The 144,179-nt window shown below is 38.9% G+C and overlaps 1 protein-coding gene and 2 long non-coding RNA genes across 5 annotated transcripts; 2 read left to right on the top strand and 1 right to left on the bottom strand.

Annotated features, from left to right (window-relative positions):
• Positions 1-25,059: 25,059 nt before the first annotated feature.
• Positions 25,060-142,430, bottom strand: LOC135967396 (uncharacterized). 3 transcript variants are annotated; one of them, XR_010581482.1, is made up of 3 exons: positions 141,552-141,855; positions 140,134-140,217; positions 25,060-25,619 (listed from the first exon to the last, which is right to left on the bottom strand). It is a non-coding gene; the product is annotated as an uncharacterized lncRNA (long non-coding RNA). The 3 variants fall into 3 exon arrangements; XR_010581484.1 differs by lacking the exons at positions 25,060-25,619; positions 141,552-141,855 and adding exons at positions 61,680-62,716; positions 142,157-142,430; XR_010581483.1 differs by lacking the exon at positions 25,060-25,619 and adding an exon at positions 61,680-62,716.
• Positions 34,167-73,192, top strand: LOC141408620 (uncharacterized). Its single transcript, XR_012424482.1, has 2 exons — positions 34,167-34,314; positions 72,700-73,192. It is a non-coding gene; the product is annotated as an uncharacterized lncRNA (long non-coding RNA).
• On the top strand, positions 36,440-39,646 carry LOC102122702 (E3 ubiquitin-protein ligase COP1-like). Its single transcript, XM_065531082.1, has 3 exons — positions 36,440-36,570; positions 38,075-38,136; positions 38,721-39,646. Exons 1-3 carry the CDS (start codon positions 36,440-36,442, stop codon positions 39,302-39,304), a joined length of 777 nt encoding a protein of 258 aa, XP_065387154.1. The 3' UTR covers positions 39,305-39,646.
• Positions 142,431-144,179: the final 1,749 nt, after the last annotated feature.

The raw sequence follows: 144,179 nt of genomic DNA, 5'->3' as shown, positions 1-144,179 counted from the left end.
AATCACAGGATGAGATAGGAGGTCGGCACAAGACACAGGTCATAAAGACCTTGCTGATAAAACAGGTTGCAATAAAGAAGCTAGCTAAAATCCAGTAAAACAAAGATGGTGATGAGAGTAACCTATGTTCATCCCCACTGCTACACTTCCACCAGCACCATGACAGTTTACAAATGCCATGGCAATGTCTGGAAGTTACCCTATATGGTCTAAAAAGGGGAGGAACTCTCAGCTCTGGGAACTGCCCATGCCCTTCCTGGGAAACTTATAAATAATCCACTTCTTGTTTAGCATATAATCAAGAAATAACCATAAAAATGGGCAACCAGCAGCCCAGGCTGCTGCTCTGCCTATGGAGTAGCTATTCTCTATTCCTTTACCTTCTTGATAAACTTGCTTTCCCTTTGCACTGTGAACTCGCCCTGAATTCTTTCTTGTGCAAGATGCAAGAACCTTCTCTTGGGGTCTGGATGGGGACCCCTTTCCGGTAATAGTAGTAAGAGTGATATCAGGGAGTCACTCTGTCCCAGGCAATGGTATAAGTGCTTCACACAAATCAGTTAATTTAATCCTCACAATTACCTTATGAGAAAAGCCTATTACTGTTCCCACTTTACAGATGGCAAACTAAGACCCCTAAGAGAAAGGTCTTGCTCAAGACATCACAGATATTAAGTAACAGAGCTGGAACGCAAACCATAGTAATATATCAGCCTATGTTCTGACTCAGTATCTCACACCTCCTTTCATGGGGCTGTCTACTGATTTCTGGACTCTTCACCTTCCGCATTTGGCTTTATGTCTAGAATAGCAAGAAGCAGAGACGCTCTATAAGTAAAAGTTCATCCAGACAGCCCACTTAAGCATTCTGGAAGGGAAGATTTCCCTCCCTCCCATCTCTATGCTCATTATGGTCACTGTCAGGCAAGAGAGGCCATTCAGAGGTACATCCTGAGACAACATGCAGGATCTTTGTGGGAAAAAAGCAGAAGAGATGACGCAGGTGGCCTCCTGGGAAAGTGAAGGGAACCTGAAACTGGGTAATGGGGTCCATCCTACACTGGGCATGAGGTAAGGAATTTTACCTTCTTACAATTCTCACAACTTGTGCTGGAAGTATTATTGTTCTCAAAGAAATTGCCTAATGTCGCACCACTAACAAGGGGCAGGGCAAGTGTGTCTGAACCCTTTCCATCTCACCTCCCTGTCTCTGCCTCTACAATAATGGTGAAATTGGGGTGGGGACAATGAGGAGGAAAGTGAGGGGGCATTTGTACACCTCACCAACAAACGAAAAAGTAGACATTTGGAGAAGAATCATTTATATTCTATGGGCATCATCATTAGGGTTTTGTGGGGAAGTGGGGTTGTTCTGTGTTTTTGTTTTTGGCACGAAAACTAAATCTACCACATATTTTATCAAAATGACATAGCTATTCCCTGTTATAAGAAAACCCACCACACCAAACCATTACCATTATAATGTGCATTAAAGTAGCAAATTATTTTTATTCTGCCTAAGTATATAAATTACTAAATTTTTCAGGTTTTTCTAGTAAGTGTCATGCCAATGCTATTATCTTGTCCTGGTTCAATGAGCCTTATCTTGAATATCACCTAGTGTTTATAATGGAAATTTTAAAACAAAAATCTGAGGTCAAACAATATGTATTGAAAGCAGACACCTGGCCTGAAAGACACAACCTCAGGTCATTCAGTGATTTTTCCTGATTATCCGTATTTTTGAGTAGAAGAAAATGGTTTTTCAGATTTGTATTTAAATTTCAAAATAACAGTGGTAGAGGCAAATTTCCAAGGTCTGATGTTGTCTTAGATCCACAGTTTTTAGTATTTTTCCTTCAATTCCTCACTAGGATAAAATCATTACAAAAGTCCCTTTAAGATCTCATTAAGAGGAGACCCCATGAAGCTGAGCCCACAGGGAGACATAGGCAGGGTACAGCCATCCTATCTCATAAAGAAAGAACAAGCCCTTCTGATGAATCGCAAGCTGTCTTCATCTTAGCCCAAATGTAGGAGTTACATGTGAACCAACCAATCGACATCTCACTCCTTATATCTAACAGTGCCTGCAGAGGCTGTTGTTGGACTCTTTTGTCTTTGAGGTGTTGACTGAAGTCCTAAGACCCAGAGTCTCTGGTTTCTTCCCAGAGTCCCTGGGCTTGGTGGAGGTCCTGGAATCCAAGCCACAGTGAACTCATGATCCAAGGGTTTACTCACTGGTTCAGGCAACAGGAAGAGAGGCCCAGTTCACCTGGGGCTGGTTTGGAGGGTCTAGAAAATATAAAAAGTGAAGCTCTCCTGGCCCACAGGGAAAAGGTAAGAACATGTGTCTGGGGAACAGGAAGGCACTCATTAGAATACGGAGCATCTCCTAGGGGCAGAGTGATTTTGATTCAGATTCAGACTGTAACAGCTCCTGGTATCATGCAAATGAAAGCACCAAGGAGCCTTTCTTCCATGAAAATGGGGCAAGTTGCCCTTTTTTTTTTTCAAGTAGCTAAGCAACAAAAAACATAAATTACATCAGAGAATGGTTGCCTAGAAAGAAGAGAAACTATTTGGGCTTTAAAAATGACCTTTATTTGTCAGAAATATTTAATTGTGTCTAAAAAGTGATAGAAAAGAAAAGGTAATGAAATGGCCCTAAATCACCTTAGGGTTAAAAATAAGTAAAAATAGTTACAGCTGAGTGTAACAGTGACTGTGAGTAAGAGTGTGTGTGTGTGTGTGAGTGTGTGTGTGTGTGTGTGTGTGTGTGTGTGTGAGAGAGAGAGAGAGAGAGAACATGTAGAAATCTGTCTTCTGCCTAGATTGAAATTCATTTGAAGACAGAGACTATGATATTTGGGCTGAATTGAAATCAAATAAATGTCTAATGATAAATTAAGATCTACTCTGCTCCCAGTCTTCCTTTTCTTTAAAATGGCACTATTTTCCCCTTGTCTACATATGAGAAACTCCCATTAAATATAAACTTCTGGAAAATAGAGACTACTTACTTATCTTTTTTGGTTACCTAATTCCATAACACTCACCTAGTTCTCTCTCTCTCTCTCTCAGACATACACACAGACACACACACACACACTCTCGAATACTTCATAAGGAAGGCTAGAAAGAGCTAATCAATACATATTTACTGAAACACTTTTGAGTATGTACAATGTGCATGGAAGTTATGAGAATTTGTAAGAACTGCACCAAGAAATGAAATGGTTGAATTCTGATTGTAAATTCCTACACCATAGAAAATACTCGTAAAAAATTATAGCACAACTGGTTCATTGGGATAAAAAGAGAAACATCATCTGTACTGGCTGTTTTCCTACTTCTAAGTGTGTCTATGTATTTTCTTTATTTCATGCAAACAAACACACATTGAGCACCTGTATAAAACACTACTGTAAGAAAGACAGTAAAGGGTCAGATAGGTGTCTGCCCTTAACATGTTCAGGAAGAGAAGAATAAGACAATATGGTTGGCAGAAGAGGTGGAAGTGTCAAGACTGGAGAATGTGTCCATATTTTGCCACTTTCTTGCTGCATGACCTCATATAAGTAGCTTAACATTCCTGAGCTTTAGTTTTCTCTTCTGTAAAACAGGGATAACAGTACCTCAAGATTTTCACAAAACTCATATAAAATCATGAAAGAGATTTGCAATCTATAACGTACTCTTAAATGTTAACTAAAATATAATTTCACAGACAATAAACATATCTACTATATTCACTGAATGGTTGAAACTGGAATTCTGGCCATCCTGGAGTTAAACCTGCCCTGCATTGTGTGCTTTTAAAACTCTGAAAGAGTCTCAACACTTAAAACTCAAATTCAGATTCCATTAAATAAAAATCTGAAAAATCTTACAGCATTGGACCCACGTTATTAATAACAATAATGGGCTAAAATTTAGTAGCAATGCTACTTTTAGATGGAAGAGTTATCCTTTAGTTAGCCACAGTCCCCACTATTCCCTTTTGGCTTATGTAAGTTAAAAATCACTATAACAAAAGAGAGACAGGGGTAAGTGCAACAAAAGAAGGGGAACTGGCAGGGAGATGGGGCTTCTGCATATTCAAGAGAACACTAGCAACTGGAAGGGCTGGGAGAGCTGCCTGGTAAAGGTGATATTTGAGGATTTGAGAATGAGGGGAGTTTAAAAGAAGAACAGTTTGAAAGAAGGTACGGTGGCATGGGAATTGGTAACGATAACCACTATCAAATTAAGAGAAGGGTATATGGAGGGTACTCATTTATTTATCCAATGTGTATTGAGACTCTATGAGCCAGACTCTGGACATCAAGAAACAATAGACAGATCCCTGCCTTCTCCGGAGCTCACAGCCTAGTGAAGAAGACAGAAAAGTGGAGGTAACAAAGTTGAACAAATTCCCTTTGGGGGTCTTTGATGACAACTAGGAAAATCACAATATTCCTCGATCTTTACCAACTAGACATGCTATTCAGGAGTTAGGATCATGAACCATAGCCAAGAGTCCAATTTTACCATTAATCCCCGTGTACCCATCAACAACTGGCCATGCTCATACACACCACTCTTTCCTAACTCTTACAAATAGAGATAAAACCAATATCAGCCACTTCCCAGTTCCTTTTGGATGATAATAGTAGAAAATAGAAGTGCAGATGCTTCTTGACATGTGATGGGATTATGTCCCAATAAACCCATCATCATAAATCAAAAATATCCTGTTGAAAATGTCTTCAATACCCCAATAAACTCATTGAAAAGTCAAAAAATCATAAGTTGAACTATCATAAGTCAAGGACCACTTGTAAAAGTATTTGGAATGTAAAATATATTATGTAAGTGCATGTTGTTAGCATTACAATTTCTCTGGTCTCCAGGGATCACTTGCAGCATAGGCAGTAGGGACAATCTCCTATCAGGGAAACGGCAAGAGTAATGCTTCATAACTATTTGTGGGTAATGGAAGACAAGGGCACAATGAATGTGAGCACAAGCCTTTTAACTACACAGACCTAAATTCAAATCCCGTCTTCACCATTTGTTACCTGAACAACTGGGCCTGTTTCCTCACTTATAAATTATATCTAATAATATCTCTTTCCTAAGGTTGTCATGAGAATAAAATTAGAGTTAACGCAGTGCCTGGTTCATAGTAATTATTTGATAAATGGCAATAAAGATTGTTTTACTTACAGCTCAACTATCTCAAGATGATAGAGGTAGCGTTGCAGAATCCAGGAATCATAGAACTAGAATGACCTCGAAAATGTTATTTTCTCTTTCTGAGACTATGGTCTTTCATATCTTGTTCTAGCATTTCTCACTCCAGAAGTTGTGATCCGACTTATTCATTACAAGAATTCCTCCTCCTAAATGTAAGGCCATTTTCTCTTATTTTATTCCTCTGTGGAATAACAAGACTAGAGAAAAAATCAGCAGGTAAAGACCAACATCTAAAATGACCAAATGTTCTGGTTTGCCTGGAACCAAGGAGTTTCCCAGGACACTGCACTTTCCGTGCTAAAATGAGGACAGTCCTGGGGAAACAGAGAGTTGGTCACTCTACCTCAGTTAGTGGTGCCCTGTTTTGATCTCTGGTTAAGCTAGAAAAGCCAAAAACTGTACAACTCAGTACATTCTATTTCTTACTGTATACAAATACTGACAACCAGAAGTGGGAAGAAAACTAGAGGCAAATGCCCCAGGTGGACCAGTGTATGCCCTGCCACCTTTCTCCTTTAGTTAAACCTGGTCTTTACATTGCCAGGACTCTCTGGTTTGGTAGCTATAGTCACCCTGAAAGAAATGTGGCCTTCCCTTTGTAGCTATACATCTGATGCTATTTCAGATGGTGAATCTGACAACATGATACAAAGTGATTTTTGAATGAACAGTGTCTATATTGAAAGGCTTGTTTTTGTGTCTTGTCTTATGCAACCTGGATCAGAACAAAAACATGGCACCTTTTTTACTTCAGTGACTGTATGTGAGCTTTGTTTCCACTGATTTAGGCCAAAGTTGAGTTCTCTTGTCAACGTATTTGTCTGTCTGATTAATGGCAGTCCTCTCTTCTTTGGCTCGGGGTGCCAAAAGGACGTTACTGAGTGGCTTGTGAACCAAATAATGATGGCTGAAGGTATGAGCTCTCTGATAAATTTGCACATATCAGACAAAATGTGCTTACATCACATATATCAGAAAAAGTGGGCTTACATTTAGGAAGAGGAATTCTTGTAATGAATAAGTAGGATCACAACTTGCAGCTGTTTAACTTCATTTTTCATGAACTTAAAATAACTTAGGAAACTTTTTTGCTTTGGAATTGTCTTTAGTTTTTCTCTCAGAGTCAAAGCCTTGAAGTCAGTCAGGACAATGTCTGAATACAGAGAGAATGAGAAACATTCCCTCTACAATGCCCCCAATTCCTTTGAGGGTTATAGGAAATAAGACAATAATTTCCAGTGGTCAGTCAGTTTTTCCAGTAATTTGAATGACTCACAGTGGTATAAACCAGGTCCTGTTGAGAAGCATTACACTATCCCCTTGTGATGATAAGCAGAAGCTCTTTAGTGAAGTTGCACAAACTCAACTTTCAACAACAGCAGCCACATAGTCAGGGTAATCTTGAAGAGCCATCTTGATTTTTAAAACATTGAAAAATAGGTCTTTAAAAAACATGAAAGATTTAACAAATGACAAGCTGGAAAAATAAATTGTAACACATATGACCTACAAGTGATCTGGTTTCCTTAATATATAAAAAGCTCTTATAATTCAACAAGAGAAAGCAGATTAACAATCCAATAGAAAAATGGATAAAGATCACAAGCAGGCTTCTTCTTAGAATATACAAATGGCTTATAAGATTTTGAAAAGATGTTCAACTTCATTAAAAGCAAATGTTCAAAACCTATAATAAAGCAATAATATAAATTTATTTTATTATGATAAATTACATTGAAACATTTTGAAATAGCAAAAAAAAAACCTACATATTTTTAAGTGTTCATCAGTTTGAAATTGAACTGGTACAAGAATGGAGATTCAGTATTCCTTCCTTATGAGGATCCTCTCAAAACCCTTTCCTGTTGTAAGAACAGACTTTCTCAGACCATTGGTTGGAGTGGTGATGTTTCCTTTATTTGACCTCCAGAGCTGCTAAATGGGATGACAAAGATCTGTGTTTGGGGACAGGACAATATTGTTGGCAGGAATGCTGGGGTGTCCAAGACTAGAGGATGAATCTAGGTTCTGCATTTTCTTGCTCTGTAACTCATGAATAAGTCACTTAACATTTCTGAACTTAAGGTTTCTCGTTTGCAAAATAGGGATAACAGCACTTCACAGGGTTTTCATGAGACTCTGATAAAATCATGAAAGTGACTTGCAAACTGTAAAGCACTATAACATGTAAATTTTTAAAATTTCACAATTAGCATATCTACTTGTACTAATGGGATTGTTAATTCTGCCAGACTTTATAGATCATCCATGGCCATCCTGGGATCAAATCTGGCCTGCACCATGTCATTAAAGCTTTGAATCATCAACATTTCACACTCAAATTTCAGGGTTTTAAAAAGTCTGGAAGATCTGGCAATATACTGCCCACATTCTAGCGTGGCAATAATAGACTAGAATTGAGCAGTGGAGCTTCTTTTAGAAGAGATGACTTGATTGGCTGCAAGTCATCAGTACTCCCTTTTGTCTTAAGCTTCACTCATTTACAATTCCTATCTGTAAGCCTTTGAATTGCAACCTGCAGTTAGTCACCATAGTTTGCAAAAGAAATCACTGCAGCCCAGGAAAGTGGGGTCTTGGTCACCACCACCGAGCAAGAACTGAAACCCACCAGAAGAATCTTTATGGCCACTTACTCTTTAATTCATGTGTGCCTCACACACCACAACTCTGAAGCTCTAAGCCCATAATCAAGCTCATTTATTTTCTACAAAACAAGAGAGAAGATCCTCTGTTTGTCCTGTAGCTGATCTGGGCTCCCTCTTACTAGCTCCCTCTTGAAAAGCTAGATTTCAAGTGAGAATAATCCTCAAATAAAACCCTGTCTTGATTTCCCTTTTTAGCTTGGCCACTCTTGCCCTCCCCAGTGTCTGTTAGGCAGTTTCTTTGCTACAGTTTCCATGACTATGTACTCACAGGCCTAGTCACTTTATCAGAAACTTCACTTCAGCAGGATAGGAACACCACAGGGGAAACGGTCTGGCAGAATTTATCCTGCTAACAGTATTACAACTGGCTCAGCAGAAATACCATTTGACCATTGACCAATAGGATTACTGGGTATATACCCAAAGGAATATAAATCATTTTGTTACAAAGATACATGCATGCGTATGTTCATTGCAGCACTATTCACAGTAGCAGAAACATGGAATCAACCCAAATGCCCATCAATGATAGACAAGATAAAGAATATGTGGTACAAATACACCATGAAATACCATGCAGTCATAAAAATGAATATATCATATCCTTTGCAGGGACATGGATAGAGCCAGAAGCCATCTTCCTCAGCAACTGACACAGGAACCGAAAACCAAACACTGCATGTTCTCACTTATAAGTGGGAGCTGGACAATGAGAACACATGGACACAGGCAGAGGAACAACATACACTGGGACCTGTCAGGGCAGGGGAGTGTGGGAGGGAGGGAGCACATCAGGAAAATTAGCTAATGCATGCTGGGCTTAATACCTAGGCGATGGGTTGATAGGTGCAGCAAACCACCATAGCACACATTTATTTATGTAACAAACCTGTACATCCTGCACATGTACCCCAGAACTTAAAATTTTTAAAATAAACAACAAAAAAGTGGTTCAGGCTCTGAGTGAGCTTCAAGATACTCCTAGATGAAATTCTTCTCTATCCCATGGGATCCAAAAGACCCACAAGAAAAGGAACTCGTGTGTGCGTGCGTGTGTGTGTGTGTGTATTTGTGTCATTTATGAACGAGTACATTGGCATTACACAATAAGTAAGCAAATTAAACCATATCTGGACAACTCTTTGCCTTAGAAGTATGATGTTAAGAGATAAATGGGTTGACTCAACACTGAAAATGAAAGTTGGTGATTTATGAATGCATTCATTTTCTTCTTCATGCATTCAACATTAACTGGGTGCCTGTTACATTCCTGGCATTTGCTAAGATTCCTGGATAAAAAAACAAATAAACAAACAAAAAAAGCCCAGTTCTTGGTTCCAACAATCTTACTTGACTGTACCATTAACCACCTGTCCAGTTAAACAACCTAACCTCTCTTTCTGTCTCAATTTCTTTACTTTTATAATGGGCATAATAATACTCACTTCGAGAGATTCTGTTAGCCTAAATGAGGTTCGTATATGTTACAGTGGCTTAAAATATATCAACTAGCTGCAGAGATTTAATAAACTCTGATCCAAGTGGAGCCTATCACTTTATAGATAAGCCTATGAGGTGCAGAGGAATCAGATTACTTGCTCAGGTGGGCAGCAAGTTGTTGACTGAGCCAGTTCCCAGCACTGCCACAGTCACTACCATCACCAGAGCCCAGCAGGTCTGTTGATAACCTAAGCTACACTAGGATGCCTACTTTGATTTCAGTCCAATCACTCTATAAATGATTATAGCACAATTTTGTGTTTTTTAAACATAATTTTGATAACTTTAAGATTAATACTTTTCCTTTTTATCCTATGTATTTTATTTTTATCCATTTAAAAACATTAATTTGAGAAAGAATTAACCATCTTCTCCAGATTGCCAAAGGAGTCCATTGCACCAAAATTTGTAAGAAATTATTACTTTTGAACAGTGGTTTTGAACTGGAAACAGTTTTGCTTCTGGCCCCTGGGGATATTTGACAGTGTCTAGGAAGAGTTGCTCCTGGCATGTAGCGATCAGGGATACTGCTGAACATTTGACCACGCACAGGACAGCTCCTTCATAACAAAGAATTATCGTACCCCAAATGCCAATCATGTTGAGCTTCAGAAACCCTGTTTTGGAGCAGTGTACAACAAAAGGCCAAAAAGTTGCTAGACTTTGTATTCTCACCTCATTTCCAAGTACATTCATCTTTTTTGATCTGCTTGATCTCCCTATGAATATTCACACAAGTGAAGTGGTTTGATATGTTTTTGTTTATAATTCTTGCACCCACCCCAATTCCAGCAAGTATTACAAGTTCCCCTGGATCTGTGAGCCAGAAGCTCTGTGCAAGGCAGAGTTATGAGTGCTTCTGAATTTATTGCACTAACTTCTTGGAAATGTAAATGAGAAATCTGTCCCATAGGCAAAAGCAAGATGGTCCATGAGCCCCCTTTGTGTAGCTAGCCAGGCCTTGCATGGACTGCACAGCTAATTCAGTGGTTTCCCTTAGGGTGGCCTCACTTAAAATGTAGAACTCCTTTTCAAGGCTAAAAGAGCAGTAGGAAAGAAGGAGGAGGTAAGGGGATAAAACCATTTTCTCCACCTGGGGACCAGTAATAGCAACACAAGGTACAATTGGACCATCTTCTTCTTCCTTCTTTCTTCGCTCTTGTCATCCAGGCTGAAGTGCAATGGCATGATCTTGGCTCACTGCAACCTCTGCCTCCCGGGTTTAAGCAATTCTCCTGCCTCAACCTCCCAAGTAGCTTGGATTACAGGCGCCCGCCACCACCACACCCAGCTAATTTTTGTATTTGTAGTAGAGACAGAGTTTCACCATGTTGGCCAGGCTGGTCTCGAACTCCTGACCTCAGGTAATCCACCCGCCTCGGCCTCCCAAAATTCTGGGATTACAGGCATGAACCACTACGCCCGGCCAGGTGTTGACTCCTAAAAATGAATTACTCAAATAGAAAGAACAAAGGTTGAAAGCGCCAGGAATTTTTTCTAAAGCAGAACAAAGGGTAGAAGTCAAAATAGCATTTTTTAAATTCTTGTAGGAGAAGCCTTGACAAATAGCTTGTCTTGTCTTAGCACATTTTATGTTTCCCATCCAGGCTGTGAGTGACATTCCTTTCTGCTTGGAGGTTCTGAAAAACATCTGGCCTGGTCTGGCACAGACCCGGCTTGCTGGTGAATCCTTCTTCCTATGTAATAGCAAAAATAGGATAAGTAACTGATGTTCCAGGATGATATAGGTGCAAGAGTGGATCAGGGATTTCCAATGAGTAAAGAATTCAATTCCAGCTGAGCTGGTTAAATCGTGAATTCCCAGTCAACAGTACAATATTTAACACTGGGAGGATATTTAATAAATATTGTTAAATGTATGAATTCACTAATGGATTAAAAAAACACAACTACCCTTTGAGGAAAGATGTATTTCTCATTTGCAGATAAAAAAAAAAAAACTCAAAGAATTTAACAATGGTTGCCTCAAATTATAGAATTGCCAATAGACTAAGCCACGACATGGGCTCCTAGTCATTTGACTGGAAACACCTTATTCTAGACACTACTTTTTTTTTTCTCTTAGAGCTTTACCTACGAGGGATTTAGTCTCAGTATACCTTATATGGGCTAAAGAATAATCTGGCTGGAATATCAGTCTCACCGCTGACCATTAGCATTGATGACAATAGACAGTTTGGAAAATACAACATTGGCAATATTAAAAGACTTCTTTATTATGGTGCTTATTAGAGCTTCTAATATGCCAATACATGGCAGAAATAGACTGCAACATTCCCTAAACCTCACCAAGCAGTGCATTTTAGACATAGCATAACACCAATGTTGCACAGTACTTTTGAGAAATATGGAGTAACCATTTTGCCTGTCTTATCTTTGCTACCTGATTGGATGGTGGCCAAAATTGAGAAATTGTCTCACTTCATCTTCGGAACAACTAACCTGGCGAGGCAGCTGTTCGCCACCATCTGAGTATGAGATATCAATTTAGAGCATTTCAGAATGAAGACCCGGCCCTATGGTTATTTATCTAACCATTACCTTAAACGAAACAAAACAGCAAACAAAAGCCTGTGCTTGTTTCAAACCTACTCAGGAACGGAGCAGCTCACTGAAAGTTTGTGCAATGCCAGAATGCGTGTTCATCTTTGCTTTCTGACTGCTGGTGTAACTTGAGCCAAAAAAACCCTTGATGAGATACATATGAACAAATTAAAGTTAAAATAATCTCTCTCCTATCATGCCCTCAATGAATAAATGCGACATGAAGTACATTCAAGATGTTGCCCAGATGATCTATAGGACCTTGTTGGGGTACACATGCGGGTAGTTTTTGGTCGAATTATTTTGTCTTTGTTGTATATATAGGTCATCTTTTAAGAGACATGAAAATGAAACTGAAATAATGATATCAGTTAATTGATAACAGATAGGGTGCCTTTCTGCCTACCTACTTGGCTCTAGGACTTTCAAGAAAATAAAAGGGGCATTCCATGACATATGTATCAACTCAGAAAAGAAAAAAAAAATCCAATAAATAAGTTATATGTAGACCAAACTATTATATAGGTTCTATTTTTTTTTCTTTTCTTATTATAAAACGGGATTGAAAGCTACATCACTTCCCCACTAGAACTCCAATGCACCATCCATTGCTCCACAGAGCTGCCTACAAGTTACATCACTTCGGAGTATAGTCTTTCTTCAGTTGTCGTGTCACAGCGCTGTATAGCCTTTGCAGGCAAATATTTGAGAAGTGAGTATCCAGCTGCCTAAGACAATGCTGAAAATGCCCCAAATACACAAATCCACTGCAAGGGAAGAGTAATAATCAAAAGTAGCATTAAGGAGATATTTTAGAGTCTAAAGAGGTTTTAAATTCAGAGTGCTCATTTAAGTATGCTTAGGAGAGTATGGTGGTTAAGAGCTCAGATCAGGGAGCTGAACTCCCAGGTTTTAAACACAGTTCTGTTTTTATAACCTTGAACAAGTTGTTTAAACTTTATATATCTCAATTTTCCCTCTGCAAAGTGGAATAAGAGTAGAACCTACCTTACATTATTATGAAGATTCAGTATGTGTTAAGTACATAGAACGGCGTTTGGTGCAACACAAGCTTTCAATTAGTATTAGCAATAAGGCCAGGCTTGGTGGCTCATGTCTGGAATCCTAGCACTTTGAGAGGCTGAGGTGGGTGGATCACGAGGTCAGGAGTTCAAGAACAGCCTGGCCAACACGGTGAAGTCCCATCTCTACTAAAAATACAAAAATTAGCTGGGCGTGGTGGTGTGTGCCTGTAATTCCAGCTACTGGGGAGGCTGAGGCAGGAGAATTGCTTGAACTCAGGAGGTGGAGGTTGCAGTGAGCTGACAAGACTCCATCTCCAAAAAAAAAAAAAAAAAGGCAATAACTAGGATTACTAGCTGTGTGTCCACAAGAAGTCAGTTCATTCCTATAGGTCTTATTTCCTCCATCTATAAAATTGAGATCCTCATAATTACATCGCAGTACTATAGGAAAGATCAAGTAAGACAAAGGAGAAAAGCTAAAGTGTAAACCTCACTTCACAAACCTTGGGAAATTATTTTCTTTCCTGATATGATATGATCTTTATTCATCTCAGTGGATGGTATTTCCTCCTCATCTGCAGGCCTTAGTTTTCCTCTCTGGACATTACTCTTTCTAGTGTACAACGCGATATGTGTACAACACACTTGCTGTGTGTGCTAAGGAAGGAGCCCCTGGTCCATCATCAGCACTTTGCTTCTCAGAGAATGGCACCATTTGCCATCCAGGGGCAGGAGCCAGAGTGCCTGCATCCAGTTGATGGGCACTTCCTTTTGGGTCCACCCCCAACATAGAGACCTAATCCCTCTACTTCTCCGTGTCCTCAGCCATTATTGTAATTCATATCATCATCAATTCTTATCAGTAATAGCCTCCTATACTCCAACTTCCATACTTGTCCAGTCAAATCCATTCCATTCTCCCCAGTGGAAAGGGAGAATTTTTTTAAAATGTAATTTTACTCATGTCCCCTTCCAGGTCAAAGTCCTCCAATGGCTTCCTATTCCCACATCCCTGACCTGAACACATTCCTTACAAGGCTTTGTATGACTGGAACCCTGCCTATTTCTTCCAATTTATCTCACACCATTCCAATCTCCCCAACTTCCTCTTCCTACTATATTACTTTCTACACCCCTGTCCTATAGCTCTTTTCTCAGTGATGTGAATACCCTTAAGCTCTTCCCTACCTCTGGACCTTTGTACTTGCTGTTCCTTTCCCCTGGCTCTTCAAATGGCTGCTGACTCCTTTGCATCTCTCATACCTCAGCTCAGATTTCACTTCCTTAGTGAGGTCCTTCCTGACTGCCCCCAAATGCTTGTTTTCATAGTATTTACTGCATAGTTCTTATGAGGTTTAAGTGAGAAATGCCTTTAGAACAGTGCTTGGCACATAAGAACTGCCCATTAAAAGTTGTGATAATTATCATCATCTCATCATCATATCATCCTCCTCCTTCTCTGCCACAGTAGCCTATTAAATTGCATGGAGAACACTAACAAGAGTGTGTGACTGTGATGTGTGTTTACTTCCTTTCTTTTTGTCTATCTGATTATTAGTTCCCTAAGGGATAGATCTTGTTTCTCATTCCCCCGCCCTGCCCGTGTACCCTCGCCTCACAGCAAACTGCCAGTCACAGAGCCGGCTCTCAAACATTTATTGAAGGAATGAATGAAAGTGAGTGCCTCTTGGCTGTCAAAGGGGTTCGAATTGCTAAAACCCCATAAGGGCCCAGGGCAGTTTCACCGTTAGGGCAGCCTGGCACCTGGTTCGAGAGAACAGCACTGCATATGCTCCCAGGCGATTGCATTTGCGTGTCTCAAACACTTGCCTGAAACTAGTACAGAATTTCATCTGATTTCTGATGACTCCCATCCCTCCTTCTTCCCTCCCACCCCTTGATCTCCTTCGCATTTTCCTGTTTGTATTCAACGCGTCCCTGCTTGTGCGAGAAAAGCAAAGAATCCCACAAAACTCTTTTCTTTATCCTCTTTCCAGAAAAATGGGCCAATTCACAGCTGCAATCGTTGGGAGAATTTCCTGTCTGGGAGTCTGGAAACTGCCAAGAGTGGAAAGCTGCAGCCAGCCAGCGAGGGCTCTGTTGTCACTGGCCCAAACAACAACAAAAACAACCGCAACAACAACAACAACAACAAAACATGCCACGTGTGCACTGGCATATACAAACACGCCCACAGAACCAAACCAAGCGGACAAGGCTTCAAGGAGAGCTTCTGGGCGGCTCATTCCCGTGGTGAGGCATATCCCTTGGCATCGTGCCATTGCAGTCCAACTCCCAGCCCCCGTCCCCCGCCCCCCCCCCCAACCATCTGTCATCAGCGCTCTGCCTACTGTAAGTGTGCCGACACAGTACACGGAGGCTAACAAGTAGCAAATGGAGGGGAAGAAAAAACAAAGCCACTGCAGTCAGTGGGAGAGGTGGCTAGGGCTTTGACATAAACTGACAAAAAGCTGGGAAATTTAAACTGAAAGTTTGCCCTCAAGACTTTCAGCTGTGAGGGTTGGGCTGGGGAGGAGGGAAGGGTGTACGGTGAGGGAGGTTGGCAGGGAGCAGTCTGCAAAAAAAGCTGGTGAGATAGAGTGAAGTAGACCGGCTTTTTCCAGACTCTATGAATAATATGAGACATTACTTAAAATCCATTCTGACTGTTCATAGATTGCCCAAGAAGGCTTTCCCTTACAAGAAAAAAAAAAAAAAGGAACTGAAAAAAATAACACAAAACTTTTCCCAATAGAACTTCTGAAGGAAACATTTAATCAGGATATTGCATGTAATATAATACAGGTTGCTAAATTTCCTATTAAATAATCACCTCCAGAGCAATTAGGATAAATTGCCCTTATTGTTAAATCCGTTGTCAACTTTATGTTGTCATTTAAGAAATCGTTGAGGAAAATTCAGGGTGTTTTTTATTTTTCAATGTTTTTTCCACTATAACAAAAAATATTTTTTAAAACCTAATTGTCTACCAAAAATCTATAGCAGCAAAAGAACCTAAATCGGCTGAGATTCCTGCTAAAATGTGTCTAGATCTTTTGAGTGAGTGGCACAGACTGTCTGCGTGCACTTGGATGGATGATTGTCTTGTGGTTTTCATTCCTTGTCATTAACTGCAGAGACTCTTTCCCTTAAAATCTTAAATATAAGGACCCAGATTGCCAGGCATTTGATGATCCTCTCACAAGCTTGGCATTGCTCTATGTTAGAGATGGAGAAACTAAGGCTAAGAGAGTTTAAAATTACTCAAAGTTAGAATGGCAGAACCTCAGGCTCTTCGGACTTGAGGCCCTACCCTTCTTTTGTTTTAGACAGTGAGATTCTGCTAAGCTGCTACTATTTCACTTTGCCCTTTGATTTCTCGCCACAAAGCCACAAATGCTATAAATTCTAATTCCCACTATTCAAAAAATATTAATTAGGAAACTAAAATTGCTGTAAGTTTTAACCAGTATGACCAGCAACAAACCAGCTCTCATTCTGTTTGTTTGTCAGTTAAATGTTACTATTTGATCATTTTAATAGTTGATTACTAAAAAAAAGTAAACTCTGGAAAAGAAGTTTCGATCTCCAAACGATTCTGACTGACAGCATGAGAGCTTGGCTCATTATCCCTAATCAACAGAGTAAACATGTATTTACAAATAAAAACATACACCAGATGTATTTTCATCCGCAAGGTGATGCTGTCAACTAAAATAGGGAGTGTGCACCAATGTACAGCATCCATCATCTTCAAGACAGGTTTGCCACAAACCCTTCTGTTTCGTGATTCACAGATGAAAGCCTGTATGCATGCAGGTGGTTGTGATATTACCAGGTTTACAAAGAAAGGGTGAGGTACTTGAAAAGCACCAGTTCTAAAGTCAGAAGAATGCTCTTTGAGTGCAGGTGCTACCATTTCCAGGCTTATACTGTTATGCCTCAGTGTCTTCATCTGTAATATGGGAATGATAATGGCACCTACACAATTGTTTTAAGTATTAAATGAGATAGCAGATAGGAAGGTGTTTTGTATATAGTAATATACTAATGTAGTTCATTTTTACTATTTCTCCATTTCCTTCAAATAACCTTCTGTTTCTCCCAGAATGATGAGAGTTTAAGAGGAGATATTTTATCTCCCTCTTCCCATGCTCCCTTCAGAAGGTAAAAGTCCATTTAAAGGGACTCATAATATTCTGGAGACCAGCCTAGCACTTTATATCGAAAACCCATTTTGAGTTTCACCTGAGAGGAGAGGAGTACATAGAAATAGCTTTTAATTCCCTTTCCTATGGAATTGAACAGAATTTTCAAAAACCCTACACAAAGTTCTGCTAGGAGCATAATGAGTCTGCAGGGAATTTCCACACTGTGCTCCGTAGATGTCTATGAGTGAATACTGTAAATTAATATCTTATATCAATGCTCATAACATTCATCCATTGGTTCACTAAACTTGTATATTGAGTGTCTATTTGTACAGGACAATTTGTCAGGGACTTGGGTGATAACAGGGAATGAACTCCATGTGAGCAAGGGACATGGTGGTCCTTTCAGTAGGCTTTCCTACTGTGTTAGGAATACTCTAAGTTTTTAGAAGTGTTATTGAATTTTGAGAATATTGTTTAAATGTTAGAGGAATACATTTTTGTAACAGAGCAAAAACAAACAAAAAAATAAGTTTAGGAACCCACTTCTCTTCCTGACTTTACCTACATATGAAGCCTTGAATAAATCACTCTCCTGCTTTAGGTAGCTCCTGTACTTTCCTGACATTTAAGGCTTTTCAACCTCCTCTTGCTTTGTTTTCAGAGATAGTACAGCAGCTTCACCATGAAATATTTGACTAAGGGTTAAATTTGGAACCAGTTGTGTTTCAGCCTCTTAAAGTTTGTCTTTATCAAATACAGTGTCATAACAGGAGGCTGGGTAAAGATACAGTTCAACAGAGGACTTTGGATAGGTAAAATGAAGCAGGACTTATAAAACAGTCAGCCAAACCCTTTACTAAGCCGAAGGGTCCACGAGGGCAAGGTTTTAGGATGCCTCATTCACTACTATTATCTTCTCTCACTAGTACCTCATCTCTACAATGGTGCTGGTCCATGGCCAACTCTCATAAGTATTTGTAAAACAAACACATGAATGAATCAGCTTATGATGACAAATAATATCATAGCATAAAACAGCTAATATAAAGTAAAATATCAGATGATGATAGATCCTCCCAACTGCTTTATCAAATCTTTTGGAAACTTCCCTGAAAAGATGACCATGATTTTACATGGATCCAGTTGCCTTTGATACTGTAGCAGCATCTCAAATACCCTCAATGGTCTCCATTCATAAATTAGAAGATTGGGATAGAAAAGGCACTTTCCAGAAGCCTCAGATCTTGGATTCTGACCCTGGCTTTTCCCTAGCTAGCTGTGTGGCCTTGAGCAAATCATCTACTTCTCATGACCTAAGTTTTCTCATCTATAAACAAGAGGTTTGGGTTTCTAAGACTCCTTCCAGCATTAGGAATTTAGAAAGAAAGTGGAAAATTATACACATGTGGGCATTTTAAAATTAGAGTTTCACCATCCAAAATGCCTCTGTTACTTTATTAACTCCATTCCTGTTTTAAACTTGGAAAATTGGCAAAACGAATGCAACTGTTTCAGAAGTTAATGTTGTGTTGGATCAACACAGCAAATAGACACTTGCCTAGAGAGTAATACTTTTGCCAGAAATGGGCTGGCACTGAAAAACATTGCCCTGAAAAGCCCTCTCCAGCCCGCCACTCACATCTTTTTCTTCCCACAACTCAACACCCAAAGACCAACTTGAACTGAGGTCAGAGGTAAAATGCAGCAGTAGCCTCTCACGTTAGGACTAAACATTGAGTCATCTCCATTGATAGTTCAACCATAACCTGGAATGCAGTGTGAATAATCTTCAGCCTTAATCCTTCATCCTGAGTCTGGGGAAAATTGGAAAGAGTGGTTTATTCATGCATGCATCCCCACATACTTACTGAGTTTCCAAGAAGTGCCATCTCCCCTCACTCATTCCTGACTTGCACTGGACTCCTTCCCACTTACTTTCCCATGCCCCCATGCTGTCCTCACATACTCACCTATCACTCAACTCCTCTCTTCTCAACAAACCTTCTGTTGGCTGCTTCACACAGAAACCTTGACTGCATGTAGATGACCTGGCCCACCAAGTTTGAAAACATTGAAATGTCCAAGACCTTGTTAATATGATTTCTTTGGGCCAAGTGAGTTGGGTTTGCCACTTGCAGGGAAAGGCCAGGTAGAAAGATCCAGCCCCAGTAGGCACCAAGCCACAGACTAAGGATCATGATTGCATTCCTTCACAGATTACAAACTGCCCAAAGAATGTCTCACAGTGGCAAGGATTCATTATCTGAAATGCAACTATTATGGTCCTGTAAGTACAGATGCTGACATGTTAATGTTTTCTAATAGGTGTTACTATTATGGGCTAACAGGATCCCTGGAGCCATTAGAACCTTAACCTTGTTAGACCTGAGATAGTTTGGATGTGTCCCCACCCAAGTCTCATCTTGAATTGTAGTTCCCATAATCCCCATGTGTTGTAGGAGGGACGTGGTGAGAGGTAACTGAATCATGGGGATGGTTACTTTCATGCTGTTCTTGTGATAGTGAGTGAGTTCTCACAAGATCTGATGGTTTTATAAGTGGCATTTCCCTCTTTGCTCAGCACTTCTCCTTATTGCTGCCATATGAAAAAGGAGGTATTTGATTCCCCTTCAACCATGATTGTAAGTTTCCTGAGGCTTCCCCAGCCATGCTGAACTGTGAGTTAATTAAACCTCTTTCCTTTATAAATTACCCAGTCTCTAGTATGTCTTTATCTGCAGTGTGAGAACAGACTAATACAGAACCCTCATCCCCATCAGGAATGAGAGTCAAACCTTGAACTCTTTCCAGTAGATACTTGACATCCATCATTGATTCCTACTGCACACCTAGATTTTGGAATATCACCTATGCCTGTGTTCCCTGCTCATCCATTAGAAACTCCATTAAAATCTTCTTAGACCTCTGATTCTAACTGCTCCTATTTTACCTAATACTGATTATCATGTTCAAGAGCTACTCAAGGAAGCCAGCTAAAACTTGTTGAGCATCATGCCTAGAGTAGCAGAGCTCACATGAATAGAGTCCAAGGCCAGTTTCAAGCAGGGACACCTAAAGTAGTGTATCTGCATGAAATGAAATCTTATGGAAGTCCTGCTGGGACCACGGTACCCACCATCAAATCCAAAGGGCAGAGTAAATACAGGAACAAGTGAATAATCACTGAGGTTAGTAACAGGATGGATCCACAGCAAAACAGAGCACAAATCAATGAATAATTCAAAGTAAGTGGTGAGAACTAAAACTGTAGACCTAAGTGAAACATGTCCCCTTGTGAGCCATCTAGTACATGGGACAGGCAGGGAAGGTTTAAAAAAGACCATGACGTTTGTAACACAAAGGATAAATGCTTGCTGAAATAGATACCCCATCTTCCATGATGTGATTATTACACATTGCATGCTTGAATCAGAACATCTCATGTACCCCAAAAATATATATATACTTACTATGTACCCACAAAAATTAAAAATTAAAAAAAAATTTTAAAAAGTGAGAATTGGACATGCATATTCTTTGGACCTTGCTTTCTTTGTGTGAGACTGAACTTTCTTAGAGCATCTGTAGATATGGCCTCCATTTCATCCAGGCTGTTCTATTTCATTGCAATTATTATGCTAGGCCAGGCTAAAATTTTACTTATTTCGTGCTGATAATGTATTTGGTTTGAATTTGTTTCACTTTATATAAAACAAATTTAAGATAATTATTAGAAACCCCAATTAGGGTTTGATAATACTGTACGTACTTTTTTGTTTTTCAGGAGATGGGGTTAAAAAATGTTTTCATCTACCAATAATGTAATCTAGAGAAACTAAAGCTTTGTTTCATAGGCTCATTCTAAGTGAGAAACAAAATAATAGAGAGAGTATTTGCCTCCCCAATCCCCTTAAAAATGAGGAATAGGGAGAATAAGGCAGAGAAGCTAACAATTTGCCCTAGGTCACACAGGTAGCTAGTGTTGGAGTTAAGAAAGTTCATTTCATATGGCTCCGAGATAAGCAGGAAAAGGCTTTCCCAATTAGTATTGTTTCTCTGGTTTACTTGGGCAAGCTAGTCAGTGGTCTTTGTTTCCAGAAACATTTGTGCAAAGCATATCATCCAGTCTCAAATGCAGCCAGATTCAGCAAGATCAAAGACAAAGTTAAAGGAGGACGTGCCACACAAAGAAAACGAACTCGGCCCAGAGATTTTACCTCCGTAGAGACTCATCACAGCCCCAGCTGCTTCTTGGTCAACCAGAGACTCTGGATCTCAGGAAGCCACACCCCCTCAAAAAGAGCAATTCTACTGCACGTGTACAGCCCTGTGACTTAAAGCTGGTGAAATCACACTGCTTGGTTGAGTGGCTTTGTCAGTTTGTGCCCCAGCTTTCTCTATGCTTTGGTTTCTTCTTCCAGTCCCTAGTTGCAAAGAACCATAATGCAATTTTGCAGAAACTAAGCAAAAAGGAATACATTAGTCTAGTTACTTGGAAATGCTGCCAAAGGAATAGTATCTTCAACTGATTGCCAGCCAAGTCCCTTATGAGATTGTGTAGACTCTTACAATATTGCTCGGGGAGTGAAACAAAGGGGAAGAGAAAGAGAAGAGCTGTGCTTATTATAATTTATAGTCCATTCTTATGGGAACCTTCTTATGTTACCAGAAGGCTGGTGTCTGGGGTTTTCCTCTGCCCCAGAGGAGATGAAAATGGGAGGAGGGAGGGGAAGGTTATCTTACCAACTTTTTACAGCCAAAATCATCAACGCCAAAATTCCTTCCTAGAAAAGTCAGTGGCAAGATTCAGACGATTCCCACCAGTCCAACAACTCCCAGATCTGGGTGATTAGCATCATCCCTGACATTCAACAATAAAAATCACCCCCACTCACCCCCAGGGAGCAGAGAAATCTCAGGACCTCTTGCTTTAAAAATATTCTGATGAGAGGCATCAAGGAGGAGAACCGAAGTGTTAAATATTTGTCTAGAGGATTGGAGCACCTTGATTGCTGTGGTTTCTAACTAGTTTAATTCTCCTTGTTCTTCATCTTAGAGAATAAAGGAGTTTCAGGTATTCCTATTAAAATTTTGTAACTCAGCTGTCTTTACCATTCTATCCTGTGGGAAGAACAAATGGATTGTATGTTAAGCAATCTTCTCCAAAGACTATGACTTCTGCTAACCTTCCTTGATTACATTCTCTCATTAATCAGCGTTCTTAGTCAAACAAAATGTGATGCCAGGAGTCACGGCGCTCATCATTGGTGGCTTCATCCCTTTCCTCCTCTCTGTGTGGGTTCCATGACACAGAAGCTTGATGCAAACTAATGGATATCCCTGAATGGATTGCTTTGAGGGCAAGAACCTTGTCTTAGGCATCTTTGACTCTATATTCCACAGCCTAGTTCATGGTATAAAAGACAGCGTGGAATGAATGTCACTGTGAAGCATGAAGAAAAGGGTTACCTTTGCTTGTTAGCTCAAAACTCACAAACTGAAAGAAATGTGTTGATGACTCTCTACAGAAGTAAAATCTGTAGCCCATGTCCTGGCATATAAATACATTGGTTGTTTCTACCAAATGAGTCAATAGAAAGGAGCATGCTTATGTAATAAAGTTGCTCTGGAGAAAAAAAGTAAAGGAAGCAAGTGTTGACCCTCTGCATAGGAAAATATTGTCACAATGAAGATGCACCAATGAGGATGTCTTAACACTAAGGTATGGACCTTCAAGTGGCCTGACCAACTCATTCAATCGTCTACTCTCCAGAAGATGATCTTCAGAGTCATATTCACCTGCAGATGAGTACCACCCTATGACTCTCAAACATGTGACCCCATTCACCTGTATGAAACACCTTCAAGAGCAAATGTAAGTTTATCCCAATTCTCCACCCACTAGCTTTCACTAGAGAAAGCACATGGGTCTAAGAGTGATATAATTCACAAAAAGACACCCTTGAAGTCAATCTTATATTCATTTATAAATTCTAGAATGTTAAATTATATTAATAACAAATCTTATGAATTTTTTTTATTCATTCATTTACTCCCTTTGCAACTCTTTTATTTTTTATTTTTTATTTTTGAGATGGAATTTTGTTCTTATTGTCCAAGCTGGAGTGCAGTGGCGCAATCTCGGTTCACTGCAAACTCCACCTCCTGGGTTCAAGCAATTCTCCTGCCTCGGCCTCCCAAGTAGCTGGGATTATAGGCACGCCACCACACCCAGCTATTTTTTTGTATTTTTAGTAGAAATAGAGTTTCACCTTGTTAGCCAGGCTGGTCTCAAACTCCTGACCTCAGGTGATCCTCCCGCCTTAGCCTCCCAAAGTACTAGGATTACAAGTGTGAGCCACTGTGCCTGGCCTCCCTTCACAACTCTTTTGACTTACCTGTCTTGACACTGTGAGTCTCGAGGGTCCCATAAGTAAAAAATCCGGTTCTCTCATATACTCTGCTTTTATCTTCCTCCTACCCAGCTTGGGGGCCTTGGCTCTGTTTTCCACTTCTGGCATAGTTCCTAGCTCTTCGAATATTTCATAGATTATTGTCATTTCCCCCACTTAAATTTCAGCACTTCCTAAAAATCTTGGCCTGAACTCACTATCTGGTACTTGTTATTCTTGTGTTTTATATATATATATATATGATTCTTCTCCATCCCGTAACCTCCACCTGCCCACCCACTCACCCCACAAGATCACTAAACCTAATCAGAGGTGGATGTGAGGGGTGGGGGGGAAGGTACCCAAAGGGCCTCAGGTGTCCCAGAAGAAGCAGGGTTTGGATGTTGCAGATGTCACAGGACAACTGATATTTCATTCTTCTGCCAGTGTACATTCAAATCTCAGGAGTGAAAGGAACTTGAAAGTTCATCCATGTCTCCTCCTGTACACCAAAATATTAGCCATTAAGGAAAGATTAGCATTCCAGCGTGTCCTCAGAGATCTCTGAAGTGGATTCCATCATCTCCCTTAGTAATGCATTCCAGAGGCTCATCTCGCTCAGAGACATTTTCTTCATGCTGAACCTAAGTCCTGCTGGAAGCAATTTAAACCGCCCCCCTTTGGCCTGAAAGGGGGAAAAAAAAGAAAGCTCTTTGTCACTGTCCTTGCAGGGTCCCTCCATAGATTCCTTGGCTTCTCCAGGCACTTCATGTCTTAGTTAAAATGAGAGCAAAAAGGAGACTGGGAGAGCAAGAGATGGAGAGAGAGGTCACACAGCAATGCTCATCTCGCCCTCTCTGGTCAACGTTTCAGAAGCACCAAGGCCCTGGGTTTGACCCACCCCTTTCTTCTCATTTCTTTGACTAAGTCACATTCTCTTTTCACTGCCTGATGACCTACTTTTATTGCGAGCAAGGTTCTCCCCTTGAAAAGTGTAGATAATATGTAGCCCGACCCAGGGTGAATCAGCTGAGCTGCACAGCTGCTGTGACCTTTTCCTTCATCTCCTGGTAACATGAAGGAAGGAATAAAGATGATCAAGTTTTCTGCTGGCCAAACCTGCTTTGCTTTCCTGGCATAAGGACACGAGGAGATAAAGTATATTCTTCTACCCGAGACAGTAAATAAAAGAAAGAATGTTGTGGGTGTATAGGACATTTGGAACATTTCATTTTTGTAATTGTGCATTCTGAGCTAAGAGCCACCACAAAAGATGGGTCTTTGGAAATTGAGGGGGTTTGTGGTTGTATTTTGGGGTTGCAGACCAGCCAGGATTCTGTTTCCATTTTCCCTATTAGTCCTCAAGTTCTAGATTGAGGCCCCCAAAACCCTGGGGCATCTGACTAGAGACAGCTGCCAACATTTTCCCATGATGAGCAATGGAATGTGTATTGGCCGAGCTCGTTGATTTGAAAGGTGTTTATAAAGTTTCTTGATCCTTTTTTCCACCTGGTTTGCTTCCGGGACCCAGGGGTGTATGGACTGCAGTGTGCCACCGGGAACAAAGAAACGGGATAAACATCATACTCTCTTCCCTGGAAGCTGCTTTTGCATAATTTTATTTTCAAAATTATTTTGCTTTCTTTACTTTCTTTTCCTTTTTTTCTTTCCTCCCCACCCCCCACTCTGCCTCTGGTGTCTCTGTTTACACAGTTTAGACATTGGGAACATGTCGGTAGTTTTCCAGCTGCTTATGCACAAGTGTAATTGAGTCATTTATTTTTAGTGATGTCAAGACTTTGAGAACAGAAATAAAAGAAACATTACACACTGACTAACTAAAATGTAAGAGAGTCCTCATCTGGAGGATGAAGATACAGTGGATGTGATTATTTTCAAATTGTAGGCTCTTCACTCTTCATTTCAAAACCAGATTTGGAAATAATTTGTTTTATTTTCAGCTGGTGGGGTCTCCGATCTCAAGTGAAATTATCCCGAGCTTTTTCACAGTTGATGGCTGACTGGCAGCTCCTCATTTTCTTCCCCTTTAAGTGAGAGACCCGCTTGGATTAGTTCCTGGATGGAAAAGATGAGGCTTAAATTAAAGACCTGTGGGATATCCTAAGATCCTCATAGAAAAAGGTCATTGGAACATGATCTGTCATTTAAAATGGAACAATTAAATAAGTGCAACAACCTATGTGTTTGATGACCAGCACATTCCAAGTATATTGTTACCTCACTTTCTATGCACCCACATTTATTTTGGATGCAAATCAAACCTGCAATAGAAGTATTCTTTGTTCTTTACAAAGCTGTCATGAAGTGCTAATGACATTGACACAGGTATTCTTTAGGTTCTTTCAATTCTTCCACCCCTAACATTCCCTAAAAATATAACAACTATTAAAATTTTAGCACAATATAACACAGGATATTTGAAAATAAAATTCTGATTAATAAAACTGGTTAATATTAATTGAGTGCACATGATACGCCAGGCATTATTCCAAGTATAGTACTTATTGGGAAGATAGAACTATAGATAAGGAAAGACATGAACAAAGATATTAAGTAATCTACCTAAGGATACACAGCTATTGTTCTATGATCCCAGAGAGTCTCTAGTGTCTTTATTTATGATCACTGTACTCTATGCTGCTTATAGCAATGGAAAGGCAACCAAAAATGGGAGAAATATATGCAAGCTAGAAGGCAAATACGTAATATTCTTTATATATAAAGAACTTTTGCAAAACAATATGAAAAAAGTCAGATGCCTTAGTAGGAAAAAGGGCAAAAGATAAGAATAGGCAATTCATACATAGAAACTGCCAAAATGGTTAATAAACTTTTACATTATTAAACCACATTAAAACTAAAGAAACATAAATGCAAACAATGATATGTACTTGTTTTCTGCTAGGTAAATTAGATTAGAAGAAAAAAAATGCTGCTCAGGTTTGACAATGGTATGAGGAACAGCCCCTGTTAAACACTGTTAGTGTGGAGTATAGATTGTTGCAACATTTATAGAAAGAAAATTCTCAGTATATAAAGTCTTTAAAATAAGTTTAGTAATTTCTCTTCTAGATATTTATACTAAGTAAATAGTCAAGAGTGAAAACAAACATTCAGGTATAAAGCTATCAACCTCAGCATTATTTAAAATAATGGTACATCTTTATGGTAGAATACCAAACCATCATCAAAATTCATGCCCTTAAAAAATTAATATAAATATAAGATTTCCGTGATGTTATTAAATGAAACAGGGGTTTGTATAAAGGTATGGACAACTCGATTCCAACATTATGAAAAGTATATCTATGCATAAAAGAAACACTGGAAGACTGGAGTGTAACTAAGTATTATTCCTGATGATCAGACAACTCATGATTCTCACTTTTTCTGAAACTTCCTCTTCAGTGAAAATGTATTCTCTTATAATCAAAAAAATTAAGTAATATTGGAGTAAATATAGGAAAACATAGATGTGCCCAGACTTTTATAATGAATAAGCTCTTGCAAATTACATTTGAGCATGGACTTTAGCTCTGAAAGTCCTGGCAGAGGAAGCAAAGGGGAAATGAAGTACATATTGTCATTTTCAATAGAAAGAATAAAAATTTCTCTTTCAAAAACACTTTTTCCCTGATATTAAATTAAAAGTGAATCTTATTGACTGTAAGGGACCTTAGGTAACATATTGGACAATGTCTTCACTTTGCCCCTATGGAAGACACAGAAACTTTGTTTAAATGTACAGGCTTCATAGTGGCCCACTAAAAAGGGTAAACACTAAGCAAGTAAGAATAAATAACAACTTAGAAAAGACATTTTTACAGGGAAGTAAGGTAAAGTAGTAAGCAAATGTTTTCCCTTGGAGTACCTAACCTCTTAATCCAGGGTTAGAGCTTAGAGGACCCTGAGGAACACTTTTGGGTCAAATGCCCTATGTTTTATCTTCAAAGTCATTTAGAGTGAACTGTGTTAATTCAGGGAACAATACTGTAGGCACACAAACAACTCCAAGTTAAATACAATAAAAGTTACAGGACTTTGGGCCTCTAAGAATTCTCTACTGTAATAAAAAGTGTTTCTCCATAATACAGAGTTAGCCTCAGATTAAAGTGAAGAAAGTATAATTTAAAGGGATTTGTGCCAATTCTTCTTTCTGTAATATTTCCTCTATAAGACTTACTACAAAGATAGAAAATCAATGAATGAAAACATTTTCAGACTTGAGAAGTTTTAGAGTTTCTGTCATCCAGAGGCAATTAACTTTTAGTAAGCCATGAACACTTCGTGGATTGAACTCGCAAAACCTGTGGAGTCTTGCCCCAGAAATATACATACATGTGCCAAAATTGAAGAAGGTTAAGAATTCCCTCACGTTCATCCATAATTCCCTAGGATAAGAACACCTGAATTAGTTTAACCTTGTTTTCCTGAGAAAACCTTAGAGCGAGATACATTATTCTATCTAAATGAACAATATTTCTTACTTTTGCAAAATTAGTCCCTTCACATGAGTGAAGTAACTCATCCAAGATTATAAAGCAAATTAAATGGCAGATCCAGGATAAAAATCAGGTCTTCTAATTCCCAGGACAATCTTCCTTCTCCCACATCTTTTGTTCACTTAGATTTTAAAACCTGCTCAGTTTCCCACAATCCTGGTAGAAAGGAGGATCTCTATAACACACTTAGGCAAATCCCATGGAGGACTGCGGTATCTCCTGGGAAAGCAACACTGAAAAAACTTGGAGTAAAGTTAGGTGAAAAGGGATATGCTAAGTGATATATGAACCAGTTTTCCAATGGACAAGAATTTATGTTAGCATCATATCCAGTTTAGGCAGTTCTTCTTGAATTAATCTTGGGCTGGTTTCTGATTATGGTCAAAGCATCTGAAAGTCAAGCATAATGTCTTACTCTGGTTTGGGAAGCAGTTGTGAATCAAAGCCCTCCAGCAACCCCAGAAATAAGGGTGATGATATGTCTGAAAATAAGAAGGGTGAGGCATAAAGATCAACCATATCAGAGCCCTGCAACTTATTTTCATGATATTAATAGTAAGTAATCATTATTTTCTTTACTTGCCAGGAGGAATCTGTGACTCATGAGCAAAAGAGAACTATAGGATGCTTTTGTGTCTGAAAACACAGACAGAAAATTTAGATCTTTCCGGTTATTTAACAAAACAACTAGGTTGAATAGTCCTATCAGTGGACCACGTGGTTTTTTGTACACTGGTTTTGGCTGGAAAGTCCCCCATGACTACCCTGTTTATGGGAGTCCTATCATCCTCCTAGGTCCATCTCACATCTCATGCTACCCAGAGACACTGCCCCAAATATCCCAGCCCAGGCTCATATCATTCTTCTGAGCAGTCCCTATGGTACGTTTATGTAGGACATAATTCAACAATATTTACCTACTGCTTAATAGATCTCACTAACTGCTTCGTGAATCTTGTTTCTCCACCAGATTATAAGGTATTCAAAGGCCAGAATCATGTTGCCAGTGCTGCTTCCTACTGTGCACTCTGATGGTATTCAAAACTTGTTTGTTGATTGACCGATTAAAATGAGAATATGGCCACTGTCCTGCCTGAATCTGGTTCAGCAGCATTCTCTTCAGAACAGAGTTAAGCTTTCCTGCCTGATGAACCTCTGCTGATGCTTCAAGATCTGGCTGAAAATGCTACATCCTCTGCAACAGCCCCACTAACAGAAAAGTCCTAATAATTCCTTGGCATACCAAATATCACGATATTTCTAAGGAGATGATGCCTGGAAGAACAGGTTCCCCCCACTCCTAAAATGATTGTTTTAATCCAAAAGTGCATTTTAAATGGTAATCAACATGATCGTACTATCATCTTTACCTGAGAGCTAAGAGAGCCAGTGAAAATTTTCAGAGTAATAAGTTGAGAAGAACTTTAAACATCATTTTAGCTAAATTATGGTCTAGCAATATAATAGAATACCATACAGCCATTCAAAATAAGATAGAAATATATGAAATGATGTCTAAAATATAATTATACATGGTAAAAAAAAGCAAGTTGTAATTAAACAATACTGATACTATAATTGCATTTTTATTTTTAAAATGTGTGTATGAATGCACATATATATGCATTCATATGTATTATATATGCAGAAGCATCCCTGAAAAAAAAATCATCAGTCATTGTTCTATCTGGCAGTGGAATTTGGAGCCCGGAAAAAGGAGGAGAACTAGGCCTCGAACTTTCACTTTAGGCAATTCATATTTTGCAGTAAGCATTACCTTTATTACTTATGTCAGGTTAGAGTCGATTTTTTTAATTTTCAAAAAAATTACCAGTCCAAGTCTTTTAACAATGTAACCTCGTCTACCTCTCGCTGCTCCTCCACACACTTGGGACCTCAGACCACCCATGTGACAGATGTTTCCTCCATGCTACTTTGACCAGTCCTCTTTTCTCATCGAGGAATGACCGTCCCTCTCTGGTTTCTGTGGTGAACCCCTACTTGTCCTTCAAAGCCACTAAAAATCTCACCTCCTCTGAGATGCTCCCAGGATGAATTAATTGTTTGCATTTCCGTGTCCTCACAGAAATTTCCACATATCTCTGCTAGAACAGAGATGTATGTATATATGTGTAAAACTACATAAAAAAGTTGTATCCATCTTCCTCACTACCGTGAATTCCTTCAGGCCAGATCTGTCTGTATTTTGTTCATTTTTGGCACTATCTTTTGCAACTCACGTGGAGCTTGGGACACTGTACTTATAGAAATATTTGATGAATGCAAAAACTGCGCGTCTGATCCTGAGATCCCTTCTCTGCAACCTTGGACATTCCGAATACCCAGTCAATTCTAGGCAACAACCCAGTTGTTGGTATTCTCAATAAAATGTAGCCTTGGACTCCTAGCCAAAAGATAAAACATCCACTTGTATCCTGTGTATTAACTTCAGATAATTTGATATCATAGCCTACTATAAGTCAACTCAAGGGAACCCTTTTGATTGTACTAATGAAATACAATAAAAATACATGTTCCTATAGAAGACATCATGCAGAGAATCTCAGGCAGGCTTCTTGGATCAACGTGACATAAAATTAGGGTGTCGTTTCCATTAAGTCCATATGTAACAAATTTTCTTTCCATGTTGATATGCAATAAGTGACCTGATTTGAATGACCTCCCTGTTGTCAGTTACACATTGCTTCTGTGTGAGAACTTCATGTCCACTAGCTTCCATTACTGTTTACTGGACAGAAAAATGAATTCCAGGAGTCTCACCACCAACATAAACTGAAATAAAACCAATAACTGCAATGTTGTAGAAATGGCTCTACATACCTTATTATATTTAACTCTCATAAATGTTTCAAGAGGTAGGAATTTTTAACCCTACCTATGAAGAAGAAAACTGAGGACCAGGGAAGTTAGGTAATTTATATCAGGTCACAGAGCTACTAAATGGTAAGGTCCAGATTAGACTCCATTCCCTCAGCTCTTCTCATTAAGATATGTGCGTATGTCATAATATTAAGCCGCATGACCTCCATCTAAAAGATGTGTACCCATCCAATTTCAAATGAGAGATCTTTCATAGTCATTAAAACACCAAAAACGGAGGATTTGTTTTGCTGTGGCAGTCACCGATTTTCTTCCTTTTCTATCTTCCTTATTATGTTTCTTATCTATGTATGGCTATCTAGACATACATGTATCTATTCATTCAACATTCAATGAGCACCTACTATTGACCAGACATTGTAGCAAGCAACTGGAGTGAACCATGAACCCGAAAAGATAAATATGGGTTCCTGTGTACCCAAGGCAAGCTTATTGATATCCAATGATTAGAACTCATTATCAGGTAGAGTTAATTTGATCTCAGAGTAATTTTCTATTAAAATTGCTATGAATATGTGAATATTAATAGCCAACATTTATTGAGGACTTACTTATCTTCTAGGCATTGTTCTAAGAGTTTTACTGTAACTCATGTAATAGTCACTGTAACTCCATATATTTGGTGGCTTTTATTAATCCCACTTTAAAGATAAGGAAAGTGAAGTACAGAGAAATGTGATACCCAAGGTCAGACAGCTAAGAAATGGCAAAGCTAGGATTAAAGCCCGGGCTATCTGAACACAGAATGCTTGACCAATTATTTTATACACTCTCTCCATTTAATGTATTGGACGCTGACTCTGGGATCACCAGGATGAATAAGGCATCATTCTTATCCTCCAGGAGTTAATGAAAAAAGCAGGCAAATAAACAGGTAGAGCAATATAGAGTGGTAAGTGGGATGATAGGACGGGTGTGCAGGGAGGTGCAGGCACACAGAGAAGAGGTCCTGACAGCGTTTGCAATAACCCTTCTACTATCCTCATGTGGACACAGCCCAGACTCTTCTCCTATGTCCAGGATTCATTCAGTGCCCAGAGATCTTGGTAAAGGAGAAAGATGGGGGAGGGAGAGACAAGAGGAACGATCAAGGAAAAGAGGGAGAAAAATCTTGAGAAAGGAGGCACATAAAAACATGCTTGCCCAACTGTAGTCTTTTGTCTTTGTGAGGAATTCCTATCCCTCAGAAATGCATACATGCTTAGAAGAAAATGAGTAACTCTGGTCCTAATTGTTTCCCTACTCTTCTCCATGGTAGCACAAGAAACAGAAACGTTCTCGCCTCTTCGCACCCCTCACCTATCCTGAGAGGTAACATGAAGAAAATCAGGGATCCTAGGAAAGAAAATGGACAAGTCCCTGATACTCCAATATGTGGATGCACTCCCGATAAATCATGTAAATTATTTTGTCAGCCTTTTACATTGAATTTTCAGGTTGTTTTTAGTTTTCTGCAATTATAAATGATGCTAGATTGGATATTTTTATACTTGCATTTTTGTACACCTTTTGACCGTTTCCTAGAAAAGATCCCAGAATGGAATTACAAATTCAAAGGGTATATCCTTTTTTTAAACTCTTAATCCATATGGCAAAAACACTTCCCAAAAAGTAGTGACAAATTATATCCCACGGAGTATATTTGGGAATGCTTATCCGATCACACTTTCTCCAGCATTACTCTACTTTTAAAACCTTTATTTTATTAGGCAAAAATGTAAGTTTTTTCATTTAACTTTCATTTTTGGATTACCAGTGAGGTTAAATATAGTTTATAAGTTTATTAATCAAATGTATTAATTAAAATGATGCATATAAACCTAGTGGATGCTCAATAAAGCCTAGTAGATGCTTAATTTTTTAATAATGAGTTTGAACATGATTTCATGGTTTCTGGCTGTGTACATTTCTTCTTAGAATTTTAAATTTATTTATTTTTCTCATTTCCCTATTGAAGTTCAGTGGTTTCTCTTAGTGAGCTTTTTACATATTAGATATACTGAACCTTTGTTTTGAAGAAATGTCCAGGCTTTGAAAGATTATTGTCACTTATGGAACAATGGTATATAAAGACATTATGCTTTACAAATATGACACTTTTTATTTGTCTCACTGATAAGGAAACCGAGGCTTAAAATGTGTTATCTGTTTCCTCTTTTTTAGGTAAAACTTTTTATACAGTCAAATGCATAAGTCTTACATGTACCATTTCATGAATTCTGACATATGTACACACCTGTGTCACACAAGTTTTTATTAAAATATAGAATATTGTAACACTGAAAAATTCTTTTGCATGCTTTTCTAGTCAATATTGCCTTTACCCTATCCCAACCTTGAGAGGAAACCATTTTTCTGGTTTAGAACTTCATATAAATGGAATGATACAACATGTACTGTTTTTAATTCTGGTTTCTTTCACCCAGCACCATGCCTTGGAGATTTAGTCATGCTTTTGTATCTGTCAATGGTTTGGGATATTAAAAGTAATGGCAAAAACTACTTTTGCACCAAACCTATGCAATGACATGAGTTGTTGTGGCTGAGTAGTATTCCATTGTATGAATATACCAATTTGTTCATCCATTCACCTGTTGATGGATATTTGAGCTACTTCCAATTTTTTACTATAACAAATAAAGCTGACATAACATTCTTGTACAAGTATTTTGTGAATAAATGTTTTATTTCCTCTTGGACTTTATACATAGGATGGAATTGTTGAGTCATAGGGTATGTGCACGTGTAGTTTAATAAATAACTGCCAGATCTTTTTCCAAAGTTGTTGTACTCATTTTCCCTTTTTCAACAGCACAGGAAAATGTGCAAATATTATTAAATTATTTTTAAAAGCAGTATAAAAAACACAAGTATAGGATAACCCTATTAACCTTATTGTGTACTATGTATTACATAGTACATAATAAGTAATATTATTACTTATTAAGTAATAATACATACATAGTACATAGTTATATACATAGTACATACATACTATAGTATGTACTATGTATGTACTATGTATTATGTATATATATACATATATATGAAAAAGGCTAGACAAATCTTTTCAAGTGTTAATAGAAATAATCTCTGCATACTAGGTTACAAATAATTTTCACTTTTTTTCTTGAATTTTTCTAACTTGAAGCATCATGTATTACTTTAAGACATTGTAAATTTATTTTTCTAACTACAGGAAAAAGAAATGACAGTAGACTACTGGTTCAAAATACTCTCTTCTCTCCAAAAAGGCCAAGAGATGCAAAAGATTAATCATGAACCCAGTTGCCCAGAGGAGGAAAAAAAAAAATCTGTTGTAGACGGGAGAAGCAAGAAGTTATATGGTAAGCTTCATTCATAATTCACAGAACTGTTCATTGTGCAGGTCTTTTCTTGAATGCTTGAATTTGTGGTTAGGTAGAAGGACTTCTCTTCCCCTGCCTTTATTTATTCTCTGTGTTTATGTTGTGTTCCAGACAATAAGTCCTGTGTCTTGTTATTCTGAGGCAAGAGCATAATAGATGCTCACTGTGCTTGTGAAAATACCGGACACTTCGTGGAAAGTGCATTTGACATGGTGGCCGTGTCTAAAACATAGTCATACCATTAATATCAATAATGTAGAAATTAAAGATACAATGGAATGCTTTTACACAACATGAAAAATACCCAGTTACACATTGCATTGGAATGCAACTCCCCACTGCAGGCACAAGGAGGCTACTTAAACTTGAGAAACTACTTGGAAGCCATTCTCAATGTGATTATTCTTTATCTTCAAACAGAAACTCAGATTACAAGGAGTAACTTTTCCCTCAAGGAACAGTATCAAAAAGTTTTAAGTAGACCATATGGCATTTGTCAAATGAGAGGGGGGAAAAATCTCCCACTTCTCAGGGATATTTATTTTACCTGTCAGGTCTTTAAAGGAGAGATTATATATGATATCTCTTTTAATCTTCACACACAAAAAGGTGTTCAATCTGCCTACCTGTCTCTGTGGAAGTGTGAACCTAGGCAATAAAATTGCTTTTCTCTTACAGCATAGCATAGCATAGTTAGATACTTTTTATGAAGCTACCCTAAAGCAGGATGTTGAGAACCATGTGCAGGGATTTCAAAGTTTACTTCTTCTAACTGGAATGCTGTAAAATCAGAAAGTAGTTAAACAGAAATAATATGGTAAAAAGAATGCAGATTCTGGAGCCAGAATCCTGCTTTGCTTCTTACTGACAATATGTCCTAGTACAAATTACTTAGCATCTCTGTGGTTCAGCTTTTTCATCAGTAATATTTTATCAAAATTGTAATTACTTCATATAGTTGCTGTGAAGACTGATGGAGTAAAACTTTGTACATGAGTGAATTCATGCTTAAAACCATGCCCAGCACATAGTACTTTTAACCAAAGTAAGTTATTATTATTATTATATTTCTTTAGTACATGTCATTCAGATGTTCAGAGAAGTGTGATTCATTCAGAATGATTAAGAAAAAATCTGCTTGAATTAATGAAAAATGTAGATTATAAAATCTTTTTTTTAAATCCATTATGTTACTTTCAAAAAGATAAAGGTATTTAAACTAAAGTAACTAAAAAGTATTAATGCTAAAAGTTTCATAAGGGGCATACTTCAAAAAATGAGTAAGTTAACAGTTTGCTTATAAAGGAACACATCCTTTGAAAAGTGTCTTCTATTAAGTAGGGTAAGTATTCCATCTCATCACACTATTTGCTTGGCTACAGAACAATCATTTCCCCTACAGAAAGCAATTTCATAAAGTAAAAAAGCATCTTTAGGATAATTGATGCTAATCTCCCTCTTACTCAGGAAACCCTCACACCACACGGGACTTGGTGTCACATGGATTCAGTGAAGAAAACTTATACTTCCATCTCAGTCCAGTCCATCTTTAGAAAGTGCTTCCTTAGATTAGGCTGAAGTCTTCTTAAAATGTCCACTCTCTGTCACTGTTTTGTGGAGTTCCACTGAATGAATCATTCCTCTTCGTTTTGATAACAGTTCAAGAATTTGAAGACAGCTGTTGTATGTTTCCCTGAAATCTTCTCCAAGTGTAACAGCCTCATTTTTGTTTTGACTGTTTTTCAATGGCATGACTTTAGATGCATCATCTACCTTGGTCCTTTCCTTCTGGACTTTCTCCTGTTTGACATTTTTCCTCCTATACTGGGGTTACCAGAACTGAACATGAAACTCTGGGTATATTCTGATTAAAGCCTTGCTTGTTCTGGACCCAAGATTAATCTTGAAGTTTTGGTAGTCATATGACTCTCTTGACTTATACCAAGGTCAGCAGTACCACCCCCTCTTTTTTGTAGGGGTAAGAAGTATGTATTAGTCAGGGTTCTCCAGAGAAACCAAATCAATACGGTGTGTGTGTGTGCGTGTGTGTACAGAAAGAAAGATTGAGAGACATAGTAATTTACAGGAATTGGCTCACACAATTATGGAGGTTGAGAAGTCTGGACCGGGAATTGCTGAGTGTACAGTTCCATCTGAGTCTGAAGGCTTGAAAGCAAGAAAACGGGGTGCAAGTCCCATCCGAGTCTCAGTCAGAAAACTAGGAGAGCCATTGGTGTAAGTCCCAGTATAAGTCTGAGTCTGAAGGCAGGAGAAGAATGATGCCCCAGCTTAAAAATAGTCAGGCAGAGATTTTTTTTTTCTCAGCCTTTTATTTTATTCAGGCTTCCAATAAACCAGATAAGGTCCTTCCACATTGAGAAGAGCAAAAATCCACTTTACATAGTTGACCAGTTCAAATGTTAATCTCATCTAGAAAAACCCAGAAATGTTTAACCAAATATGTGGTCACTCCATGGCCCACTCAAGTTGACACAAAATTAACCATCACAGGGTGCTGTGTGCTGTGTCAGCCATATCTTTCCTACCTTCTACCTCAAGTATTTTTACCCATCTATTACTGTTATAAGTATATTAATGTACTGTTACATGCATATGCATTTTACATCTACTCCTATTCGATTTTTAAAAATATTTTCCCCAGAGATTCATGTTTGGGGATCTCAGATACTAGCTCCCTTATCATCATTTTGGGTAACACTGTGGAATTTCCATGTATAATATGGCTCAATGAGTCTTCTTCTAATACAAAATATTAAACTGGAAACTACCAAGAAGACTTTCATATAGAAAAAATGCTTGGTTTCCATCCATCCATTAATCAGTTGTTTCTGAGGTGGCCATTCATTAGTTATTATCTATCTAATTGTAGCATCAGTTGCCCTCATATTCATAAGGTCTTAAAGATCTGGAATAAAATTGTGTCATATGTTCTTCTATTTGTAGGATTGCATAATCTTTAGTCAAGTACAGACACATTAGAAACATTGAAATGTCGATATACTATGTCTTTAGCATTTCCCTTGTTGACTAGTTTTGCAACCTTACTGAAAAAGAAGTTAGTCTGGTGTGACCAGGTCTCAGTGGACCCAGTCTAGCCTCTAAGGTTCATAATCTATTTCTTTAATATTTTTGAGATTTTTACCTAGGAACAAACTTTTAAGCCTATAATTAGTAGAATTTGCCCTCTTTTCTGCAAATATCTGTGTAACACCTAATTAAGTCATAAGTAGACTAATTCATCATTTGTCTTCCCAAAGTTAAATCATACAGTTTATTAAAGCTTCATTATTGATCAAAGAATATTACTTCTTCATGTCTTAGGGTGAATTAATTTATCTGCCCATGATTTTAGATTTGAGATTTCTTGGATATTGACTCAATCATCTAATATATTTGTTATCACTACCAGATCAGAAAAGAAAATGGGGAGGGAAAATAAAAATGCCTCTTTTACCTAAAGGCAAAGGACTGAAGTAAATAATCTTCATTTTCTTTTTGTACGAAGTCTGTATAGCTCAGGAGGCTTCATTAAAACACTTGTCTGGGACCATTTTAAGTTTGCTCTTCCCTACTCTGTAATCCCACCGTGATAGACTTAAACCTCACCAATATTCATATGTGTAAATCTGATTTTTCAGGATAGTAAGATTTGAAAGATATGCTGCATCAACGAATTAGAAAACTAGATTTCATAAACACATAAAATTGCTTTCATCAGGAGGTTTCTAAAACTGTTAGAAGCCAAAAATGCAGAACAAGAAGGAGCTTCAAAATATGACTGTAACCACAAGTTTATGTGCAGAAACAACTTGCCCTTTGGGACCCTTTGGCCATGTCTCTTGACTACAATTCTCTTCCTGTTTTGGGATTGATTTCAAGACTCCCTATTCTTCCTGTCCTTGCTTGGTTAAACGTTCTTGTCACCCTGGCCTATTTCCTTGATTTCCTAGTTGATTATTTTCTGGCTCGTGATCCAGTTCTCTAAATTGGATTCTGGTCAAATTAACTTTTCTCCTCGAAACTTTGGTAGTGATCTTCCACCAGGAAGAAAAACATTTCCTCTCCTGGCTCAGAACAATCAATAATGCTCCCTCCCAGAAAATGAATGTCAATGGCTGTCCTATTCTCCTTGCTGATGGCTCTCATACTTATTAATCCATCCTACATTTTAAGCCTTTATTCTACAAATGAATTGCCAAAAACCAAGTCGCTTTACATAAAAATAAGAATTACAGTAAAATTCAGCTTGTCTAATCTCAGCCCATTCAATTCATCCAGATGCACTACAATAGGACTAACTGTGTGATGATTTAGAAGAGCCATGTTTTGTTTCTCTTTTTGTTTTTATTGTCCTTTGCCCTTAGTGAAGCTGTGGTATACCAATCTAGACAGCTCAGTGGCAAGCACTGAGGCGAAGGCTAATGTGTGCTGTGTTAAATTCAGCCCCTCTTTCAGATACCATTTGGCTTTTGGCTGTGCAGATCACTGTGTCCACTACTATGATCTTCATAACACTGAACAGCCAATCATTGTATTCAAAGGACACCAAAAAGCAGTCTCTTATGCAAAATTTGTGAGTGGTGAAGAGATGGTCTTTGCCTCAACAGACAGTCAGCTAAAACTGTGGAATGTAGGGAAATCATACTCTCCATGTTCCTTTAAGGGTCATATCAATGAAAAAAACTTTGTAGACCTGGCTTCCAATGGAGATTATAAAGCTTGTAGAAGTGAAAATAGCTCTCTCTATCTGTACTATAAAGGACTGTCTAAGACCTTGCTAACTTTTAAGTTTGATGCAGTCAAAAGTGTTCTGGACAAAGACCAAAAAGGAGATGATACAAAAGAATTTGTTAGTACCGTGTGCTGGAGGGCACTACCAGATGGAGATTCCAATGTGCTGATTGCTGCTAACAGTCAGGGTACAATTAAGGTGCTAGAATTGGTATGAAGGGTTAACTCAAGTCAAATTGTACTTGATCCTGCTGAAATACATCTGTAGCTGACAATGAGAGAAGAAAAAGAAAATGTCATGTGATGTCTCTCTCCAAAGTCATCGTGGGTTTTGGATTTGTTTTGAATATTTTTTCTTTTTCTCTTTTCCCTCCTTTATGACCTTTGAGACCTTGGGAATACCCAGCCAACTCTCCATCATCAATGTAACTCCATGGACATTAATGCTCTTGGTGATGTGGTTATCTAATTTTTGTGGTAGAGAAACAAATTCTTTTGAATAAAAATAAATAACAACAAAAAAAATAAATAAAAGTTTATTGAGAAAAGAAAAGAAGAACCATGTTAACTAAAGGTCAGATCTCTGGAATCCTAGTTCTACTCTGTGAGTCCATGACACATCATGTCTTCTCTTCAAGCCTCAGTTTTTTAATCTGTATAAAAATATGGTTTGACCAGAAGGTTCTCAAGGTCCCTATTAACTTTCAAGTTCTTTGGATCTATGGATCTATTTTAAAGTTGTTCATTATTGATTAATAACATTCATGTGATAGCCTGATCCAACTATTAGCAGTATAGAGATGTAATCACAACTTTGGAGGCAATGAAAGAATAGCAGTTCTTAAAGTAACCAAACCAATTTTTTTCTCTCTGTTTTTCCTGTTTGTTTTTCCAGTTCCCCAAATCTTAACATATTATGGTGAAGGAAGCACTCTTTCCTAGTGTTAATGACAGTAAAGACTCTTGCAAAATGTCATAACAATGCCTGTCCTCAACTGATCCAGTCCACATTTGCAGATGCAGGAGCTTGAGATAGTCAGCCTAACTTCTGGATGCCTGTCCAAGCCAAACCTCTAAGTTCTTGGACTTGGGCCCTTCTTTTAAGCTGAAATAAAGACTTGCACTTTCTTCCTGTCTTCAAAGACCTTCAAATTTTTGGGTAAAACCAACCCATAAATGCAAATAGACATCCTTTCACACACAATATATACCTGTACCTAGGTTTATACATGTGCCAGTAACTAGAAACTTCATCATAGGGTCATCTACGCTTCCAAAACATCAATAGAAGGCCAATTTTCTAGAATGTGAGGATGACAATTTAAAATGAGCCACATTAATGAGGTTTCCAGGAGGCTTTTAAGCTGTTCCAGTGATGGCTTTGGCTAGAGTGACCCACTGCATAGTTTTGCCCATGATCTGATCACAGTGAGTTGTATTTATTTATGTGCTGTGTTTGAATAGTGGAGACAGTTTGGCAGAGTTATGGATAAGAGATTTAACTGCCGCATATCTTTAAATGCTAACAGCTTTTAACATTTTTTCTATATAACAAGCTATATTTATGAGACAATGAAGGGGTAGGGGTCTGAGGAAATAAAAATGAAGACAGAATAAAGGAAGAGAACAGTAGGGAACTCTGGCCTTGATGGGACTGAAAATATTTTAGAACTCTCAATTTCATTCTACTCTGAAAGCACCAGTTAGTTTTCCAAAAGTTTCCATTCATTATACTTCAGAGTATGATGTAATCCAAAGTTTAAACAATATGTTCATTATATCTCTATTTACACACTCATTCAATCAGTAAACCTACTTGTTGAAAGTATATTTTATGCAGGGCATTATATTAAGCATTGTCGATAGTGTAAAGGTATATAGGACATAGCTCTATCTTTTGACATCTAACTGTCTAATGAGGAGATATAATAGATATGCATAAGACTATAATACATCACTCTGCATTGGCAATTAATTAAGAGACATTTTAAAATACACATTAGGATGTAAGAGAATGGAATCCCAGGAAGAGAGAAAAACATGAGCAAAAATGTGGAGGCAAAAAGTACCAGGCTATTTTAAGGAATGACTGAATCACTGTGTTTGGGTGTTAGAGGAAGGGAGGGGGAAAGTCTTGAAAAAGTATAAGCAGGCTGGAACAAGATATGAATGACTTTAAATCTCACACTGACGAGTCTGGCCTTTTTTACTAGAAATGAGAAGTTAGTGATATTTAGAGCAGGGAAGAGCATGAGCAGAGTGCTGCTTTCAGAAGGAAGACTCATCTTGAGGCAAGGTGAGGAACTGAATGGAGTAAGAAAGTTTAGCACCATAGTGACCAGTGAAGAGGCACTTTCAGTTGGCTCAGTGCAGGTAATAATGGCATCATCTAGGTGGATAAAGATTGGAAGGCAAAAAAATTAAGAAGTACAAGAACAGATGTGGACCAATCAAACACCATATATGTAGAACGAGAGAGGAGTTACAGCAGGTTCTGGAATTTTAAATGGGATGGCAGAAACAATGTAGATCTATTGAGGGACAATTAGTAAGTGAGGGATGTTAATAACTTAATTTTAAACACATAGGGAATTAGACAATATTTCTCTACGTGCTTATGAGAAATCTCCCTTTTCAAACCTAGACTTGAATTGGGAAATAAGAAAGTCTGGGGATACCATCTATTGTTTGTTTATAAACCCATTCTGAATTCGAAACAAGAAGGAAAATAGATGCACTTCGTGTTTTTTTTTGTCTAGTCACCAATTAAACTGATGATCCAACACCGTTTACTTCCATTGCCTTATCCACCTTGCTGACAATAGTAAAAACAGAGCCCAAAATGAGTCCAAGAAGCATATCCCACCTCCGCTTGTACAAGACTGCAAAAGTGATAGCTTGAGAACAACCAGCAATGGAAGAGAACACACCCAGTATGGATTGAGAAGGCTAGTATCAAACCCAGAAAATGACTTTCTATTATCAGTGAAGATGAGAATAAACGGCTCCCTAAGGAAATGGTATGTTCTCTTAATAGCTCACAAATTTTCCAGGTTAGTTTGATCAAGTGGAGCAGAGCTAGCAGGGATACAAATTTATTGAAATGGTGGCAAAGATAAAGCTTCTATGTAAAATAAAATTTAAGATGCAAAAGAGATTAACAACTGGCTTTTTTAAGAGAAAGAAGGAGGGGGGTTACAGCTTGAAATATATCTGTTTATGTTCTTACTCCATTCCAGTGTCCAGTTCCTGAAGATCAGAAATAGGGAGGATTTGGTAAAACTCTCAGTCTCCAATTTCTATCTAGCCTGGCCCTGTGTTAGTCTTTCACCCAGACTTCTTAACCCCTACAGCCACTGGGAGAAAAGCGTGTTAGAACAAAGTGAGGAAGCCTGAGAGCTTCTCCTCACTTTCTGGCTGCCCTTCAGCAAATAGGGTTCTGATAGGGACAGAAGCATGCACTCTGTCTCCTATTTGGAGTTGGTTGTAGGAAAGAATCTGCACACATAGGCAAACTGCAACTCCAGCACACAGCTCTGGTTTGGTTCCAACTGAAGTCAGTTGTCCCATATCCTCTGATTGCAACACATTGTAGGGAAACCATCAGTGCTCTTCACTCAGATGTTGTCAGCCAAGACTGATCCCAAAATAACCATGATGGTCCCAGAGGGTGAATGGAACCCACACTTCCCTTGGTTTTCCAGTGACATTTAGAAAAGTTTTCCTCCAGCTTCAATAGGTGACTTATCTAAGCAATGACTGGAGCGATTTCAAATTAATTAATGTTCATAGTTATTAACACCATAATTAAAAAGTTGGGCATTTGTTCCATTAATATGATATTAATGACACTGGTGATTCATAACATGAATCCCAACTTACCTTTGCATCCCAGTTTATGGTGGACAGCTCACTTCCACAGACGTTGTCAACCCCATTTGCCAACTCAATTCTCTGTTTATGTTATCTCCATCTTCAGAGGAGAAGACCCAGTCTCAGAGAGGTTAAATGATTGTCCCAAAGTTTCACGGTTGCCAAGAGGCAGAACTGGGGCTTTAACCCAACTCTTCTAACTCTGAATCTCTTGCATTTTTCTCACTGCACCACAGAGTAATTATAGGGCATGTTTATCAAGTGGTGTGTGCACCAAGTCGAAAATCCCATTTAACTTCTAATTGTTCCAAACACACACTCACCACTGGGCTAGTTCTGTTGGGGGGGGAAATCAGTGAGTCTGGTGGATTGTTTGGGTTGATGTATTATATATATATATATATGTAATATATATACACACACATATGTGTATATTCCATTAGTTCTGTCCCTCTAGAGACAGATATCTCTCTCTACATCTATCTATCTATATCTATCTATCTATCTATCTATCTATCTATCTATCTCTATCTATCTATCTATCTATCTATCTATCTATCTATCTATCTATCTATCTATCTATATGTAGAGAGAGGAGTTTAAGTATTAACTCACACGATCACAAGGTCCCACAATAGGCCATCTGCAGGCTGAGGAGCAAGGAGAGCCAGCCCAAATTCCAAAACTGAAGAACCTGGAGTCCGATGTTCGAGGGCAGGAAGCATCCAGCATGGGGGAAAGATGTAGGCTGGGAGGCTAGGCTAGTCTTTCATTTCACATTTTTCTGCCTGCTTATATTCTAGCTGTGCCGGCAGCTGATTAGATGGTGCCCACCCAGATTAAGAATGGGTCTGCCTTTCCCAGCGCACTGACTCAAATGTTAACCTCTGTTGGTAAAACCCTCACAGACATACCTGGTGTCAGTACTTTGTATCCTTCAATCCAGTCAAGCTGACACTCAGTATTAACCATCACAGTTGTTTTTTTTCATAGCAGTCAAAATGCCCAGTTGAGCCAGTAAGGTTTTTTCACCTTGAGTGGATTACTTGGCCATGTATTCATTCAGTATAAAACAAATATTTACTGAATGCCTACTATGTTTTACACATAATGCTAAAATTTTCACACAATTTTCTCCCTGTGACTTAGGTTAAAAAATTCATCCAAGTTGAAAATGTTATACACTTCTTTTTGCATTTATTTTCTAGTGTGATAAAGTCAGTTTAGGCTGGTCAACCTTCCTTATTTCTCCTCAGGAGAAAAAAAAAAACACACAATGTATTTGCATTTAAGGAGGTTCCCCCTCATTTTTCAGTTATGTTCATTGCTATGACCCACTTATTTAGGTTCTTTGGAAAAGGAGAATTCACCCACTGTGGGTCACCCTATTAATTACTATTGTAAGGAGCTGATTTATGGCCACAGAGCCCTTGCAGGTGTTTGAGAATGGTGCTCCACAATGGGAAATGGAAACAGGGGAATCAATAACCACCCTGAGACTCCTGCTTTAAGGCTGTCCTTGAAGATGTGCTGTGGATCTTTTTCCAGTATGTCTGATGAGCAATCCTTTTGCCGGCAAGGAGCCCTGTGGGAGGAGGAGTAAATATTGTCTTTAGACATGGCACAAGGACCAAAAGACACTGCCAAGACATCAATACTGAGAGATCACAGAGGACTTGTTGGTGAAGGAGGGAGGCTGGACACAGGTGGGAAGGTGAGATTTCTTCTTTTGACTGCTGAGATCACTGGACTTGCAGTCAGAAATCTGGGTTCCAGAGCTGGCTCTATCCTTTATCAGAAAAGTAACCTTGGACATGTTACTTAATCTGTCCACGCATTAGTTTTCACCTCTGTGAAATGAGTATACTGATAGTACCTACACAATGTAGAGATTAGGTGAGATAGTCAAAGTTCTTTCTGTTCCAGGAAGTGGTTTCATATAGTCTTAATGATGCTTTTTCTCCCATTCTCTCCTTTTCATGTGAACTATGACTTTGGTGATGGCAGGACCATGCCATATATAATGCTGTCTTTAGGCCTTGGCACAGGGACTGGCACACTGCAGGCGATGAAAGGTCTTTGTGAAAGATTGCATGCATCTTCCCTTCCCTTGTCTTCCTTCTACTTGCTTTCAACTTTGCCCCCTCTTAATTATCCCCAAATACATGTTGAATTTATGAGGGAGCAGCAGGGAGGGCCACTTTGGACAGGATCATTACTCCGCTGCCTTTCACTGCAGGGCCTTTTCCCTAGGCTAGTCAGAGAGCTATTTGAGCTAGTTAGGTATAAGACCACTGAATAAGAATGTTGACTCCAAACGAGGCAGCTGCATCCCAGTTCTTTAGCTTAAAAGTGGCTATTGCGGTGCCTTAAATAAGTATAAATCCTGACCAAAAGAGAGCAAAAAGTTTAGCCTGGCTGAATTCTGAATCCAACCGTAAACTAGAAAAAGAAGGAGCGGGAAGGCTCACCATGAGGCTGTATCAATAGCCCCAGTGTGAGAAGGCTCAAAGAGTCTGGCCTGAAGCTTGAGCTACCACAGCAGTGAGATGATTTCTAATTTTAGAAATATTAAATAACTGATAATGATATGACCTTGTTAAAGAACCATGTTAGGAAAAAAAGGGACACTGTTCAAAATAGCATACACTTTCCCAGCTGAAGATTCCAGGTAAAACGTGGGTTCACCACCATAATGTAGGTTCCACATGATGAGACACCCCACATTGCAGACAAATGTGGCAAGGCCAAGACTCCTGTGTGTCCTGGAAGATACGCATTTTCAGCAACCAGCGGGGTGACTCTTACATCCTTACCATGTGAGAGAAGTATAAGCACCGGAAAATCAAAGAAATAGGACTGAGTCCTTGTTCTCAAGGGGTGTGAAGTCTAGTCACCAGCCTAATGGTGACTCCAAGATATCCTAATTTTAATATATGAAGCTGTGATACAGTGCCCAAGACCTGACTGGGGAAAAGCAGCCTCATGCAATGCCTAGAAACGTCTGAAACATTGCTGCTGGCATCCTATGAAGCAGGAATCTGAAATGCAAAACCTAAATAAAACCAGCAGGCTTCACTCTGGGAGGACAGACAAATGGAAGATGCAGCAACCCTGGAAGATGAACAGAACCCCGGATAGTTTCCCTATCCTGCCCAGTGCTGTAGATAGACACCTCTAAGGCTTGGCTACCTCAAGGATCATTAAATGCTTTTAGCAAAACTGTCTCTGAGGAGCAACCAGCTTTGAAAGCCAAATTGAAAAATGTCCATCTGATCTTGTAATTGGAGAGAAAGTAGGATCTGTGCCATGATAACACATTAGAGTCATTTGGAGATGAAAGAAAGGAAAGGGTGGTCTCATAATTAGCAGGGGCCTGAGAGTACAGAGAGGGGATGCTTCTGGAGTCAACACTGGAATTCACTTGGCATCAGATGCCATCAGTCCCTCCCTATGTGACTCTAAATACAAGAAGAATTTGCTGAGTACATCTTGGCTAAATTCTATCTGAGTTTCTTCATGTCAACAATACTTCCAACTATACAGTTTAAAACAGTGGTTCTCCACAGGGGGAAGTTTTGTCCCCCAGGGGACATTTGACAATGTCTGGGGACATTTTTGATTGTCCCCACTTGGAAGATATTTTCTACCGGCATCCAGTGAGTAGAGGCCGGGGAAGCTATTAAACTATTGTAAGACAGCCCCTCACAAAAAAAGAATTATTCAGCCAAAATGCCAACAGTGCCGAGGTTGAGAAGCCATAGTGGAGAATAATGAATATTTTCTGAACTGTCATCATTTTTGGGATTCTTTTACTTTTATACCTTGAAAACAAGGGAATTGGTTTACTTATCATCACTACAGTAATAGAAAAGTGCCAACAATTAAGAAGATGCTCCAATAGTGTTTACTCTTTTTTTTTTTTTGGCCGGCCAGCGTGGGGAGTCTTATAAACAGAGACCTTGGACAAGAGGTGAAGGGGCTTCTGCAATACTGTCAGAGTCAAATACCTTGAGATTTCCTTTTGTTCCTGCATCTGAGGCCATCAAAGCCCTCTCCAGACCTCACAGCCTGAAATAATGTTTTGGAAAAGCCAAACACAAAGATATGTGATTTTTTTATCTGCTGAGAGTGGGTGGGATCACTCTACTGTTGAGAAAGATCTTTCTAAATAGTAGATTGGATTATGTTACTCTCTTCTTGAAGCTTTCAATGACTGCCCACAGGACAATATATTGCACTGTTCTTCCCCATCTGACTACCATCTCTCCAACCATCCCATCTTCTGGATCTTCTCAACTCACATCATTTACCCCAGTTATACTGAATGTCTTATCTTCCCTAGGATGCAATTGTCCCATCACACTCTTTTCTTGGTTTTAAACATGGGAGTGTTCCCCTGCCCACAAGGTCCTCCACCCTATTTTCCAACTAACTCCTAGCTATCTGCTAAGAATGATCTCAAATGTCCACCTGGGTTTAGAACCAAGAAAATGGTTCTAAAACCATTTTCTTACCTGGTCCCTGCTCCTTCCTAGTACCCTGGCCTAAGTCTGGTGCCCTTCCCAGAAAAACCTATATCTGCCTCCAATATAATACCTACTATCCTGAATTTCAACGAATTGTGCATCATCTCTAGGCACTTTGAAGAGAAATGGTTTCCTGTTAATCTCTGTATGTACCTCAACCCTTCCAGGCCCTTCCAGGTATGATGCAGGGCTTGAGTCCCTAACAAGATTTCAACTACTATTTGGGAAAGAATAGAAGAAAAGTACAGGGTGGAGGAGGGCAGGGGGAGGAGGGAAACAGAAGACAAGAAAGGAATGATGATGGAAGGAAGAAAGTGGGAAGCAAGAAAAGGAAAGAAAAAGCAGGAGGGAAGCAAGTAGACTGGGAAGGAGGAAAGAGAAAGAAGGAGGAAAAGGGAGACGGGAAGGGAAGGAAAGAGAAAGAAGGAAGAAGGAAGGGAGAAGGAGAGACCAAAAAGAGAGAAGGAAGAACTCTGTTAATATCTCTTGCTTAGAAAGATTTCTCTGCTCTCTCTGACTTGAGTCAAATCCCTGCATTAACTATCTTCAAGAACCACATAACTCTCTGTCATAGCACTTTCCCCATTTGTAATTATAGATATATCTGTATGATTATTTACTGCAATGTTGCAGCCTCCATGAGGTCGGCGTCTACATTTTCCTTCACTGTTATAGCTTCAGTACATATTGTGCCTGCAAAAATTCTTTGCTAAATAAATGAAAAAGTGGGCAGACTGCTGGAGCAGAACCAGTAGCTAATTTTATTAGTAAAAAGTCAGCCCCTTTGTTTTTCATAAACCAGTCTGGGGACTTAGATATGGTCTTGTTTAACCTTCACCTAAATTTTTCCGTATTAAAAAACCTCTTCTGCTTCTAGAAAGAATTGTTCTAAGGCATTCAAGACAGTGGCAGATACATTCTCACTTTAAAAATCAATCCCAGGAGCAATTTATTACAGGGAAATTTCCTGGACTCCAAGAAGCACCTTGAAGTCAGGAGATGATTAATTTGATATAACTGAAGAGCTGCAAACATCTGCTCCCCGTTGACATCTGCCTCTCATTAAGTTACAGCCCTCTGTCTCCCTCTGCACTGGGGGCTGGCTTGTGTGTTGATCTGGTAACTCTAATTATATGGTAAGCCCAGTGCTCAAGGCCCTTGTGCCAGCCACCTGGTGGGGGCTCAGTAAAAACTTGCTCTATTGCATTGTACTCCAGATCCACCCTGAGCACTTTGTAAGTCCTCCATCACTCCTAAATAATAGAAATAAAAAACAGTAATGAGGTTGGTGGACACATTGTCATCCTGAAGCTCTGGCTAAGGCTGAATCCAGATAGAATCAAACCCTTGATTGAGTCACATAAACAAACAAATTAAATCCATGAAAAATCTACCAAATCTGTTATTTGGCATCAGGTTTTGCAATAACTCTTTAATTGTTATCTCTTACCCTGTTATCGCCTTTCCCACCGATGCTACTATCAACGTAATTGTCTTAAAACACACTGATACTGAGCCACCCTATTCAGAAACTTCAGAGGCTCTGCTCTGCCCATGAACATGTACCACCTTCCTAACCTTGACTGCTAAGCCTTCCACTCATTTGAATAAACCTAACCTCTGTCCCAGTGCTTCCCTTCAGACAGCCTTGTTTTTAGTTATATGGTGTGATTTCTTGCTTCCCAATACTGTTAGTGCTCTACCACTTTCATGCCTTAGCAAATGTAACTCACACAAAGCCCACGTGCCATATGGCACCGTCTTGATTCAATGTGTGTCAAAGGTATATCAACCCTGACTCAAATAGACATACAATTAATTTAATCTTTACTGCAGTCTTTCATAAATATACCCAAAGACAGAACATAGAAAAACTTTCTAAAACCTCTCTTCTCCCATTTCTTTCCTTCCTTTCCTCCGATATGTCTAGGCTCACTTCAAGTCTCTCTCCTCCCCAACTCTAAGCTCCCACTCCAAGATATTCTTCAAGTCCACATTTAGGTTCTTTTGTCTCCCTTCCTAAGTTCTTCATAGCTACATTATTTCAGCCTCCTGGCTTCTTAGAACTTTCCTGTAAGAGCCCTGGAGCTAACTCAACAAACAAACAAACAAACAAACAAAATTCTTTCTGGCTAGGACATAGGGTAAGGGAAAAAAATTGAAAAACTAAATTAGTTTGTCTTATTCCTGTCACATTTACAGTGTACACTCTGCATGGAATGCTCTTGGCCCATTTCTAACATCAATACACCACTCAACAGCTAAAGCCCAGAACAAAAGATCCTCCTTGAAACATTCCACGATGCCCTCTTTGCACATTTTATCTTGTCTTATAGCTTTTGGCGTAAATGTCTTATTTCTGCTTTTGAAAACTGAGACTCAAAGTCATCTGTAAAGCTCTTATTTGCCCTTCAATTCTCCCCTAAATATGACTTCTAGGGCAAAGGGTTTCCTCAATACTCACCCAAAAATTTTTTCCAGGGCAATGTCTTCCCTGACTTTCTTTCTGGCCTTGACTTGGTTATCTCTTTGATGCCACAGCAACTGGCACTAACCTGATATATCATCATGAAATTCAGAGGATTATTTACATGTCTATATTGCCTTCTCTCCCTCCAAACACGTATACTTTGAAAACAGGGAAATCTCTTATTCATCCCCACACTTATCCAAGCACTCAGCCAAAACATGTTCTCAGAAAATGTGTGTGTCCAATGTCATGTTTATGAAGTAATGTATTCTCCAGAATATCTGTTTCTATACCTTACTCATTGTAGATTCTCAAAAAGTGTATTTGGAATTGAATTGAACATATATGAAATATTCAGCTTGATTGATTTTTTTCTCTGACATAACTTTATCTGTTTGGTGGTCAAAAAAAGGTTTTCACAGTGGAAAACTGGTGGAGAGAAAACAAAGGATTAAAAATAAACTAGTTTGACCAGTTGCTTTCCCTGTGGATATAAAGCCAAGCTTGAAGCTTTGTCTAAGGAAATCACACTGCCAGGCAAAAGATAATAGGCTGAGAGTGGGTCCTTCTTTTGCAACCTGCAAGGCTGCAAGACCTTTTATTTCGGTATTAGAATATCCCGTTATACTAGGCTCATGTGGCTCCTTTGGTTAATGGTGACAGAAAATGTCACTCCAGGGCCACATAACTGCAAATACTACTGGCCTAGAAGCTGAAACAGATTGATACTATTGGCAAACCACACCTAGGCAGCTTTTTATAAGAGGGGGGAGAAAATAGAGTGATTAAACATAATCACTCTTGTGCATTGTACAATTAATCTCCAACATCCCTGGACTGCTCTCCGGGCTCCATAACTTACACCCAGTCCATGAAGGTGGGCCCATTGACTATGTTTCCAGTACTTAAAGGAGTCTATACACAAAAAGTCATTAATTCTTTTAAAATTCAGTCCTTCTCCTGTGGAGCAGGAGCTTGGAGGAAAAAGGATATTTTTTTTGGCAAAGCTTTTGAGTCAGAAGTTCAAGGTAGAGGCAGCCTGGGGAAGAAAAATACTGTTGGTGCCTATGCTCCCTGCTAACTCCAGCCCCAGGAGTGGGTTATGAACCCATTCCCCTTGACAGACATTGGTTTGGATGGTGGTATGGTTGTAATTCCAGCCAATGAGGTGTGAACTGGAGAACTGTGGGAAAGCATTTCTTTTCAAAAAAAAAAGACGCATAAGAAAAGCTGGTCTCTTCTTTTTCTCTGGACATTGTCTTGTCTGGCTGTGTTATCTGTAACTGCAGCAGCCATTTTGCAACCAAGAGAGAATCCTAGGCTGAGAACGAAGACAACAGTGGCAGATGTGAAAGACAAAAAGACCCTGAATTCTTGATACTACCATCTTGCTACTGAATAACCAACACCAGAGACCCCTTACTTCTGAATTTCTTGTATTATGAAATAATACATTTGCTTATTGTATTAGCCACTTAGAATTAGGTTTGTTTTGTTTTGGTTTTTGGTTTTGGTTTTTGAGATGGAGTCTTGCTCCTGTAGCCCAGTGGTGCAATCTCGGCTCACTGTAACCTCGACCTCCTAGGTTCAAGTGATTCTTCTGCCTCAGCCTCCTGAGTAGCTAGGACTACAGGCACGTGCCACCACACCTTCATTACTTAAGGCCAAAATAATCTTAATATATTTGGATTACTGAATGAGTTAAAACTTTTGAGGATTTTTTTTTTAAGCATAGCTCTTGCACCTACTCCATCACAACAAACAGGTGAGAACCAGTACCTGTCTCATCCACCTCCTCTTCACATCCCAGACCCCACACTCTGCTGTGGACCATGTTACTGGTCTTCATCCTCAGCTGAGTGACCCATTGATTTGCTAGACTATGTCTAGACTCAACTATTGATTCTATTAATATATAGTCCCTTAATTACATGCCCAAATCACATACCACCCTTCCCTCCTCCCTTAGACTTATAGAACACTCACTTGATAAGCCAGCCTCCTGACAGGAAAGGGAATTTAGAGCACATGCAGGCAGAGGCAAACTATGTGATCTACTCCATGTTCTTGCACTGCATTTATTATGTTTCTGTCCATAGCCAGCACTTGGTTAAGCTCTCAGTGAATTAAAAGGACACATTACCTAACCTCTGAGGGAACCTCAAAGCTCTGAAAAGCCATTTCTCAAGCAACTACCTGGATATTCCTGTTTTTGAATGCATGAGTTTATTTATTTAATTTATTAAGGATTTAGTGAGCAGTTAATCTAGGCCCCATGCATTCTGCTAAAGACTGGGGATACAACAGTGAATGAACCTTTTATTCATTCAACAAACATATAATGAGTTTTTACTATATGACAGAGAACCACTAGGGCCTAACCTATAAAGGAAAAAACATGCAGAGATTGCCCAGAAGGAGGGCACAGTGGAGACAGACGTTGTATAGTAGAGACAGATCTTTATCACATACTCATCCAAACACTAAGTAAAGGGCAAGAGTAGGGCAAGAGAGAACATTCTAGACTGAGGAAACTGCAAGTACAAAGGCACAGAGGCAGGAAGAGGAATGGCACAATACAGAAAACCAAAAGCTAGTGTTACTGGAGCACAAGAGCAAGTGGGAAGCTATTTCAAGAGGTGGCTGGGAGAAATAGGAGGCAATGACTCGATCACAAGACATCCTTTATACCATGTCAAGGAATTTGGACCTTTTCCTAAAGCTCCACTGGAAAATTTTAAGCAGGGTTATAAACTGACCAGACTTTTGGTGGAAGGGCCAAGCTCGGAGTCAGAACGACTAGTAGAAAAATAAACATGAAATAAGGAACATCTTAACAAAGACGGTGGCAATTGGGAATAGAGAAGAGAAGACGAAAGAGACATCAAGTCAGTGGAATCAGTAGAAGATAACTGCCAACAGCCTATTTTAAAAGCAGGGGAGGAAGAAGGACAAGGAGGAGATGATTCCCAGGTTTCAGGAGAAGGCAGTTCGAGAAGGAATGGAATTAGACTGCATTTAGTTAACAACCTGTTGTGTCCGATGTGGGACATCCAAGTTAAGCATTAAAGACATACAAGAGAAAAATCTGGGCTGGAAAAAAAAAATAAATTTGGGTTCCACAGCAAATTGTGGGTATTTAAAAACGTGAGAATGAATGAACTCACCCTGAGAAGCGATATGTAGTGAAAAGAGAGGAGTCCTACTGGAGATCCCTGAAGACAGTCTGTTTGCAGGATTTTGGGCTAGAGTACCAATGGAAAGCAATACATCAAACCAAAAGGCTGTTAAATAAAATGTTTAATCCTCCTGCTTTTAAAAAGATACCTTTATGGCCGGGCGTGGTGGCTCATGCCTGTAATCCCAGCACCTTGGGAGGCTGAGGTGGGTGGATCACCTGAGGTCAGGAGTTCAAGACCAGTCTGGCCAACATGGTGAAACACTACCTCTACTAAAAATAGAAAAATTAGCTGGGCATGATGGGGGGTGCCTGTAATCCCAGCTACTTGGGAGGCTGAGACTTGAACCCAGGAGATGGAGGTTGCAGTGAGCCAAGATCATGCCGTTGCATGCCAGCCTGGGTGACAGAGCGAGACCCCGTCCCAAAAAAATATATAAAAAATATACATATGTCTTTATAATAATACAACTTTAAGTGTATAAAATGATGGTGTTTTTTTTTTTTTTTGAGACGGAGTCTCGCTCTGTCGCCCAGGCTGGAGTGCAGTGGCGCGATCTCGGCTCACTGCAAGCTCCGCCTCCTGGGTTTACGCCATTCTCTTGCCTCAGCCTCCTGAGTAGCTGGGACTACAGGCGCCCGCCACCGCGCCCGGCTAATTTTTTGTATTTTTAGTAGAGACGGAGTTTCACCGTGGTCTCGATCTCCTGACCTTGTGATCTGCCCGCCTCGGCCTCCCAAAGTGCTGGGATTACAGGCGTGAGCCACCGTGCCCGGCCTAAAATGATGGTTTTTATATGTCTAAAATTTGGCAAAAATTAATAGGATGACTGAGTTCAATTATTACTTTGAATGTCTGTGTGCTCTGTTGATTGCCCAGCAATGTGCAAATGAGGGATGAAAAAAGATGTGCACAGTTCATGAGTTATTATAAATTTATTCCATGAAAATTATTTTCTTGTCTTCTTTTCAACAAAATCACTAATTATGTTGTTGTAATCAAGATTCTTATATAGTCATGTTCTTTTCATGGTAGTGACAAAATAGAAAACTGAGGCAGTACCAACTGGAGATGTCAACAAAATTGTTAAAAGCAACATTTCAATTCAGAAACAAACCATTAATTTTACAATTGTGTCCAACCTTTGTAATATACAGAATATAAGGAAAATATTGCAAAATATTTAACCTTCAGTATCTCTTAGAGTAGTATCTAAATCTATAGAGTAATAGAGATTCAGTGTCGTACCTCACATCATTACATCTAAACCTGTATATATACAAATTTAAGAGCAATATGAGTTGTTTTATATTGCAAAGGTTTTCCTGCATCTGTGTGCCAATACTGCAAATCCCACATTAATCATGAGTATTTCAAATACTATGAATCAAAAAGTAAAGAGAAACAAGAAAATGGGCACTTGGATATGATACTTTATTATGCAAGAATGTAGAGTGCATTCATGATATCTGAGAAGAAAGACTCGACACCTTAATTTGTGTTTTCTCTTACCTAAGCACTTCTGTCTCTCCAATCTTCCCTGCACTCCAAAGTGGTGCCCAATCTTTGACTTCTGCAACAGCATAGCCCACACTCATTTATGGAATTTGGTCTTAGACATCTTGTGTTTAGAAGACATGGGTCAACAGATGTAGACAAGGATTTCCCCTTGCCTGAACAGCATTAGTCACGAGAGCAGTTGTTTAAGGTTAGGAGACATACTGTCCCAGTACTGAGTACTGGAGCCCAATTGCAGTGGTGCCCTTGTGTCCTTTAATAAATGTACTGGGACATTGTGACATATGGGGCCTTCAAGAAGATGCTCCAGGCAGGGCTTCCTATTGCTGAGTCTAAAGACGCATCTGAAGAGCATCAAGAGTTAAACAGTGAGTGGAAGAAGGGAATCCCATGACAGAGTTTGAAGTATCATAGCCAGAGAAATTAGAGCAAAACCAAAAGTGGTATTATAAAAGTCAAGGGAGAAGAATTTCTAAGTAGTTATCAACAAAGGCAAACATTGAGAGAGGTAAAAAAAGCAGGACATTGAATAAACAAAATGTGGCATATTCATACAATGGAATGTTATTCAGCAACGGGAAGGGATAAGTCCTGAAATATGCTACAGTGTGGCTGAATCTCAAAAACACTCTGCTAAATAAAAGAAATCAGTCACAAAAGACCACGTATTGTATAATACAACTTATATGTGATGTCCAATATAGGCAATTCCATAGAGACAAAAAGTGTTTTGGCAGTTGCTGGGGGCTGGCAGAGTGAAGGGAAACGGCAGTGACTGCTAATGAATATGGGGTTTCTTCTTGGGGTGATGAAAATGTCCTAAATTTAGATTATGTTGATGGTTGCACAACTCTGTGCCATTGAACTGGACACTTTCTATGACTAACTTTATGGTATGTAAATTACATCTTAATAGAGTTGTTTTTTAAAAAATAATAATAAAAGAAAAAAATAGGAAGATATATATGCTACTTCTAAGATCAAACCACTCTATACAATCACACCAAACACTGTCCATCTAACTGTGAAAAATCAAGTCTTGGGAGCCATCAGATATTTAAGACCAAATAATCTTCCACGATGACTGGCCCATTGCCGCTGACCAAAAAAAAAAAAAAAAAAAAGTCTGTTTTTTGAGAAAAAAGGGAATGAGATAAAGGGACCATTTCATAATAAAGGTCTTTCACACTAAAGTAAACTTGAAAACAGAGAACATTTATGCAAAAAAAAAAAAAAAAAATCCATTTACTATGTCAGTAATGTTCAGCATTTCCCCTGCTGTTATTGTAGATAATTGAGTAAAAGCTTTTCCTTCTCTACATAAAGCATCAGTTTCCAACTGATTCTCTTAGAAATTTACTTTTGAGATCTCACTTCAAGATCATGACTGTAGAGTTTATGGGAAATGCATATGTGTTTGAGTAAATAGAACTATTTCCTTTTCTTGAGGCAAACACTTGCAACAACTGGAAAAAAACAGAAGAGGGAAAGAAAGAAGTAAAACTTCCCACCAAGTTTATCAACACAAAGTCACAGCTACTCTTTTGTAATCTCTAGGCGACTATACATCTAGACTATGAATCCACATCTTTCTCACCCAACTCACTATTCAAGATTTATGTGATTCAGGGTATTAAATGCTAATATATTTCTGCTACTCAAATTTTTAATGTACGCATTAGTTCTGAAGTCCATAAGCTGGTTAATATCCACATTCTGGCTAACGTGTCGTGTCGAATTTGTACCTTCTAAGAATTTTTTTAGACTACAAGTTGGGGATATAATATCCACAAACAAGCAAAATGTAATGGAGAGTTTAATAACTTATAAGAAATCTTATCCCTCTACCAATAACAAACACAAATAATAGGATAATTAACATATTTTACAGTTTATACAACACAGTCAATATAATACTTTGATGGTCATGAAATAGGTAGAGCGGGTATTACTATTGTAATCTCCATTTTTAGCTGGATAAACTAAGGTTGGTCAAAACCATTAAATGACTTGGGTAGGTACCCTTGCTCACTGTTTCCAGAGCCCCTGTCTGTAACACTCACTTGTGTCTGATTACTTGACCCGTGCCTTCCTCTCTAAGTTTCATGGAAACAAGGTCCTAGCACAGCATCTGATGTGCAGTATGTGCTCCATAACCATTTGTTGAATTGAGTTGATCAAGTTCCCACAACTAGTGAGGCATGGAGACATGATGTCAGATGTCCACGTCACCTGTTCTTTTAAAGCCTTAGCTGTGTTTTATTTACCTATTGTTATGGTTGACTCATAAAAATTAGAAGAAGAAGATGCCAAGTGAGACAGCTAGACTGGGAATGTTTATTTCTATGCCATAAAATATTTACTTTTATACCTAAAACCACCTGTGTGAAACAGTGCTTTGGCATATGGCTTAGTGATCATATGGCTTTATGGTCAGATAGCTCAGTGGTTGCATAGTCCCGTGGTCATAAGCCTCAGAGGTCATACGTCTCCATGGTCATGTAACTCAGTAGTGAGTTCAGTGATCATATAGCTCTGTAGCTATAGAGGTCTATGAACAGATAGCTCAGTTGTTATATGTATAGGCCAGTGGTCACATAGCTCCTTGGTCATATCACTGAGCAGTCATATATCTCAGTGACCTCAATGGTTACACAGCTTAATGGTTCAGAGTCAGAGGGCATATGATCTGAATCCCTTTGTCAGAGCCTCCCTGCCCTCCTCTCAGCCTGAGCCAGCCAGCAGCTCAGAATATGGTTGAATTAAATTTATACAGACATTGACACTTCATTTTTGTCTTTGTGGATATTAGTAAAAGAGGGCATCAAGAGTAAGGAACTTAGGTATAATCCTGATTTCAAAACAGTTTAGGTGACTGAGTTGTCAGCAAGTTATTCCATGTCCCCATAACTTGATTTACACATTTGTTAAATGAAAATATAATAACACCTAGTTCATTGACCTGTGATAAGATCACATAAATAAAAATACTTTGTAAAATATAAGACATTCCTCAAAAATATTTTGATTGTTAGACATGATAGTATAGAGAAAGAAAGGTAATGCAAAATTAATATGAATTTAGGACCCATTGAGTGATGGGTACTCTAACTGCTAAAATGTTACTTTCTTGATATATGTATCAAGAAATTATCTTGTATCTACATTTATTTTTGTTCAAGAATTATTTCGTCTTCCCCTGGTGTAGAAGATGATGGCCAATGCTCTGTCTATGTTCCCTTTCTCTCCTTACATCTTTCTCCTGTCAAGCTCAGCTCTTTCCATTATTACTACTGTCACCTTCAGACAAATATCTCACAAATTTACCCTGAAGGCTAGGGAGTCAGGAGACCACCAAGGAGCAGCACCAAGCAGAACATCATCACATCATGGAGAAGCCCCAGGTGGTACCACTTCACCTAGATGGTGAGCACCCTGGAGGTCAGTGCCATGGAGGACTCATGGTGAGGTCTAGACCAGTAAGAATGGGTAGAATTTAAATGGGTAAATATTAAAAAGAGAAGGCTATCCAGAATGTGGAAAGGTGTGATCCAGCCACGTAGGAATGTATAACAAGAGCATCTGGAGCATATGCATGAAGAGTTTGGTTCATTTATTCATTCAACCATTTATCAAGTGCTGTATTACTTTTCTGTGGTTGCATACTAATTTACCAGAAAGGTAGCAGCTTGAAAAATCACATACTTTCCATGAGTTAGGAGTCCAGTCATGGCTTAGCTTGCTTCTCTGTTTGGAGGTTCATGAGGATGTTGCTGGGCTACATTCCTATTTGGAGTCTCAACTGGAGGAGAATCCACTTCCAAGCTCATTCAGATTATTGGAAGAATTCATTACTTGCAGCTCTGTGACTGAAGTCTCATTTTCTTGCTGGCTGCCAGCTGGGGACTCCTATCAGGTCCTAGAGGCCACTCTCATATTCTCGCCACATGGCTGCCTTCAACAGGCCCTCTCAGAACATGAAGGCTTCCTTTTTCAAGGCCACCAGGAAAATCTCTCTCCCTTCAGGAGGACTCAGTCCCTCTTTTAAGGGTTTTAATCTGATCGGGTTAGACCCACCCTGGATAAGTTTCACAAAGCCAACTAATTAGGGAATTTAACTACATCTGCAATAATCCCTTCACCTTTACCAAATAATGTAACCTACTCCCAAGACTGGCATCCATCATATTAACAGATCCTTCCCATACGCAAAGGCAGGAGATTATATAGAGTATGTACACTGCGGGGTGGGATTCTTGGGGGTCTTCTTATAATTCTGCCTATCACAAGCATCTATTATCTGCCAAGCAAATAATTGACATAAATAATATGAACAATAATCTGATGTGTTGTCTTCAGAAAGTTATAAATTGGATGATAAGCACACCAAGATTATACAGGTAGATGGATAGGATTAAATGGGGGAAAAATACATATAAAGTGTTTATCTCAGTGCTTGAAAAATGAAAATTAGTGTTCCAAAAAGTTAGTTCTTCTTATTATTAAATAATTAAAGTACAGTCTACTAAGACGTATATTAAAGTTTTGGACAAGGCATATATTGAATGGGGGAAATGCTCAGTTGTTTGGGAGATTAGAAAAGGCTTAAAAAATAGAAGCCACTGGATCTCAATCTTCTCAAAAATTTTACCAAATAGTCCCTATTAGACCATATTTTAAAATGTTTGGAAACCGAGACTCAGTTAAGGAACTTACTCAAGGACACTCAACTAGTAAAAGATGAAGGCATGTTTCACACCGGCATCTTTTGGTGTGGGAACGCTTTTCCCTCATGGTATGTGTGTGTGTTTACAGCAACAAGGAGTCCATGTTAGCCACAGGGAGTCATGTGGGAGGGGGGAGGTAAATACCCACTTATCTGCCCTATCCATTGTTGCTGAGTAAGAATGGAGTCCAGCATTGTCAACCATTCTGATTATTCAAAGGAAACTTGAGAAACAAATTTTGTATAAAACGCTTGTATAGATAGCATGGGTTTATGTCACTAAAAATCAGGGAAGGGGATTTAAAGTTAGATAAAACAAAACAAAAAAGTAGATACATTTTGTAGGAGAATTACCTAATACCTAATAGGACTATTATATTAGGAAAATTGTCCTGGCCTTGGTGGGCAAGATGCATTACAAGACAGCAAGGAAGTACCTGGGTGGAGAGTTGATCCAAGGAAGCTGCATTTGTACTTCAGATGTGCAGCTGGATCAGTGGAGAAGAACACTGGCAGAAGTGATGGAAATGGGAATGAACAAGTAAGTACAAGTTGGATAAAAGGCCTGGTGGTGTTGAACCCCTCCTCAGAACTTCCTGACCCTTTCCCCGAAAACTCTCTTCTATCTTCCCTCCCTTAAACTCGTGTGCCATGCCTCAGTCAACCTGCACCACCCAAGTGTTGGCAACGCATTCCAGGCTAAGCTTTTCAATGCCTGTTTGCTTGGTGTTTTCATCCCTGGGAATAGCCTTCCTCTTATTCTCCTCTGACAAAATCCTAATCTTCCATCAATGCTCATATTAAATACCACCTATTTCAAAGAACAATCTATAATCTTTCCTGGCTTCCCAAATTGGTGTGATCTCTAGCTTCTCCAAACACTCAGACTGTACCTGAAAATTCACACCATACCACTTAGCACTTTGATACATGCTTTTACGGAGTTCTCTAATTGATTTTAACTCAGTACAAGGAAGGCCTTTCCAAAAATTAGAGCTCTCTGACTGCCTATGAGGGAGGAGCTGCCTGTGAAGGCAGGGAACTGATCCTCACTAAGTTTGCATGCAGTTTCAGTAATTGTCAGGAAATTGAAATGAATCCCCAAACCTGCTGTAAAGACTTTAACATCTAATAGGAATGTGGGTCTGGAAAAATCTCTGAAGTACTACATTACTCAGAAATTCTGGATTATATATAGCAAGGTAGCATTTATTCTATAAACATCTTCTGAGCACCTACTTTGGGCTCCAATCAGAAAAACAAACTCGACCAGGCATGGCGGCTCACACCTGTAATCCCAGCACTTTGGGTGGCCCAGGTGGGCTGATCACTTGAGGTCAGGAGTTCGAGATCAACCTGACCAACATGGTGAAACCCCGTCTCTACCAAAAATACAAAAATTAGCCCAAGTGTGGTGGCAAGGGCATGTAATATTAGCTACCTGGGAGGCTGAGGCAGGAGAATTGTTTGAACTTGGAAAGGGGAGGTTGCAGTGAGCTGAGATCATGTCATTGCACTCCAGCTTGGGTGGCAGAGTGAGACTCTGTCTCAAAAAAAAAAAAAGAAAGAAAGAAAAGAAACACAAACTCAATTGCTTACAGGTGACATGTGAGGAAGGTGACTTTCATCAGGAAGGGGGATGCATATTGGGTATCACTGGGAAGTGGTGGAGAGAGGGACACGCTGGAGCAGACATGCTCTGTCTAAAGCAAATACCCATTTATCTGCCCCATCCATTGTTGCTGAGTAAGAATGGAGTCCAGCATTATCAACCATTCTGATTACACAAGGTAAATTTGAAAAACAAATTTTGGGCCGGGCGCGGTGGCTCAAGCCTGTAATCCCAGCACTTTGGGAGGCCGAGACGGGCGGATCACAAGGTCAGGAGATCGAGACCAGCCTGGCTAATACGGTGAAACCCCGTCTCTACTAAAAAATACAAAAAACTAGCCGGGTGAGATGGCGGGCGCCTGTAGTCCCAGCTACTCGGGAGGCTGAGGCAGGACAATGGCGTGAACCCGGGAGGCGGAGCTTGCAGTGAGCTGAGATGCGGCCACTGCACTCCAGCCTGGGCGACAGAGCGAGACTCCATCTCAAAAAAAAAAAAAAAAAGAAAAAGAAAAACAAATTTTGTATAAAATATCTTGAATTTTTAAGTTGAAAAATAATTATGTTTACAAAAATAGAAAACAAATTAAACAAAACAAAACATGCAGGCCCAAGTAAATGCATCCAAGGTTTAGAGTCAACCCTCAGGCACCATCTTGAGCCTTGACACTAAATAGTATACAAGATGCTTGGGGTAAGAAAGATAAACCTGACCTTGAGAAACCCTACACTCTTATGGGGAGACAGGCATTTGAACACCTAATTCCATTATAAAGTACATTTAGCATTCAGTGTTGTCTTCAACAATAAATGAGGCTATTTCATGGCAAAACAAAGAAAGAAAGACTAGTGTGTAATCAATGTAAAAATATACACTCAATGTGTGTGGGAGCACAAAGGAAGAGATGGAAAACCTAGTAAGGAGCTCAGGACAGTAATCAAGCATGAAAATAACAAATCAAACTGATATTCATAAGAATAGAAAAGAAAGGTAGTGACTTTCCAGTAAAGGTGAACATAGACCTAAATCTATATTCAAAAACATGTTGAATTGCTCCCTAGGGCAACTAGATAGAGGAGTAGTTTTTATTTGAGGAGAAATATGATTCATTCAGTTTGGAACAAGTTCCACTGGATATGGCTATAAAACATCCAGAAAGCAATGTACAATTGACCAATTTCATCATGGAGTTGGAAGGTTGGAAGAAAAATGAGAACAAAAGATGAAGATTTGGGGGTCATCTACAGAGGAGTATGGTTTAAAGTTAGGGATGCAAATGAATTCAACAAATGGGAGAGTACACAGTAGGAATAGTAGAGAATGGGGGCTCATATATTAGAAGATAAGGAACAAGATGGGGAGTAAGAAAATCCAACAAAGTTAACTAAAAAGAATATTTTGAAAGCAGGGAAAGACCTGAGTCCTTGAAGCCAAGGTAGGTATGTTTGTTGAGAAGTCATTCTCCTTCCATTCCTTTACATGTAGGTCATCCTCAAGGTACAAATACCAGGGGGGAAATATGTAATCTCTAAAACCAACAACAGGGCTGATTTCCAACCTGGGCAGGAATTCCTACCAGTGAAGTGCTGATAGTAAGTCTTGAAGAGAATGTTGTTGGGTGGTAGACTGAGCCTTTCATTTTGGATTGTCACCAGGAGAATGTTCTTTCCATGGCTGAAAGAAGGCTTCTTTTCATTGGAGAAGAAATAGATTTTTGCTGTGACTCTGCAAAGACAATATAGGTTACGAGGAAGGGATTCATTATTTTCAACTGCAGTCTTTCCATAGTTCTGACACAAATGTTATTCTGCACCCAGAAACACTCAAACTAACTTCAAGGCGGTTGAACACATACATGTTCTTAGGTTGCAATTATTCATCACAGTCAACTTTATTTTTCTTAAGAAAAATAGATAAAGATTTGCTGGGAAAAGAAGGAAAATGAAGCAGGCCAAATGAGGAGTTTAGTGGACTTGAGATGTGAATTTTCAGAAAGTCCCTTGTCCCCCATTAATCCTTCTTTTTTGTCCTTTATCCATTATGTGGGATTAGTTCTTTGTAAATTTGGATTTGTCCTGATGAATTAAATTCTTGGCAACTGCTGTTCCTGCTGACTGGGTGCTTCTTTGTGCTCTTTGTAAGATCTATAACTCATTGCACCTGTTGCATCTGAATAGTCCTCCACAGCCAGGGTGTGTGTGTGTGTGTGTGTGTGTGTGTGTGTGTGTGTGTGTGTGCTTTAAGGCATTCTATGATGTTCAGTATAAGAGGAAAAACTCCAGGATGACAGGAAGTGTTGTTAAACAGTGGACAGACTTACAGAGGCAAGTTGTAGAAATCTTTTTCATAGGAGATCTTTTAAGAAAGGCACCAGAAAAAGCTCTAAGAAGCGCAGTGTGCATCGGGACTCATTTTGGGCAGGAGGCTAGAAAGATGAGTTCTGAAGACCTTTCCAGTTCTCGGGGGCTGCTATATGTTTTCACCAGGGATCAAGAAAGGAATTTAGTGATCCTCCAGTCATTTGAACACGTAACTCCATTAGAATGTATATTTAACATAGTTCAGGGTTGTCTTATATATATATATATATATATATTTTAGACGGAGTCTCCCTCTGTCGCCCAGGCTGGAGTGCAGTGGCGCTATCTGGGCTCACAGCAAGCTCCGCCTCCCAGCTTCAGGCCTCAGCCTCCCAAGTAGCTGGGACTACAGGCGCCTGCCACCACGCCTGGCTTATTTTTTGTATTTTTAGTAGAGACAGGGGTTTCACTGTGTTAGCCAGGATGGTCTCGATCTCCTGACCTCGTGATCCACCCGCCTCGGCCTCCCAAAGTGCTGGGATTACAGGTGTGAGCCATTGCCCCCAGCCCTAGGGTTGTTTTCTAATGGGTTAAATCTAGGTCCAAAACATTTAATAGTAAGTTACCCAAAGTAATAGAGCTAGTTAGTGCAAGATGGGGAACTAGAATCCAGTTTCTTATGTCACCCCTCCCCAAACACCACAGTTTGACATTATATCCCGTTTTATTCTTTCAGATAAGTATTAAGTAGCTGGTTTGCCAGGCCTTTGTAGGGAGCTCCATGTTTTCATCAAGTTTCACATATCTAAGAAATTACATCAGAATTTATGTCAAAAGGATGTTGTATTTTTTCAATGAAATAGATTTTTTAATGGAAAAAAGAGAAAGTGGCCTAGGATATATATCTTAGCAGCTGAATAAACAGGTCTACAGAACAAGCATTTTTGGCTTTATATGTTATATATTATTTATAATACAATCATTCAATTTATTAAAGATTGGACCATTAGTTTCATAATATAATGCATTCACTCATCTTATTTCCCATCCAGAACTCTTTCTAAGTTGGAAGTTGTCCAAATGGAGTATAGGCATCTCTCCCAGAGGTTCTGTTAGGTTTCCTTCTCTCTTGTTTTCCCCATTGCTACCCACCACCACCACCACCAGAGATGAGCCTTTTCCCAAGCATCCTTGAATCCACCTACAAGGTATTTGGCTATTAACTGGGACTTCAAAAAAGTGGAACAGGTCTAGCCCTGAGGGTGAGAATATATACACATGCATACACATATATGTGTGTGTGTGTGTATATATATATAGACATAGGGCTTGGTCCATTTATATATTATAATGTGTATAATATATGTCATTGGAAACAATATCTATTATATATGGCTGCAAATAGACATATATATTACTCCATTTATATATATGTCCATTTGCAGCAACATATAATATATATTATATATTACAATATGTCATTGAAAACAATAATATATATTATATATTGCTACAAATGGACTAATCCCTATGTCTATACACACATATATATAATGTATCATTGGAAACATCAACATAGAACTGGACACTGAAATTCCCAGAAATTTATCAGTTAAGAGGCTTAGATATGTAAATGCTTCATGATCCCAGTCAGTCTTCTATGACTTGCTGTCTTGCTCTGTTTGAGCAGCTATAAAAAGAAAATCTTGGACTGGGTAATTAATAAACAGTATACATGTATTGCTTACAGTTCTGGAAACTGGGTAGTCCAAGATCAAAGTGCCCACAGATTCAGTGCCTGGTGAGGGCTTGCTCTCTGCTTCAAAGATGGTGCCTTCTAGCTGTGTCCTCGCATGGTAGAAAGGGAGAACAAGCTTCCTCAGTCCTCTTTCATAAGGGTACTGATCCCAATCATGAAGGCTCTGTCTTTGTGACCTAATTACCTCCCAGAAGGCCCTGCCTTTTAACACTATCGCATTGGAGGTTAGGTACCAACAACTGAATTTTGGAGGGACACAAACATTCAGACCAAAGCACTTGCTAAGGGATTACTTTCATCTGGGATGATTCTGGCATGGCAATTGGAACACACTAATCTGAAAAAGCCATTTCCCATGAACTATCACACCATTGCAGAAATAGAAAAGCATCTGGAGAGATTGAGGGCACAGACAAAAAGGTTTGATATGAGAGGAAATGTAAGAAGGGTGGAGCATCATCTGAAGCTAGAACAACTCTGAGATGTGCAAGTAGACAAAGAACAAGAGAAAAGATTTGCCAAAGACAGACTTTAGCCACTTCACCAATAGGTACAGAGCTGCCTTTCTCTGGATGCTATGGGCATGTGTCATTAGAATGGTTCAGTGTGAATGTGTTCATCAATAGTAACCTGGGGGGGATGGGGTCAATCTCCCATTCCAAGATACTGTTTCAGTTTTTGGTTTTTGGTTTGATAACCAATTTTTTTTTTGAAACTGGGAAAATGCAGATGTTTGCTCTGCTAAAAGTGGAAATTTAACATAAACTTCTGACTTCATAGATTGCTGTATGCCAAGTCTCATTGTATCTCCATTATTAACAGTAATCTGAAGGAGGAGAAAGTCATTAAACATTTTATGGTTTCCAATTGCCATCAAGATACTAACATCTGACATTGATTGAGGACTTACTATGGAACAGGCTCTTTTATTGCCACTACATATACTACACACACATACATAAAGGGGCATATATATACACACACACACACACACACATATGCAAATACTATACACTATATACTTACATACACTATGTATACTAATGCATGATACCACTATATACTACCATTACATATAAATATATAAATATATATAATCAACTCCAGAAGGTAGGTACACTTTACAAATAAAGAAACCAAGATACATATAGTTTACATGAGTCTACATAACTAGTGAGTGACAAAGCTGTAGTTAAAACTAGGCAGTCTAATCCTGGAGCCCATATGGGTTCGTGGCACATTTGTGGCGCCCACACTGTGCTAAGCATTGTGCCACATATGAAGGTTCAGGGATGAATAAGGCGTGCCACTATTCCTAAGGAGTTCACAGTTGATGGAGGAGACAGGCACATCATTACAGTAAGGTGCAACAGTGCTGGCTGAGCTGGGTCTTGATGATTAGGATTATATATCTTGGGGCACACCAGAACAAAGTATTCCATCCCCAGGTGCAGTGTGTACAAAGGTAAGAAACAGCTATAACAGTCGTGGAGTTTTAATCAGGATGAGCCCCTGCAGAGAATCTGCAGAATCTAGGGGAAGAGAGAGCAACATGAAGCCAGAAGAATTGACAGAGACAATGCAGTGAAGAGCCTTGAATGCTAGTTTGTACTTTTATCCTATGAGAAATGCAGAGTTGGTGAAGGTTTGTAAGCTGGAGATGGAGATGATGGGATGTGTTGCAGAAGTATCGCTGTGATAATCTTGCAGAGGCTGGACTGCAGGAGAGAATGTAGGATTGGGGACCAATTAGGACACTCTTGCAAGAGCTCATGCTAGAGAGACTCTGCTAGAAAATGCAAACCTTCCCATTTTCTTAAATGATCACCTTAAAACTTTCAATGATCTCCACTGCCCGTGGGATAAAATGCAAATCCTGTGATCTTGAATCATCTTGAATGATTGGACAAATGTCTATATTAAAGTCATTAAGTCTCACCATTCCCACTTACTACCCTGCATTTCAATCACACAGAGGGACTCAATTGCAATTTGTTGGATTTGCCTATCTTATTTCCTTCCCTACTTTGTGTGTTTCCTCAACAATTTCAGAGCATCCTGAGAGAGGGAGACCTTTATGCCCATTGTACAGATGAGGAAAATGTAATGTAGGGAGTACAGTAACTTAGCCCAAGTCATATCACTTAGTAGAGGTGGTGGAGATAAGATGCGAATTCAGAAGCTCTGAACCATTCAAGAGTATTGCAATGAAAGTCACAAAAATCTATGTTTAAGTCCCATTGGCACCACCTCACTTATTTTAGAAAATGACTTAACTTCCCTGCACTTCAGACTCCTCATCTGTATAATAGATCTGTTAAGCCTACATCCCATGTTGTTAGGAAGATACTGTGAGATGTCAAATATAAAAGCACCCTGTACTCTTTACTGTAAAGAAATATTGCTTAACTCACTCTGCCTTCAACCTATTCATGTAAATAAAAAATAAGTGTAGGTGGATAGTTAAAAATAACTAATCCTAATCTTTTTAGCTAAAAATTTCAGCTTTCCACAACACAACAATGTAATTTTTAAAAATTCAATGGAACCATTCCTCATCTGTCTTCTAAACCCATTTACACCCCTCTTCTGGGCAAATCTAAAATATTAGCAAATGACAAGACATGGAGTTAAAAGACTTCATTGTCAATTAAATCACCTGAGCGTTACAGTTAAGCTCTACTAAAATGCTAGTGAAAACTTCCTAGCTTTCATTTCTCCTCTGAACATAGACTGACTCAAAAACATCAAGTCTCCCTAAGAATTACTATCTTAAACGCCAAAGTTCAAAACACAGGAGGTCAGATCTAACACATATATAAGTCAGAAGATTATGTCTAAAGCCATGAGGGATTAAATATGGGGATTAAATACGTGGGTCCATGTTTGGTGGTAATGGTGGAGAGGAGTTGATTTCAGGACTTAACTTTGGCAAAGAGTTGTCCTTTATAAAGAACCAGCTCTCTTATACTGACTGCCTAGAAAACATTATGCCATAACCAACACTTTAGCATTCAACAGATTCACTTAAAAATTTTATTGCATTCTAGCTGGGCTCCCTGGTTCTGCATTTGGAAATTATCACACCTTCATTATCCAAATAAACACCTGCCACTACTCACCCTAGAGTATGCAATGTAAAGTTGCCCACATGAGAAGCAGCTCCCACTTCTATTCCACACCTGCAATGCAGTATGTCTTCTCTTAGGATTTTTATTTGGGGCTATATTTAAATCACTCATATTTTCTCTCTCCATGCACATTTCTCTGTCCTACATAAGCTGTAATTTAATTCAGACCATGCCAAATATACCCTCCAGGTTTGGTAAACATCTATCTAGCTATTTGCTTGATGGGGCAACTTATGAGCAATAAATAATTTTATGTGTGTTAATTCAATAATTTATGCATTCATTAACTCATAAAACATTATTGAACACCTATTCTGTGTCAGGCCCTATGCTAGGACTTCAGAGTGAATGTGATAGACATAGTTGCTGCTGTGAAAATGCTCACTCACAGCCTCCTTGGTGATGCAGGCAGGCAAATAAATAACATGTCTCAATCCAATAGCAGAGCTGTAATGCAAGCGTGTGCAGAGCACTGGAGAAACAGAGCAGAGAAGGTGATGGGTTTTTGCCTGGAGAGGCATGATGAAGGGCTTCATAAAGAAGGTGATGGTTGAGCTGTGCTTAAGGGATGAGCAAAACTTCCAGGACTGGGGTATGGGAGACAGGCCTTCTAGGAAGAGGGAACAGTGTGAAAAAAAGCACGGAGTCCTGAAGTGGCTTCCGTAGGTATGGGTATCATGCACGGGTAGGCAAAAGCATTAGATATAAGCCTGGTAAGGTAGGATGGGCTCAGATCATAAAAGGCCTTGACTGTCTTCCTAAGGAGTTTATTTTTGTCCAGTAAGCAATGGAACCATGGAAATATTTCCTTGAAAAATGATTCTGTCTGCAGCGTTGAAAAATGTCTGAGAAGAGAAGCAGTTACTGAAGATAAGACAATCAGCTAGACATTTACAAGGATCCAGAAGCAAGGTGATAAGTCTGAAATAGAGAGATGGAAATGGATTCGAGAGGCATTATTGGATAAGAGTTGACAACATTTGTTGACAGAATGAATATATACTTCCATGTTTTCACCATACATGCTTCGGCTGTACAAAATGTCCATAAGCTCTCTAAATGCGTGAGCAAGGACATGTAATTCAATGAATAGATCATCAACTATTACAAATAAACAGCATTAAGGTGCTAGGGGGAAAAAAATCTCTTCTGGATTCTGAGTCAGCAGTGCATGGGCTGGTGTTCCAGCACTGCTGCTTAGTAACCGTGGACATCAGACAAGTCCCTTCTCTCTGAGTCTCTCTTGTCTCCCAAATGGAGGGGCTGGCTGAGATGATTTATCTCCAAGGCCCTGTCCAGCTCTCACACTCTGTGAGTCAAACACTTGTGATAAGGGGCCACGAACCCTGGCCTTTCCCAAGCTGAGTCACCTCTGAAGCAGGGATTATTCTGGGGGCTGACCAAGAAATGTGAATCCAGTCACTGCAGTAACATCCCAAGTTTTATTCTCCAGAGTTAGGGTCCAGTAGGTCTGATCTGAGGCTGGGACAGCTCCTTGATTATTTATTCTTCTCCAAGCTTCTGCCCCTCAAGTGCGCACCCAGATGGGGGGCCACAAGACCCTGCCTGGGCTTCTACAGAAGAAAGAGCCCTTTCCCATAGGCCTCCAGGTCTCTGGATTTCTGCTTTTCCTGCTTGTGTTAATTTTCACAGCCAGTCATCCTATTTACATTTTCTAAAGCTGTTCACAGGACTTGTCATTTGTCCTATTTACATTGTTCTAAAGCTGTTTACAGGATTCGTCCACAAGAATCCAACATTCTTAAGTGACTTTCGCTGACTTCCTCTTCCCCAAGCACAGCTGGGAATCCCCTTCCCTCAGACAGCAGCAAGCCTTCCTCCTCAGGTCACCAATGCAGGGCTCCATCTCTGCCTATTTCTAGTCATCTAACTCTTAGTGAGCACCCACTGTGTGTCACTGAGCACTTCCGCAAGCCAAGGGTTTCATGCAGCCACCCCACCAGGTGGATGTGACTTCCCCATTTTAACAAGGTGGAAAGTGAGGTTTAGTGAAGAAAAAGTGCCTTATCAAAGGCTGAACTTCTAGGATGTGGCCAAGCCAGGATTCAAACTGAGGTCTGTCTGAGTTCCAGTCTGCTGCATTCTCCTTCCTGTGACCAGAGTTAAGCTCTATTAAATGACAGCCTGCACAAGTGTGAACTATCTGCAAAGCCTCCAAGCAGATCTGCTGTCCTTTTTCACCCAAGGAAGACATAGTCCAGGTTTACTTTAGGCCAAGATACCAAAAGAGGAAACAGGTCATAATTCCCCTAACCAAGTGCACTCATGTTAGACATCAGATTCTTTCCAATGTTTCCCGATAAATTTGTAATTTACTGCTATCAGTCGGTATTGTATAGCAATTAAAATGAAGAAACCCTGTGAATCAGTTTGCCTGGCCTTGAATTCCCTTTATCATATAGTAGCCAAGTAACCTTGGCCAAATCACTGAGACTCTCTAAGCCTCAGCTTCCCATGTATAAATGGGGATGAGAATAATACTTACCTCATAGTGTTATGAGGAGCAAATAAGATGATGCATGGAAAGCACTTAAAACAGAGTCTGGCATATGGTGTGAGCTCGATAAATCCCAGCCATTATTATTATCATAATATCTTTGTGCATAAATCTATCTGCAACTCTGATTGTTTTCTTAGGACAGATTCCAACAAGTAAAATCACTGTATCAAAGAGTGGCTCTTCATACTTAGTGCTTAATTACCCTCCAGATATTTTCGAGCGATTTATATACCCAACAGCAGAGCCTGCAGGAGTAAATGCAACATCCTTCATAGCAATAGACTCAAAAGATATATCAAATGCAGATGACTGTGATACTATAAAAGATGTTTGAATATCCTGCTGTTTTCACATATATGGGTATAAACTTTCTCTTTTTAATGCCCTTTCAGTCATGGAAAGAACCAAGGCCCTGCCGGTCATCCCAAAGGCCTTTGATTTAAGAGAAAAGAGTTCAATTCCATGTTCTTATGAGCTGTGAGATTTTAAGCTGGTTCATTCCTCTCGTGTTGTTTAAAAAAAAAAAAAAAAAAAAGGTTTTTTTTTTTTTAAATACGAATTATATATGGGCAGTATCTTCCTGTAATACTTGCTGTACCTACATATGCAGAGTAAATGTGACTATGCCTGGTGATAATAGCTGTCAATGTTTTTCTTTTTACATTTTTCTATTAATGCTTTGCAATTGTGATTGTTCAATGTATTATTATAGATATTTATTAGTATAGCTATTCATTTGCTCATGTCCAGTGTAGTTCATATCCAACTCTACCAAAATCTTGCTGTGTGACCAAGGGTTGGTGACTTCACCACTCTGGGTCTCTTTTTTTGTAACAATGAGGGACGTGGTCCAGATGATCTCCAGTGTCCGTGTTTCTATCATCTTGCCTTTCCATTTTTCAGGATTTCTCAACTTCAGCACTACTGACATGATCTGATTCAGATCATTCTGTTTTGTGCTGAAGGGAATGGGGTGGGAGGTGGCTGTCCTGAGCATTGCAGGATGTTTTAGCAGCATCCCTGGTCTTTACTATCCACAAGCATCCTACCCAAGTTGTGACAACTGAAAATACCTTCAGACATCGCCATATGTTCCTGGAGGGTCAAAATCATCCTGTTAAGAATCTGCCATATGCTTAAGCGTGTCAAGCTTTGAATGTTAAAGACTTGATTTAGAAGGGCTTTAATATATCTTCCAATCACAGAATTCCAAATGACCATGATTGCTGTGACTGATTTGAACTTGCACTCATGCACATGATACATATTTGGGAGAAGCCCTTGTCCTCTCCAGTGTCTCTTCCACCTGTTGATTTCCACAGGGATGATTGACTCAGCCATCTACATCTTTGCTAGAGGTGACAGTTGAAATATCCAAACTATGGACTTGGGGTCCATCTGACCCGGTCACCGTCAGGTGCCTCTGGGGAAATTCTTTAGTTTTTCTAATCTTTTTTTCACATGTGAAATCTGGATGACACCTCAGAGCCATTCGAGGATGACTAAATGTGACAAGCACAAGTGTACCTGGTACCAAGGATGAGGAGGAATCCATCTGAGGGAAGCTGTTGCTTTCATTGTTTCCTATCGAATATGATTACCACTCAATTATTTCCCAGTCATAGCCTCGGGGTTTGGACCAACTTTTCTTTTGACTTAGGTGTTTCCAGTCAGAATCAAAGAGTAGCTCCTGAGGAATGGAGAGGACAAATGGTCCCGTTAGCAGTCAGAGAAATGCTGTGGACTAAGAGAGTGACTTTGGTTCCAGCTGAAATGTCAGCAGAGCGCTGGGAGAAAAGAATCTGTTTAGCAGGTGTGTTTGGAATCTGGCAGAGAGAGCTGGGTCAGGTCCAGGACCACTGAGCTGGTCTGAATGCCTTCTATGTTGACTCTCTGGGACTGAGACTCAGGAGTTAAAGGAGAGAACGTCTAAGGTAAACACATAACAGCCAGACAGTGGCTAGAATTTTTCCTCAGGCTTTCTGTGTCTCTTGCAGAACACCAAGAGGCCGGCAACATGAGTGTGGCCTGAGTCCGACGCCTTCGCCCACCCTCTTCCAGATCACCTGATCCGAAAGAAGTTCCGAAAATAGCTCAGAATCTGGGCCTGCCTGGAAGAGACATAAAGATTCATTTATATGGGAAGGTGACTGCTCTGAATATCCACAGACGACCAATCTATGCTAATGGTTCAGTCTCCCTCAAATCTGGAATTTATATAACTGGCTCCTACCCTCTGTCCTTGCCAGCAGAAATGCCTGAATTATCTTAATTCCAGAATGTAAATTATTCCAATTTTGAGGCCATCATTTTAAAGCTGTCAAAGTCAATATTTTTAACAGCCTAGAAAAAAATTACAACTGGAAAATGTCTAAACAAGTTGTGCTTGAGGTCTTGAGGCAACTTCTGGCAAATATCTGTGCTGAGGTGGATAAATACCCTACACTAATTTCACAATGAAAGAAGAACATAAATTTCTCTCAACACCAATTTGTGTGCCAGAGTAAATGTGTTCGTCCACTGGCATTGACCATTTTCAATTTGTTACCTTCCATTTATGCTGTATCCATTTGTCTTTATTTATTAATTTTTCTTTTTTGAGACAGTCTTGCTCTGTCACCCAGGCTGAAGTGCAGTGGCGAGATCTTGGCTCACTACAAACTCCACCACCCAAGTTCAAGCAATTTTCCTGCCTTACCTTCCCAAGTAGCTGGGATTACAGGCACCCGCCACGATGCCCAGCTACTTTTTGTATTTTTAGTAGAGATGGGGTTTCACCATGTTGGCCAGGTTGGTCTTGAACTCCTAGCCTTAAGTGATCTGACCTCCTCGGCCTCCCAAACTCCTGGGATTACAGGCATGAGCCACCACACCGAGCCCCATTTATCTTTTAATGTGAAGACTTTTAAAATATATTAATTCTTAAAATAATAACATTCAATACTTGGTTATGAGAAATGGGGAAAAATCCTTCCCTCGCCTCCATTCTTCCTAAATTTTCATTTCATTTCTATTTTAATCCACTTCATCCATTATTCTCTGAGTGCTACTGTGTGCTGGACACAGATCTATGGATGCTGAGATCTGTAAGAACTTCCTCAAGGTGAGAGAAGAGGCTTTCAAAGGAACTACACCACACTTGGTCAGGAAGGAAATGGCATTTCCTTTTTTAATGTACATATCAGTTTCCACACAGGTGAATCATCCTCTCTACCTTATTAACTCTTTCCTGCAGAAACCTGGGATTGAAGGAAGTGAGAATGGAAGGAAAAGACTATACAAAGAAGAATCACATTTATGGTTTGCCTTTGGGGTAGAAGCCATTCTTTTGCACCTGGGGAACTGGCCAGGCTGTAAGAATATGGTGCCAACCAAGTGGCACCTCTGCCCACCATTGCTCTAGATGCCAGGCTAAATGGTCCTTGTGAAATAGGGCTGGAAAATCTCTGTTATGGGCCCATCTCCTATTCAGAGGCTGGAAAACACCCCATTCCTATAGCTCTGAAGCAGGATTAATTGATTGGTCTCGTATGAACGTAAAAGCTGTTAAGAGCAAGGAGGATGAAAAGCAATTCAAATTGCTTTATTACCATTTTCTAGTAAAGTACCAGTTTAGTTCTCAGCCCTACTGTGAAGCAGCAGGTTTCCAGATATTGACTGTGCTGTCATGTGCTCCTAGAAGAGAGGAAATGCCTGGGTCTGAAAAGCAGAAACATCTGCTCAGATCTCTGGCAGGCCTGTTGCTGGAGCTGCTGGGGGTGGTGGTTGGGGGGTGGTGGGTTCCCTCCAGGTGGTGTCACTGCAAGCAGGAGACAGAGGAAGCACTCCCAATGGGGGAGTTCTGGGCTGTGGGTAGAGACTCCTTCTCCTTTTTCTTTTTTTTAAAGACCTCATTCATTTAATGTGGGGGAAAAAGATTATAAATAGTTTTAGAAGGCGATCTGATAGGGGGCAGCAAGGCGACTATAGTAGCTACAATGATGATTATAATAATAATAGCCATCACATACTGCTTGTATATGCCAGGCACAGGGCACTTTACATCTTTATATCTTTACATCTTTATATCTTAACTCATTTAATTCCAAACAACACTACAAGGTAGGTACCACTATCATCTCCCTTTTATAGATGAGAAAACTGAGGCACAGGAGGGAAATAACTTGCTCAAGTTACCAACTAGTAAGTGTAAGAGTCAAGCTTTAAGGCCAACTAGTCTAGTTGCAGGGTTCCTAGCTATAGTAATAATTACTGCGCTGTGCTAGATATCAGATCTAGCATACACCACACACATTACTTTCTTTGATCTTTACAGAAATACTATGAGTCAGATATTATCATTCCCAATTTTCAAATGGGCACACTCCAGTTTAGAGCTGTGAAATAATTTGCTCAAGATCATGAGGCTAAGGAATGTCAGAGGCTGGATTAACCCCAGATCGAGCTGTTTTTCCAATGCCTGATACTGCTCCATGACCTGAAAGTTTAGAGTTGAGCTACACTTTCTCTATGGGAATCTACCTCAGAATGCCAAGAACAAATCAATCAGTAATAATATTATTAATAATAGCTACCATTTATTGAGCACCTGCAATTCAATAAGGCCTGTCTTGGACATAAATTTCCTCATCACAAATCCCTGCAAGTCAGATTGTTATTATCCTCATAAATCAAAGACGAAAACATGAAAATCCAGCGCATTTCCACACACTAACAATGAACAATGTGAAAAGGAAATTAAGAAAATTCCATTTACAATAGAATCAAAAAGGATAAAATAGTTGGGAATAAACTGACACCAAAAGTGCAGGTGATAAAAGAAGAAATAGATAAATTAAACTTCATCAAAATAAAAACTTTTGTGCATCAAAGGATACCATAAAGAGAGTGAAAAGGCAAGTCATAGAATAGAAGGAAATACTTGCAAATCATAAGGAACTGACATTCACAATACATGAAGAACTCTTAAACTCAATAGCAACAAAAAAACAAACAACCCCATTTTAAAACAGGCAAAGGGCTTGAATCAACATTTCTCCCAAGAAGATATGGCCAATAAGCACATGAAAAAAAATGCTCAATACCATTAGTCATTCAGGAAATGCAAATCAAAACCAAAATAAGATACCTTTCTGCACCCATTAGGATGGCTATTATCAAAACAAAACAAACCCCCCCCCCCAAAAAAATGACAACTGTTAAGTGTTAGTGAGGATGTGAAGAAATTAAAACCATTGTGCATTGTTGGTGAGAATGTAAAGTGGTGCAGCCACTGTGGAAAACAATATGGCAGTTACTCAAAAGTTAAACATAGAATTAGCATATGATCCACAAATTCCACTTCTAGATATATACCCAAAATAGTTGAAAGCAGGAACTCAAACTGCTATTAATATTTGCACACTCATGTGTATAGCAGCATTATTCACGATGACCAAAAGCTGGAAACAACCTAAATGTCCACTGACACATAAATAAAATGCAGTACACGTACAATGGAATATTATTCAGCCTTAAAATGGATTGAAATTCTGGCATGTGCTATGACGTCAATGAATTTTGAAGATGTTATACTAAGTGAAATAAGCCAAACACCAAAGGACAAACAGTATGATTCCCCTTACATGAAGTACCTAGAATAATCAAATTCATAGAGAAAAAGAGTAGAATGACAGCTGCCAGGGCCTCATGGAAGGGGACAATGGAAAATTGTTGTTTAATGTACAGAGTTTCAGTTTGAGATGACAGAAAAGCTCTGGAGATGGATAATAGTGATGAATGCATAACAATGTGAATGTACCTAGTGCCACTAAACTGTGCACTTTAAAGGGTACAGTTTTAGGTTATGTATATTTTACCACCAAAAGCAAACAAACCAAAAAACAACTAAAACCAAGATGGGAAGACTTGCTCAAGATCACACAGTGAGCATGCTACTGGTACAGCCTACGCTAGAATTCCCAGGTTCCTGAAGCCCAGTCTAGTGCTATTCGTATCTGTGCTGTAAACTAAAATAGGGCTTACAGTTACAGAGTATTTGTAAACACAGTTAAGTATCAAGTATCTTAAACAAAATGAACCAAACTCATCACAAACCGTTTTCCCCAGACTCTCTGAATAAAACAACAAACTCACAACGAAAATGTATAATTGGTGAGGGTGGTGATGATAGTTGTAATGATAGCAAACCTTCCATGCCTTGAGGCATGGGCCAAAGTGCATTTAACTCAGTGTCCTGAACCCTATACGCTAACTATAAAAATATTCCAAGCCCATTACTAAACACACTTAGGCTTTGTTTTTATTTTTACTGTAGTAAAATGGGACTAAGTAAAAACTCAGTCATAAAGTCACTGATCTCCCAATTGATTGTGTTTTTTCTGTTCAGATCCCTTTATAGTAATGTATTTCTAAAAGAGAGAATTCAGGAAAGTGCCTGAAAATATTTTTAGTTTCAGGGTTGGAGCTGGATTGGCCTTCTCTTCCTCCTCTTCTTCTTTTTTCCTTCCCACTGTCAGATGGATACCTGTTTGGCATCTGAAGAAACTGTTTACACCACGGTAACACTTGCCTTGCAAAGGCAAATAAGCCTGTGATGGATGTCATTTATCAAGGCCGTTTGACCATTCATTCACTCAGTGTCTACTTCCCTTAGTCAAGGGTTAGGAAAGAGAGAAGAGCAAGAAAAACACTAAGGTTTGTAGAACAGGATTACAGCAAAAACTAGATCGCCAACTCCGATCAAATAATTCTAAATTGACATATGTTATTCTGCTTCACGCCTTACATATTGTTTTCAGCAACATTCTTGCTGATAAAACTGATTTGTCTTTTTAGTAATGTTCAGATTTATCAGAAATCCTAGCTATGAAATGCTTTCAATAAATTAAAATGTTAAATTCCCAATTACATTTCCCTTTCAGTCTCAAAAATTTTTCAAAAACGCTCTTAGGATGTAGCTTCAGGTGTAAAGTGAATTTTAATTGTTCCATTTTTCCACAATAACCTGAATATGGTTATTGATTTTTCTTAAACTGAGTTTAAGTGTTTGGAGAGATGAAAATTGTTTCCCCTGTCCCCTTTCCACTTTGTTTCTTCATTTCTATTGTCCATTAAGAATACATGTTAACTATAAAGAATGTTTGTGATATCAACTTTCAAGCTTTAAAAAAAAAAAAAAAACAAACAACTCTTTCATTTTTTTTAAGTTCAAGCATTTTTATTGAAATTTAAAATAAAAAGAAAATTTTATATGTCATATAATTCCAACAAGCTATTAACCACCTTCATCCTAAAGAAGTGTACTTTTCTGCTCTTTTAAAACATTGAAGTTCAAGGACTTGAAAATCCCCCCTGGTTCTAGGAACATTTCAACCCTCCATTCTGTTTATGTGCATGAGAAACAGTGGCTATTAATTTAAGCTTTGCTAATTCAGATCTGTGAACTATTGCTTATGTTTATTGCTGTTGAATAATTAGATTATCTGGATTTGCACTGTTAACAGATGGGGAAAATACCATCTGAACATGTTACCTTGTCAATTCTTCTTTATATATTTCTTGAGCATACAATCTTTCTCTGCTCCAAATATTAAGGGGTTAACAGACATTTCACTGGCTGCTCTCCTCTGAGTTAATAATTGTTCTCTAGTAGCCAGTTTCTCCAAACGGAAACACACGTGGTAGATTTTTACTTGGGAATCTCTAGCTGGTCCTATTGTCACTCCCATACTCTTCTCCTTGGCCTAGCCTCTACCCACCTTCTGGTAGCAAAATACTCATCTTCCAGTCAATTTTCAGTAATGTGTGAATTGATATTAAAAAAAACTGTTGGCCGGGCGCAGTGGCTCATGCCTGTGATCCCAGCACTTTTGGTGGCCGAGGTGGGTAGATCACGCAGTCAGGAGTACGAAACCGCCCTGACCAACATGATGAAACTCCATCTCTAATAAAAAATACAAAAATTAGCCAGGCGTGGTGGTTCATGCCTGTAATCCCAGCTACTCAGGAGGCTGAGGCAGGAGAATCGATTGAATCCAGGAGGCAGAGGTTGCAGTGAGCCGAGATTGCGCCACTGCACTCCAGCCTGGGCGACAGAGAGAGACTCCGTCTCAAAAATAAATAAATTAATTAAATTAAACAAAAAATTGTTAAGTAATATTTGGCAATCACATTATGGTTTACAAAGCACTCTTTTATCAGATTTGCATTTTACATTTTTTCTAAAATGTATTCATTTTTTAATACAAAGAAAAAAACATTTCTTTATAACTCCACAAACCACATAACCCCTCTTACCATTTCTTAAGCAAAAACAATACGTTCATAATCTCTAATGACAGAAAGCAGATCAATGGTTGCCTGGGTCCAAGAGTAGGGGAAATGACTGAATAGGGGAAGAAGAAACTTTTCAGGGCAATTAAAGTGTTCCATATCTTAATCATGGTGGCTACATGGCTATATTCATTTGTCAAAAGTCGCCACACTATACACTGAAAAGGGGTACATTTTGTGATATGTAGATTATACCTCAATAAAATATATTAAAATTTTAGAAATACTGATATTTTTATTAGGAAAATCAAATTGGGCTCCCAGCTACATATGTTACATTTATTTGACTTTTCTCTTTCCCATAGCCTCACTAGAATGGCAGTAACGGAATGGATGAAAGACATCCAAGGACAAAGAGAACAGAAAAACGTTTTCAGAATGTGAGAATTCAACAGATTTTAGAACTTAGCCTAGCAGAGGAAATTACAAACTCAGTGCCGACAGATGGATGAAAAAATCATGAGAATTTAGTGGGCAGTTTCCCCTGCAGAACACTTAGGAGGAAGAAGTAGGGGGAAGCTTAGTACTTGGAGGGAGGAGTGAAACATAGAAATGAGAGAGAGATTGACTAAAAGTCTATATGGACAGGAATGGGACTCCCCAAGCCCTCCTTCAGTATAGGCAGTCAGATAATTACCCCTTCTTATCCTCCCCAGTGGTCAGACAGAGGCTTATTTCAGAGCAACCCCAGACTCAGAGGCACCAGGCACAGTGGAGAGCAAGGCTGAGGTGGCCGACTAAGATAGGCCCTTTACAAGTAAGTTGACCTCCTGAACTGCAACCCCTTCAGCCCACTTCAGATTACCACCACAGGTCAGTAATCTAAAAAGTTTCAAGTAGAAGTTTTAAAGATCTATCTCTGGAAAAATGAAAGTAGTTCTGGAGACTATGCAATTCCACGATTTCACCAATGGTCAAGCTGTCTTGGTCCTTGATCTCCCCAAACTGAAGCCCACAGGTTCACAAGCAGTCACCCAACACACACACGCACACGCACACACACACACCCCATCCAGATAATGGCTTCATTTTAAACAAAAGCAATCATCAGGCATCGAAGAAATACCATCTTTTTTTTTTTTAATAAATTAGTTGAAACAAGCTTTTTTTTAAAAATTATACTTTAAGTTCTGGGATACATGTATAGAACGTGCAGGTTTGTTACACAGGTACACATGTGCCGTGGTGATTTGCTACACCCATCAACCCATCATCTATATTAGGCATTTCTCCTAATGCTATCCCTCACCTAGTCCTCTATCCCCTGACATGCCCTGCTGTGTGATGTTCCCCTCCCTGTGTCCATGTATTCTCATTGTTCAACTCCTACTTATGAGTGAGAACATGCGGTATTTGGTTTTCTGTTCCTGTGTTAGTTTGCTGAGAATGATGGTTTCCAGCTTCATCCATGTCCCTGCCAAGGACATGAACTCATCCTTTTTATGGCTGCATAGTATTCCATGGTGTATATATGCCACATTTTCTTTATCCAGTCTATCATTGATGGGCATTTGGGTTGGTTCCAAGTCTTTACTATTGTGAATAGTGCTGCAGTAAACATATGTGGGCATATCTCTTTATAGCAGCATGATTTATAATCCTTTGGGTAAATACCCAGTAATGTGATTGCTGGGTCAAATCGTATTTCTGGTTCTAGATCCTTAAGGAATCAACACACTGTTTTCCACAATGGTTGAACTAATTTACACTCCCATGAACAGTGTAAAAGCTTTCCTATTTCTCCACTTCCTTTCCAGCATCTGTTGTTTCCTGACTTTTTAATGATCACCATTCTAACGGGCTTGAGATGATATCTTATTGTGGTTTTGATTTGCATTTCTCTAATGACCAGTGATAATGAATTTTTTTTCATATGTTTGTTGGCCACATAAATGTCTTCTTTTGAGAGGTGTCTGTTCATATCCTTTGCCCATTTTTTGATGTTTTTTTTTTTTTTTCCTGTAAATGTGTTTAAGTTCCTTGTAGATTCTGGATATTAGCCCTTTGTCAGATGGATAGATTACAAAAATTTTCTCCCATTCTGTAGGTTGCCTGTTCACTCTGATGTTAGTTTCCTTTGCTGTGCAGAAGTTCTTTAGTTTAATTAGATCTCATTTGTCAATTTTGGTTTTTGTTGCCATTGCTTTTGGCATTTTAGTCTGAAGGCTTTGCCCATGCCTATGTCCTGAGTGGTATTGCCTAGGTTTTCTTCTAGGGTTTTTATGGTTTTAGGTTTTACATTTAAGTCTTTAATCCATCTTGAGTTAATTTTTGTATAAGGTGGAAGGAAGGGGTCCAGTTTCAGTTTTCTGCATATATGGCTAGCCAGTTTTCCCAACACCATTTATTAAATAGGGAACATTTTCCCCATTGCTTGTTTTTGTCAGATTTATGAAAGATCAGATGGTTATAGATGTGTGGCATTATTTCTGAGGTCTCTTTTCTGTTCCATTGGTTTATATATCTGTTTTGGTTCCAGCATCATGCTATTTTGGTTACTGTAACCTTGTAGTATAGTTTGAAGTCAGGTAGCATGATGCCTCCAGGTTTGTTCTTTTTGCATAGGACTGTCTTTGCTATACAGGCTCTTTTTTGGTTCCATATGAAATGTAAAGTAATTTTTTTCTAATTCTGTGAAGAAAGTCAATGGTAGCTTGATGGGGATAGCATTGAATCTATAAATTACTTTGGGCAGTATGGCCATTTTCATGATATTGATTCTTCCTATCCATGAACATGGAATGTTTTTCCATTTATTAAACATTAAAAAAAAATAGAAAAAGAGATGAATAGAGGGAGCTTAAGAAAGGTTTTTTCTTTCTTTCTTAAAGAACCTTACATTTAATATCTTTAGAGTGGTAAGAAATGATATTGCATCCATAAAATAAGAAATGGGTGCTATAGAAAGGAAATAGAGAAAAAGAGAAAACACTCAAGTGTTTAAAATATATTAGTCTAAATAAAAGTTCATTAGAAGTATTGAAGTAAAGAACGTCTCACAATAACCAAAACAAAAAGACACAAAGATGGGAAAGAGGATCAATCAGGGGAAGCAACATCCCAATAATGATAGATAATAAAAAAGAGAACAAAGAAAAAGGAAAGGGAGAAACAAAGAATACAAATCTTACAATTAAAAGGGCCCATGCCAGCCTAGGACCAAAACTGCAACAGATTCACAAAATGCAAATTATCATAAATTTTAAGCCGGGCACAGTGGCTCATACCTATAACCCCAGCACTTTGGGAGGCTAAGGGGGGTGGATCACCTGAGGTCGGGAGTTCGAGACCAGTCTGATCAACATGGAGAAACCCCGTCTCTACTAAAAATATAAAATTAGCCGGGCGTGGTGGTGCATGCCTGTAATCCCAGCTACTTGGGGGGCTGAGGCAGCAGAATTGCTTGAACCTGGAAGGCGGAGGTTGCAGTGAGGCAAGATCACGCCTTTGCACTCCAGCCTGGGCGACAAGAGTGAAACTCTGTCTTAAAAAAAAAAAAGAAAGAAAAAAGAAAAAAGTTAAGGCACCAGAGATTAAAAATAAAAATACAGAAACTTTCAGAAATAAATTGCAGGCCACAGACAAGGAACCGATGTAAGAGGCATTTGAATGATCAGCATCTGCATGAAGCATGGTCTTAAAAATTTGGAGAGAACTTTTTTTAAGGTAGAATTTTATATCAAGCTCAATTATCATTCAGATTAGAATGAAAAATGCAAAAAATTTTACACATCGAAAGCCTCAAAAAATATTTACTTCTTAGGCAAATTTCTCTAGAAGCTACTAAAAAAATGTACCTCAGCAAAAGAAAAACTGTGTCAAGAAAATGGAAGTCAAAAGATTTAGGAATTAAAGGCTTTGACACTGGAGAATGGCACATGGAATTTTCTAATGTGCACCAGACCTAGAGAGAAACTGTAAGAAAGAAATCCCTATGGAAAAAAATATATACAATTGATAGGTTTTATCTAATGTATTGAAGCATTTGGAAGAATTACTGCTGGTTAATCTGTTTGACATATTTGTTGGTGTGTTTAGAAAATTTTTAGTGCGATAAGTAAATAGAAAATTGAATAAATAAAATATGAGGCAATAACCACATAAAAAACAAAAAGTTAAATGAGAAAGAGTTTATATCATACTTGGCTAGACACTAAACTAAATATTCATGATAGTGTTATTCTTTCTAGAGTTTTGGGCAGAAAATGTTATATAATTGTATTGCGAGGCTGGAGGATGAGAAAAAGAAGACATGGGTTTATAAGAGATATAAATCCTCAAGTAGTATAATAGAAATTTAATATGTAATTTGTAAAAAGTAGACATTTGAAGGAAAATGTCAGAAGAGACTGCCAAATAATTCCCTCTGAGGAGTAGAAGAGGTATGGAAAGGGTTGGGGTAAGGAGCTGTCATATTTTATTTATGGCTTTAGTACTACTTTATGTTTTAACTATATATATCACACTCATGATTTTTAGTGTACAAGGAAGGATGTCTCCTGTTTTCACTATTACAAATAATATTACAAAACACTGTTATATCCATTTTCTCATTTCGTTTTTCACAAGAGTTCTCTGAGATAGAATTTACTGTGAGCCCTATATTACAAGTGAGGACACTGAGAATCATGGAAATGAAGTGAGTTGTGGCAAGTCTACTGATCGTAAATCCTTACCTTTCCCTCCATCCAAAGGCTAAAGAACACAATTATAGTATTATTCTATTTACAACTCCACCTGTCTCCAAAAATAGGTTCTTAAGGTAAATTATGAAGATGAATATAACATTGTTCCATAAATTGAATTAAAAATAAATCCTCTCAGAAGCACTTAGGAGAAGATACATAGACAGTTGATTCAAAGATAAGGTTAGTTTAGCAAATACAGGACAGAAAATCCTATGTATCACAAGAAAAGTGATTCTAAAATTTGATCCTGAGCTTCCTAGCAGCCAATGCTAAAAAGGAAGCAAGAATAACAAACTGGACCATTCACTATATCCACAGTGTAAGACTATATCAGATTATCAGACTTTTTAAAAGAGTTTTATCTGTCCCTGATGCTGAAGTCAGAATTTACTTTCACCTACTAATCATCATTAAGACGAAATGATATCATGTAATGAGCAATGTCAACATTGTTCTTAAAATATGTCAGTGATAAGTATAATTTTTGTTCCTCAATGTAGAACAATTTCATCACACCAAAAACAATTTGACTAAAAATAAATGAACAGAGGTAGGAGAAGGGGCATCAAAATATGACATGCCCTAGGTATAAGAAAAAAACTCAAAGCAAATATATAGTAATGTTCCTATTAGTCATATATACACAAACACATGTCACACTCATGATTTTTAGTGTAAAAAACACACACAGACACACACAGATGACACCTATAAATGGTTTTGAAACAATTTACCTTCCTGGTCCACTTGCCAAGAGTAACTAACTACAAAATATCCACAACCTAACAGATTTATGCCATTTGTTGTATAGATTATTCATGAAAAATGAGATTAAAATTGATTTATATATCCAAAATAGTGACATTTGGATTGATCAACAGTTATTCTTTCTGTTATAGACAATTTTATCTTAATATATTCCTGATCCTTAATAATAAAGTCATATTGTCTGTCGAATGCTGACTCTAGATGAGGGAGATTGAAATTCTCTCTCCTTTTAATGACTTCAGTTCTATCCCAAGAGTTGTCCAAATTCCAACACATTTCACTAGGCCACAGTACCAGGGAGTATTGGTTTAAATGAACCAACATGAAGAAAACTCTCAGTCTCAGAGAGAAGAAATTAAGTATTCCCACCGTATTGGTTTGCTAGGGCCACCATAAGAACTTATCACAAACCGGATGTCTAAAAACAATAGAAATTTATTGTCCCACAGTTTTGGAGGACCCTGCTTTCAAAACAAGGTTTTGGCAGGGCTGTGCACTCTGTTACTCCCTCTGAAGGCTATAGGAAATAATCTTTCCTTGCCTTTTGCTGGTTCCTGGTGGGTGCCAGTAATCCTTTACATTCTTTGTAGCTGTATCACTTCAATCACTGCCTCTGTCTTCCTAGGGCCTTATTATAAGGATACCAGTTATTGGATTTAAGGCCCCTCTAATCCAACATGACTCCATTTAACTAATTCTATCTGCAAAACCCTATCATTTCCAAATAAGATAGTATTCTGAGGTTCCTACTGGACATGGACTTGGAGGGAACACTATTCAATCAAGCACACACACGTTCAACAAAACTCAAAAAGTGCCAGATAGGAAATACAGGGGGCTATGGGAGCACATGAATTGGGACCTAATTCAGACTCAGAAGAGTCAAGAAAGTTCAGAATCTAGGAAGACGGTGAGTAGGTGAATGCTCAGAGCAAGAGTTTACTTGTTAAGGGACAACTTCACCCCTTCTGTCCCAAGACACCCACCGATAGCTTCTAAACCCTTTCTCTCTAACTCTTCATTTGCCAAGGTCAAGTCCCCAAACTACCTCCTTCATAAAGCCTTTTCTGATTCTTCTCTGTCCAGACTCATCCCTCCTTTCTCTATTAACTACTGCTTAGCATTTGTGACTTTCTTTAAAGGAATAAAAACTGGGATACATTAAGTGTCTTCTGTGAGTCAGGGATATGCTAGTCACTTTTACATACCCGGTAATTCCTGTAAAGTGAAATCCCAGTTTTAGAGGGGGAAAAACTGAGACTTGGAGTTCAACGACTCATCTAAGAACACACAGCTCCTAGTCAATCTGGACCCAGATGTCATGCATGATGTTTCAATGCACACTTCCTGCATTTAGAGCCTCACATTGTCCTAGACTTCTGCCTCCCCAGGTCTGCAGTGAGATAGCTGAGAGCAGGGATTGTGTTTTACTCCTGGCATGTGGAAGAAATGCTGCTAGAACACAGCTGAAGGTCCCATCACGTTGAATGCCCACAAGGCTTCCGAAGGTCTGTGAGTGCACCCATAGCTCTCTGCGTCTTCAACACACCTCCTTCCAACCCTTCTTTTCTCCCAGGAGAAAACCAGATCGGCTGGGAGTGTTTTCACCAAGAAAAATTCATCTCTTAGCAAACATTCTTCCAGTCCCTAAGGATTCATCATAAGAGCTTTCCACTGCACCCGCTCACAGGGCAGACAATGTGCTAAACCAGCTGTTTAACACGAGAGGCTCCCCGTCCCTGGAGACCTGAGACAAGCTTCTGAGACGTGCAATACGTCTCCATTAGCAAGCAACCATCTTTGGGTCTGCTTTCTAATTCCATATTCCTGTGTTCGTTAACTATAAGCCTGCCAGAAACACAGGGCACCAGCTTTTCTAAGCAGAGAAGAGGCAAGTGTGCCTTACACGAATTCACATAGATCTGTGTTTTTTAGGACCCTGTATTACAGAGGCTTGTCACCACCATAACCTGTGCAGACTTAGCCACAGGGCCTGCTGAGATGTCCATGCTGAGGCAACTAAGAAAAGTGAGTAAATAAGGATAGGAATGGCTGGGAGAGAGGGGCTGACCCTGCAGTGCGACAGGTTCCAAGCAGCCATCCAAATCCTAATGTTCCAAGTAGCAAGAGAGGGACTGCAGGACAGCAGGGAAGACCTCAGACTCCAAGGTCAGATAAAACTGGTTTGGAATTCTGGTATTGCCCCTTAGCAACTTTCTGACCTTGGGCAATTTGCATAACTTCTTATGCCATGCCTTAGAAGTAATAAAAGAACCTCCCAATTGTTCTGCGGTTAGAAAGAGATACTGCTTTTAGAGTTCTTAGCACATGGCCTGTTCAATGGTAAACTCTAAGTAATGCTCTTTCCAGACTGATTTCAGTCTCTAAGGGAAGAAGGGGTCTTGGCTGGTACAGTAACCTCCCATCAGAGGTGCCCTCACAGAGAACGGCAGCTTCACGACCAGGTTACGACAATGTCCAAATTAAGCAGAGTTGGGTCAGGGCCTGCGTTGTCCAATACAGTAGCCGCTATCACATGTGGTTCCACATTGAGATGTGAAGTAAGTGTAAAATCCACTGGATTTGAAAGACTTAGTGTACAAAAAGTCAAATATTTCAATAATCTTTCTTACACTGCCTACGTATTGAAGTGATAATACTTTGGTTATATTGGGTTAAATAAAATATATTATTAAAATTATGTTTGAACAAATTTTATTGTGTATATTTGTGGCATATAACATGATGTTATTGGGATACATATATAAAGTAAAATGGTCACTAGAGTAAAGCAAATTAATATATCCATCAGCTCATATCGTTACCCTTTTTTTTTTTCTGGCAAGAGCAGTTAAAATCTATTCATCTAGCAGAATTTCCAAATACAGAGCAATTTTATTACCTATCATCCTTCTGTGGTACATTAGATCTCTAGAACTGTTCATCCTACATATCTGTCTTTGTATCCTCTGACCCATATCCCCATTTTCTCCCGATCACTGCCAAAATTAATTTCACCTGTTCCTTTTTCCGTTTTTTAATGAGGCTACTAAAAAAATTAAAGTTACATATGTGGCCCAGGGCCCACAAGCCTGGCTCGCATTACATTTCTGTTGGACCATGTTCGTTTAGGCCAGCAAGTGTCCCAGCCAATGGGTTGGTCTCAGAGGCTGCTATAGTTTGAATATTTGTGTCCCCTCCAAAATTCATGGCGAAACTTAATCTCCAATGCAACAGCATTAAGAGTAGGGCCTTCAGATGGTGATTTGGTCATAAGGGCTCTTCTTTCATGAGTGGGACTAAGGCCTTTATAGATGAGCCTTAACACAGCATTCAGCATTTTTTGAGACAGCATTCATCCCCTCCAGAGGATGTAGCATTGAAGGTGCCATCTTGGAAGAGACCAGGCCCTCACCAGACACTGAACCTGCTGGCACCTTGATCTTGGGCTTCCAGCTTCCAGAACAGTGAGAAATAAATTTCTGTTCTTGATAAATCACCCAGGCTAAGAGGTGTGTGTGTGTGTGTGTGTGTGTGTGTGTGTGTGTGTTTTGTTGTTGTTTTATGGGTTTTTTTTTTTTTTTTTTTTGAGATGGAGTTTCACTCTTGTTGCCCAGGCTGGAGTGCAATGGCACGATCTTGGCTCACTGCAACTTCTGCCTCCTGGGTTCAAGTGATTCTCCTCCCTCCACCTCCCGAGCAGCTGGGATTACAGGTCCCTGCCACCATGCCCAGCTAATTTTTGTATTTTTAGTAGAGACAGGGTTTCACCATGTTGGCCAGGCTGGTCTGGAACTCCTGACTTCATGTGATCCCCATGCCTCAGCCTCCCAAAGTCCTGGGATTACAGGCATGAGCCACCACACCTGGCCAGGTATTTTGTTATAGCAGCACAAACAGACCAAGCCAGGAACCCAGTTTTGCATGTGTTAGAAGTGGAGCATGATCAAAAAGCCGAGCCAGGCAGGGTTCCAAGCTAATGTACAGGCCTGCCAGTACTTGGGCTTGGCCCAGGTCTTCTGGAAACAGAGATGACAATGACAGCAGCAGGATACATATCTTACCTCACCTCCTAATGGGGAGGAGCCCCAGACAAAGGGCCAAGTCTGTGAATGGGTGGGACTAAGGCCATGAGCTTCAGGACCTGCACTGTTTGGGATTGTTTATAAACTTGGTAACGGGTAAGCACCTCATAACATTGTGAGTTCCTCCCTTGCATGTGAATGGCAGAGATAAGGATCAAGCCTTATCTCAAAGAAATTTCTCAAAGAAATTCACATCCAGCTCTGACTCTTGGGTGGGAAGAGAAAGTCAGAAAGAATCGGGAGAAGAAGCAGAAGTTTTGGAAGTAACTTCAAAGTGTTTCAAACTTTCAAAGTATTAAGTATGTCTGTAAGCCAAGCTAGCTACAGCCAATTTCTAACATGGACACAAGAAGAATTCTTTGTGAACTCTATCTCATAGTCTCTTGAAAACATGCCCATAGTTAGAACCATATGTAAGACCTAACATGTTTAAGGAAACTCCTGGCTGTCCCCTTTAATCTCGCAGTCCCAAAGAGCCTCTGAAATGTGGTTAGGTAAAATCTGAGCCCAGTCTCCTCAGAAGCATGACATCAAAACCTGTTTATTAACTCCAAAAGTGAAACCTTTCCAAGACTGTGTGTTTTCCTTAAGTGAATGAGGGTAAAATAATGTCTCCAGGTTAGGAACTGAGAAGTGCAGTATTTGATCTTGCCTCCATAAAGCATAAACCAATGAACTTAAATAAAGCAGGCATATGAAAAGCACGGGACATTGAAGGAAAATAAGATTTCTCAGCTGATGAGACCTCTGTGATACACTGTGCTTTGGGCTTGGATTATTTTTAGTCTTTGGCACTAAAATCAGGATTAGTATTTCACTTCTTGGCCTCTGAAGACACTCATATGACTTTGTCTTTCTGGACATAGCATGTGTTCTGATACAAACTCTGTGAAGACCCTTACCAGATTCAGTGAGACAGACTAATCCCAGAGTATAATGAGCATTTTAAAGGGCCATAGGGCCATGACAAAAACAAACAAACAAACAAACAAACAACCGGCTACTTCCACAAGACATGAAGAAACCTTGAATAATCTCTGGAAACCACTGGAAGCCACCCCAGTGGCATAGCTTCAATGCGTCTTATGAAAAATCCATTACATTTGACTGTCTTCAGCATTTTGATGTTGCCTGTTTATTTCAACAGTATGTATGACTCACTTTCATAACCAAGCATAGCATGATTGGCCCAGTTCTAACAAACAAACAGGAATTTCGGCAAAGTGGGGATTCTTTCTCTGCAGTCTTGAGACCCCTGAAGGTAACCCTGTGTTGTGTCCTGCATCACAGGCTAGCCACAGACTCCACTGGCTGCTCCACTGGGGCCACTCTTGTTTGTGTCCACTCCATTTAACAGATCCCGGCACACACTGAGCACTTTATAAATGTGTGTTAAGTAAGCAAGAATGAGTCACTGTCTAAGCTCTGAGTTTCACCTTTCCCGGTGACACTGGCACTCTTTGCAACAAGGAGAACCAAGTCATCTAGCAATTCATTGGGTTGTAAAGCTGGCTTCTAGCAAACCACTTGAGAAGGCAGGCTTGGAGGAACAAAGCAGCGAGACGTCACTTCATGTAGCTTTCTCACTACAAGACATGCCAATCTATTGTTTTCCACGTGAAAAAAAGTGGATAATATAGTAGGCAATAGAAAAATGGGATTAGGCCAAGGGCTTCCAAGAGGCAGGGTTGGTTAGGTAAGCCAGACATGACCAAATTCAGGGTGAGCTTAAAAGAGGCAGACATCATACAACCTCTCCAGGAAACTCTTTATCATAATATTCATCATGATAATAATATGAAGAATATCCACTTATTCTTTTAATACTCATGCCATAAGTTCCTACAATGTTCCAGACACTGCTCTGCGTGCTGGGAACACAGCAATCAATAAAATAGGTAAAGTCCCCACCCTCATGGAGACAGGGAGACAATGTGAGGAAGTAAATATCTAATACGTCACACAAGAGTGGGCATGTCAGGGGATGTGATTTAATACAAGGTGGCCAGGGAAGGTCTCAGAAATATGGTAATGTTCGAGCAGAGACCTGAAAAGAACATTCCAGAAGAAACAAGTGCAAGCACGCTCTGCACAGTCAGGGAGGTGCAAGGCAGCCAGAGAGCCTTGGAGCAAAGAGAGCCAGGAAGAACAGTAGGAAACAACATCAGGAGGACGGATGGCAAGAGGGCACGTGATATAGCTCATTCACTCCAAGATGTGCCAGTCCACTGCTTCCCATATGAGACGGGAAAATACAGTGTCTCATGGTCGTGTCATAAAATATAAAAACAACCATCACAATAACAAAACTGCTCACTGAAATCAAGACCCTTAAAAGTCTCCCCTACCAAGCCCTAGGCAAAATGATAAATGTCAGCATAGTTTACTTTTGACTCTTGTTAATAAACAGGTTTCTGACGTGCATGTCTTTCTTGCAAGCAAGATACCATGTTCTACGGTTTCATTTGTATAAAGTGACACACAGCTTTACAAGTGGGATCCAGGTTTTGTTGGACAGTGCTGGACTGTGTCAGCTTCTTAACTCCATGTTCATTAATTTAAGCCTTACAATAACTCTATCTGGTAGATGTTATCACTCCCATTGTGTAAGCAATACAATAAAGCTCAGAAGATAATTTTCCCCAAAATTAGCCAGCTTATAAGTAGAAGCTCCAGAATTCCCACCCAAATGTATGGCTCTATGTCTAGAGTACCTTGGCCATTCGGTCATATCTTGCAAAGAAAAGGAGAAGAACAGTGGATCCCTGAGTGGGTGTTGAGAAACTGGGAATAAGATCAGCCCTGCGATCCAGAGATTCAGAAAACTTTCAGCATGCATTTAGTCCTCAAGAGAGTGAACAACAAGGAAATGTGAACAACTGCTTCCTTGGATGGCCAAGAACATTTATGGGAAAAAGAAACCTTGACGGAGAACCTTTGAAAATTAGACTGAAAGAAAATCTTCTAAAATTGTCAAATATCAAGAATCTGAACTAGAAAACTACATGTTTGGGAGAAAGTTTAATCTTGATGGCACTGCCAGGATGAGGGAAAACACCAGAAACCTTGAGTGTGGCCTTGGCTGAGACTGGGCACTAAGGCTGTGAGGCATTGATAGAATGGTAGATGTTAGAAGAACCAGATATTCCAAATTTAAGCAGCTGTCTGTCTTGTGAGAGGTAAATGTGTGAATACATTTTCAGTGTTTCCCTTTCCTCTGGCTGAGCAGCCCACAAAAGCCGATATGTTTGTGCAAATGTAATGCAAATACCTGGGTACTGTTCTTGGAAACCCATTTTGCAGTGGCTTCATTAGCCAGCATATAAAATGGAAATGCTTAAAAGTTATAAGTTTTAGAAGCAAAACTGATTTCTATGATCTAAGCAATCATCTATCCTGTTTTGTGCAAGAAGGTAAATTTGGGGTATCTTTAGGCTGAGCTGTGTTTCTGCAGTCCTTCTGCTGTTTCTTTGCAAGTGTTTCTTCTCTGGGGCTGGGTTCCCAAACAAGAGCTGGGATGGTCCCAGATGCAAAAATAGGCAGAAACTACAAAGCCCTCACTGCAGGGCTTAAGACAGAAGTCTCCAAACACAAGAAAACTCAAAGAAAGAACTGATACCAACTAGCTTTCCAAGGGAATTCTGAATTTCCGGTAGTTGTGTGCCATGGTGACTGCTTCCTTGGAGTGTATTTTTTTAAATAGCTCAAGCAGCATTTGACTGTTGTTGTCCTCATGGGGTTGTGTTTGTTCTCACAGGGTCATGCTCACAACAGTCTAGAACCAACTGCCAAAGGAATATAAGAGAAGGCACTGTGACATTTCCCTCTTAGACTGGAGAAAGAAACCATAAAGATGAGCTGACCTGGGACTAGTGCAACTCCCCAGACTGATGTATCAATATCTTATGTGTGGTGCTATATAAGGATGGCAAACCCAGACTTAGGCAAACATTAAAAATGAAAAGATCTTGCTGACGATTGCATACATCTGTGAATATACACAAAACTATTGGATGTCACACTTGGATGGGTGAATTGTATGCTATGTGGATTATATCTCAACAATGCTGTTTGAAATATTGAAAAGCTGCCTTTTCTTCATATAGTTTTAAAAAAAAGGTAACAAAGGACATCCCTGTCCACCACTATGCTATATATGTATTTCTGTGATGACTCATGGACTTATTTTGATGTCTTCAGTAAGAGCCATAGGGTAAAGTCTTAAAAGATGGTGAAAGAGTCTGCCATTAAGCAAGTGACACCTCAATAGTCAGTCATCCTGTAAGTAAACAGAAACAGAAAACTGGAATTTATAAGGCAGGCCTTCAGCAGAAGACACACCCTTCTCTCCACGCATCTCAGTGTCTTGGTTCTGGAATCTGGAGATGAGACCATGTGAGCATAGCTCTATAGTATGGACAACAGGACTTGAGCTCACGAAAACATCCTTTTGCAGGCCCCTGGCTAGAGATGAGTAAATGTTATCTTATAGACCAGGTGCCTATTTGTTTGTTACTATGTTATTTTGGTTATCTCTGAACTTCCAGTAAAGTCTTGTTTGTGAATCATCCTCTTTTCAGCTGGTTGAATACTGGTACAACAAATAAGTCACATTTGTCCAGCATTCACCTATTCTTCACAAAAGCTTTATTAGACACTATTAGTATTAGTTTGCTAGTATTTGTATTAGGCTGCCATAACAAAATACTACAGATTGAGAATAGACATTCATCTTCTTATACTTCTAGAGGCTAGAAAGTGCCAACAAATTCAGTTTCTGATAAGGGCTTTCTTCTTAGCTTATAGATGGCCACCTTCCTGCTATATCCTAACCTGGCCTTTCCTCTCTGCTCCTGCTAGGAGGGTGAGCTCTCTAGTGTCTCTTCCTGTTCTTATAAGGACACCAATCCCATCATATTAGGGCACCACCCCTATGACCTCATTTAACCTTAATTATCTCCTTAAAGTCACAATGAAGGTCAGAGCTTCAACATATGGATTGGCATTGGTCAGGGATGCAATATTCAGTCCCTAACACTATTATTTTCCCTATTGTACGCCTAAGAAAACTGAAGCTTAGAAAAGTGATTTTTGTCATAAAGAGCAAGACTGGAACCCGGAATGTCTGATGGAAGAAACATATTTTTATGTACTTTATTTATACCACTGTAGTGAATTAATGTGTGAGTACACTTTGACAAGCATGTTAATAGCGGATCAGGCTGAGTGATGGTGGCAAAGGAATCTATAGTGAAAAGAACATCTTAGCAAGGCTACAGTCATGACAACCAGGTTCTGCCAGCCTTCCCTACATGGGCTTCCCTGTCCCTTGCCAGGCTTGAATGTTCTGGATCTAAATTTATTAAGAGAGATGATAGTTTCATTTTCGTTATTCTAAATAAGAAAAACATTATAGTCCAGACTTTGGAGACCCCAAGAGTTTTGATGATGGCCACACAAATGGTGGCAAAGCAAGTAGCCTGTGGTTCAAAGTCACCTATACTTTTCAATACACATAAGTATCATTCAAACCATGGACGGCATAGTACTTCTTATTACTACGACAAACAGATCTGCCTACCCCAAATCATACCTGCTCTGCCAGACTTTTCCTTTTCTCTCCTAACATCTCAATATATTTGTCCTATTCCACTGTCCTATTCCTTCTGCCTGATACATGCTGGCTAAAATGTCTTCTAAGGGTATTTCACTTATTCATTCGTCACATGTTTATTACTTCCCTATTAGAAATCAGTTATTATTCTAGGCACTAGCAAGAGAATAGTGAATAAGTGAACAGTGTCCTCGAAGTACAAGAGTCTTGGTAAGGAACTTTGTATGTTATTGTGAGAGTCTTAACATTCTTAGAACCTGTGAACAGAGAAGGCTCAGAGATGGCTATGCCTTTATCTTAAGAAGAGCATTTCTACTGCCAAATCAATCAGAAACACTGTGAAAAAATGCAATGTGATCTGCATTCATGATTAAATGGTTTCAAGCCCTAGCTTCATGTCTTTCATTTTCTCGTGCAGCATCCACCATGTACCAGGAATTATGCTTGTTTCTGGTGGTGCAGAAATTACTAGGGGAGAGGGACAGGCCATTACAATGCAATGTGCTAAGTGCTATGAAAGAATCACCATCAGAGTGCTTTGGAATTACAAAGGAGGGAGCAGTTTGGTCTCTTTGACAAAATGTAGAGAGCTTCACATAAAACATAAAATTTGAGCTAAGTGATTGAGGAACAAGTATTTTCTAGGTAGAGGAAATGAATTAGTCTATGTCTCTGTATTACTAGAGACATACAGTTTTTGAGGAGAAGGGAAAAAAATCAGTATGGCTGATGAGAATTTCAGGCAGGTAGGAAAAGTTAAAGGACCATGTCTAGCCTGTCTCTGTATTTCTAAGATCCTTCCATAAACTCAACTCCCACACCTTCATAAGTTAATGGCACAGAGAACCGTAAATAATATTTACCTCTACAAATGCTTGTCTTCTCAAAGTATACATATATACGTGTATACAGATACATATTTTAGCTTGTAAGACATCATAATGAGACATAATAAGTACCGAGTTGCTTTTTACTCAACATATTGGGGATTTGATTTTACCAATAGTTACTCAAATTTGGCTTGGGATATAAAACATCTTACTTCCTATTAAGGTATAAGAATTAGCCTTAGCAGAGTTTGCTGTGAGCCCAGATCGCGCCACTGCACTCCAGCTGAGCAACAGAGCAAAACTCTGTCTCAAAAAAAAAAAAAAAAAAAGAATTAGCCTTAGATGCTGGGCGCTGTGGCTCATGCCTGTAATCCCAGCACTTTGGGAGGCCGAGGTGGGTGGATCACCTGAGGTCAGGAGTTCGAGACCAACCTGGCCAACATGGTGAAACCCTATCTCTACTAAAAATACAAAAATTAGCCAGGTGTGGTGGTGAGTGCCTATAATCCCAGCTACTTGGGGGGCTGAGGCAGGAGGATTGCCTGAATCCTGGAGACGGAGGTTGCAGTGAGCCCAGATTGTGCCACTGCACTCCAGCCTGGTGACAGAGCGAGACTCCATCTCAATAAAATAAAATAAAATAAAATAAAATAAAATAAAATAAAATAATTAGCCTCAGATGACATAAAATTGAGCACATCAGAACTTGCATCAAAGACTGTGCACTTGTACTTTCAAAATCTTTGGCTCAATTAAATGATGTTTAAAATCTATTGCTTCAAATTCATTGTGGTAGATGGAAAGCAATCTTTTACTTTGAACCAGATGACAATGGATCACAGAAGGGTATAGTGCTCTAAAGAAGCTTCCTAGCACTTATTCAGAAACTTGTCTAACAACTTCATGGCCCTTCCTTCATAAAGAGATCAGGGAACAATAAAGGATAAACGTATTACTTTGGTAGCCTTAGCTCTGTTTGACACATAATTCTAGCTTTCTGCCTTCCAGGTACATGGTAGGATTACAGTTCCTTCAAGATGTTATTCCAGATACTCCAAAGCATTTTTTGCCCTTCCATCTTGATGGCCAATGATAACAGCTGCTTGATCAGGATCAGCCTGGTTCCAGAATGGGAACAAGACAAAGCAGTTACCAGACACTTCATAGTGAACATACAAAGTAAGTGAGAAGTAAACTTTTGTTGCTACAAACCACTAAAATGTGGGAATTGTTTGTTTCTAGGTATAATCTAGCCTCTACTGACTGATAAGTTCTACATATTTGAGAGTTTAATCAACCATACAGGATTTTAAAAGTATAATTAACTATTCATGTGTCACACACAAAACACACACTGTGCTACATATTTTACCTTTATTTTCATACCTCGTGGATGGCATATTTTACAGGCATATTTTATAAATGATAAATGATGTAGGTATATTTTATAAATCATAAAACATGGTCAGAACAGTAAGTTGCAGAGTCAAAATACAAACAAAATGCTCTCATTAGAAAATTGGCCTCCCTTTCACTCTACCCCATGACCTCTCCTATCTCTAGGGAATAATGTGGTCTCGTCAAATGTAACCTAGCTATCACTTGAATCTCAACCTCCAAGACCTAGACATATGATTTGAATCCCATATTGATGTTTTATGGAACATCAAATCTTTTCCCAAGAATTTTGCAAAAGCCTAGAGGGTTTATGAGCCCAAGCTCTTCCCTGCCTCCTAGAATCCTGATTCTTCATTTGAATCCCTCCTGCAAAATATGAAACCAGAGGTGCCACTGAGCCCCTTTACCATTTCCATCAAAACAAAACAAACTGACCGTCAAAAAAACGCGTGTATACACACACATATACACAAAAAAATATCAGGTAAGGGAGTCTGAGAGCACACTGTAGATCAAACAACTGAAAATCTCATGTTAGACATTTCTAGTCTTCAAAGGTTCTTTCAGACCACCTACCTCCAGAGAGGTTTGTTTTGTGATCCTTGCCCCACAGAACACCTAAAATCCTGCCTGGCCCCTGGTTCCTTTTTCCCCTTGCTCCTCCCACCAACCTCCTAGATTTTCTCTGCAACTCTGAATTCCTCTTCCTCAACCATTCAGAACAAGTCAGCTCTCTCTAGTTCCTACTTTCTGACTTGAGGAGTCAAATTTGCCAAACCTATCGGCCTTCCATTTAATAAAAACTACCCTCTTTAACAGTCAATTGTGGTTTTTAAAGTACTTTTTTCTGTTATATAAACTATAAAATAGCCCTTTCAGATATGAATGTGGAACCAGCATTAAGGCAATGCCTATTCGATTCTCTTACTCAGTGCCATCTACCATCAGACATATCCTGAGACTTCTGCCAGGCAAAGTAGTAAGAGATGCAAAAGACTTGGCTCCAAACCTCAAGATGTTTACCTTCAAACTGAAGACCCACGATTATTATACATCAAAAGTCATGAAAACCTCCCAAGTCCTTGCCTACAAAATAGGATTTATGATGGCAACAAGAGTTTAGTAAAGACTAATGTGTTCAAGTGAGGCCTCATGAAGAGACTGGGACTTCAGATAGGAAGTTTATGTGCAGGGATTGGTAGCTATATAAGATAAGGTGGATAGGATATAAGTGATAGAGTATAAGGAGAGTGGATAGAGTGGATAAGGTATAAGTGACAGAGTATAAGCCAAAACCAGTTGGGAGGAGTGTGTTTACTCTTCTTAAGAAGAGCATTTCTACTGCCAAATGGTGTGTGCTGGCAACACTTCATTCCATCCTCCAGTATCTTTCTAGTCTACTGTGCCTAGAGTCATGTAACAATTTAAAAAAGCAAAATATGTATTAAACTCAAGTGTTTTTATCTCAACTCCAAGACTCTTTCATCTCCCAGTAGTTCTCCAGTGGTGATACCACAAGCGAACAGTTTGTCATGAGTTGGACTGATGGGTTCTGCCTCTACAATCTGGTCTTTTTCTAAATGTTGAGAAAAGATATTCATGAATAATATCTGCTCAATTTTGAGTTTTTCTTCTCTAAATTTTTCAATCCTCTCACACTAGCTTTCTTTGTTGATAACAAAACAAGTTGCAAATAAACACTATGGGAAAAACAAGAAACAGTATGTACTCTTAGTTTTCCTTGGTTTATTTGTTTGTTTTTCATGAACAAGTATTCATGGAGGGGGAAGCCCAGGATTGGGAGCCATTCTCCCTGAATTCACACCTCTACCTTGCCCCTCATAAGCTGTGTGTCCTTCCCTAGGGAAATCATCTAATCCTGCAGTGCCTTGGTGTCCTACTTGTAAATCGGGGATATTTATAACACCATATTGCAGGGTTGAAGTGAGAATTAAGTGTGTATATACATTAGAAACAACTCTACCATTAGGAACAATGATAAAAATTGTAATAATAAAAACAATGATAATAATAGCTAACATTTTGAGAACTTAGTATGTATCAGGCACTATTTATTTATCAATAAATATTAATTATTATTTTTTATCAGTATTCCTTATTGTAAAGTTCTACCAATGCATATAACAGAAAGAAATACATCATTATTTCATAGTGTTCTGAAATGAGCTGTATGACTCTCGTCATGTTCTCTGCTACCTGGAAAGCATTTGAGAAGCCCCGAATGCTCGTCAAAGAGGTTGATGTCATTCTTCCCTCATTTACACTTTCACACCACTAACTTTCTGTCCAAATTTCAAAATAGAACATTTGTTTCTGGTTGGATGAAAATCTTTGTTCTGAAGGCAACAGGCCATCTAGGATTCACTGACTGTTCTGGTGGATGCCAGATAAAGAGAAGCCCCAGAGGAAAATGCTTAAAATTTTCTACTATTATTGCTGCTATGGGATTTCTTTATGCATGTGCTACAGACAAGAATGTATTTATGTAGTTACTTAGTTCTCAAATGCAATATATTTCAGTGTTGGAATCATGATCAGAGCTTCTTACTATGGCTTCAAATCCTGCCTTCATTCAAATGATAGGATGAGTTCTTATTAAAATGGAGAAAACTGAACAAGATGCATTGCAAACCCATTTTCCTATTCTCTGGGTAAACAAATTAATCCCAACATTACTGTCAAACTGAGTACATCCTGTGCTCAAATGGTTACTCTGAACCATACTGAAGAGTCTTTATCAAGCCTCCTTCTTCACAGAACTCATGTGCTAGGATGCTTTCATTCAAGCTTCAACCAACCGGAGAACTTCCAGTTAGAGAGCAGTAACTGACTACCATAGGCTGTGATAAGAATTCTCAGAGATTCTGCTACACCCAAGGTGAAGGTGTGAAATTAAATGAATGAATTATTAGTGCAACACTTATTTCGAACCATTAACTATTGTTTAGAAACTGACATTTTACAAATAAAATCAATGTCCTGGAAAAGGCAAATCTGTTTGCATCGGAGAGGTATCCTTTTTTCTCCAAAACTACAAATTTTGGAATTTATTAATATGCACATTTTAAGATTATCCTGCTTGAAAAGACTGTGATGAACCAACTCACTTAAGTGAAGTTATGGTGATTTTTAATGACTCAGGAAAAATCTCTACATTATCAATAGGCTGCATAACTAAGTCTCTTAGAAATCAAGGATGTAGCTTCCATGAGAAGCACTTTCACCAAAGCATAAACAAAAATCCTTAAACAACCAACTTATTAAATCTAGAAAAGTTCTCATTCCAGAATTTCTACAGTTAACTTTAGATATAACAAAATAACCAAGCTGCAGAAATTAACATTAAAACTCTACTCACAAATTTATCAATTTGAAGTGCAAGTTCTCCAAAAGGAAGGATAATGTTGACAGAGCCTGCTTATCAGAATCCATTAAACTGGAATCCAGAAACATTGTTATCAGCACCCTTAATCTGTCATCAAGAGTTCTTGATTATTCAAATACAATCACGGGCCACATAATGACATTTCAATGATAGACCGCACACACAATGGTGGTCCCATAAGATCATAATGAAGCTGAAAAATTCCTATCACCTAGTGACACCTTGATGATCCGGACCCTGTGTAGGCATAGACTAATGTGTGTTTGTTTCTTCATTTTTAACAAAAATGTCTAAAAAGTAAACATAACTAGAAATTGTAAAAATAAAAGAATGCTTATGGAATATGGATACAAAGAAAGAAAATATTTTTGACAGCTCTACAATGTGTTTGTGGTTTAAGCTAAATGTTATTACAAAAGAGTGAAAAGGATTGGAAAAAATTAAGCTTATAAGGTAAAAAAGCTACAATAAACTAAGGTTAATTTATTTTTGAAAGAAGACAATTTAAAAAAATAAATTTAGTGTAGCCCAAGTGTCCAGTGTTAATAAAGTCTACAGTAGTGTACAGTAATGCCCCAGGACTTCACATTCACTCACCACTCACTCACTGACCCACCCAGAGCAACTTCCAGTCCCACAACCTCCATTTATGGTAAGTGCCCTGTACAGGTATACCAGTTTTTATCTTTTATACCTTATTTTTACTGTGCCTTTTCTATGTTCAGATCTGTTTAGCTGTACAAATACTTACCTGTAGGTTACAATAGACTGCAGTATTCAGTGCAGTAACATGCTTTACAGGTTCGTAGCCTAGGATCAATAGGTTATACCATATAACTTAGGTATATACTGGGCTATTACCATCTAGGTTCATTACGTACACTCTTACCATGTGCAAACAATGATGGAATCATCTAATGATGCATTTCTCAGAATGTATTCTCATCTGTATAATGATGCATGACTGTATAGTAAATGAAAAGGGTTGAAGCACATTCAGAGAAGATAGGTTAAGCAGCTTCTGATAAATACTTAACAGTGGTTACTAATTCTACAGGCTTCATATGAAACATTTTTACATAAACATCATTTTCAAACCTCATAATAATTTTGCAAGTTGAGTATCATTATCTCCATTTTACAAATGAAACAACTAAGGATCAGGAGTGTTGGGTCATCTTCTGAAAACCTAAGAGATAGAAACTGGTCGAACCAGGAATCAAAGACAGGTTTGCCTAACACCAAACCTGGTGCATTTCCCCATATATTGAACTACTTCACTAATGTGTGGTGCTTTTCTGTATATTAATTGCCTCATTCGCTCTAGTCAACAGTCCTCTGATAGAGGTATTATTATTCTTGCTTTAAAGACAGGAAAATTGAGGTTCAAGAAAATAAATGGCAGCAAAAGCCATACAGAGAGTAAGTGATAATTCTCTTTCAATAACACCACAATGCATCTCCCCAAGAATTAGCAACAGAACTCCATCATCGACCAGGAGAGTAAGGTTCAAATTGAACCGAGTTGTGGTAGATCCTTAATCAGACACATTCCATTTAACTTTTTTCAAAGTCTGTTGCCATGGTTGTTAAGACCAGCATGCATTCCTTGAGATTACAACAATCTCACAGCTGATGATGCTGGAAATTGCATTTTGAGGTGTCATTACAAGGGTAGTAAAACCAAAACAAAACAAACAAAAAAATTAGTCTACGGCAATAAGCTTCAGTAGTCAAGACAATCATTCCACTTAGGATTGTATTTAAATATTTTCACTAATCTTTACTATTATTATCATTATTTTAAAAGTACATGGTCTTTACAGAAAAAATTGTTGAGTTAAAACATAGAAAGAATATGGGGGAAATGTATAGTTTTTAGCATCCCAAATCCACTACAACTGACAGCCTGGTTTTTTTTTTCTTTTGCTCTTTTTAATATTTATAGTTGTATATACCTTTGTGTATTTTTTATAAAGTCGTCATCATATTATACATATAACTTGGTCTTACTTTTTTCGTTGAACATTGTAACATGGGAATAACAAGCACCATGTTACTAGCCGCTAATATTCTATGGAGCATGATTATCATGATTTGTATATTTTTTTCTTAGTACAATAGTTAGTTCTTTTGAGTTTTTCCAATTAATCTCTGTTATAAAAATCTTTGCGATGTTTCTTGATCCATAAATGCTCTATTCAATATTTAGGCTTATTGCATTGGATAAATGCTTAGAAATAAAATTAATGATCATTTTTAAGACTCTGGGTAGATATTGTCAAATTATTTTTCTAAATGCATGTATTTCCCACTTGAAATGTCATTAATATCATTTGAATATCCCAATTTCAGCAAAGTGACAGAATATTTCCCAGAGTATTCTCTGAAAACTTATATGAATCTGTGTCATTTATTCTGAATTTAACCACTTAATTAGTTCATTCTCATGTTAAAAATAATCTTTGGTTCCAAAGAAGAAATTGAAGACACTTCCATAGATAATAAAAGTGTCCTGAAACCATCACTGCCTTTTAGCCATACTTTAGCCACTTCATTATTGCCTTATAACTGGGCACTGGGCAGAATGTAACCGCAACCACAAACACATAAGCAGCACCCATATGCAGTATCTTTGGACAATCTGACTCTGGATGACTTCACTGGTGTTGGGGACTTTGCAAAGCCTAGCCTTGTCCAAGCTGGTCAACAGCTGATCTTTGATGAAGCAACCGTCACTTGTGAGAGGTTATTTCAGGTTACAAGGTTTCCCTTTGGAAATTCTTTCCTTCATAAAATTTTTCAGTGTCTGGGTAACTTTGAAGAAATACACATTAAAAGAGATGAAACTAGGACTTCATTGAGTCTAAAAAAAAACAGAGTGCTAATGCAGATATCTGTCAGGAGAGAGATAACACTATTCCACCAGAATCCTGGTCTGGGTTGTGGAGTAGAAGGAATGTTCCCAGAATAGGAAAATGGAGCCTTGTCTTGACTGGGGAAAGGAAGATGGGGGAGGGAGGAACATAGGGAGAGGGTCAGAGATTGAGGGAGAATCAGAGATTGAACTAGAAACAGAAAGAAGAGAACTTTTTTCATGTCTTTGGATAGTTGTGAGATTGAAGAAAAATTTTAACATATTTTGCCCAATGATATAATACTGTGTAAACTCCTGGACTAGCTCTTTAAGAAAAGATTGTAAAGATTCACATTGTTTCCCGGTCTTCCGCACTCAAATGCTCCACCACTGAGCTGTGTCCCCATTTTTTTGGTCTTTTGGAGTTAAACTTGTAGTAGTTTGAGGTGGAGTGTGAGATGACAAAGATCTGTCCAAGGAAACCATTCTGAATTGACTGGGTCTTCACCAAAGCTCATATGGTTTGTAGGCTGACATGCTGCTATCAACTTTGACCCTGGGTCCTCTCCTATCCTACCCCAACCCCACCCCAGATTCTGACTTTTACTTGTGGAATCTAGAATCTGAATAACTTTGAAGATACGTACCAGGATAGGTATTGACTTAAGCCCTGATCACTGTCCCCATTCATCACCCCTTATTTTGATCTTCCTTATAGTGTGAGCTTTGCCATCTTATCCATCTTGTACACACTCCCACAGCATTGCCAGCCCTGCCTGATTTGGCTCAGTAATATTAGCTTGGCCTAGGCAGCTAACACTACTCTATACAGCAGAGAGAATATACCGATCACACAACCAAAGGAAGATACATTCATGAAAATCTTTTGATTGCCTGATATTTTCACAAATTATAAAACAGGAAAAAATGTGGAAGACAAGTTGGAATTTCAGCTTCCCCTTCTTAAGTAATGACATCAATACTTTACCCACCCCCACTCCCACCACTTAATAGGAGTGGAGTCATATAGTTTTCCAGTGTTTGCTTTTTGGTTAAAACTGTGTATCATAAAAAAATTACTTTTAAAAATCCCTTAAATAACCCAAAAAGTTTTATGTAAATCTTCAATAATTCTAAAAGCTCAGCAAACCCAGGTTTTCTTCTAGTGTTAGAATACATCACCAATGGCTTCAGTTGAGCCCTGGAGAAAATCATTATGTGTTTAGAGGCCGTGTTGTATAAAAAAATGTAAACTGTGTCTTGAACTCTAGATCAACATGTCAGTATGTTCCCAGTAGGAGGGTCACATGGTAATTTGGAGACATAGGAGCACCAGAATCACAGCTTCCAACCCACATTCACTCTGGGGTAGAAGCTCACTGAGTGGAAATATGAGCAGAAATATCTATGCATCATAGTAGCTATAATGTATCTACTCCTAAACTAAAGCAGGGGTGTTAAGTCTTCCTAGAGCTATTTATTAATTCATCTATTTCAGAAACATACACCATAGGCTTATTCTATACCAAACATCGGATTGAATACTGCAGCAGTGACATAGAGCAATGAAACATATTTTTTATTCTCCAGGAGCTCATTGTTGGGTGAGGGAAGAACAGACATTTGGGCCAATACTGGTCATTCAATTCACCAACATTATATGCACACCAACAGAGGTGTAGGCATGAATTGATGAGAACATAGTGGAGGACCTTATTAATTCCACCTGGATAAATTATGGTGGAAGTTACAGAAGCCTCTGAGAAGAGGTTCACTGATGATAAATTTACAATTCTTAGTGCAAAAACAGGCTTAGTAGCTCCTACTCTAAAGGTAAGCAACATATATTTCATGCTGTGTTTTCTCCCAAGACAAAGCTTTCAATATGCTTAGTACTACTTGCTCATTCATTCACTCATTCACTCAATTTTTCAAGCACTTAGCTATAGAGATGAGAGTATAGGGTCTGGAATTACTTGGCCTGGATACCCTTTGTAAATCTGACAATTACTCAAGCCCTCTAAATCTTAATTACCTTCTCTCTAAAACATGAATAGAACCCTGTATTAGTCAGGGTTCTCCAGAGGGACAGAACTCATAGGATAGATGTATATATGAAGGGAAGTTTATTAAGGAGTGTTGACTCACATGATCACAAGGTGAGGTCCCACAACAGGCCATCTGCAAGCTGAGGAGCAAGGAAGTCAGTCTGAGTCCCAAAGCTGAAGAACTTGGAGTCCGATGTTCGATGGCAGGAAGCATCCGGCAGAGGAGGAAGATGTAGACCTGAAGACTAAACCAGTCTGGTCTTTCCACGTTCTTCTGCCTGCTCTTCTTATTCTGGCTATGGTGGTAGCTGATAAGATGGTGCCCAGCCAGATTAAGGGTGGGTCTGCCTTACCCAGTCCACTGACTCAAATGTTAATCTCCTCTGGCAACACCCTCACAGACACATCCAGGAACAATACTTTGCATCTTTCAATCCAATCAAGTTGACAACAGTAACCATCACAAACCCACATCTTGTGATTTTTAAAAACTGATTAAGGCCGGGTGCGATGGCTCACGCCTGTAATCCCTGCACTTTGGGAGGCCAAGGCAGGCAGATCACTTGAGGTCAGGAGTTCGAGACCAGCCTGATCAACATGGTGAAACCCTGTCTCTACTAAAAATGCAAAAAATTAACCGGGCATGGTGGTGGGCGCTTATAATCCCAGTTACTTGGGAGGCTGAGGCAGTAGAATCACTTGAACCCAGGAGGCAGAGGTTGCAGTGAGCTGCAACGATCCTGCCACTGCACTCCAGCCTGGGCAACAGTGCCGAGACTCCGTCTCAGGAAAAAAAAAAAAAAAAAAGACTGATTGAGACTATCCATGTAAAGTACTTAGTATAGTGCCTGAAGCAGAATAAACAGCCAATAAATGCAACTGTTATCTGTCATTGTGCTAAGTTTTTAAAGATGACTAGGATCCCTGGGGCCAGGGGAGGGCGGGGAAGAGGAAGTAGAGATGAGGATTCTAGGGAGACAAAAACACTAATGAAAACAAACAGAATTAAGAAAGCTTGTGAAGAGTATGTGATTGAAGGGAGCGACAAGTAATGAGATTGGAAAGATAAATTGGGTCCTGATTGTGAAAGGGCTTGTAAACCATATGAGCAAGTTTGAACTGTATTCCTCGGGCAAAGAGAAGACAATGGAAGTCTTTTTTTTTTTTTTTTTTTTTTTTTTTTTGAGATGGAGTCTGGCTCTGTCTCCCAGGCTGGAGTGCAGTGGCTCGATCTCTGCTCACTGCAAGCTCCGCCTCCCGGATTCACGCCTTTCTCCTGCCTCAGCCTCCAGAGTAGCTGGGACTACAGGCACCCGCCACCACCCCCAGCTAATTTTTTTATATTTTTAGTAGAGATGGGGTTTCACCCTGTTAGCCAGGATGGTCTCGATCTCCTGACCTCATGATCTGCCCTTCTTGGCCTCCCAAAGTGCTGGGATTACAGGCGTGAGCCACCATGCATGGCCGACAATGGAAGTCTTTAAGCAGAGAAATAACTTTATGACATTTTTTTAGGAAGAAAATCCTGGCAGAAGAGCATATGAAAAATTGGAAAGATGAAAATCCAGAGGCAGGGATATCAGTGGGAAATGTTTACAATAATCTTGGCAAGAAAAATCCAAGGTAGTGGTAATGAGTGAGAAATGAAGTGGAAGAATTGGACTTGAGGAGTATTCTAAGGTAGGATGAGCAGACCATAATAATTGACAGAATGCGAGGAGCAAGAGAGAAGGAAGAGTCTGTAATCTATAATGACTCAAGCTAGAATAAAGACAAGAGAAGCAGAGGCAGAGTAGATTTTGTTCAGATGAGCAGTATGTGTATGCAAGACATGCTAGTAGGACTGTTGAACAGGTAGTTGGAAACTGGGTCTAGAGTTCATTGCAAAGCTCCAAGCTAGAGATATAAATCTGGGAGTCATCAGAGAACAGCGAGCAGTGAAAACTCTGGGATTGATTCCAAAAAGAGGAGTTGAACATGCTTTCTTCTTGGTCTGTTGCATTAGTTTCCCTGCTATTCACTCTTCTGAAATGAAGTGCAATCCATGTTACATGGTCTCCAAAAATAATGTCTTCAAGCCATCCTAGAGCTATTCACCTTTCACACTTTTATTCCACAAAATGTAACCATGGTTAAGTCACCTCACTGTGTCATGTAGAAGAAGCATCCTTTGGCATTGAATTCATCAACAAAAAACTGCTCCTTGGATTTTGGGGACTGTTTTCTTGACAGAAACCAGTCTCTTACCATAAACAATTTATGCCTCAACTTTGTTCAGCCTCGAAATATTGGAGGACTAAATTGACCACTTTTTACAATGCATACTCATCTTCAGGAAGTAGCTGCATACAAATTTACCAAGAAACCCATAATTTTATTACAAATCAATATTTCAAAGGCCTTCCACCTTTTACATTTTTTCTTCCTCTCAAGTCTTAGCAGGCAGATTCTTCTCTACAAATAAGGCTAAGCCCTTTATCATGTCCCAGGTCCATAATGAATTGCATGACTCTTCTAGAATAAGAAATTTTGATCGCAGAAGATGTCACTAAAGGGCTAATGATGATCTAAAGGGTTTATAAAGCAGATATCTACCAGGAGAGAGAGAACATTTTTTTCCACCAGAATCCTAGTTTGGGCAGGGTAGGAGGAGGCCCCAGGCCAGTTATCTGAAGCAAATGAATGACCAAACATTGTCATTTTGGGCAATAGTTCACCATTTGCTTTGGTTGAATGTAAAGAATTATGGGCAGGGCCATTATTAGACAGCCATCATATCTCATCATTCTCAAGCTTAATGTTGGGCTAAAAAGAGGTTGCGGACTAAGGATGCCTTTGAGTTGACTGATGGATATAATTAACCAGAACAGCTTGGTGGTTTCCTCATTGCTCAATATACCATGTATTCTTAACAATAGGCACCAGTTATAACAAATCATCAATTAAAGAGCACAGAATCAAAATTTAGAAACATTAGGTTCACATTCCAGCTTCAATCTTGAGCAAATTAATTAAACATTTAGGGGCTTATTATCCCTATTTGTAAAACATTGAAAATAGTACCACTTTACAGGGTTTTTTTTAAAGCATCAGTGGGATAATACATGTGAAAACACTTAACACAGCACCAAGTAAATAAAGACTTGCCCCCAAACATCAATACTGGATCAGAAAAACAGCTTGGGGTCCAAATAAGATCATGGTCTGCTTATGCCAGATGTTGAGTCTTTGTTCTAATGACATAATAGAATAAGTCTTAGTTCTAATGAAAAAGTCTTTGCTCAATTGAACTTATAGATCCTGAGTCATATTAGTTGGAGACCATACATGACCCATCTTTATATTAACCATCAGCAAATGCGTTCTTATTTGAGTGACTAGAAAATTCAGGACTTTTAAGAAGTCATAGCTTTTCTGATTGTGATTATTTAGGGGCGCAACAAGAGAACATACGTTTACCTCAATGTAAAGAAGCCATAAAAATCTGACCATACAACTGCTTAAATTAAAAAAAAAATATGCAGAACTTCAGACAGAAAAGGTAGAGTATCCCTCAGATTTAGTAAAGTTTTGGGTACGAAACTAGCTGATTTTAAGACAGTAGACTAGAGCTGCCTTGATATTATAACATAGTATGCATGATTAGTATCTGGCTTAGTTTTCAAACATAAATCTATTCCCCATAAACTTTGACTATGTGTGGCTCCCTCTCCAGTGTAAAATTTTGTCTGAGGAAAATTCCAAAGAGTTTCACTGAATACAAAAAACTGAAGAGAGCAAACTGAACAAATAAGCCATTTTGGAAAAGGTCAAAGGATATTTAAGAGAGCTTGCCAAGATAAACAGCATAGGTTCAAAGAAAAAAAACTTATAATAAATTAATATTTTAGAATCCAATATATGTCACTCTCCTTGTATATTAGAATGAAATAAGCATACATTTAACAAGTACTCACCAAGGAGAAATTGATTTTTCGGGCCCACTGGACATTCACACCACAGTTTGCTACTGATACAAAGAAAGGTTAATGTACCCAGTCACACAGAGCCAGTGAAGGAAGCTTGAGGTTGCACCTCAGTCATGACTAAATCATCTTCAGGCAACCAAGAGACTTCCTGGAAACATCTGTGAGAAGCTGTGGACTTTGCCATCCTGGGCCATTTATCCAGGCATGATGTTTAATTAGTGCACACGAAGTTGATGTGAAAGGCTTGGCAACTTATCCTCTCACCCCTGTTGGGTTCATTGCCTCATTAGAAAAGCCCTGGATGACTAACCAGCCAGACAAAAAAAAACAAGCACATTTTCCACTGTCCACAGTAGCAGTAGCTAGCATTTTTATAAAGATTTAAGGTTTACAAAGCGATTTTATGTATGCAATACTCTGTTGCAGTGTAGCAGACAGAGCACCAGACCTTGCATTTCAAAGACCTAAGTCTATATCTCAATCATTTCAATCCTGCCATTATGTGACACTGGAAAGAGTGCTAATGCTGCCGCCTCACAGGGAGTTGTTTGGATTATCTGAGACAGTACATGTAAACATAACTATCCCTTTGCAGGTGTGCAGTGATGATTGTTGTGACCCAATCCACTGCCTTCCCACTTCTCCATCCATTTAATTTGAAGAGTGAAATTGTCTAAATTTTCTGCTATTCATCTGAAGATATGGTGACCCCATAGTGAGGCTCTATATAGATCAGATAGTCAATGACGATAGAGGTTAACTGAGAAGATCATAATAGGAGATTCAGATGGGAAAGCTGGAATAGAAGACAATGTCAGCTAGGTTGACCCTCCTTCAGATAAAATCTTATTGCCAATCCAGACTTCCTAGAAATTATTTTCTAGCTAAGCATGATTCTTGTTAGTTGCTGAGCTAATGTGGTTATGCTGTATCCATGTGACCAAAGGAAACATTTTGAGTAAAACATAGAAGAATGTTAAAATTTAACTCTGGAATAGAGGTCTTGTCTCTTGCCTCTTTTTCTTCTCCCATGTTTTGTTTCTAAACTCCAGGACTGAGTCCTCAGCTCCCTCAAGAAAAGGGGGCTGGGGCTCACACAGCAACTGTATTTGAAGGAAAGCAGCGATTACCTCTCCTACCTTTCACAGTCAAATAAATATTTACTAAGTAAGGACACACAGCATACATTAAAATTAATGCTTCGCACAGCTTTGGAAATGTCTGTCATATCTGTCAATGTTTCAATAGCTCCATGACTGTGAATGGCTCTGCTGTCTCTCAGTGAGAGCTGCCATTTTCCTGATGGTGCTCTGCAGGAGGCTGGGCCTGATTACACACTCGGAGCCTGAGGACGGGCAGCTAAGCAGATGAAAGCTCGAGGGAGAGAGGGAGAGCTTATAAAGTTATTGTTCAGTGAGGTCTGCGGCTGCTCTACAATATTTTTGGAGAGCAATTTAATGGTGATTTCAAATAAAGGAAGCTACACCTAATAGGGACATCCGTGTTTATAGACTATTAACAAAGAAAAACTGGAGAAAACTGACAATCATCTTTACTTGGTTAAATAGCCTATGCAGAGTTATGTCTTCTCCATGTCAAGTTGTCACCAGCCCAAGGGTTTCAGAAAGGACAGTTTACACTTGAAAGATATTGATGTGTGTGTTTTCCCAAGTGTCATTCACCCAGTGTCTGTGCATCATGGAGATATTTGGACTTGGATAATTTTCTTTTAGTGCTCTTCCCTCCTCTAGGAACAGTGTCAACTCCTGACACTAATCTGGCTGCTGAAATGATGGCTTCCAGTTTCATTCATGATATATTTACGATCCTTTTAAAATGCCAGTGATCTACTCTTTTTGGAAAATATACACAGCCATTAAGAAAGCCATATTTTTCAGCTGTTGCTCCTTCCGCTGGCACCTCAGTTTTACTGCAGCTACAGTCACCAGAGGATGGAAGGAAATTCGACGGGCTATTTTGGGACAGTGAGAGAAACAGATCTGGAGAGAGATAGAAATAGAGAAAGCAAGAGGTGAAATGGGAAATAGCAAACAGAGAGGTATGTGTTACACAGTTGACTACATTTTCCCAAGTATTCAGAAATAAATTAGTGACATTCCTGAATGTGCTGGAATGTCTTGCTTCATTCCAGCTGTGTTTTTTCTGTGACTCATATGTTAGGGTCCCATCTCATCGGCTCTAGCATATGAGTGTTCTGATTTAACATCAGTGCTGGCTTCCTGGGTTTTTTTGTTTTTTGGTTTTTGTTTTAGAAATACGCAGTTCTTTTTGTCAGGAAGAAAGCCAGTCTTTCCCATCAATATTTTTATCAATGCATATGCCTCCCCATAAAAGGTATTTTACATTATAGAAATGAGATTGGAAAATCATTACAGAGGTTCTATCTCTAATGCTTTTTGAAGTTACTTGGCTAGTTGGAACATTTGTATTACCTCAGTGTAAATGGCAAAATAAATAAATAAATAAGCTTGCATGTATAATTCTAGCACTGAGAATCAACAGAGGTATTCATTTGAGTTTCCCAGAAGTAGAACCTGAGATGAGGATTCTTTCATGGGTGACCTACTAAAGAAGGATTCTCTGGAGAAATTGGTAAGCGTCAGGAAATCAGAATAGGAAAAAGGAAGAAGCTGAACGTGATGTTATAGCAGGTGAAGTTCCAGCCTCAACCTGAATCTGTGGGGAATTCTGGAGGATATTTAATGTTGCAGTTTGGTCCACACCGGCGCAAAGGACCTGGAATTTCATACTGCTGCACCAGTGAAACACTGGCTTCAGATGCCCTCAAGGGATGTAAACTACCAAGCACTTTGATTCTTGGGAGGTCCAAGCAAAAATTGTCCAAGAGCTCAAAAGTGATCCTCTTCAGAAGGTCACTGGTATAAGCTGTTAGAGGCAAAACAGCCAGAAGTTGTAGGATGGTATCCAAGGAGATTTGTCTGGATCACCAACAACATCACTATGACATATGACTTTCATTTATTCACCAAATAATCATTTAGTGCCTACTGTGTGCCAGGTTCTGGGCCAAGTGCTAGGCTTATTAAATTGAACAAGAAATCATTTTCCGAAAAAGTTCAACACCCAGCAGAAGGAATGGGATGTAAAGAGGTCACTAAAATATAATGTGTTTTGTGCTTTCAAAGATAAAAGTACTGTGAAACCATATAACAGCCAAGAGGGGATGTCATGAAAAACTTCGGAGAGAACATAATTTTTTTTTTTTTTTTTTGAGATGGAGTCTCACTCCGTCACCCAGGCGGTAGTGGCACAATGTAGGCTCATGGCCACCTCCATTTCCCAGGTTCATCTTCTCTGCCTCTGCCTCTGCCTCAGCCTCCCAAGTAGCTGGGACTACAGGCACCCACCACCATGCCTGGCTAATTTTCGCATTTTTAGTAGAGACGGTTTCACCATGTTGGCCAGGCTGCTCTCGAGCTCCTGTCCTCAAGTGATCCGCCCTGCTCAGCCTCCCAAAGTGCTGGGATTACAGTGCTGAGTCACTGTGCCCAGCTCAAAGAGAACATAATCTTAAGCATGAAACACTCTTGAACAAGTAGAAGAACTCGAAAACATTGTGAAAAGATGAAGGATTGCATCCTCAGCTCCTCAGCTTAGCTGAGCTCACCCTGGATCATTGTTGTTGTTTTTCTGAGATATTCATTAAGTATGTGCCCTGGAAACATTTTCTGAGGATCTGATATGTTCTAGGAACTGCAACAGGCACTGGAGACACAAAGAAAAACAACAGTCCCAACCTTTAGAGGAGCTCACATCTTGAGCTCATCATTTCCCATTCTGGAAATTCAGATTCTTCATCTGAAAAACAAAATGTATAAACCCTTGGCACCTGCCTATACTCAAGAATAATACATGAAAAAAAAAAAAGAAAGAAAGAACTCAACAGAAATGCTCCAAACAATTAAAATCTCAGATCTCAGAAGCCCCCAGAAAACAACAAACAAGCAATTTTTCTTTTTTTTCCCTTCTTTGTAGAAGATGTGGGCACAGTTAGTTACAGATTTAAACTCAGCTCTTAGAATGAATGACTATCATCCCCAATGACATATCTATAATGTCTTAATCTATGGCCGAAAGTAAAAATAAAAAGTAAATGAATCTTAAGCTCCCTGTGATAATAGTCCCTACTATGGACAGCCAAGCAAAATCAAATACAAGAAAGCATCAGAATGAAGGATGGAGACACCCTGGGCCAGATGTGGACATAACTGTCAGTAGAAAATGAAGAAGAAAGGAGAATAATGTAGAAGAATAACAAGACCTAAGCAATTCTTGCCTCATATAGCCTGCCCCAGTTTACAAACTGAGATGCCCTCACTTGGCCAGTCCAAATCTTGTCTAAACTTTCCCATCAAGCCATGTTGTATTTTTCTAATGAAATAGTACAAACCCTTATTTTAACTCTGATAGTTGTGCTGACATCAGCCACAGAGTTCTCTACAAATCATCTGGACTAATTTCTTAACTATCTTTTGTATTCCCTATTAGTATGTAAACTCTTTGAAGGTAAACATTTTTCTTTGTTTCTTCTTTTCACTCTCTCCAAGCTGAGTGAAGGGAAATGGAAGACATGAGAACTCATGCTTGCTAAGGAAGAAATGGGTCGAGTCTCCTCAAGCTCTAAGTGTTCCTTCAAACTCTGAAAAACAAAGCAAAATGTGGGTGCAGGGAAAGATCACACATTGGCAACAATGCAGACGAGTCATCAAATTTAGTAAGATTAGCATGGAAATGACAGAAAGGATGGCTGAGATCTGAATCTGACTCCTATGAAAAAGATGCCAACACTAATTAAAGGGTTGAAAAGGACACAAGGCAGGAAAGAAAAAGTCAAGATCAGAGCTAGCAGAAACCAAAAGGGAAGACAACAGAGAAATAAAATTTGAAAGCTAGGGCCACAGTGTGCAGACAGCTCTCTGCTGAGGTCCACCTCTTTTGATGGCAAAGTCTCCACTCAGCAATCATTACTGAATTGTGGTCATGGCCACCCAAAAGCATGATAAGTTGCATATCTTCAGAGTTTATATGCAATTCCACTTTTAAGGATGAAAATCTTAAAGACTACATCGGCTCTCTGTTCTTCTATTTAATGTGCTGAAACAATTACAGAGACTATGAAATGACTATGACCAAGAGGATAGAAGAAACTGTCCTCCAGGTATGTGAACAATCTATGAAGATATTCCCTTTGTTTCCAATATGTATCTTTGACTTTTTTATAGTAATAAGGGTGAAAATGGGTAGAAATTTCCTGAAAGTGGAAAAACACTTAAGGAAGAAGAGAAATTAAATACCTGGGTCAACACTGTCTATAGAGCCTTCTGTTATTACAGAAATCTTCTGTATCTGCCCTGTCCAATCACTGTGCTGGCCACTAGACGCATGTGGTTATTGAAAACTTGAAATGTGACTGAAGAAGAACTGATTTTCTTTTAATTTTCTCTAATTCTAATTAACTTAAATAGACACATGTGGCTAGTGGCTCCCATATTGGACAGTGATAACCTAACCATCATCTAAAAAGATGAAGAGAAAACAATAAAATAAAGAGCTTGAAGGAAGAGAATAAAAAAGAAAAATATGACTAAATTGAGAAAGTGATGAGAATGGGCAACAAAGGTAGTCAATAGAAGGAAAGAGTGAACAAGACCATCTAGGAGATCTGTTTTTATTTAAAAGAAGATTTGTTGCCAGGAGATAGATCAGCCTAAGACCAGAGTTAAAAGAGCTTAGCTAGGAGAGGTGAGATTGGCAAGAGGCCTTGTCAGGAAACATCAACTAGTTTCTACAATCTGGAAGAATGTTGAGCTAAGAATTCCTTCTATGTTCAATTTCTAAGATCCTAAATAAAGCCATGTGCACTGTCTGTTTCAATTTTAGATTGGGCCAAGGAATATCCCTACGAGTCACTTTATTTCATGCTACTTTCTAAGGAATGGCAGTTCTCATTCTTTGAAAGACAACTCTGACTAGTTGGGTCTTAAGTTCAAAAGATAAGACAAAAATTAACAAATGCTGGCAAGGATGTGGAGAAAAGGGAACTCTTATACACTGTTGGTGGAATTGTAAACTAGTACAGCCACTATGAAGAACAGTATGGAGGTTCCTCAAAAAACTACAAATATTATAGAAAGATCATATGATATAGCAATCCTACTACTGGGCATTTGTCCAAAAGAAATCAAATCAGTATATCAAAAAGACATCTGCACTGTCCTATTTCTTGCAGCACTATTCTCAATAGCCAAGACATGGAATCAATCAAAGTGTCCAACAACAGATGAATGGATAAAGAAAATGTGCATATATATATATATATATATAATGGAATACTATTCAGCCATAAAAAAGAATGCAATCCTGTCAATTGCAACAACATGGAAGGAACTAGAGAACATTATTTTAAGTCAAATAAGCCAGGAACAAAAAGTTAAACACCAGCCGGGTGTGGTGGCTCACGCCTGTAATCCCAGCAGTTTGGGAGGCCGAGGTGAGTGAATCATGAGATCAGGAGATCAAGACAATCCTGGCTAACACAGTGAAACCCTGTCTCTACTGAAAAGTACAGAAAACTAGCTGGGCACAGTGGCGGGCACCTGTAGTCCCAGCTACTCAGGAGGCTGAGGCAGGAGAATGGTGTGAACCCCGGAGGTGGAACTTGCAATGAGCCGAGATCGTGCCACTGCACTCCAGCCTGGGTGACAGAGTGAGACTTTGTCTCAAAAATAAAAATAAAAATAAAAAACGTTAAACACCACATGTTCTCACTCATGTGGAAGCTGAAGAAGTTTATCTCATAGAAATAAAAAGTAAAACAGAGGATACCATAGGGTGGGAAGGAGGGATAGGGAGAGATTTGTTAAAAGATACAAAACTATGGCTAAATAGGAAGAATAAGTTCAAGCGTTCTATAGCATTGTAGAATGACTATGGCTAACAATAATATATTGTATAGTTTCAAATAGCTAGAATGAAGATATTGAATGTTCCCAACACAAGAAGGATAAATGTTTCAGGTGATGCATATTCTAACTGTCCTGGTCTGATCACTATATTTTACATGTATTGAAACATCGCTACGCACCCCATAAATATGTATAATTTGTATATACCAATTTTTAAAATTAAAAAATAAATAAATTTTATAACAAATAATATTCATTCTTGAATATTATTGGATTTCATTGATTTACTGACTATAGATGTTTGTGGCATTTTGTCCATACGTACACAGAAAAGCAAATAGCTTCACTTTTCGTTATTGAAATGGAAAACTCTTAACACAGGTGCGTAGAACAAACAAACCAATCAACTTTGCTCCTGTTCAGTTAGAGACATTTTTCTGAACACTGGGAGACTCCACTGAGGTTATTAAAAACTTCAAGGGAGGGGAAGTACCTGCAGAAGAGGAGCAGAAGAAACGAGCTTTCTTTTTTCTTTAAACATAGGAAGTTGCTCCCAGACCAAGTCATTGCATTGTTTGTTTTGCACCTTCCCCTTATGTAGGCTATGCCTATCTATTATGCTCATGTATTATACAAAAAAGCTACCCAGTGGGCAAAAATAACTAGTGTATTCAATGAGTTAAAACATTTAGAAAGCCTTTCCACAGCAATTAGCTCCATGATCCCCAGATCCTCCTTATTTTGCCAAAAAGACAACTAAGACCCACAAGATATGGTGGTCTGCACAAGGTTGCCCAGCTGTGGAGTATGACGGGCCAGAGCAGCCCAGGTTTCCTTCAGCAAAATCCTATATGAACGCACTTAAACCCAGGACCTGACTTGTAAGGAACTGACTGTTTCCTTCCTCAAGACCATGTACACAACAGAATTCATATTTCTCAGGCCAAAGGAAAGTTCCACAAAACAATACCTGAAAACCAGACAGGTCAAGAGGCATCAATGCATTTAGATACTCACTGTCAAGTTTACTCTTATATGAGGCACACATCTCCCAAATGTTGGCCAGAGGAGAGAAAAGGAATTAGGAACAGAATGATTGTTGAGTAAAGAAAGTAGGTGCAAGAAATGTTACAAACCAAAAATCTGAAGCGGATTTTTAGGTCCAAATTAGTGACTGGTTGATAAGAAAAGCTACCATATTCTTACCCTATGTGGGACAATGAGCTCAGAGTTTCATAAGCAGTTTTCTCAAAAAATAAAAAAAATTAAAAGTTGATTCTATAGTAGCTATGGCGACTCTCCAACATTTATTTCTCTTGAGATGACTGATTTGCAACAATCATGATAATTCTATCCTCACTGCTAGTCATTACTTTGGGAATAAGCCGCTAACCCAGTAGCCTTTTGTTTTGTTGTGTTGTGTTTGTTTTAGGAACAGAGTCTTGCGCTGTCACCGGCCCTAGCTCACTGCAGCCTCAAACTCCTGGGCCCAAGTGATCCTCCCCCATCAGCCCCCCGAGTAGGTAGGACTATAGGCATGCACCACCACATCCAGATAATTTTATTTTTGTTTGTGGAGACAGGATCTCACTATGTTGCCCAGGCTGGTCTCAAACATCTAGCCTCAAGTGATCCTCCCACCTTGGCCTCCCAAAGTGCTGGGATTACTGATGTAAGCCAATACACCCAGCCATACCAGTGGTCTTGAAATAAAATTTCCTTCACATTTAAGAGGCACGGGAAAATGCGGCCCTCTGAAAATGAGAGTTTGCTTCTGAAAGAAGTCAACCCTGAAAACGGTAACACTAAAAGATGGAAATAACATCACTGTGTCATTGAATCTCTCACAACCTTGGAATCCACTGTGCCTTTGAACTTCTCACTAGGTAAAATAATCAATTATTTTATTATCAGAACATCTGTTTTTTATAGCCAAAATCATCCCAACTCATATATTCTATTAGCCTCATTTAAAGAAAAGAAAACTGAGGCTTGGAGACATTAAGCAATCAAATCACATAGGTAGTAAATAGCCAAGTTGGGATTTGAGAACAGATCCATCTGATTTCAAAGCACAAGATCTTAACCACAAAATGAACTGAACCTATTTTCTTAAGTTTCCAGAAATCGTTGGCCACTACCATACCAAAAATCTTTTTACTTCACAGTAGAAAAGTGCCAGACTTAACAAAAAATTATTTGGCTAATTATGTTTTTAGATCTATTAACTCTGATTCTCATGTATTACTCTTTTTTTCCTATTCAAATACTCATGCACACCCTCAAGGAACTCAACATCAAGTACAGTGAGTGCAGCAGTTCTCAATTCCTTTTGTATTTCTTATTTCTAAACACAAGAATATATTTTTAAATACTGAATATATTTTTAAATACTAGAAATCTGGGCATGCATCTGAAGGGTTTACGTTTCCTCCATCAGTCACAAAGTAGTGTCTCACTGTTGGGTAAAGCATGGGCTGCTCTGGCATGACACATAAATTTCTGATCTTTATCCACTTCTGGTCTGCTATTGACAATATTTAGCTCTCCTTGCAGCAACTAGCAACCTGCTTTAGACCACATTGCATAATTTACTGATATGGTTTGGCTGTATCCCCACCCAAATCTCATCTTGAATTGTAACTCCCATAATTCTCACGTGTTGTGGAAGGGACCTAGTGGGAGATAATTGAATCATGGGAGTGGTTCCCCCATATTGTTCTTGTGATAGTGAATAAGTCTCGTGAGATCTGATGGTTTTATAAGGGGAAAACCCTTTTGCTTGGCTCTCATTTTCTCTCTTGTCTGTCGCCATGTAAGACATGCCATTTGCTTTCTGCCATGATTGTGAGGCCTCCCCAGCCACATAGAATTGTGAGTCCTTTAAACCTCTTTTTCTTTACAAATGCGTATGGATACGTCTTTATCAGCAGTGTGAAAATGAACTAATACACTTACTCAACTCAATGTACCTTCTTACACATTGTAATAAATGAGTGTAAGGCCAGGTGTGGTGGCTCATGCCTGTAATTCCAGCACTTTGGGAGGCTGAGGCAGGCGGATCATGAAGTCAGTATTTTGAGACCAACCTGGCCAATATAGTGAAACCCCATCTCTACTAAAAAAAAAAAAAAAAAATACAAAAATTAGCTGGGTGTGGTGGCACGTGCCTGTATCCCAGCTACTTGGGAGGCTGAAGCAGGAGAATCGCTTGACCTCAGGAGGTGGGGGTTGCAGTGAACTGAGATGATGCCACTGCACTCCAGCCTGGGTGACAGAGTGAGACTCCATCTCAAAAAACAAAACAACAACCAAAAAAATAGTGTATCAGTTACAGCAAAAATAAACTTTACACTTAGACCAATGCTTGATAGTACACCAGGAAAGGGTTCATGGTGTAGGATGTAGCTGTCAATTTTAACCCAATAGTCAAATACCTATCTGGTTAAAGAGACAGATTTGTCAACAACTAATTATGGTAATGTCTAAGGAAATTCAAGATGAGAGGTCTTCTTGAAGGATTATCAGAGAAAGCTTTGGCCAGGCACGGTGGCTCACACCTGTAATCCCAGCACTTTGGGAGGTCGAAGCAGGCAGATCATGAGGTCAGGAGATCCATACCATCCTGGCCAACATGGTGAAACCCTGTCTCTACTAAAAATACAAAAATTAGCTGGGCATGGTGGCACGTGCCTGTAATCCCAGCTACTTGGGAGGCTGAGGCAAAATTACTTGAACCACGGAGTCAGAGGTTGCAGTGAGCCGAGATTGTGCCACTGCACTCCAGTCTGGCAGCAGAGCAAGGATCTGTCAAGAAAAAAAAGGAGAGACAGAGAGAAAGCTTTATGGAGGTGGGGGCTATTGAGCTGATCTGTGAAAGAGGAGTTGAGGTAAGCCTATCTAAGAGGGCAAGTTGCAGAGAATGTGGAGGATGGGATTCTAGGTGGAGGGAAAAATATGGGCAAAGTCACAGCAACATGACTTTTCTTGTAGTCACAGATTAGGGTTGCCCAGTGAAGCCAGGTATTGCTTCTAATAGGAGAGAGACTCAGTCAGTCCCTTCCCATCAAAGAAATGAGAGCTTGATAAGGATGTCTATGAATTTAAGGTAAAAATTATGGTAATTATTATTGCTTCTAGACATACAATACATCTCACAATTTAAAAGACATTTTACATATATTATCTAAGTTGACATTTACAACAGCTCTTATTATTATTTACACTCTACTGATGAGGAAACCAAATTTCAGAAAGATTGGCTGGCTTGCCAATGATTACACAGCAAATATTCAGCTAAAATTGTAAGAAAAATGCTCTTTCCATCAGATCACCAGCATCACCCTCTGACTATCTGTAAGCTAAAGATCATGGGGAAATTAACATGCATATATTCATTGATGCCAATGAGCATAGCATAATTATTGAGTAAATTAAGCATTGCAGAAAATTTTACATTTTTTTCTTTCTAGCTTATATTTTCCCAAACTGTGGTCTTATAATTTAAAAACAAAAATTAGGAACATAGTGAATGCATCTAAGACATAAATGGTGATATCTCTCTATATTTCAAAATTATTCGTTATTGCATATTTAAGAGTCCTTATTGCTTTCTTAACTATAAAGTAATGTATACTCATAAAATGTGGGAGTGAAAGCTCACTTTAATTTAATCATCTGTTAATATTATATTAATGCGTTTTTGTTTCTATGCATATATATATGTGTGTATATATTTACCTCATGAGTCACCAATTTTTTTCTCAGATTGCTTATCAACAGAAGTAGAAGAAAAGACAAGCAAACCATGTTAGTTATATAAAACACTTCATGCAGAACAAACCACAAACTAGGATTGCTAGGATTGCTCCAAATCTCACTGTTGAAGCAAATAAAGTGTAACAAGGAGACCTTGTTCAACTGAAGATATCTAAACATTAAGAGCATATCTGGTGGGTCACCGTTCCAAGGTGGCCGAATAGGAACAGCTCCAGTCTGCAGCTCCCAGCATGATCAATGTAGAAGACTGGTGATTTCTGCATTTCCAACTGAGGCATCTGATTCATCTCATTGGGACTTGTTGGACAGCAGGTGCGGCCCATGGAGGGCAAGCCCAAGGAGAGTGGGGCATAACCTCACCCAGGAAGTACAAGGGGTCAGGGGATTTCCCTTTCCTAGCCAAGGGAGGCCATGATAGACTGTACTTGGAAAATTGGGACACTGCCACCCAAATACTGCACTTTTCCAACGGTCTTAGCACATGGCACACCAGGAGATTATATCCCACACCTGGCTCAGCAGGTCCCACTCCCACAGAGCCTTGCTCACTGCTAATGCAGCAGTCTGAGATTGACCTGCGACGCAGCAGCCTGGCAGGCGGAGGGGTGTCGGCAATTGCTGAGGCTTGAATAGGTAAACAAAGTGGCCAGGGAAGCTTGAACTGGGTGGAGCCCATCACAGCTCAGCAGGGCCTGCTGCCTCTGTAGACTCCACCTCTGGGGGCAGGGCATAGCTGAACAAAAGGCAGCAGAAACTTCTGTAGACTTAAACGTTCCTGTCTGACAGCTCTGAAGAGAGCAGTGGTTCTCCCAGCACAGTGTTTCAGCTCTGAGAATGGACAGACTGCCTCCTCAAGTGGGTCCCTGACCCCCGTGTACCCTAACTGGGAGATACCTCACAGTAGAGGCTGACTCACACTTAATACAGGTGGGTGCCCCTCTGGGACAAAGCTTCTAGATATTTGTTGTTCTGCAATATTTGCTGCTCTGCAGCCTCCGTTGGTGATACCCAGGTAAACAGAGTCTGGAGTGGACCTCCAGCAAACTCCAACAGACCTGCAGCTGAGGGACCTGACCGTTAGAAGGAAAACTAACAAACAGGAATAGCATCAACACCAACAAAGAGGACATCCACACCAAAACCCCATCTGTAGGTCACCAACATCAAAGACCAAAGGTAGATAAAACCACAAAACTGTGGAGAAACCAGAGCAGAAAAGCTGAAAATTCTAAAAACCAGAGCCCCTCTTCTCCTCCAAAGGATCGCAGCTCCTCGCCAGCAATGAAACAAAATAGGACAGAGAATGACTTTGATGAGTTGACAGAAGTAGACTTCAGAAGGTCAGTAATAACAAACTTCTCTGAGCTAAAGGAGGATGCTCGAACCCATCACAAGGAAGTTAAAAACCTTGAAAAAAGATTAGACAAATGGCTAACTAGAATAAACAGTGTAGAGAAGACCTTTAATGACCTGATGGAACTGAAAACCATGGCATGAGAACTACATGACACATGCACAAGCTTCAATAGCCAATTTGATCAAGTGGAAGAAAGGGTATCAGTGATTGAAGATCAAATTAATGAAATAAAGCAAGAAGAGAAGTTTAGAGAAAAAACAGTAAAAAGAAATGAGGAAAACCTCCAAGAAATATGGGACTATGTGAAAAGACTAAATCTACGTTTGATTGGTGTATCTGAAAGTGATGGGGACAATGGAACCACATTGGAAAACACTCTGCAGGATATTATCCAGGAGAACTTTCCCAACCTATCAAGACAGGCCAACATTCAAATTCAGGAAAGTCAGAGAACACCACAAAGATACTCCTCGAGAAGAGCAACACCAAGATACAAAATTGTCAGATTCACTAAGGTTGAAATGAAGGAAAAAATGTTAAGGGCAGCCAGAGAGAAAGGTCAGGTTACCCACAAAGGGAAGCCCATCAGAATAACAGCAGATCTCTCAGCAAAAACTCTACAAGCCAGAAGAGAATAGGGGCCAATATTCAACATTCTTCAAGAAAAGAAATTTCAACCCAGAATTTCATATCCAGCCAAACTAGCTTCATAAGTGAAGGAGAAATAAAAGCCTTTACAGAGAAGCAAATGCTAAGGGATTTTGTTACCACCAGGCCTGCCTTACAACAGCTCCTGAAGGAAGCACTAAACATGAAAAGGAACAACTGGTACCAGCCACTGCAAAAACATTCCAAATTGTAAAGACCACCAGTGCTAGGAAGAAACTGCATCAATTAATGGGCAAAATAACCAGCTAACATCAACATGACAGGATCAAATTCACACATAACAATATTAACCTTAAACGTAAATGGGCTAAATGCCCCAGTTAAAAGACACAGACTAGCAAATTGGATAGAGTCAAAACCCATCAGTGTGTTGTATTCAGGAGACCCATCTCATGTGCAGAGACACACATAGGCTCAAAATAAAGGGATGGAGGAAGATCTACCAAGCAGATGGAAAACAAAAAAAAAAAGGCAGGGTTGCAATCCTAGTCTCTGATAAAACAGACTTTAAACCAACAAAGATCAAAAGAGATAAAGAAGGCCATTACATAATGGTAAAGGGATCAATTCAACAAGAAGAGCTAACTATCCCAAATATATATGCACCCAATACAGGAGCACCTAGATTCATAAAGCAAGTCCTTAGAGACCTACAAAGAGACTTAGACTCCCACACAATAATAATGGGAGACTTTAACACCCCACTGTCAATATTAGACAGATCAACGAGACAGAAGGTTGACAAGGATATTCAGGACTTGAACTCAACTCTGAACTAAGTGGACGTAACAGACATGTACAGAACTCTCTACCCCAAATCAACAGAATATATATTCTTCTCAGCACCACATAGCACTTATTCCAAAATTGACCACATAGTTGGAAGTAAAGCAGTCCTCAACAAATGTAAAAGAACAGAAATCACAACAAACTGTCTCTCAGACCACAGTGCAATCAAATTAGAACTCAGGATTAAGAAACTCAATCAAAACCGCTCAACTACATGGAAACTGAACAACCTGCTCCTGAAAAACTACTGGGTAAAATAACAAAATGAAGGCAGAATTAAAGATGTTCCTTGAAAACAAAGAGAACAAAGACACAACGTGCCAGAATTTCTGGGACACATTTAAAGCACTGTGTAGAGGGAAATGTATAGCACTAAATGCCCACAAGAGAAAGCAAGAAAGATCTAAAATCGACACCCTAACATCTCAATTAAAGGAACTAGAGAAGCAAAAGCAAACAAATTCAAAAACTAGCAGAAGGCAAGAAATAACTGACATCAGAGCAGAACCCTTCAAAAAATCAATGAATCCAGGAGCTGGTTTTTTGAAAAGATCAACAAAATTGATAGACCACTAGCAAGAATAATAAAGAAGAAAAGAGAGAAGAATCAAATAGACACAATAAAAAATGATAAAGGGGATATCGCCACCAATCACACAGAAATACAAACTACCATCAGAGAATACTATAAACACCTCTACGCAAATAAACTAGAAAATCTAGAAGAAATGGATAAATTCCTGGACACACACACCCTCCCAAGACTAAACCAGGAAGAAGTTGAAACTCTGAATAGACCAGTAATAGGCTCTGAAATTAAGGCAATAATTAATAGCCTACCAATGAAAAAAAGTCCAGGACCAGAGGGATTCACAGCCGAATTCTACCAGAGGTACAAAGAAGTGCTGGTACCATTCCTTCTGAAACTATTCCAATCAATATAAAAAGAGGGAATCCTCCCTAACTCATTTTATGAAGCTAGCATCATCCTGGTATCAAAGCCTGGTAGAGACATAACAAAAAAAGAGAGTCTTAGACCAATATCCATGGTGAACATTGATGCGAAAATCCTCAATAAAATACTGGCAAACTGAATCCAGCAGCACGTCAAAAAGCTTATCCATCATGATCAAGTGGGCTTCATCCCTGGAATGCAAGGGTGGTTCAACATACACAAATCAGAAAATGTAATCCATCACACAAAAAGAACCAACAACAAAAACCACATGATTATCTCAATAGATGCAGGAAAGGCCTTGAACAAAATTCAGCAATGCTTCATGCTAAAAACTCTCAATAAACTATGACTGATGGAACATATCTCAAAATAATAAGAGCTATTTAGGACAAACCCACAGCCATTATCATACTGAATGTGCAAAAACTGGAAGCTGGACACATTCCCTTTGAAAACCAGCACAAGACAAGGATGTCCTCTCTCACTACTCCTGTTCAACATAGTGTTGGAAGTTCTCGCCAGGGCAATCAGGCAAGAGAAAGAAATAAAGGGTATTCAATTCAGAAAAAGAGGAAGTCAAATTATCTATGTTTGCAGATGACATGATTGTATATTTAGAAAACCCCATCATCTCAGCCCAAAATCTCCTTAAGCTGATAAGCAACTGCAGCAAAGTCTCAGGATACAAAATCAATATGCAAAAATCACAAGCATTCCTATATACCAATAACAGACAAACAGAGAGCCAAATCATGAGTGAACTCCCATTCACAATTGCTACAAAGAGAATAAAATACCTAGGAATCCAACTTACAAGGGATTTGAAGGACCTCTTCAAGGAGAACTACAAACCACTGCTCAACAAAATAAAAGAGGACACAAACAAATGGAAGAACATTCCATGCTCATGAATAGAAAGAATCAATATTGTGAAAATGGCCATACTGCCCAAGGTAATTTATAGATTCACCGCCATCCCCATCAAGCTACCAATGACTTTCTTCACAGAATTGGGAGAAACTACTTTAAAGTTCATATGGAACCAAAAAAGAGCCTGCACTGCCAAGACAATCCTAAGCAAAAAGAACAAAGCCGGAGGCATCACGCTACATGACTTCAAACTATGCTACAAGGTTACAGTTACCAAAACAGCATGATACTCATACCAAAACAGAGATATAGACCAATGGAACATAACAGAGGTCTCAGAAATAACACCACACATCTACAACCATCTGATCTTTGACAAACCTGGCAAAAACAAGAAATGGGGAAAGGATTCCCTATTTAATAAATGGTGCTGGGAAAAGTGGCTAGCCATATGTAGAAAGCTGAAACTGGATCCTTTCCTTACACCTTACACAAAAATTAATTCAAGATGCGTTAAAGACTTAAATGTTAGACCTAAAACTATAAAAACCCCAGAAGAAAACCTAGGCAATAGCATTCAGGACATAGGCATGGGCAAGGACTTCATGACTAAAACACCAAAAGCAATGGCAACGAAAGCCAAAACTGACAAATGAGATCTAATTAAACTAAAGAGCTTCTGCACAGCAAAAGAAACCAGCATCAGAGTCAACAGGCAACCTACCGAATGGGAGAAAATTTTTGCAATCTACCCATCTGACAAAGGGCTAATATCCAGAATTGACAAAGAACTTAAACAAATTTACAAGAAAACAACAAATAACCCCATCAAAATGTGGGCAAAGGATATGAACAGACACTTCTCAAAAGAAGACATTTAGGCAGCCAACAGACACATGAAAAAATGCTCATCATCACTGGTCATCAGAGAAATGCAAATCAAAACCACAATGAGATACCATCTCACACCAGTTAGAATGGCGATCATTAAAAAGTCAGGAAACAACAGATGCTGACAAGGATGTGGAGAAATAGGAACACTTTTACACTGTTGGTGGGAGTGTAAACTAGCTCAACCATTGTGGAAGACAGTGTGTCGATTCCTCAAGGATCTAGAAGTAGAAATACCATTTGACCCAGCCATCCCATTACTGGGTATATACTGAAAGGAGTATAAATCATGCTACTGTAAAGACACATGCACATGTATGTTTATTGAGGCACTATTCACAATAGCAAAGACTTGGAACCAACCCAAATGTTCATCAATGATAGACTGGATTAAGAAAATGTGACACATATACACCACGGAATACTATGCAGCCATAAAAAAGGATGAGTTCATGTCCTTTGCAGGGACATGGATACGGCTGGAAACCATCATTTTGAGCAAACTATCACAAGGACAGAAAACCAAACACCACATGTTCTCACTCATAGGTGTGAATTGAACAATGAGAACACTTGGACACAGGGAGGGGAACATCATACACACAACAACACACACACCCACACACACCTGTCGTGGGGTGAGGGTGCAGGAAGAGGGATAGCATTAGGATAAATACCTAATGTAAATGACGAGTCAATGGGTGCAGCAAACCAACATGGCACATGTATACCTATGTAACAAACCTGCACATTGTGCACATGTACCCTAGAACTTAAAGTATAATAAAAAATAATAATAAATAGAAAAACAGCATATCTAAGCTGCTGGTCTTTCTCAAACCCAGGAATACCAATTGGATACAACAAAGTGAATGGTAAGAAGTTCACTTTGAGACATGATCTAAAAGAAAATCACAGTTTTGTGGTCCCAGCAAAGACGAACTCTCTTAATGAGTCTAAGAATCCAGAAAGTTTAACTAACGCTTGCTGGTTCCCACAATCCAAACTGAATGTTCTGTCTATGCTGCCCACAATATACAGTCAGAATGCATTAAGATACACGTGTGAACAATGAAACCTAGGACCATGAAGATGGTAGTTAGTAGGAAAATCAGAAAGCAAGAAGACATGCTTAGAATCAGCAAAAAACAAAAGCTAACTCACCCTCTCATCCATGCTCCCTACGAAGTACAAAATCTTGGAGGAGGATCACTAGGATGTTGGTCTGAAAGCTACATGATCATCACTTGAAATAAACTAGTTAATCCATGAATTACCTGATCTACTCCAATTGGATATACCACACCCCCAGCTACACCTACGTGGGAATGACTGCTATATACACCCTGTCTCTGTGCTTATCTAAGCATCATCTGACTTCTGCAATTAATGCAGCTTCCAGCCTCAAAATCTGGCTCCCACTCAAAATGTGCAAAGGTCCAGTCCCTACCCTTCATAGCAAAATTCTCTGGCATAAGTGGTTGTAAAATAAAACAATTTTCATAGGACTTATCTATGTTAAAAACATTCTTCATCTTTTAAATATGTCAGCTCTGGAAACTTTGAAGTTCATCTTTTATCTTCAGGTGATATTTTCAATCACTTAAGGAATAAGCAGAAATGTATTGATCACTTATATGCCAAGCATTCCATGAAGAGCTAAGAGGAACCACAATAAAAGAAAGTACTATTTCTGCTCTCAACAAGCTTGCGGTCTACTAAGAAAAACATAAGTTACACAAGATACATTAGGCAATGCAGTATTTGCAGTACTTATAAGTCAGGAGAATATATAATTTAATACTGTATTGTATAGAGGTCACTCTGATACACTAAGAAGGAGGTAAGGCCCTGTGGACCACAGGCGGAGTTGTCTAACGGAAAACATACTGAAGTCAGAACCTAAGTTCAAGTCCTGACAGCATTATTTTCTAGTTGAGTGGCCTTGGTAACCTCTTTGAGCCTTTAAACTAGATGGCTTTGCCCCCTTCCTGCCATAAAACTCTATAACTCTCTATAACTCATCTTGAGATACAATGAAGGCAGAATAAACTTTGTATAAATTAAGGGGAACAAAAGGGCATTCAAGACAGGAACAGTGTGAAACAGAAGGAAAGTGGTAGACTGCATGTAGCAGGGAAGACCCTGAGCGGATGACAACGGTGGCTTATGGGTTCAGAGTTAACAAAAATAGACTGACCAAGACCAGGCCTTCCATTTCCCATTCCTTCCAACCCAGAGCCTTTCATTAACACTATCAGATCAAGATGTCAGAGCCCCTGCCCATTCACTCCTAGACAGCCATCCAGAATGGCAACAAGTAGAATTCAGAAGGCTTCTGATCTGAGCACTTTAGTTTGGCCAAGAATCATTTTGTTGCCTATAAAAGAAACCCACTTTCTAAGTAAAAAGGATTTATCAAAATAACACAAGAGGATCCTATGAGGTCCAATTGTAGAATACTACAACCAGGCTTTATGGGACCTGGAAGGTCATCAGGTACCTATTCACTCCATGTAACTCTCTGAACCACATGGCTTCTTTCTGTGCATACATCTGCTTTGTTCTTTTCTTCCTATACACCAGCTTGGCCATTCTTGCCCTATACATGACATGGCCATTGGATGGACTCTGTCCCTATCTCTTCATGAGTGTAGTGTCTCTGTGCCCTAGTTAGTTTTTGTGACTCATTTTAAATTATAGGGAGAACTCTTCATTGATCACCAGCCAGCTGCTGGAGCTATGTTTTCTAAAATTTCTCCATTTATCAGAAATTGTAGTACTCAGTTCTGTCCTTTCAGGACTCTAAGTTGAGTAGATTAAACTAGATATTAAATAGAAGAATTTATTTATGGCAAGCCAATCAACCACAGTCTTTGCTACAGGCTACTAGGACAGCTTAGATATCTTATAAACTCAAAAGATGTGTGAACTAACCATTTATGACAAAGCTTTTAGAAGAAAACATGCTCCAAGTCACAAATTGCAACACATTTTTTGGAGCAGAATTACTTTTAAATTGGGGGCTATCCAACATGTTTAGTTGGTAGACACTGTGTAAACAAACACGTTAGTTTAGTTGGTAGACATCATATGAAGAAACTGGTCAGACTGTGTCCCAACTTGATTCTACAAGTTTATACTTGCATACCACAAAATCTCTAACACACTTTAGCACAAACACATGCCCTTTATGTGGAGAACAAAGGCCAATCACTTAGAAAATAATTTAAGAATGTTAGATGAGTGGCTTAGAACATCAGTTCCTACTCTTTTTGGTACCAGGGACCAGTTTCATGGAAGACAATTTTTACATGGACCAAGGTGGGGGAATGGTTTCAGGATGATTCAAGCACATTATATTTATTGTATACTTTATTTCTATTATTATTGCATTGTAACATACAATGAAATAATTATGAAACTCACCATAAGGTAGAATCAGTGGGAACCCTGAGCTTGTTTTCCTGCAACGAGACAGTCCCATCTGGGGGTGATGGAAGACAGTGACAGATCATCAGGCATTAAATTCTCATAAGGTGTGCTCAACTTATACCCTTTGCATTTGCAGTTCACAATAGGGTTCATGCTTCTTTGAGAATCTAATGCTGCCATTGATCTGACAGGAGGTGGAGCTCAGATGGTAATGCGAGTGATGGGGAGCGGCTGCAAATACAGATGAAGCTTCACTTGCTCACTCGCTGCTCAATTCCCACTGTGTGGCCCAGTTCCCAACAGGCCATGTACTGGTGGTGGTCCATGATCTGGGGGTTGGAACCCCTGATTTAGAAGAAAGTGGGATGGCCAAGCTCCCTCCATGCCTTTAGAGAGAACTTCAAAAGGAGGTAACAAACTTTCATTTGATGTCAATCACATGTCACAAACTGTACCAAGTGTTGGACATGCATTTTCTTACTTAAACCTCATAAAATCCTAAGAGGAGAATATTGCTAATCCCACTATCCAGACAAAGGAACCGAGGCTCAACAAGGACAACTGACTTGTATGACGTTTCAACAGCTGTGACAAAACCAATATTCAAAGCAGGGTCCATCAGACTCCAAAGTACATGCTCACTCATTTCCCCCTGACTCTAGTCAGCATAGTGGTTAAGGGCAAGGACTCTGACGCTGACCTACTGGATTGCTAACCAGTCCTATGACAGGGTACAAGTGAACCTGTGCCTCAGTGTTTTCAGTAAAATAAGAGTTATTTAAAACATATATCCCCAAAAGCTGTTAGAAGGGTTGAGTTAACATATGTGAAGTGCTTTAAAAAAAAAAAATCCTGACACATCTTAAACTCTTCACCATTCACTTTGGTATATCCAACTGGATTTCTGATTTAAGAAGGGTCAACAATTTAGATTTGCCCTTAAAGTCCAGATATCTTCAGTTGAACTGAATCAAAGTATCTTGCCATACCCTATTTGCTCTAATAATGAGATTTGGGGCAATTCTATTTTGTGGCTTGTTACTATGCAGAATTTTACATAATTCAGATGATCTTCTTGCTTTTTCATAAGCCTTTGTTGATAAGCAATCTGAGAAACAGATTGGTGGCCAGTTATGTACATGTACACAAACGTCTACACAGAGAAGCAAAAAAATGCATCAAAGCTATTGTTATTACTACCCCCATATTGTTTGGTATGCTATGATCCATGGGTAGATGATTAATACTGTGAAGAGGGAAAAGTCATTTGCCTTGATCTGATTACAAGCACGCAATAGTATTTGCAAAGTACAAGATGTGTCTAAATATCGAAGGAATGTAAATAAATCAAGGTGAATATACTTACCTAAGGAAACACACTGAAACCCTGTCAGCATAGACAGTTTAGAATGAGGGTGGACCAAATACCGAAGGAGAAGTAGAAGAAGGAATAAAATATGCTATCAGAGTAATCTTCAGTGCTGGCCCTAGGGGGATAAACTAAGTAACCTAATAGGTGTTTTCCATCTTTGAATTCTATGACTAGAATAGCAATGAAGGTTTTAGCTTAGAATTGGGATGCTACAGACAACTGAAGAGGTCTGCAGAAAGAAGCTTTTATATTACCTACCCGCACCATGTCTGGCTTAAACTAGTGCTGACTGATTTCTATTTTCATAAGTGCTCACCCACCATAACAACGTTTTTACACACTGTGTGCAATCATCATGCACACATGCATACAATTAGGGCTTGAGATACATGAGCATTTGTGTATAGATAGGTTTCGAAAAGTAATGTTCATCTCTGATGCATTGGTTCTCTGATTTACATTCAATACGTAGAGAATAAAAGCATATTTCTTTTAAAAGGGAAAGGGAAAGGAGAAAAAACAGTAGCTGATGTAGGTTGGAATTTATGGGTCAAATTTTAATTCAGTGAATATTTCAGTAAATGAGTATTACACTTGTAACTTGCAATGTTTATCTAAAATGAGTGTGTGTTGGGGGAAAGAAGAGGGGGGTAGGGAGAGAAAGCTATAACTTCCTTTAGACTTCATTATCAACATCACTTGGCCTACATATTAAAATTATTATGATTATGTCTTTAAAGGTAAAAATGTGTTCATACTGATCACATTAACTTCCTTATGGTGGTAATGAGTTTGAATTACAATGTGAAAACATTGAAACTAAATAACCACTAATGTTCTTCCAAACATTATTAAGAACAGAAGATTTCTCCAGATGGTCTAGAAATTATACCGTTAAATCATAGTTAAATAATGTGCGGGTCAAATTCCATGATCTTAAGTTCAATAAAAGTGTAGTTTTTGTTATGCTACTTTTTATATAATATTATGAGAGTTGATTAATATAATATTAAACGGGCACGTCTCCTAATACAAAGTGAATAGATTATAACCTGGGGTTTTTTCATCTTTTGCAAACAGGTATTTGTTGAAATGGAATCTGACCCATATAAACACATTTATCTTTATGAATGTGAATCTGATATGGCAGAAACCCTTTCAAAACTCCATGCCACACGTTTTTTTCATTACTAAAGACTTTTCAAGGATATGCACTAAGTGCATGTAAAAGTTATTTTCATTGAATAAGGCATTAAATTCTAACATATGAATCTCAAAATGTAGTAAATTATTGTAAAATACGAACTCAAATTATTACATTTAAAGGAACTCATTGTAAAATGTATGGGTGCATGGAAAAATACCTGAATGACTATTTCAGAGTTTAATTCCCTCAGACTAGATTCCTTCATTTGCAGGAAATGATTATTGTATATTCAGCCTTTTCACTTTTTCTCCCCCTATTGTAGTGTAATGACATTAAAAATAACATTCCTGATTAGAGTCTCCCACCTTGGATTTTCCCCCGAGTTAAGATGCTTGAGTTTACAAAAAAGTCTTAAGTTTTTATTGCATGGAGACTATCATGGTACAACTTATAACTAGATAGCATCTCTTTTCAGGCAACAGCCAGATACTGTGTTTAGAGTTTGTGCAACCCTCATTCAGTCATACATTCTTTTTTCAGCTAATAGTTATTCATCATGCCAGACACTGTTCTGAGTGTTTCATGTGGCTAAACACGGAAGAGCAGTCAAATAAGGAGGAGAGAAGAAATCCTACGTTCTTGAGGCAAGGTTCTGATTATACAGTACTTCCTTTGTTAACAATAATTGCTTGGTACCTTATGATGCTATCCTTTAATTAGAAATGCCAATACAGGAAAATGTTAACTAGGTCTCACACCTATTATCAAATGTAAGATATGTCAAAATTAGAAGCAGTTGTAGAAACGCACACTCATAATAATAATGATAATAATATAATAAGAACATCTGCCATGAATTACTGCTTAGCATGTGTCTGACACCATGAAAAAAAAAGAAAGAATACTTTACAATTAACCATAAGACTATCAGTTCTCTTTGGGCAGGAATCATGTATGTATCTCATTCATGGTTACATCTTCAGAATCAGACAAATTGTAAATATTCAAAAATATCTTTGTCAAAGAAGTAAATAGAGAAATGAATGAATCTATTATCTCAATGAGTGACCAAAGCATATGAATTATTACCCCTTTTTACAGAGGAGTAAACTTAGTTATAGACAGATGAAGTATTCATGGCTAAACTAGGATCTAAATCCAGTTTTGATTGACTCCAAGGTCTGTGGTTATAACTACTCTGCCTCCAAAACTGGCATTGTGGGTCCCAAATCTCACTTCCTCATTAAATCAAACATATTCTTAATTAAAATAAGCATATAATTATCTTTCATTTGATAAGTATTTTTGTTCACCTATTACATTTTTAATTTCTCATACTGTACCTATAAGCACCTAATTCACTCATTATTCTGAACACTCATAATTATCTTTCAAAATAAATGTTCGTTAGAACAACTCCTCTCCCTCTCACACTAAAATTCAGTGGTTGCATTGCCAAGAGGGTGAAAGTCTCTCAGGGATGCACATATGGTTTCAGTAATCCAAATCACCTTTTTATGTCTTGAAACCTAGTATAGTGAAAATAACAGGAGCTCTGGATAAGGCAAACCTGAGCTTGAGTCCTCACTACCCTACTTGAACAGCTGTGTGGCCTTGAGGGTTTAAATACTGCAAGCTTCAATTCTTTAAATGTAAAATGGGAACAACTGAAAGAAATAATGATAGAATATCTGCAAAGTTCCCAGTGCAAGTAGAATAGAAGAGACTTAATAAGAAACCTGATAAAAGTATGAGAGCAACTGAAATTTCCAGAAGAAGACTGAAAATCCTTGTGTCTGGTAGTTATGCCACTCCTGGAGAACCTCACCAAGAAGGCAGGCAGAAATGTTAATCTGGTGACTTCTGGAGTGGCACCTGCTGCTGGCCCTGGTTTACTAGTGAGTCAAACTCATGCTTTTCTCTAGAGAAGGTACTTAGAGGGATGGTTCCTCAGGATAAAGAGTGAAAAGGGAGTTTTGTTGAAGGCCTTTTCTGCATCTATTGAGATAATCATGTGGTTTTTGTTGTTGGTTATGTGATGGGTTATGTTTATTGATTTGCATGTGTTTAACCAGCCTTGTATCCCAGGGATGAAGCTGACTTGATCGTGCTGGATAAGCTTTTCAACAGCCGTTCATGCTAAAAACTCTCAATAAACTAGGTATTGATGGAATGTATCTCAAAATAATAAGAGCTATTTAAGACAAACCCACAGCCATTATCATACTGAAATGGCAAAAACTAGAAGCATTCTCTTTGAAAACTGGCACAAGACAGGGATGCCCTCTCTCACCACTCCTATTCAACATAGTGTTGGAAGTTCTGGCCAGAGCAATCAGGCAAGAGAAAGAAATAAAGGGTATTCAATTCAGAAAAAGAGGAAGTCAAATTTTCCCCGTTTGCACATGACATGATTGTATATTTAGAAAACCCCATCCATCATCTCAGCCCAAATCTCCTTAAGCTGATAAGCAACTGCAGCAAAGTCTCAGGATACAAAAATCAATGTGCAAAAATCACAAGCATTCCTATACACCAATAACAGATAAACAGAAAGCCAAATCATGAGTGAACTCCCATTCACAATTGCTACAAAGAGAATAAAATACCTAGGAATCCAACTTACAAGGGATTTGAAGGACCTCTTCAAGGAGAACTACAAACCACTGCTCAACAAAATAAAAGAGGACACAAACAAATGGAAGAATATTCCATGCTCTTGGATAGAAAGAATCAATATCGTGAAAATGGCCATACTGCCCAAGGTAATTTATAGATTCACTGCCATCCCCATCGAGCTACCAATGACTTTCTTCACAGAATTGGAAGAAACTACTTTAAAATTCATATGGAATCAAAAAAGAGCCTGCACTGCCAAGACAATCCTAAGCAAAAAGAACAAAGCTGGAGGCATCATGCTACATGACTTCAAACTATGCTACAAGGCTACAGTTACCAAAACAGCATGGTACTCATACCAAAACAGAGATATAGACCAATGGAACATAACAGAGGCCTCAGAAATAACACCACACATCTACAACCATCTGATCTTTCACAAACCTGACAAAAACAAGAAATGGGGAAAGGATTCCCTATTTAATAAATGGTGCTGGGAAAAGTGGCTAGCCATATGTAGAAAGCTGAAACTGGATCCCTTCCTTACACCTTATACAAAAATTAATTCAAGATGGATTAAAGACTTAAATGTTAGACCTAAAACCATAAAAACCCCAGAAGAAAACCTAGGCAATACCATTCAGGACATAGGCATGGGCAAGGACTTCATGACTAAAGCACCAAAAGCAATGGCAACAAAAGCCAAAACTGACAAATGGGATCTAATTAAACTAAAGAGCTTCTGCACAGCAAAAGAAACCACCATCAGAGTGAACAGCAACCTACAGAATGGGGGAAGATTTTTGCAATCTACCCATTTGACAAAGGGCTAATATCCAGAATTGACAAAGAACTTAAACAAATTTACAGGAAAAATACAAATAACCCCATCAAAATGTGGGCAAAGGATATGAACAGACACTTCTCAAAAGAAGACATTTAGGCAGCCAACAGACACATGAAAAAATGCTCATCGTTACTGATCATCAAAGAAATGCAAATCAAAACCACAATGAGATACCATCTCACACCAGTTAGAATGGCAATCATTAAAAAGTCAGGAAACAACAGGTGCTGGAGAGGATGTGGAGAAATAGAAACACTTTACACTGTTGGTGGGACTGTAAACTACTTCAACCATTGTGGAAGACAGTATGGTGATTCCTCAAGGCTCTAGAAGTAGAAATACCATTTGACCCAGCCATCCCATTACTGGGTATATACTGAAAAGATTATAAATCATGCTACTATATTTTATTTATTTATTTATGTATTTTTGAGATGGAGTCTTGCTCTGTCACCCAGGCTGGTGTGCAGTGGCCAGATCTCAGCTCACTGCAAGCTCCGCCTCCCGGGTTTACGCCATTCTCCTGCCTCAGCCTCTGGAGTAGCTAAGACTACAGGCACCCGCCACCTTGCCCCGCTAGTTTTTTTTGGTATTTTTTTAGTAGAGATGGGATTTCACTGTGTTAGCCAGGATGGTCTCGATCTCCTGACCTCGTGATCCACCCGTCTCGGCCTCCCCAAGTGCTGGGATTACAGGCCTGAGCCACTGTGCCCGGCCTAAATCATGCTACTATAAAGACACATGCACATGTATGTTTATTGCGGCACTATTCACAATAGTAAAGACTTGGAACCAACCCAAATGTTCATCAATGATAGACTGTATTAAGAAAATGTGGTGCATATATACCATGGAATACTATGCAGCCATAAAACGGATGAGTTCCTGTCTTTTGCAGGGACAAGGATGCAGCTGGAAACTGTCATTCTCAGCAAACTATCACAAGGACAGAAAACCAAATGCTGCATGTTCTCACTCACAGGTGGGAATTGAACAGTGAGAACACTTGGACACAGGGTGGGGAACATCACACACCTGGGCCTATCATGGGGTGTGGGGCAGGGAAAGGGATAGCCCTAGGAGAAATATCTAATGTAAATGACGAGTTAATGGGTACAGCAAACCACCATGGCACATGTATACCTATGTAACAAACCTGCACATTGTGCACATATACCCTAGAACTTAAAGTATAATAATAATAATTTTAAAAAGATAAACACACACACAAATAATAATAATTTTTTTAATAAAAGAGTGGAAAGGGAGAATTGCCTCCTGATGCTTTGCCCAAGTCTTAGACTTTGAGAGAAGCCAATGCCAGCTCAAGTGAAGGAAGTCTTGGAAGTAGAAACTGGTAGAGGATCTAAGGTTTGGAATGGGATGATCTCCAAGGTTTTATGCAGCAATTGCATTTTATGATTCTAACTGTTGACCAATTGCAAAAATCATTTAAATGATCTCACATGTCTTATAAATGTATAAAGGCAGAAGAGAACACCATGGTGTTGAGAGAAAGAGGAATTAAAAAAAACTTCACATCACCCAGAGTGCAAAGCCTCTAATGCTGCAGAAATTACTTTAAATGGAGATAGGAAACATAACCAAGTAGATTTCAGAAAGGGCATCGTTCTCTCCTCCCCGGCACCCCAAGAAGAATGCATTCGGTGCTCAGTAAATCTACTGAAATATACGTGACTGCAGTCTCAGAAAGAATATTCTAAAAGCATACAGGAAAAATGTGCTGAATACTTGATTTGTGGCTTTTACTGGAGAGATACACAAAAGCAAATAGAAAAAGTTTTCTATCCTCAAATATCTTGTAACTAAATGGGGAAGATAGCAATCAATATGGCAGACTAAATTGATCTCTAAATACAGGTACAAATAATGTGTTATGAAAAAACAAAGATTCAAAGTAAAACACTAGAATAAAATTCCATGAAAAATATGTTTTTAATTGAGCTTTGAGGAATAAACAGGATTTATAATGAGGAGAAAAAAAAAAGAAAAGAAAACATGGGAAAAAATCCTCCCTAGTTAAAAAAAAAAAAAAAAAAGACAAAAGCCATGAAAAAGCAATTTCCTCAAAATGCAATATAAATAACCAATAAACATTAAAAAGAAAGATTAACCTTGCTAATACTCAGAAAATGCAAATTAAAGTAATGTGAACTTTTTTTTTCTATAACATTGGCAAACACAGGTTTTTTTTTTTTATAGTTCTTACGAGAGATCACATAATATACATATCAAGGCCCTTAAAAATGTTAATATAACTTTACTCAGTAAATTCAAATCTAATAATTTATTCTAAGGGAAAGAAAAATCAGAGGAAATAATAAAGACATAGATCAAGTCATTACTTATAAAGATAAAATATATTAATACAATATAATACATCCATTATATATATTTTAGAAGAATATTTAATGACATTGTAAAATTTTCATAATATACTCAATAAAAAAGAAGGGTTCTAAATAAATATATATATGCATGTATGTATGCATAGTACGTATATGTACTTTGAAGCAAAGATCAGAAAATACATCTAAAGATACCATACTATTTCTGGATTGTGCGATTATGTGATTTTATTTTATATTTAGTAATCTCTGTAATATCCAAAATTTATAGTCAGAGAAATAATGTTATTTTAATGTTATGTTAAGTAATGTTATTTTAAATTTTAATGTCATTTTTAATGAGTTGGATTTAGACAAGTTAAGAAGGGAAACTGTCATTTTAGCCCAAAGAACAATATGAGTACAGACAAAAAGACAAATTTGAAAGGCACTTTCAGAAAAGATAGAGTAGATGAGTAAGAAGGATGCAGGGTAAAGGAAACTGGAAAAGTGGTTGGAATCAGATTATTGAAGATATTGAATGTCATGCTCATGAATTGGTCCTATGAGTAGTGGAGCTCCTCACACAGGGTGATTATTGGTTTGCTTTGTTTTGTTTTGCTTTGTTTTAGAGACAGGGTCTCATTTTGTCACTCAGGCTGGAGTACAGTGATGCAACCACAGCTCACTGCAGTCTTGAACTCCTGGGCTCAAGCAATCAATCCTCCCACCTCTGCCTCCCAAGTAGCTGGGACTACAGGCATGCACCACCATGCCCAGCTAATTTTTAAATTATTTGTAGAGATGATGGGGGGGTCTTGCTATGTTGCCCAGGATGGTCTCAACATCCTGCCTTCAAGCAACACCACTGCCTCGACCTCCCAAACTGCTGAGATTACAAGCGTGAACCACCTCACATGGCCCAATCCCATTGGTTTATAGAAACACTATCCAAGTGACCATTTGAGGTTTGGAGGATGGATCAAAGGGGGAAAACTAGAAGCAGAAAGAATGTTGTTTATATATTCTAAACTAACAATATCCAAACTGTTTAGACCTTGACCCAGAGTAATGAATATGTTTCATATTGTGACCCAATACACTCACATACACACAAAAACCCAAGCAAAATTACCCTCATATATGACTAAAATAAAAGCTTCATGAAAAGGCTATACCCTTAACTTATGACATCTACTCTAATACATTCTATTCCGTTGTTTCCTGTTTCTTTCCACTCTATAACATTACTTTTTGTTTTTTTCTTAAATGCTGGTCACAGCCCACAAAAATGATTTCATGACATCTAATGTGACAGTACTACTCTGGGAAAAACCCAAGTCTTCCTTTTCTCTTCCCAGCTCTACTCCTGAGTAGTAGACCAAGCTCTAGTGATGGATTGAGACCAAGAACCCAGAGCTGGACCATGGTACTATGAGCTGGAGCTTTCTGAGAAAGAAGCCAAGGGGGGGACATCTTTCATCCCACATGGAAAAATATTTAGAGAGATATTCTCCATTGCCCTCCATTTCTTCCATGGAATGCTTCTTGGTCCTATAAATTGTTTCCCATACAGCCAGTAAGATAAGACAGGCTTGGGTCTTGTCCTCACCTTCTGGCAACCTACCATACCCCAATAAGACCAACATAAAATCTATTTAGGCCAACAAAATAGTTTTAGCTGGCATATTATCCGATTTAATTCCTAATGTAGGAATTTGAAACAAAAGCCACATCAACTAGAAAAAGAGGGTAAATTGGTAGACTGTTGTTGACATACTTTTCCTTAGACACAATTTTGTAGGCCGTGGCTTTGAATGGAAGTCTATCTACCCTGGCAGAAAAGGATTCACTAGTCCTAGTAAGAGATAATCCAGGCTAAGTGGAGGATAGATCCAATAGACATATCTCTGATGGGATCAGCTGAATTTGAGTGTAGTTGAATTGAGAAGAGAAGGGAAGGAAGTGGTAAGGCAGAGGAGGGAGAAGAGAGAGAAAGAGAATACTCCTAACATTTCCACTTGGGAGATTGGGATTGAAACTGGCTGTATTGTGACATCATCAATAGGAAATATGGGAAGAGGAACATATTTTATGGAGAAAATAATGAGTTCTGTTTTGGTAGAGGTCCAGATCAGAGAAAATTTAAAACAAAGGGAAAAAGGCATTCCGTTTTTCCATCAAAGTGTTTCTATCTTTTATGGAAGAAAGCAGAATATGAAGGTCAATTGAACCATGTGATGAATCGGTTAATTATTACACATTTCTGGATCTAGAGTGAACCAAGGTATAACCCCATTCACACGGCAAATGCAAACAACACCTATTATATATTTAACAAAGTTTTCTTGTTGACCATTTCATCTACCTTCTCTTAACAACACCTGGGAGATATCAGGGTCATTACCTCCATTTTGCAGATGAAAAGCCTGGACCCAAAGAGTTTAAGAGTCTTGTTCAAAATCACATTTGGTCCCTGGTAGTCTGGCGGCTAGGGAAAAAAAAAAGCAAAATTACACTTGAGTCTGATACATTTTGCCAGTGCCTGTTCTAGACAGCAGCCTCTCTTATTAAGTAGCGAGTCTGTAAATTTGATCTGATCATGAGAAGAGAGAGGAAATCTCTGGCTGAGGAGGTCCAAGTAGAAGAGTCATTCTAAAAGGAATTTAGAATATTCCAGCAGCCAGAAGTAAAAGGCATGCCTTACTCAGATTGTAAAATAGTTTTAAACTGTTGAATATAAGATCTAGGCCATTAGAAAAGGTTTCCATAATTTGATGCTAGTTATATTATGAAATATAGCTCAAATAAATTCAATCTTATGGCTTTATAATCACTCAGGAAAATCATTACAGAAAGAGGATAGTAAGGGAATTAAAATGTTTTCTGCTTTGAAGATTGTTTTGTATTTTCTTAGGCAGAAAAGGGTTTTCAACAATTTTAAGGGTGTTAATGAACATAAATCATATATGTTTTAGCAATTCAGAAAGGCTAGTATGTATAAATTATTTTTTTGTATTAACAAGAGTTTAATCCTTGTGATGTAATACAATTAAGTCAGATTCTCCCTTGTAGACTACTGTAGTGGAAGGAGAACTTTGGATTTAGAGACACCAGGATTTTCATTCTGGTTCCACCACCTACTAGTTTGGTAACTGCAACTGGGCAAGTCACAGCAGAATTTATATGAGCTCAGTTTCATCTCCTGTTAAATAAAAATAACAATATCTACCTCATATAATAGGTGTAAGGATTAAGAGATAAAAATGCATATAAGACTCTGAGTCCAATCCCTGACATAGCAGAAGTTCAAGGAATAGTAGCTGTGATGATGAAAGAGAATAAAGGAAACACACACACACACACACACACACACACACACACACAACCACCATAAGCCAGCCTTGAAAAAATATAGTGATTTTATTTAGTTCACTAGGGTAAAATTCATTCTGGAGATTCCAAACTTTTAAACACAATATATACTTTAAAAATTTATGTTTGATTCTAACATTCATATTTCAGGTGACCCTGGAAAAGGTATCTTGTCTTCTTTGCTTCAGATTTTGCAAAACACCAGGATAAAAACACTTACCTCTGACCTTTCCAGAAATATAGTGACTATTTGCTTTTAAAAGATCAGTCATGGTTAGAATTTTCCCATATTAGAAGTCAGTCCAGCTCTTGTCTTCAGAAAAACACATACATACAATGACACACAAACAACCAAACCATTTCAGGCAGAGAAGAGGCAAGCCTTTTCAGTCTAGGTTTTCAGAAAGGATACGTGACCATCTTTCTAGGGAACTCATCAAGATACTTAACCTTTTGCACTGTTGGGAATTTCTTCCTTAAATGTATGTAGAATGTTTCGAGTGTATTTCATCATGTTCTAGCTTTAGCAGAGTTGGAGTACAATTGGTTACTACCCTCTGAATAAATAAATAAACTTGTTATTAATAAATAAATAAACTTTTTTCAATCCTGGAGGATTTATAATAGCTTCTTTTCACTCTTCTCTTCTCTTCTCTTCTCTTCTCTTCTCTTCTCTTCTCTTCTCTTCTCTTCTCTTCTCCAGGACAAATCATCCTGGTGCCTTTAACTTCTGCAGAGCGTGCTGAAATGCCCTGACTCTATTAAAGTGCATGGACCTTAATAAAATACTCTAGACAAAGTGGCTAATGGGTTGACTTTTGCCATAGATCTTATTTGCCAAACTTCTAAACATGCCTGCATGCCTGGAGCTTTCCTGTCCAAGTTCAAATATAGTATAACACATCACAAGTGCTGAGAAGCAGGAAGCCCATCACTGAATCTGGCACCACAGTCCTGAATGGAAAATACCATTTGTTTCCTTGGCAATCTGTCCTTGGTAACTAGAAAAAGTGGGGAGCAAAGGGTTAATGTTACTGTAGAAGAGTCACACTCACCAATTCTCAGAGGAGGGGGTAGGGTGGTAAATTCTACTAGGAGAGAGTGACTGGAAACAGGTTAAATTCCTGGTGCCGTTCAGCAGGAAGTTGGAGAAAAGGTCTAAAGGTCTAATGGCCTCATTAAGGGCTGCTTCTACTCCACAACAAGTTTATAATCAGAAGTTGTCCTGCAAGAAGAAAAGGGAAGGACAAGTGGGAAAGACACTTCTGTGTTGAGAATTGGCTAGCACAGAGGATGGAAGGCAGAAGACCTTTCCAACAAGTTAAGAGCCAAAAGAGTACCTTTTAGTGTTTGTTTTGATTATATTTGCCTGTAACCCAGCAACTGGGCCCAGATGCCAGCAGCCCGAAGAGAACATTGCTGATGACTGGTGTCCAAAAAGAAAAAAAAATTCCTTTTGTTTTCTCACTTTTATGGTTCTTCTCAAGGTGAGTGAAAAGAGCTGGTCAGGGCCCTTTGAAACTGTTTAAAACCCTTACTCATTTTTCTAACAATAGTCAGAATGATTTATAATGCCACATGTTCTCATTGGTGGTTTCCTCTTTTTTATTTTTGAAGACAAGACACAAGTGGGAAATGTGAATCTGGAGCCAGAGTTAAGATGATATTTTAAAGCAACCGAATGCATTTTCCAGTCACTCTACCCCCAACTTGATTGAGGTTTTCCTCCCTGAATCACTCAGTTCTCCCCGCTACAAGGGCAATATTCGTATGCTCAGTGTCATTACAAACGCTTGGATTTCAAGAGCTCCACGTTGCTAGATATTTTAAGTTGTTTGTGTTTTATACATTCTCCTCCTCTGTACTGAAAAACAAAACTAGTATATCCAATGTATGAAATTCATCAGATATATTACAGATCACACCAAAATGATCCCAGACAGACAGCATTCTATTATTTCAAAAGATATATCACAACAAAGGAAGACTACAAAACTAACTCATTCTTTATCATCTTTGCAACCAGGCGGGTCTTTATTCAATTCATGATAAATCCCTCCTCTTTTAATGTGTGTTTATTTTATTTTGTTATTAACTCTAGGGAAATAAAGAAAAGCGTGTGTGCGTATGTGTGTGTGTGTGTGTGTGTGTGTGGGTGGTGGTTTGGTTTTGGTTAACTATCACCACTCAGGCATTTGACTATCAGTATTAATGCAGTCATTAACCTCTTCATTTCCAGATGAATTAACCCAAATTTTTATAATTACTCTCCCTCCACCAACATCCCCATGGGACTTATTTGGTATGTTAGAAAATAACTTTGAATTAAAATTTTTCATTATTTCCTACCTAAAGACTTCTTGAATTTCCCATGATATGTTGGTTTAAGTGGAAAAATTACAAGTGCATTTTATTTGGCTTTTATTTGTGTCATTTCTAATTTACTTGAGCAGTGTTCTGCAATTCTCATTGTAGAGATCTTTTACCTCCCTGGTTACCTGTATTCCTAGGTATTTTATTCTTTTTGTGGCCATCGTGAATGGGATTGCATTCCGCATTTGGATCTCAACTTGGATGTTGTTCGTGTATAGGAATGCTACTGATTTTTGTATAATTTTGCTGAAGTTGTTTATCAGATCAAGGAGCTTTGGAGCAGAGACTATGGGGTTTTCTAGATACAGAAACATGTCGTCTGCAAACAGGGATACTTTGACTTTCTTTCTTCTTATTTGGATGCCTTTTTTTCCCCCTCTTGCCTGATTGCTCTGGCCAGGACTTCCAGCACTACGTGGAATAGGAAGGGTGATAGAGGGCATACTTGTCTTGCTCTGGTTTTCAAGGGGAATGCTTCCAGCTGTTACCCATTCGGTATAATATTGGCTGTGGGTTTGTCACAGATAGTTTTTTAAATTATTTTGAAGTATGTTCCTTCAATGCCTAGTTTGTTGAGGGCTTTTAACATTAAGGAGTGTTGAATTTTTAATAAAAGCCTTTTCTGCATATATTGAGATAATCATGTGGTTTTTGTTTTTAGTTTTGTTTGTGTGATGAATCATATTTATTGATTTCTGTATGTTG

Source organism: Macaca fascicularis, chromosome 15 (assembly GCF_037993035.2).
Source record: "Macaca fascicularis isolate 582-1 chromosome 15, T2T-MFA8v1.1".
NCBI classification, from domain to species: domain Eukaryota; kingdom Metazoa; phylum Chordata; class Mammalia; order Primates; family Cercopithecidae; genus Macaca; species Macaca fascicularis.
This window is presented reverse-complemented; position numbering and strand designations above follow the sequence as displayed.

Excerpts from the sequence above, each read along its gene's own strand:
- LOC102122702 (XM_065531082.1), top strand. The coding sequence starts at position 36,440 with ATGGAGGTTGAGAAGTCTGGACCGGGAATTGCTGAGTGTACAGTTCCA. Across the intron at positions 36,571-38,074 it reads AAACTAGGAGAGCCATTGGT|GAGGTTTCTAAAACTGTTAG; the intron begins GTAAGTCCCAGT and ends TGCTTTCATCAG. Across the intron at positions 38,137-38,720 it reads AGGAGCTTCAAAATATGACT|TGAAGCTGTGGTATACCAAT; the intron begins GTAACCACAAGT and ends CTTTGCCCTTAG.